The 121,896-nt window shown below is 38.1% G+C and overlaps 3 protein-coding genes across 3 annotated transcripts; 2 read left to right on the forward strand and 1 right to left on the reverse strand.

The window, feature by feature from the left end:
• Window positions 1–1,955: 1,955 nt before the first annotated feature.
• On the reverse strand, window positions 1,956–3,263 carry LOC108024288 (ADP-ribosylation factor-like protein 15). The gene is made up of 3 exons (XM_017094187.2): window positions 2,532–3,263; window positions 2,168–2,254; window positions 1,956–2,113 (listed from the first exon to the last, which is right to left on the reverse strand). The coding sequence occupies exons 1-3, from the start codon at window positions 3,162–3,164 to the stop codon at window positions 2,012–2,014; spliced, it is 822 nt and encodes a 273-aa protein (XP_016949676.1). The 5' UTR covers window positions 3,165–3,263; the 3' UTR covers window positions 1,956–2,011.
• Window positions 3,264–10,485: 7,222 nt separating this feature from the next.
• On the forward strand, window positions 10,486–16,749 carry LOC108024830 (uncharacterized). Its single transcript, XM_017094961.2, has 5 exons — window positions 10,486–10,639; window positions 10,696–10,746; window positions 10,802–10,977; window positions 11,160–11,491; window positions 11,547–16,749. The coding sequence occupies exons 1-5, from the start codon at window positions 10,635–10,637 to the stop codon at window positions 16,608–16,610; spliced, it is 5,628 nt and encodes a 1,875-aa protein (XP_016950450.1). The 5' UTR covers window positions 10,486–10,634; the 3' UTR covers window positions 16,611–16,749.
• Window positions 16,750–34,787: 18,038 nt separating this feature from the next.
• LOC127011083 (uncharacterized) lies at window positions 34,788–120,345 on the forward strand. The gene is made up of 5 exons (XM_050888302.1): window positions 34,788–35,296; window positions 58,689–58,719; window positions 114,792–115,369; window positions 118,369–119,175; window positions 120,272–120,345. The coding sequence occupies exons 3-5, from the start codon at window positions 115,003–115,005 to the stop codon at window positions 120,343–120,345; spliced, it is 1,248 nt and encodes a 415-aa protein (XP_050744259.1). The 5' UTR covers window positions 34,788–35,296; window positions 58,689–58,719; window positions 114,792–115,002.
• Window positions 120,346–121,896: the final 1,551 nt, after the last annotated feature.

Raw genomic sequence — 121,896 nt, forward strand, 5'->3', positions numbered from 1 at the left:
AGCGATGATTGATGCTTATTTTACACTTTTCGCTACAACACACGGCGACACATGTTTGTTTGGGTGTTTGGGTGCGGTGAGGCGGTATTGGTATGGGTGTGTGTGCCCTGTCCGTGTGCATTTGCCCTTGTATCTGTGTGATCCTGGGAGTTTGGGCCAAATGCAGCGGAGGGTGGCGACACAGCAGCGGGCAGCAGCATAGGAGGCCCTTGAAATAGATATTTTAGTAATTTAAAAAACATGAAAAAACTTTAAAAAAAAATTTAAAAAATATTAATACATAAAATATGATTTTTTTTTTTTTTTAAAACAAGAAAAACTAAATTTTATTTAAAGAATATTTGTATTTTAAATTAATAGCTATAATATATAAAGTAACAATATTTATATACATTTTTCTTACTAGTTTTTAAATCTTATTTTCAATTTAGAATTTTTTTATTTTATTATTTATATAAAATATAAGAATAAGTATGAAAAAAAAAAGTTACGCTACTTATTTTTGAAATAATAAAAAATTAAAATACACAAAAAATATATTTTATAATTTAGTGAATATATTGTTCGAACGCTTTTAAAAAAATCATAGATCGCAAACTTTATCTTTTTTCTTCAAGGACATTATCCAACACTATAGTACTAAAGTTTTGTGAAACATTGTGCGACAGGGGATTATTACGAGCACACGTTCCGGCGTCTCCAGACGCCGACGAGCCGCAATCATCAATGTCACCATCTCTACGTCCCACCAAGCCGAATCCGGAGTCCCGTGCCCTGAATCCTGCATCCTGCAGCCTCTTCATCATCCCTCCGCCGGCGGGTGGGAATCGATGTCAGTGTATTAGTAATTGTTTGATTTCACCCGCCTCCTGGAGTTCCCGTGTGTGTGCGATGCTCCTCCTTGTGGTTTGCTTATTGGTGTTCGGCAATACATCATCGACTGGCTGACATTCAACCCACCACCCATGCCTCATCGGCACCCACGTCCATATCCCATCAGGATGTCTGGCCAGAATCTGGTCGAAAACGATGCCTTTTTGCATACTTACTGTCGTACAGCTGCGGTCTAGATAATAGCAAAAGTATTTCGACAAGATTTACTTTACCAACTCGGACGATTTAGAAGCAATAAAAGCGGAGGCACCTTCCCCTGGAGATTTCAAAACCGCTTAATAGGGGTGGTGCCAAAGGAAACACTGGAGTTTTGAAATAATTTATAGGGCTACCTAAAAGTATGCAATAAAAATTAGTATGATCTAAAGTAACGAATACATCTAACTTTCTGATAAATGAATGGTAGTCTTATATGTGATTTGAGATTTAAGAAAGCCCAGCATATCTCAAACTTATTTTAAACATCGAAAATGTTCTAGGAATTTGAGATATTTTTCCTAGGTAATTTTATATGCTTTGAAATTTACAAGTATTAGTCCTATTAACCTCACCGCCACTGTGCTCTCTCGGGGCCTTTAAGAAATGTAATTTAAAACGCCACACAATGCCGGCTCCAAATCCTGTCCTCCTGGGCCAACTTGTAATTGTTAATTAGAGCTGACAACGGACAGAGTCGACCAGAGGGCTCGTCATAAATTGTGCGAAATGTATAATTCTCCGCTTACCAAGCCAATTGATTAACTTTTGTTCGATGCGAATTGACAGGCGAACAGTGCAAATACATATCAAACATGCACAACAGTAGTTATTTTGCATTGTTCAATGGAATGTGCTCAACTTGAATCTATGTTACACTTGGCCCGGCTGCTGTTCAACGGAATTGCTCATATCTGCCGATGCATTTGTGAGTTTCGTGTTTCACATGGTCAACGATGGTGCAAATGAAATATTGCCACCTGAAAAGTAGCTTAAAAAGGGCAATTCACTGTTTAAAAAAGCTATTCACATTTAATTAAATATTGATTCACGACTTAAACGCTAGAAATGGCAAAAGAAGCCTCTACTAAAACACTTAAATGGTTTTTGGCACTGTAAATGCGCTCTGGATCACTTTTTCCTACAACTTGGGACTTTCCTCGTGCTGGGAACTCACAAAAAATATATTTGGAGGTGCTGTACTGGGACGCATCAAGCCGATTCCCTGGATGGCAGGCAGTATCTAAGGGATTCTGATATTTAATTTTGTATTATTTTTTAAAGGTAAATGACTAACCTTTCGGGTCTGTCGTCGAAACCGCTGCTGATGCACTTGAGCCAATTTTCCGCTGGATAAAAGAGATCTCTTCCTTCGCTGCCAAACCTGTGGAAAAATGTTTAAGAATATGATGATAAATTATTAAATAATGGAAAATTAAAGATGCAAGTGTTCCTTAGCTTTATAGATAAAAATCTATATCATTTACATTTTTAAAACGTATATTATTTCTTAAAAATGGGAAGGTAAATCGACGGTTCGATTTAAAAACAAAATAATTTAAAAATTATTTTTATGTTAGATAATATTTAAATAATATATTTTTTCATTTCACAAATTTTAAATTAAAATCCCCAAAAGAGATGAGGTATCCTTGCCTCACCTGCATATTTACATCGTATCGTACGCGCTGCTCCAACTGTGATTTTCTGGCCAACAACTGGTGACACAGCCACCGGACTCCCCGCTGCAAGTCCTCCACATCGTCCATGTGGCAGATGAGCAGGGGACATCCGCAGGACTTGGCCAGCTCCTCCAAGGCGAAGGCATATTCCACGTCATAAAGCTGGACGCCATCGCGATGCCGTGAGGCCACCAGGAGCACTGGTTTGCCAGCGAGCTGAGTGCCAAGAAGGCAGTCGGTGAGCAGGGCAAAGGAGGCCTGCAGCTCATCCGGATCCGAGCCGAGATCAAAGCAGTAAATCAGGGCATGCGAGGAGGCATGGTAGTGCTTCCAGAGGCGCTGCATCTCCGGATTGCCGCCGACTTCGGTGAGCTGGAGTCTGGCAGGGAGCTCCTCCGCGGCGAGCTCATAGCAACGCACTCCATTCGTCGCCTCCTGGTCATCCGGGGCCCTGGGAACCCTGGACAGGCGATGGCCCAGCTCCGTTTTGCCACTGCCCGAGGGTCCAAGGATCAGCAGCTGGAACTCCTCCGCGGGCGGCGAGGAGGTCCCGCAACAGCTGAAGGATGGGAAACAGCAGCAGTCGCGCAGCTTGGCGCACAGTAAACCCATCTAGCAGAGGGCCATTTTTAGGTATTTTTATTTTTTAGTACTTTTGGTTTATTTATTTTTCTGGTAAACTCTATCAACTCTGTAACTCCTTTCGCTGTTCGATGGAAATGCTTGTTTATTTACCTGCCACCGGCGGACAGCTGACTGCGACAGGTAGTTGTCACTGGCAACGCGAGGAGCTTCAATGTTTTGGCCAGTGTTTCGAGGAAAGTTGCCTTGACAACCGATCCGACGAGGGATGGCTTTGGTGCCCTCCAGCGAGTTCCACGTAAGTGATTCGCAGTTCACTCCTTTCAGGGAGGCTATTCCAATTTTCCCCGAAGCTCTGGGCCAGCACAATGAATCACTTCTGATCCCACAAAGAAAAGCTGTCGCTACTGCAATTAAGTCACCAGCCGTAAAGGGAAAATGTAGCTTGCAATTGGAAAATTAAGAACAATATTTATTTAATTGTACTGACAATTTGGTAACCCAATTTGCACCAAATATTACAAAAGAAATATAAATAATAAATTAATAATAAATAAATAAAACAGGAAAAAAATAAAATGTTATTTAAAATGCTGAAATGTATTTTAGTTTTACATTTGAAGACGATTTAAGCCCAATCACTAGTAGGTCAATTAAATAAATAGTTTTAAAATAATAAATTGGTTAAAAGTACTTTAACAAAATATTAAATTATATGTTTTTTGTAAAATTTTGATACAAAATATTTAATATTCTATTAATAGCTATTATATAATTCCCTTAAAATAGAACAACAATTAATTTGTTTTTTAAAATATTAAAATATATTTTAGTTTTAGTATTTTTTTGGACCATAGTGGGAAAACGTTATGAAAATAATATTAAAATAATAAGTGGTTTATGTTATTTGGAATAATTATTAAATTATATATATTTTTTAATTTTTATATTTTAGATTTCGATTTAATAACATTTGAGAAAATTTTCCTTTTCAAATATATTGACAATGTATGCATGTAATTAAAAAAATATTTTCGAAAAATTATTAGAATATAAAAATGGATAGTAAATAGTACATTTTACATTCTAAAATATACTTACTAAGATTGCAGTCAAAAAATATTTTTCAATAAGTATTTCATTTTCAAAAATATTTAAAAAAAAAATAATAAATAAATATTTATTTACGTATATACGTAACTTGAGATATATTTTTTAATACCAAAACATTCTATATTTGTGATGCTAGCCACAGTATACTGTTGAATTTCATAATGTTACCAAGGAAGCTATCTGCCAAGTTTTTGAAGTTGTTTTGAAGTTCGAATAAAAAGCTTTCCCTCGATGCATGCCCTTTTTCGCCGCTGTGTGGCGCCACTTGTCCCAAGAAAGATGTAGGGATTTTTCAGTCGTATTCTATGTTTTTTGAACCCAAGCAGAGTACTTTTTATTTACCAACTTTGGTTGGATTATGGGGAATACATATTTCCCCCTGAAAATATACCCCTTTTGGGCCACCCACATTGCCCGCTTGGCACATCACTTATTTGTTTGCTCAATCAAAACCTGGCTAGTTATTGATTCGGTTTCATTTCCTGATTGCCGGCGAGCAGAGCAAGTGGCCGTTTGCTTTGATAATGGCTAAATAGCCACTGCCCGCTGCTCGCGAATATGTGTATGTTGTGTGTGCACACATAATGTATCTTTGATGAAGCTGCCGTGGTTGCGGCTTTGTGGCTTCAATGGGGCATGGAAGGCAGAAGGCGGAGGGCGGAGGGTGGAGGGCAGAGGGCGGCGTGGAGCCCTTGATAACTCGCGCTAATCGCTCCCCATGCGACCGCGTGTGTGGCCATGTTTGCCCCACCTAGGTCCAAAGTCCTTTGTGCCATTCCCTCGCATTATGAAGGCGATGTGGCCGAGGCTGGCTGTTTCTGGGCCCCCAAACCGTCGAGCACATCTGCCGAGGCGGCCCCCGAAACGCTTACAGCCAGCCACCTTCGAGCGCCCCTTCCTGGCCAACAAATTGAAAAGTAAGCAAGCTAAACGTTCGCCGAACTCCGAGCGGGGGAGAAAAGTCGTCTGTAGCCTTGAGCCAGTCGCCAGCAATCCTTTTGTGCAGCTCCTGGCCAAGCACAAAAGGCGGGCCCAGAGAAAGGATCATGCCGAGGAGCTGTTTTATTTTCAGAAGGCAAAAATGTATCCTTTAAATTGCTTGTTTCTGGTGGCTGCATATTGAAAAAAACAAGTTGCATCTATGCATAAATGGTTCATTGATATTTAGTTAAATTCTTTGCATCCAAGGTTTTTAAAAATATAAAGTTATATTTTATAACATATATATATTATAATTATAATATAAAATTCAGAATTTTAAAGAAGACATGCTTATGACTTACAATGTCTTAGCAATTTATTATGCCTACTCAAAAGTTGCCTAACATGAATTAGAATTTATTATGGTTGTTAGTGGCTCTTGTATTATTATTATTATTTATATAAAGTGAAGATTTTAAATTTATTTAAATACTAGGGTAGACAAAACTTAAATCATAATTATTATAATAACATACTTAAGCTTTTTTATTAAGGAATGAAATTCTGTTTAGTGAAGTTTAATAAAGCCTTGGTGATTAAAATTGGTTTATATAAAACATATATGATCATAAAAAAAGCGCAAATATAAGGGAAGACCATATTTAACATTACAAAAAATATATTTGCAAAAAACATACAACTTGAAAGGGTTTTTGTTCTGTAAACTTGTGTTACAATAGAGTTTATTACATGTTTGCCAATGGGAAATTCATAAATTTACTGAGATTTTTAGGAATAAGTTGGTTATACCTTAATTTCCTTTTTTCATACGTTGTTCTAAGTGCACACCCATGCACCTCATATGAATACCAAGTTTCCAACGACTGACATTAGTTTTGCAGGCCTTCGCCTTGCTGCGTCCATTTTAATATGCGCATTAATGCGGCACAAAGCGGTGCGAAAAGCGACAACCCGGTAGCTTCGTCCTGCGTTTTGACAGCCTTTTGACTGGGTGGCTGAGGATGTGATGTGGATGCATCTGGATGGACAGGTGGCAGGAGGACCGAGTGCCAGGACACGGGGGCATATGCAAATACGCGGCTGCCGGAGAGGCAGTTGATGGCTGCACCCTCGCAAATTGCGTCGAGCAGCGAGAGGCGATTCCGAGATCTAATATACAGAATAAGAAATTTTAAGATTCAGATATTCAGAAAATAATGTAAATTTTTGTATCTTAATAAAAGAATAACTGATACTGCTTTGCTGTAAGCTCAATTTGGAAATATTTTATCCACTTTAACAATAAAGGCAAAATAAAATTGAAAATTAGAGTGAAAATATATTTGAAAGCATAAACAAAATATTTATTTTTATTTTTATTTTTGGTTCACATTTTACTTAATTAAACTTCACTTTACTGCTTTCCTTTTTCACCAATTTAAGTTCAAGTCACCCACCGAAACTGTGTAAGAATGTCAAGTGTGTTTTGCCATGCTTCTTACAACCCACCGGGATTCGAACCCGGACCGGTGGCGATTCGATGTTATTGCTGAGGAGTATCCCCTTTACTCACTCAGCTACCACCGGCGGCGAAGTGACAGCGTCTAGGGGATCGCCTAAATCTCACCTACTGGGTTTTTATGACTTTAAAGTTGATTCTCCCGGCCAACTACTTTGACTGTTGGTCCTGCCCTTTTCGATATGGGTCAAACTTGGTAGGTCATATGTGATAAAACTTACAGAATGTGTTTAGTATTTTAAATATGATTTTTCTAAAATTTTTGGTTTTTTTCTAAATTTTTCCATTTTTGGAGAAAATCAAATTTTTCAAAAATTGTGGAAGTAATTTTTTTTTTTTTAAATAAATTTTCCTACCAGTGATCAGGATCGATAGCAGATGTAGCCAGCACCTTAGAACAGTCGGTCATTTATCTGTACGCCTTGATTTGGCTAAGCTACGAACGAAAAACCACCAAAAAGTTTGGATTTTTGGAGAAAATCAGATTTTTCAAAAATTGTGGTGCACCCCCTACAAAAAATCGAAAATTTTTTCAAAAAATAAATTTTCCTAAAAGTGATCAGGATCGATAGCAGACGAAGCCAGCAGCTTGGAACGGTCGGTCATTTCTCTGTACGCCTTGATTTGGCTAAGCTACGAACGAAAAACCACTAGAAAGTGCAAATTTTTGGCGAAAATGTGATTTTTCAAAAATTGTGGTGCACCCCCTTACAAAAAATCGAAAATTTTTTCAAAAAATAAATTTTTCTAAAAGTGATCAGGATCGATAGCAGACGAAGCCAGCAGCTTGGAACGGTCGGTCATTTCTCTGTACGCCTTGATTTGGCTAAGCTACGAACGAAAAACCACTAGAAAGTGAAAATTTTTGGCGAAAATGTGATTTTTCAAAAATTGTGGTGCACTCCCTTACATAAAATGGAAAATTTTTTCAAAAAATAAATTTTCCTAAAAGTGATCAGGATCGATAGCAGACGAAGCCAGCAGCTTGGAACGGTCGGTCATTTCTCTGTACGCCTTGATTTGGCTAAGCTACGAACGAAAAACCACTAGAAAGTGCAAATTTTTGGCGAAAATGTGATTTTTCAAAAATTGTGGTGCACCCCCTTACAAAAAATCGAAAATTTTTTCAAAAAATAAATTTTTCTAAAAGTGATCAGGATCGATAGCAGACGAAGCCAGCAGCTTGGAACGGTCGGTCATTTCTCTGTACGCCTTGATTTGGCTAAGCTACGAACGAAAAACCACTAGAAAGTGAAAATTTTTGGCGAAAATGTGATTTTTCAAAAATTGTGGTGCACTCCCTTACATAAAATGGAAAATTTTTTCAACAAATAATTTTTCCTAAAAGTGATCAGAATCGATAGCAGACGAAGCCAGCTGCTGAGAACAGTCGGTCATTTCTCTGTACGCCTTGATTTGGCTAAGCTACGAACGAAAAACCACCAAAAAGTTTGGATTTTTGGAGAAAATCAGATTTTTCAAAAATTGTGAAAGAAATTTTTTTTTTAAAAAATAGATTTTCCTAAAAGTGATCAGGATCGATAGCAGATGAAGCCAGCTGCTGAGAACAGTCGGTCATTTCTCTGTACGCCTTTATTTGGCTAAGCTACGAACGAAAAACCACTAAAAAGTGAGGATTTTTGGCGAAAATGTGATTTTTCAAAAATTGTGGTGCACCCCCTTACATAAAATGGAAAATTTTTTCAACAAATAATTTTTCCTAAAAGTGATCAGAATCGATAGCAGACGAAGCCAGCTGCTGAGAACAGTCGGTCATTTCATTGTACTCCTTGATTTGGCTAAGATACGAACGAAAAACCACTAGAAAGTGAAGATTTTTGGCGAAAATGTGATGTTTTAAAATTTGTGGTGCATCTTACAAAAAATGGAAAATTTTTTCAAAAAATAAATTTTTTCTAAAAGTGATCAGGATTGACATCAGACGAAGCCAGCTGCTCGAAGCAGTCGGTCTTTTGACCGTACGCCTAGATTTGGCCAAGCTACGAACAAAAAAACTTGAAAAACTTGAATTTTTGGCAAAAATCTGCATTTTCAAAATTTGTGATGTACCCCCTTACAAAAAATCGAACAATTTAAAAAAAAATAAATTTTCCTAAAATTGATAGCAAACGAAGCCAGCTATTATTTTTGGCGAAAATCTGGATTTTCAAAATTTGTGATGTAACCCCACGCCACCGACGGCGAGGTGGCACCGCATTGGGGTTCCCTTAAACCTCACCTACTGGGTTTTTGGGCAAAGTTAAGTGCTGTAATTTCGACAATATTAATTTTAGTATAATAATATTTATATTCATTTTACGCTCTCCTCTGTCCCACGCAAAATATTGAATTGCATTGTTTGGCTTAAATTCGTCGAGGTACAGCCACCGACCACTGCTCGAACGGCCCTCGCATGTGTGGGTGCTGTCGAGCCAAAGTCAAATATTTGCAGGTGGCTGACGCCGCAGGATCTGCTCCATCTCCTGGTCCCGGCTGCATTGGAGCCCCAGCCAAATGAAGCGGCTCGGCGTAATCGCTCCTCGACGCAGGCTGGCCACAGAGCCAAACGGAGTTGGTACCGCGCGTCCTGGGCTTCATTCGATTATTTCTGCGCAGCAGCACCATTCCGCTCGCTTTCCGGCTGCCTGGGTCCTGCGTCCTTAGAGCAATCCTCTTTGACTATTCCTATGCCACATGGCGACGTCATATTTCCTTGTGCTTGGCGGTCGAGCGTCCCTTGATTTTCATTTTGAATTTTTTTTGCCTTTTTCCGACTGCTCTCGCCGCTTTGCCAGCTTTTCCGACGACTTTCCCGGCCTGCCGCACTTGTCGAGTCGTTCACCGTGGCAAAAAGTTGAGCGAGCGGAGCAGCAGCTTTCCTCGGATTTCATTTCCGGCATGTTGCGGTTACGTTAAGTAACGGAGATTGCATCGCTAATGATGCAATTGTGTTTGGCGGAAATGAAAGCGGTTTCGTGTGACGACTTCGCGCGCTTAGCCGGCTCAAACACCTCGCCTTCTATCATCTCCTGTCCATGGAGCATATAGATCCAGCATCCCCCTCTCGCAAATCGCCATCAAGAACCAATGAAGCCGAAGGAAAACCGAATGAAAAATTATATGCCCGCTAATTGCATCTGCTTTGCTTTTTGCCCAGCTCTGGCGTATTCAAAATGAGAAAGGAAGGAGCGAACGGAAGTGGTTGTCGGGAAAAAAGAGATGAGGCCGCTCTCGGCGCTTCTCAAACAACCTGCCTTAATGAGCTCTCCATAATTGTTTAATTGGATAAGAAATAGAGTCACGGATGCTTGACACACTTCGCCGTCTGTCTGCTCGAAGCAGGATGGAAAAAAATAGCAAGGAGCGGAAAGTGGGGTGGCATCGATGCCAGGCCCACGAATCGGAGCAGCCACTGACCTACTGGCCTATTGATTTTCCTCCGGCAGACGACACCTCTTGAGCACCTTCCCGCTGATTTTGAGGCAGATTTTGCCACCCAGGCTGAATGCCAAACCAATTCCACAGATACATTCTATGCAAAAAGTGTATACATAGTTTCGCAAAGGTGGAATTTTTGAACTACAAGAAATTGGGATTAAATTTTCAAATATACAAGACGGCTAGGGAATTCCCTTAATTTTTTTTCGGCAACTGATTTGTTGTTGCACCAATATGTGAATTTCAAGTAATTTTTTGTTAAGTTTTTATTACCGGCCAATTACTTTGATTGTTGGTCTTTTAGTTATCGATATGATTTAGTGTTGATAGGTTGGTATCGAGATACCCCAACGAATCGGAGCAGCCACTGCCTTTCCAGCCATTTAGTTTATCTACAATTTTCTACAGCCTGAGGCAAACGACACCTCTCGAAACCTTTTCCTCTCATTCGGACTCAAATATTTCCTTCCAGTCTGAATGCTGAACCAATTTAACAACTAGCGGGGATCATGAGGTAAGTTGTAAACGGAATCTTAGGCCTGGCAGCAAATTATCCATATATTTTCTTAGCAGGGACAGAGGGCAAATCGGCCCCAATGGGTCTGTGGATTGCAACAATAGGTGAGTTAATAATTTACATTAGTTATTTTCGATTATATGAGAGTATTTATTATAGAAGCCAGAGAAGTATCCAGGTGCCGCGCTGTCCTTCTCGGGATCCCGATCTGGTAAGCACTCCGGAGCATCTGCGACCAGGATTTCGTGGGAGGACACATCGATATGATCCCAGCGATTTTGGGCTAACAGGAAGTGAGGAATGGCGACATCCACGGATGTTCCGGAATATGACCTGTAAGTTTATTTATTTTAAATATTTTAATTAGTAAGTTAAAAAACAACTAATAAATTTGGTAAAAGAAAATAGTTGTATATAGTTAAATGTAATTAGTTAAATTAAAATTGAAAAACATTTTAACTTTATGAGGATATACCAATTTATATTTTTGTAATTAAATGTTTTAACTTCTCCATAGATGAAACCGATGCTGCAGCTATGGAAACCTTTCGGCAGGCGCAACCACGTCGTCAACCCTATGAAACTGAGGTGAACTTAAGCAATTTGCCAGAGGAGTGCCTAGCGGATATGTCGGCACCTAACTTCGATCTCAGCATGCCATCCCAGATGTCCGATTTTCGGGGAGAGCTCCTAGCCGATGTTTCCGCTCCCGACATGAGTGATGTCTCGAAAACCACCAGTCATGTGGATAATGTATATGGCGAGATTCTGGATCGTTTTAAGAGCATTAGGGAACGTATTAATCGAGCGAATCAACTCAACGGTTCGGAGGATCCCTACTATCAACAGGTTACTATATATCACTTAGTTTTAAAATATTTTTAATGATATATCTTACCCAAAGACCACGCGACGCCGGATCTACACTCACCGCGATCCAAGTGGTCATATTACCAGCCATATTGATGAAACGACTGTTTCGAATACATCCTCTCTAGACTGCACGCCCGCTGGTCAGAGAGGTGAACCGGGACGTCGCCTTAACTTCTCCTTGCCCAACCGATCGGAGAACCTAATGGATGAGTCAATGCCCTTGTATCTCGATGCATCGCTACCAAACAACGGCCTAGAGGTCATGTCCTCCCAGGATTTTCTAGATAATGAGACAATGCCGGTGTTCGAGTCCCCTGGATCCACTTCGAGGAGTCACAATATGTCACATCGTTCCTGTCTGGAGAATGAGACTATGCCCTCGTTTGCCAATATCTCTGGAGTATCCCGAAGACAACACACTTTGCCCAGCGAATGTCTGGAGGATGTGAGCCAGCCATCTTTCGAAAGGAGCAGATCTCGTACCCAGAGTCCCAGGAGGCAGCAACAGATATCGATGCCTTCCCAGAACCTTTGGGACATCTCGGCGCCCTCGTTTGGGCACTCAACCGGGGACCCAACTGCCAATGAGTGCCTCGAAGATATTTCAATGCCCGCGTTTGAGGGGGTCTCGAATGTTTCCAGGAACAGAAGTCAAAACAGAAGTCTAAGGCAGAGGTCGAGGAATACTCGCAATATAAGTGACATATCTGCCCCGACTTTTGCCAGTTCAAGACGGGGTCAAACTACCAATGAATGCCTTGATGATATGACCATGCCTTCCTTTGGAAGAGTATCGAGTTTATCACCGAGCCGAAGTCGTCGCCAATTGCGCAGATCGATGTCAGCGCAACACATTAACGACATATCCGAGCCCATGTATGCCAGTTTTTCAAAAGGACCTATGACTAATGAATGCCTGGAGGAAGTAACCATGCCATCTTTCGGTGCTGTTTCGGACTCTTCCAGGGGAAGAATGTCTAGGAGACCATCAACATCATTCGCAATGCCCAGCGAATGTCTCGAGGATATGACAATGCCCTCTCTGGGAGGAATTTCTAGGGCCTCTAGAAGCAGAAGTCTTGATCGACACCTGAGAACCATGCCCTCGAGAATGACGAACGAGTGCTTGGACGAGATGACCATGCCATCGTTTGGTGAAGTCTCAGGCTCATCCAGAAGACAAATAACTATGCCGAGCGAGTTCCTGGATGATGTAAGTGCTCCATCCTTCGGAAGAAGCAGTTCCAGAGGATCGAGTAAACGGCAGAAAACCATGTCATTCAGGAATATCTGCGATACATCTGCGCCCTCGTTTGCCAACTCTACCAAATATGGGGACACAAATGAGTGCTTGCAGGATGTGTCGATGCCATCCTTTGGCGGAATGTCGGTATCACCGAGGAGGAAAAGATCCCAGCGACAGCAAATGACGTTGCCTACTCAAAATATAGGCGATATATCGGCACCGTCATTCGCGAGCTCGGGACGAGGTAATACGACCAACGAATGCCTTGAGGACATATCTATGCCTTCCTTCGGAGGAGTGTCTAATAATTCCAGGAGTCGGAGTCGAAAGCGCCAACAAATTTCCAGCCACCGATCGTTGACCAACGAGTGTTTGGATGATATGACCATGCCTTCAATGGGTGGAGTATCTGTTATGTCCAGAAGGCAAGTGACCCTGCCCAGTGAGTGCCTGAACGATGTGAGTGCCCCGTCATTTGGAAGAAGCATCTCTCGAGCTGACAGTAGGCGTCAGCGAACATTGCCGAGTGCCAGTTCCACCAGATGTCCACCGACGAATGAGTTCCTGGAGGACGTAACCATGCCATCGTTTGATGGTGTTTTTTCAACCTCCAGACGTAGAGAGTTGACCATGCCCAGTGAGTGTCTGGAGGACATGAGTGCGCCGTCCTTTGCAGGGACTACTGGTCCTTCCAGAAGACAAACCACTGGGCTACCGAACGAGTGCCTTGAGGACATCAGTATGCCCACCTTTGGCAATATTTCTAGTATATCGCGAAGAAGTGAGTGCTTGCCAGATGGGAGTCAGTCTACATTTAGAAGAAATAGATCGCTTAGGCGGAGTGGTCGAAGTAAGCGGAACTTAAGCAGAAGCCAAGCTTCCAATGATTGTTTAGAGGATGTAACAATGCCTTCATTTGGTGGAACATCAGGTGTTTCAAGAAGGAAAAGTACCTCCAGACATCAGAAGACAATGCCACCAGTAAGTGAAGTATCAGAAAGGACTAATGAATGTCTAGAGGATGTAACCATGCCATCCTTTGGAGGAGTATCGGGATCATCCAGAGCAAGAAGTCCACGACAAAGATCGATAACTTCGAGAAGAGGGCAGATGACAAGCGAATGTTTGGACAATCAAACAATGCCATCGTTTGGAGGTGTTTCCCAACAGTCAGGTCGAAGGACTCCTAGAGGACAGACTCAAAATATAAGCGGACCTGGATTTAAATCGAATGAATGTATTGAGGATATATCAATGCCTTCATATGCTGAAAATACACGAGCAACGATGGCAAAAAGCTCTTCATCAATGAAAAGGTCAAGACAAATGACAAACGAATGTCTTGAGGATGTGACAATGCCATCGTTTGGTCATGCTAGTCAAAGTCCAGTCAAAAACGAATGTCTCGAAGATGTTTCAATGCCTTCATACAGGGAATATACAGGATCGATGAGAAGAAGATGCCCCACACCTGTGCAAAGCTCAAGACAAGAACGGTTGGACGAAATGACCATGCCCTCCTTTGGTGGTTCACGGCGTGGACTGACTAATGAATGCCTGGAGGACATTTCCATGCCAGCTTATGAAGAAACTACAGGATCGTCTAGGGGCAGAAGCTTTAGGCAAGGAACGATGACCAATGAGTGCTTAAACGATATGACCATGCCATCGTTTGCTAGTTCATACAGAGGACCTGTTACCAATGAATGTCTGGAGGACATTTCAATGCCTTCTTATGAAGGAATACTAGGATCTTCCAGGGGAAAAAGACCAATAGCGACAATAATGCAACGATCCAGACAAAACACGATGACTAACGAACGTTTGGATGATATGACAATGCCATCTTTTGGTACTTCCAGTCGTGGGCCTGTTACCAATGAATGCTTAGAGGACATTTCAATGCCTGCATATGGTAGAAATTCAGTGTTGTCCGGAAGAAGGTCTACCACTCCCATGCAAAGATCTAATCAGGCAGCAATGACAGCGGAATGCTTGGATGATATGACTATGCCGTCATTCGGCAGCTCAAGTCGTAGACCTATTACTAATGAATGCCTTGAGGACATTTCAATGCCACCCTATAAAGACGATTCTGGATTATCTACAGGAAGAAGCCCTGCGCCAATGCAAAGTTTAAGAATGGGAGCGATGACCAACGAATGCTTGGATGACATGACCATGCCATCATTTGGTAGTCCAAGCACTGGACTTGCGGCTCGGGGAAGAAGTCCCAAGCATATTCAAATATTTCAAGAACCCATGACAAACGAATGCTTGGATAATATAACCATGCCATCGCTTGGCAACTTTAGCCGTGGTCCAGCTGCAAACGAATGTCTTGAAAACATTTTCAAGCCGAGAAACACAGATTCCTTCTTCGGAAGAAGCCCTATCCCAAGGCATAGGTCCAGACAGGAAATGACGACCAACGAATGTTTGGAAGACATGACCATGCCCTCGTATGAAGAGGTATTTGGTTCATCCAGAAGGCAGGTAACCATGCCAAGTGAGTACTTAAATGACGTGAGTGAACCCTCCTTCGCAAGGAGTGCCCATGACGGAACCAGTCGAAAAAAGAGAACCTTGGCGTCTCCAAATACTAGTTCACGAGGAAGAAGCCCTAGGCCACAGCAAATGTCAGTGACGAACGAGTGCCTGGAGGATATGACAATGCCAACATTTGGCGACGTCTCTGGGTCATCGCGACGTGGTCAAAGTGCCATCAGCAGCGCTCGCCTGGAGGACATCAGCATGCCCTCAGGACTCTCAAATCTAACTCAGTACAGCGAGTGCGCTGAAGATAGCGTGGGTGGAGGACGTGGACGTCGCACCAACGAATGCCTCGAAGATGTGAGTGCTCCCAGTTTTGCCCCGAGCAGTCGCGTGGCATCAAGACGCTTGCCCCATGTGAAAGACGAGTGTTTGGAGGATGTTTCCATGCCGCAGAATGAATCATTATCCAGAAATGATTCTAAGTCAATTGCGCGACGTCCACCAGACGTTTCCTTTCCTTTGGAAATGTTGGCCAACGAGAGTGCTCCCTCATATCTGTCACGGCGGGATGAGGCGGATAAGTCGGCCGACTGTTCGTGCTCAACTCCGGAACAAAGCTCCAGAAGTCGTCCCTGGGATGAGAAAAGTGCAGGTCGTTTGGAGGATGTGAGCATGCCCACCTTCGAGGACGTTTCCTATCAACCACGACGCCATCAATTGACAATGCCCTGCGAGAACTTGGAAGACGAAACCCAGCCGGACTTCTTCAATTCCACCGCATTGCCCAGTTCTACGAGGGCGGAGAAGCACCAGGGAAAGTCCCCTCGACAGGACCAGCAAGTAAACGGCAGCAAACAACTCGCCAACGAGAGTGCTCCGTCCATCCTAAAGGACGCCACAAAGGGACCTTCAGAAATGGTCAAGGAAGTGACCGTCCAGAGCTCAACCACCTCAGTGACAAGGATTTTTAATAACACATTAGAAAATGCGAATAACTCTGGGCAGCCCAAGGTCGAAGACCTCTCGATGCCGCAGTTCGAGACCACAGGCTCCAGTACCCATCAGGACTCATCCCTTCATGGCTTCCAATCGATGGAGAACTACAGGCCATTCGATGAACTTATATACAGCCAGAACTCGGTGGGAAATCAAACACAGCCCCAGACTCCTCAGCCTGCGAGGGCTCCGAGCCGCAATCGAAGTCTGCGTAGAACACCGAGTACACCGAGCACTTCAAATAGCCGAGGAGGAACTCCGCCAAGTGCTACCAGAACTCCGGGACAACCCTGCGATATGGTCACCACCAGTTATCCATATGGAAAACCCCATTGCTTTAGCCGAAAGCCCTGCTAGATGGACAAAATACATTGAAGATTTATATGTAAATTGGTTTTAAAACGGCCTGGTGGAATATTTTATACATTATTTTGTAGAGGGAAAGCAATATTTAAATAAAATTCAATAAATCAATATGCATACGTTAAATTTACAATTCATAGCTAATGCAAAATAATCAAATGTCAAGGAGAAACAAGAAAATATGAATTATGATTGCGAATTTCCAAAAACCGTGTTCAACAATTTACACCATATTGAGACAATTTCCGCGACAAAAAACAATGCAAGTTCATTGTAGCAGATAGAAACTGGTACATGCATATATTTCTACAAAATTGGTAACAAATAGGTTCAGGAATCGGGGAGGAAGCTTCCAGCGGAAGCGTGTTCATTGCTGGCTTTTTGCAGCCTTTTGCCGTCTGTTGTTTCTCCCATGCTCATTTCCTTTGTTACCGCTGCCCTTTTTTGTTGTTCCTGGCGATGTTAAGAGGGGAACGTAGGGGCTATATAGGTTAAATAAGGGTATCTGTATCTGTAGCAGACACCCGACGAGTGTTTCGAGCGATGCGAGCTATTTAAAAACAATTTATTTTTAGCAAGTCAAGCGCCACGAGCGAAACAACCTGTCGACCCACTGCATACCCACCCATCAAATAAGTACAGAGAAAGATATTTAAACAGAATACATTTCTTATTTTAACTTGTTATTTATTGGCATTAAACAAAATGTAAACCGATTTTCAGGAAGCTGTGTAAGTAGGAATAAGAAGTGTGTAAATAATATTTGGCGCCCAATGAGGGGCGAACCATTTATGTTAACGGAATATTCTATTAATAAGTGATAATAAAAATTAAAATCTGTAATGTTTATGTATGTTTTTAATGATATAACAAAAAGACTGGTTGATTTACTTGGGATAATTTAATATACAATTCGTATTAGATGCCAATTTATTGCAGTGTTTTTTTTGCATCGTATGCCCCCTAAGCTTGTCCGTTCCCTCCATTCCGCTCTTGTGACTGCGACGTTGATTTCGGTTTGAAAAATCGAGCGTAGCCCGACAAATGTCGGCGAGGTCGGTTAGGAAGGTGCCAGAGGTATGCAAAACAAGAACTGCAGATGCTTCAGATTGGTTTTCCAATTACTCAACATTTCAATGCAAATAACGCAGGGACGGGACGCAAAGGGGAGCCAAACGGGGTGTGTGCGAGTGTATAGTCAGGAGAAAGATGGCGACGTAACGGTTAACGCCGCAGTGGGTAACCCGTTGAAGAATTGAATTGGCAACATCGCACACACATTGCCATCTCCATCCTCCTCCATCCACTTCTATCGCCATCCCCATCAACATCCACATCCAAATCCCCGTTTGTGAACGGCGGTTGAGATTGCGGCTGAGATGCGAGTTGTGGGGGCGGTGACCCGGCTCACAGCTGGGGCTAAATATATCTTTCGATTTCTTGTCAGAGATAAAATTTCAATCACGTTTACTTCACTTTCACTTGGCCGTTCTCGTTCTCGTCCCCCTTCCCCGTTACCGCCCACTGACCCACTCAATCAGAGCCCGATTCAGCCGGGATCAGGATGTGTTGGCCGAGCGCACTGAAAAGTCTCCGAATTTTTCGTCATGTTTTCCTGAGGTGTGAGTTATTGAGGGTCAGATATTCCCAAACTAACACCCAGGGTATTCGCTTTTAATTTGAGGTATTTTTCTTGAATATTGATATCGTTGTATAGGTTAGACTGTGAGGGATTTAATTGAAATGTCCGACTGCTCAATGTCATGTAAAAGATCAAATTTGTTATCTATCAGCTTAAATTAACATTGGAGGTCCATTGTTGAATTTTATCTTGTTTTGTCGACTGGTGTTTTAACTACAACCTTTTGTTTAGTAAAGACTTTTCAATCAGATAAATACCAACATTTTATTGTTACGAAAACGCAATTTAACTAACCGACAAAAGTTATCTGACAGAGAGAAATAAAGTTAGAATATTTTTTTTATTTATTTTATTTGTCTACCTGATTATCAATATTTGCCATCTATGACAACCCAAACTTTTACACTCGTATTACATTTACTAACACTGTTAATTTCCTGTGCTGCCTGACTTTTCAGACAATGCCACCATTTGTCAACACTGCAATGGGCGCGAAAAGGTGGGTGGTGGACCTAAATCTTGATTTTCATTTCCATTTTCCATCATCATGAGGGCACGACAGGGGGGCGGAATAGCGAAAGCCTCACACGTAGCAGCCACTTAAAAGTTGAAAATTACAATTTACAGTTTTAGCCCCCAAAGACTCGATTACCCACACACACACTCTATACACACCACCCGCACACATGCATACATATTTAGTTTATTTCCCTTTTTTAGTTACCATTCAAGTGGCAGTTAAAATGGCTTCAGCCTCAATTGCTGGCATCCTGGTGGCGTTTCGCCGGTTGCATCCACCATTTCGCCACTCCACCATCAGGATGCCTCCACATCGCCATTTCAGGACCAGCATCCCAACATCCTATGGCCAACATTCACCATATAACATCCAGCATCCAACATCCAACGGCCAACTGAGGGCGACCCGCTGCATTAGGAAAGTTGACGCTGTTGATGCTGTGAGCGATTTATTGTTTTTGTGTAGAAAGCGTAAAATGGAACAAATTTCCCCATTCCCCCGCCTTGGAGTCCACACACAGTGATGCCGACGACCCATTTCAAAAACAGGACAAATCGAACCGCACAAGATGGCCAAAAAGACATCAAAAGGCATCCGGATTTGAATGAAAATGCGGTTGTTTAATCTGATTTTCCCAAAAAGGTAATTAATTTTTATTCCGATTAAAAAGCAATTTAAATGAAGAGATTTTCGTAAGTTGGATGCAATGACTTTGAAGATTTTGGAGGGGTACTTAGGACTAACAAAACGAAGTATAATTTAATTTGTTTTCCCTGTGCATTGAAAACAAAGTTAGTTTAAGGTATTTTTTATTTTAAGCACATATGCCACTTTTTAATAATTTTTAATGTCACTAATTTTATGTTCTATTTTTCTCAAAAAACTTAAAATTTATAAATTTTTGGTGCTCAATTTTACAAATTATATTCTTTTAGTGATTAATTAATGTAGCATTAACAAATTTTAAGAAAAGTTAATACTTAAATATAATTATTTGTATTGTACTACCAACTGCTGTTTTACCAATTAATTAAATAATTTAAATAAATTTATTAATTAATTTTCTTATTAGAAATTTTAAAAGCTCATAGTTGGGAATTTTTAAAATATTCTTCCAAGGTGTCTAAGAGTAGGCAACAAAATATTTCGAGTGCGGAATTCCGATGGATTCCATCCGCTTTTACTGCATACTTTTGGACGCCTTTATAAGTGATTTCAAAACCCTGGAGATTTCGAAAAATCGTCATCACTTCCCCGCACACACACACAGGCGCGAACGCCCACCAAGTGTTTGCCTGCGAGTGTGGTTGCATACTTTTAGGCTGCAACTGCAACGGCTGCTCCTGGTTTTCGTCCTGCCAACCCCCAACCAACCTCCCTTTCACGACACCCCTCATGCCCATTCGAGGCTAGGCAGTTAATTGTAATTCTGCAAAAATGCTGTCAAAGTTATGCGAGTGCGAAAATGGCCACGGGCCAGGGGCAGATGGTGGTTTTGGTTTCGACGGTGGGGGATGCAGTTTGCAGGGGCAAATTCTACGATGGAGGGGTGAAAACTAGGGGACCATTGGACAACGGAACGGCAGTCGACCAAGCCCGCATTCGAGTGGCTCGCAGTTTGTTTCCAAATCGCATTTTAAAGCCACTCGGCCGGACTTAAAGCCCGCGGCTTCGATTGGCCATGGGCTAGAATTCCGGAAGTGGCCTAAATCTGAACCAGCTGGGTTCGTTAATCGTTTACGGTTTGTCAGCTCGTATTTTTCAGCTGTCTGTGCATTCTGGTCTGCCGGAAAGTTTTTCTATATTGTTCTATTTTATTGTGTGCAGATGTGTTCAATTTGAAAGTATGCATTTTGTAAAACATTGTAGCAAAGCTGCGGAAATAGTTGCTATTTCCGTATTTTGGATTTTTTTCTATGCTGTAAATAGTTGAATAGTATTATTTTAAAAGGCATTCCAAATACATATGTTTGAGCTAAGTGACGTGAAAAATGTTGGTAATGATAAAGCCCGAAAATTATTGGGATTTTTAAAATTAATTTTTAAGGTCCCTAAAAGAAGGCAACAATATATTTTGAGTGCGAAATTCCGATGGATTCTATCCGCTTTTACTGCTTATTTTACAAATCACTGGCTGTGAGTGGTTCGTTAGCGGCCAAACGCTTCACAATGACCTAAACCTGAGTCTTGTTGAAGACCAAATATCGTTCTTCTCAAGCAGGTACAACGACCGTCTAACTGCCCACCGTAATCGTCTAGCCCGGAGATTACAGGGGGCTATCCCAATTCGCAGGCTCAAAAGAAGACATTTTGGGCTGCTCCTAAGAGACTAATATGAATATATTATTTACTTGAAACTAGTCGTAATTTGATCTACTCCTATATACTAAGTTGAAAACTAATTATAATTTATAATTAAGAGATTATTTACTTAAGAAAACATTTAGGTTAAAGGCTTTAATTAGATCTGTTCCTGGATTATATTAAATAAAGATGTTAATTAAAAAAAAAACTGCTTATTTTATTATTTTTTATTATTTTTACCATTTTTATTACCTACTATATTTTTCAGACACATTTTTACCTTTACAGATTTGTCTGCTTTCACATTAAAGGCTACCAGTTTATCACTTCCCCATCTTTAACTTTTTGCCTAGTCTTCTTTGGTCAATCTGCAGTGATTTACCCCTAAAAGCAGTTTTATTAAAACTTTATATACCTTTGCCTTTACCTCTCTAAAGATTTTAATTAATTTCATTCGTCGGTGGTTAGCCCTTCAATTACATTTTACTCGGAGCTTTGAAGCAAACCAGTTAGTGCTTGATTTTATAGCATTTGCTTTGCTTGAATTTTGTTGGGGAACTTTCACGCATTCTATTCTTAATGAAATCTACAGCAGCTGTGAATAACTTATTTTACATTGCCAAACTTGGTGTATTTGATATACAGGGCTACTGGGAAAGTTATGACTTTCAAAGGAAACAGTTCGCACCAAGCTTGTTTCTAATTCGAATAGTGAAATGATATTAAATCATAGTCTTTAGTAATTTGAAAGCACAAGCAAACAATATTTCTTATAATTTAATGCCAATTTCAGAGTCTTTTGTGGTTTTTTAAGGGTATGAATACCCTAAAAGATTACCCCCATTTTGGTGCTCCAAATTGGTTCTGCGAAATTATATATAATTTGCCAAAATAAAGTGCACGAATTTCCATTAATTATTTAGCCCACTGAATTCTTGTTTTGGCCCACTTTTACCCATGACAGAATCCAACTTTTCTTGAGCACACAACCCGCCAGGAACCAGCCATGATTTATCCGTTGACGTTTGGCGAATTTGGCAAATCAGTGCCGGAACTTTCGCAAATGCTAAAAGCAATATTCACACGCTCATAATTTACAATCGCAAAGTTTCATCTGCCATTTGGCTGGCTCTTCGTATATATGTACGTTTTTTACACTTCTTTTTTTTTGCCCCCATACGGGAAGGAAATTATTACTTACATCAAAGATTTGCATACATCGTCTTAGTGGGTTAGGCAAAGGGAAATTTGTCCCTGCCAGGAAAAGCTGGGAAAGCGGGCAAGTCGAGGCAAAGAATGGGATTGTGCGGCAAGTGAAGGAAGAAGTTAAGTAAAAGAATTCGAAGGGAAAACTTTGCCTTCAATGAAATGAAATAAAATTGCATTACAACGACACAAAGGGCGGCGATGGGGATGGGGATGCGGATGGAAAAGGGGGTTCCTTTGCGACGTGTGCGAAAAACTTTCGCCTTGCTCCCATTTTTATTCCTGCCAATGGGCAAAGTAAAGTCAAGTCAAGTCAATGAACGACACACTCGCACACTCACTTGGACGCACATAAATTTGTTTAACCCGCACATGTGTCAAAGTTCTGAAGCCCCCACACCTCCGGCCCCCGAAAACCGCCCAACCCCCAGGCCTTTTTTAACCCAATTTCCGCAATTAAGTTTATATCATTCACCTGAGCTGACTAAATCAGAGCCAAAAGCAAGGCAAAGCGAAAGCCAAAGTAAAATTTCCCTGTCCAAGGACGAGAAGTGAGTGACAGGTGAACTTTGAGCCAACTTAGACAGGGTTTATACGTTTGCAAAAAGGCTTTGGACATAATTATCACTCATTGTTGGGCCGTGACAACAGGATATATAAAAGGATATAATGTTGTTCAAAGGAAGAGTTTTAGTTTTTCACCCGAAAATGTTCAAATGAAAGACACACTTGTAGTTAGGCACTACGCGAATTCTTCAGACTGCGAAAATATGGTGAACCTTATTAGGTAAATAATAGCGACTATTTTTGATTATATTTGCTTCTATTACCTGTCAACTTATTTAAATTACTGTTCTCCAGTTTTGATATAATTATTTGAATTTTAAAAATAAAAACAATTACATACATTAAAATTGACGTATAAACCTAAAAGATATGCGGTGATGACTCTGATTTGGCTGATGATGAAGGTGATGGTTGCCTGCCAAAAGCTGCAGCTTGCCAAATGGGGGAGTCACACAAAAGCGACGGGATTCCCCCATTTTGCCAGTGAGCAAAAGGTTTGGGGTCTGTGATGCCCCTCTCTGTTTGACTATTGCTTCATTAGGGTTCTGTGCGAGTGATGGACATGGATATAATGCAGGCGATACAGGTACTGCAGATACAACTGCAATTGCAGATAAAGAAGTCGGTTGCTGATGTGTAGGGAACGAGGAAGATGGATGAGGAGCAAGCATAATGATAAAGGAAACTGAGTAATGCCAATTTAAACAAATTGTCCACTAAACTTACTTAGTTTTACCCATGAGACACCACAGAATCGTGGCTGTTCCTTTATTTTTCATCTGTAAGTTCCGGGTAAAAATATTAATTACATTTTGCAAGGAAGGTGAATGCAACTGCCTCAACGGGGAATATATTTACGATCCTGCGGCTCGATAAATTCCCATCGGGGATCGTCCAACAATTGGCATTCTCAAGGAGGGCCAGACTCAAGGACCTTCACGTCCTGGTCGGGACTGGCCAGCGCTATATAGATTGATATAGTGACGCAGCAGACATCGAGAACTGTCTTGGGGTAATAAATGGCAGGACAAGGGAATTTGCCAAGTTAACGAAGCGTTCTGGACGAGGCCAATACTCACACACACAAGCAAGCACACAGAGAGAAAAAGGATGCGACTTAGGAGGAGGAGGAAACGACAGAGGGAGAGGGCTGGAGGAGAAGGAAAAGGAGAGCTGCATTAAATCCTTGCTTGTTTGTTTTTCATATGTACTCGCAAACAAGGACGAGTGCCACATATGCACCTATCTCACATTGTATCCGCTGTGAGTATCTATGTGAGTATCTATCCAAGTGTGCGTGTGTGAGCGGCGCGGCTTTGCGTTAGTGGAAAAAATAATTCTAACAGCAACTCAAACAGGCAAACAAACAGGCAAACAAACAAACAAACCAACAGAAAACATGAAAAGCGGCGCAAAAACGGAGAAAATAAAAGAAAACTGCACGGCGGGCGAAAGAGATGGCGAAATGGGCCGGGGGAGCAAGAGGGACGGGCAACATTTGATGTTTGTGCTGAACAAACTTTGGCACGAAAACTTGCTCCAAAAGACACCTGAGCAGGCTTTCCCCCAAAATGTCCCATCCACCATAAATCCAACCAAACAGGCGCAAAGCCGCCCAGCCGCCCAACCGCCCAGCCACGCCCAGCGCCCCCAGAGATCGATCACGTGTTTGAAAAGCGGCGACAGAATACAGTCAGAGAAAATCTGTAATTAACTTTCCACTCTTCAAGCCCACTTAACATCAGTGGTTTTTCAAGCAATTTAGAAAAAGGTGTCCAAAAGTATGCTTTGAAAAATGGGACATGGTTCTTTCACATTTTTAAGTAGCATAGTTTTTTACACCATCTCCGAATGCGAAAAACTACCAACTTAAAGTAAATTAAAAGTCTTTTTAAATTTAAGGATCATTTAAAAAATACAAAAAGGGTCTAAAAGTGTGCTATACAACGATTCACACTTATTAGTAGCATCCTTTTTTGCATCTTTTAAAATCTTTACATTTACATATATAAAATGGCTTACAAAACCTACAAACAGTAGTACTTTAAATCTAAAAATGAATTTCAAGAAACATATGAAGATACATATTTTCCCCCATTAAAATAAACCCATTTTCAGTAAAAAAAAAAGAGCGGGGCTAATGTGAAATAATAAATTGAACTCTCCGAAGAAGTAACAAAAAATATTTAGCACTACGTTTACTTTATTCGACCCTGTACTTGGGAAGAGTAACAATTTATTGCATACTTTCAGCCACCTTGGCTAACGTTTTCGAAGTCCCCAGAGTTTTCAGAAACACCATGTTTTATTTTCCCGTGCAGGAAAGACGTTGGGCGCCTGTGGAGGGACATGTGTTTGCATTCAATTCATTCAAATATATTTTCAGCAATTTTTTCTTGTCATTTCATATGTGATGATGGGTGCTGGGACACCGACTCCTTCGCCTCCGCCTCCGCCTCCGCCCCCACCCCCACCATCACCATCACCATCCCCCCGCATTCTATCCGTTCTTGTGTGCTTTCTCCATTCAATCATTTCATGGACAACATGTAGCCTAGACATCTATTCCATGTCGTCGTGTGTTTGTTGTCTGGTGATTGACCCACAAAAAAGAGTGGAAAAAGGAGTGAAAGCCACCTGAGTAGATAGATGCCGCCCCCTCTCGAGCCACCGCACATCCTGTCCCTGTCTTCCTTTGCACAACAAAAGACTTGGCGCCCGATTTGATTAGCAAGAGTAGCAGAGCGGCCACATGGAAAAGAATGCTGTCATGTGTCCATGCTGTTTTTTCCTCAATTTTCTCGTCTTCTTTTTTCCCAGTTGCTCGAAGTGGTTCGACTTGGGCCCCGGACCATATACCATATAGCATACATCTTATGAATGGGCTGGACGATTGCAGATGCATTTATGAATTGCACATGACTAGTCGAGAGTGGTGCAGAACGGTCGATGGTTTTGCTGGATTGATAGGGTTGCAGGGACCACAGCTCGGATGGATGATGCATAAAGGGAAAAGCACTTAGGCGGGAAGGGAGCCGTAAAAAGATAGCTGGACAATCTTCGAAATACGAAGTTGGAATGCCCTTTGGTACATATATTTTCCCACCTTTGGAAATCGAGAGCTTATTTTATGAGACGATAAATAAAAATAAAATTGTAAATTATACAATATAGTAAAAAGTATTAACTTTACTATAAGGCACAATGTCCAGAACTTTAAAATACATTTTTTTAAAAATATAAATTCACAGATGATTGAGCAATTTTTGTAATAAAGTTTGGTCTATATAGCCTTAGAAATCCTATTTATTTTGGATAGAAAATAAAATAAAATTAAATAAATATTCTTTTGAATCAGAATGAGCTGCTTTGTATTCAAGATACATCGACTCAATTCTCAATTATTTATATCATATTTTCTAAAACCTCAATTTTATGATAAAAAGCTGGGTATTTTCATGTATTCAAAATAAATTAGGTTATAACAAATACCTTTTGTTGCTGCTCGTGCTTGTTAGTTTAAACAGGACTTCCAAATCTTCAATATATTTTGCAACCGTGTTGCTCGTGTGTGTGTGTTTGAATAGTGGTTGTGGAAAACATAATGCAGTGGCCGTAGTTGCCAATTCCTCCCCCAAACTCCTAGTGTCCTCCCGGTTTTTGGCTTACCTTTTTGGCTCAATACATTTTGGCTGCTCCAGTTGCCTTATATCCTCATCCTGTTCATCGCATAAAGTGTGAAAATGCCAAAAATTGTCGTACGTTGTGGTTTTTCTTTTTCAAGGACCCAACTGCGTCCTTGCCCTCGCTTTCGTCCTACAAAAAAAGAAAAAAATTATTGCAATTTTGTGACTGTGCTACGTGCATTTTTACACCGTTTTTACACCAGGCCTGTGCAAGTGTGCGAGTGGGGTGTATGTGCAAGTGGATTTGCTGTTTGTCTTAGTACTTTCCGCACACTGAAAACATTCATAAAGTTGGCTCACGCTTAAGTAAACACGAAAAGTGTAAAATGATTTCATCTGATGATGATTTGGCTTTGGGAATTGCACGCTCCATTGCGTCACTTACGAGTCCTGCACTCGTGTAAGTGTGCGGCATGCAATTATGTATTATTACACACACCACCCACAAGCGACACACACCCACGCACACCCAAATGTATTTGCACAATGTAGAGCAAACAAGCTGGGAGACATTTACATATAATAAACCAAAATTCCATTTGCTTATAGTGGATGCTCTCTAAAGTGGAGCAGCGGAGATTATTTTACAGTGGTCCTTCTTGGCGGAGTACTTTTGTGCACTTGGCTAAAAATGGTGATTTAATTCAATTACTCGGCGAATCCCAATGGTTTAGCGTTTGAATCAGTAAATGAGCACATGGGAAACGGTTTAAAACCATTTAATAAGTGGCTTAAAGTATGCACTGAAAAATATTAAATTACAATTTATGGTAGCATACTTTCAGGCATCTTTAACAGTGGTTTCAAGCCTCCAACCAATTTAATTAAACTTGAATAGTCAGAAACATTAAAATAAAATAAGTAACAAGGTCAAAACCATATAACAAGTGGCTTAAAAGTAGGCAGTGAAAAATATGAAATTAAATAAATAATAGCATACTTTGGGACACCTTTTACAGTAGTTTACATAAAAATAATTTGAGTAAATAGTTTTAAAAACATGTATTAATGTTGCAGTAAAAATATAAAACTAAAATGCAGTGCCTTCAAAGCTCTGCCAACCTAAAAATAGAATTTTCCATTTAATTTCTGGCTTTAATTCGTTAATTTAATTTATTGTATTTTATGTGGGACTCCAACCTGTTTTTCAAGTTGACAAGATATGCATATTTTTTGCAGGCGGCAGTCGTTTAATGAGTTTGCCTAACATGATATGACGCGGAAGCGGCCCTCGGGCATTTCGAGCTGTCAACAAAATGCATTCAATTGGATGCATTTCCTCCGATCGGCCAAATGCAATTTGACCAATTCGCTTTCAGTTTTTAATTAAAAAATATGTTTGTTTACTCGTGCGTTTGTGTGGAAATCCTGTATAGAGCCAGCCGACAACCACATTAATCTGGCAACATTATCGGAATGATTTAGGCATTTGCTTTTTTCCGAGGCTCAGACAAAGTGGCATTTGGGGCATTAGCCTAATGCCGTCACAAATCCACCTAGAATAACGAACTGTTTATGCCCGCGCATCCCCCCAGATGATTAGCCAAAGGAAAGCCAACAGCAGAAGTTGCTGGGAGAACCCCAAAAAAAAGGAAGAAAAAATTTCCGGGAATTTTTCTTTATTTTATAGCTTGATAGGGACTCCTTGTCAACATTAAAAGCTTTAGTCATTGTTCTGTGTTGTAAAAGGTCCCTAAAACTGGTCTTTTTATATTTATATACCTTGTCAACATTGGATTGGTTTTTGTGTTTTGCGATACAGATAAATCTTTTAGTATCTTGGAAAGTGAATTGATGCGATTTTCTTTGTTGTGTTGATTGAAATTACAATTTTGTAGAAAATATGGAAGCTTAGAATTATTTTTAAAATTATAAACGATTTAATATAACTTACTGATAATCTTTAAATAAAATTATAATATGTTTAAAATTATTCATAAAAGGGCTTGGCATTTTGTTATAAAAATGTTATTAACTTTTCTTTCTCTGGCAAAAGCCTTAAATTCTTAAATCAATAAAACGTTTAAGCTTCATACTAGGGAATACTAAATAAGCCAGTAAATAAATCAGTGATAATCTTCTGAATTTCCCTGCGAGGGTATACTGGCGCAACGCCTAAAAGTAGGCAATGTTTTTGATAAGATCAACTTGGTGGCACTCTCTTCGTGCTTTAACGTGGAGTTCTTGGAGGAATTGGGGTGTTGGGTGGCTTGGGTGGCTTGGAGGTTGAACACACACTTGTTGAGGATGTTACAACACACACGCGCAGAGAACCTTCGGCACACACATTAAGATTTTCCTACCAACACACATGCACGCACTCCGTCAAGGGCGTGCTAAAAAAGTTTCCATAATTGACGACAAGCTCTCGGATCCCCTGGCCCCATCTACATACCCCGTTTCTCCACTTTCTCCCGGTGTTCCCCTTTCCATGGCGATGATGATGGGCAAATATTTTACGTCATTAATTAGCGCATGGCAGCGCGCTTGAAACTATTACGTAATGCGATAACACCAGCAACAACAACGCCGACAGCATAAACTATTATGTGCAAAATTTTTAATGACGTTAGGGGGTGGGCTTACAAAAGGATGCCAGGATACAAAAAAAACAAAAGGAACATTGTTCAAGGCATTTGCATTCGCGAAGCTATTCTCCCCGCTTTCCTAAATACCCTTTCAGGAGGTAACAAATTACTTACAAGAAAGCTTAAAAATATAGGTGCCGAGTGTATCTAAATTCCTCTTTATGGCCTTTAAAAATGTTTTTTAAAACTCCAAATTAATAATAATAATAAGATTATAATTATTCAAAGGACATTTTTTGGCTTAATTATTTTATGGTTTATAAAAAGGTGGTGGAAAAATCACTACATTTCTATCAAGGTATCTAAAAGTAGGCAACAATTTATGTACAATCCAAGTATTCGATGGTATGACTTCTAAGAACTTTTTTATTGCAAACTTTTTAGCAGTTAGTTAAATTTAGTTATTGCGTAAAATATTTGGTTATTGAACTTTAATCGGTTCATTTGTATAATCTATTTTATTTGTATTTCAAATATATTTTAAAAATTTACCTAATTGGCAAGAGTGATTAAAGTGCCGTATTTCAAGCTAGCTTTTTCTACTTTTTCGGTTTCTTCGCTGTTATTTTTGATGCCCTTATAATTAAATTATTTAGTGCAAATTTGTGCACAGTTGTTGTCTCTCCCACACACACTCGCACACCCACTCACACACAGGCAGAGGAGGGCACACTCACGCACACATTAGATATGTTATGATTACGATAGCGCCGTCTCGCTCCCCCCCACCGCCGCCCAATGCGGCCCTCCCCCTCGCACACTGCCCCAGTTCATCTCTCACTCGCAGGATAATGAGAATTTAAATCGCAATAAAGTGGCGCTGCAAAAGAAGGAGAAGTAACAAGCTAAAATAAATGCTTAGTTGAATTCTGGGTCGGGTAGGTTGGATTAAAAGATCCCAGCACACACCCCCCGCCCCCGGCGAAAGGGGCAATCATAAACGGGTCCAAAGGGGGCGTGGCAGCAGACAGTGAAAGTGTTGCCGACTTAGGGACCGTCTGCAACCGAAGTATCTGCGAGTATCTGTATCTGTATCTATATCTGAATCAACAGAAGTGGTCGCAAAAATAGAGTTAAAGGCCGAACAAAATTCGAATTGATTTGTATGAAGTTTATAAGGCTGATAAAATTGTTTATTTCGCGGTTGTGATATCATCTTGAATTCGTTAAAATTAATGCTTTATGGGAATATTTTTTATATTTTATGTTCTATTACCATATTTGAATAAAAAAATCTGGCATGCCGTGGGAAATGAAATTGGTTAGAAACCATAGAATTTCAAAACGAGTTATTATCAGATGTAAATATTAAACACTACGTTTTCTATTTATTTTGTATTTCAATTCTTATGGTTTTTATTCTATAATTTTTTTTTAGATCTAGATCATTTTTTAATTAAAAATCTGTATTTGCTGTTATTAACAAATAGGTAAAAAAAAAAATATTTACCCCAACTGAGTGCTATTTTTGTGGTCCCAAGTGTAGTTTGCCAACTGCACATCCACTGCGTGCTTGTGTTTCCCCGCCTGTGCGTGCGTTAATAAAATGTAATTTTGAATCGTATTTAAGGCAAACCTCGTACGCAGCCTCCGCCGGAGTCATAATCTGAACCGTAGTAGCAGCCTCACTGCTCCGGAGTCATAGTCACCGACAACTTCTGTGTCGGCGAGGGAGATTATGAATCACCCAAAGGGATATTCCCACAAGCAGTTTCGCTCCGAGGGCCTTCAGAAATCACGAAAGGAACTTTCTCAGGGATAATAACGCCTTGTTAGGCATTACAAGAAGGGGAAGCAGAAGGTATTCCGGAATTTAATGCATTTCAGGTACTCCAAAAGCTTTCAAAGATCTGAAATGCAGATATCTGTTTTGATTCTAGGTTTTTTTTAATTTTTCAACGTTTATTGGAAAGATTTAAAATTTGAGGAAGCTTGTATCAAATTTAATTAGAATTTTATTTACACAAATGTTTAATTAATATAAAAATTTACACAATTTTGGAAAATGGTCAACAAATTTGTTTTAAGCTTGAAATAAAATTAGTTGAATTTATTTAAAGTGTACATTTGAAAAGTAGTTTAAAATAAAATCTAGCTTTAGGGTTTTTCTTTTTGAATATGTCTGATACATATTTTAAGACTTAATTAATTTTCTGAGAATTTCCAAATAAAGATGTATTTACTCGCTGGAATAGGCACGGACAAAGGACGAGTGACAGGGGCTGGTAGGGTCCTTGCTGCAGACGCAGCCCGCGGCACAGACACATAAATGCTTATTAGCATTAGCAGCGCATTATGAGTATTCGCAGAACACACACACACACCACGCAGAACACCTTTTTCGAGGCGGGGAACCCCCTAGATTCCCCATTCCAAAATTCACCAGGTATCGGGGTTGAGCTGGCATTTGGCATTTGCCACCGCCAGCCATTGTTGTTTGGGGAATATTGTCAGGCGACTTGTGTGTTTGCCAGCTCGACGCTGCACGGTTTTGAATTTCGAATTCCGTATTCCGCATCCTGCATCCAACATCCCGAAGCCTGCATCCTGCATTCGGATCCCGACTGGATACGGCATTGAGCTGCAATTAGAGCCTGAGTGACAGCCGCCATGCTAATCAGCTTCTTTTTGGGCGCAAAAGTCGGATAATGGTGCAACAGGATGCTATTGAACGCCTCCTTTAAATTGCCAATTTTGGTACAAGACTCCACTTACTTGTTTGATTTTTAGTTGTCTGTTTATAATTGCAAATTGCACATAGAAACTTGTGAAGATTTTATATTTCAGCAACTTATAGGTTATCAAAACAATCGATACATGTAAATATTTATATATCGATAAGTGTATCGATGGTAATAGATATAGAGCTATCCTTCGATATGTTCAACGTAGTTCAGAAATAATGTTAGTAAAATTTGTTTGTTTTTAATGTAAATAGATTTCCCAAGATCAATTGGCGAGCCCAAAGTAGTTTATTAGTTATTAGTAGTTATTCAGAAAAGAAAAATTTTACAGATGAACCTTTAGTTTTGATGTTTACATATTGATGTTTTTTTTATATTTCAAAAATTTACATATAAAATAAAAAAGAGCCTCAGTTTGGTTAGGCCTTCTTGCCATTTGTTCGAACCCCTAGATGGGCAAGTAGTTTATCCATCTCATTGTAGTTAAATTACCATAATGGCACCCTTTGTGCAGACTGTACATTTCAATCGCAGGCCTTTGTTGCGACTGTACTTGCATCGCTTGGCAACGTTTGTTGCACTCCTGGCTCGTCGTCAAATTGCTGCAGCTAGATATTAACCAGTTACTGTGTCTTCCGCTCAGGACTTTGTTTTTCTACTTTTTTCAACTTTTTCTTACTTTTTTATTAACCCCTTTGTCGATGCTCTCCGCTGATTTCGTCACGCGCAACCGGAAATTACTTTTCAGTTTTTTTGTTGTCATTTTTTGCGGCCCCAGCGCCACTACTACTAGTGGCTCACACTTGGCAGATGCGACAGTCCCCCGGCCAATCCCCCCACTTTCGCTGCACTTCCTCCACGAGAGCTGGATTTTTTCTATCGATAACAAAAGGAAGCCTTATTAGAGTGTTCCTTTATTTGAATGCCACATTTCACGCCATGTGGGGTATAAAATCGGGGACTGCCGGGGGTGGCATCTATTGTGAGAGTTGGTCTTTTTTGCACCCAGCTCACGGGCACCCCGGAAAGCCCCTCTGAGCATCCTCCGCCCCTGCCCAGAAACCCCCCCGTCGGCCACCTCCGAGCCCCCGGTGAACCCACGAAACCCCGACAAGTTGCCATTGTCAGCCATTGTGGGGTCCTTTGTTTTAGCCCGGGCTTTGTCAGCTGGGCCAGCTCCTTCAGCTGGCTGCTCCTCCAACTCCCCAGTAGTCCCCGCCACCCAGCACTTCCCACTTTCCACACCATCCGGCTTTTCTGCATTTTCCTTGGCCGCCATCAGTGGCAACTTTTCATTAACCAAAAAAGAGCTGCCTCGGATGGTCGGATAGGCAGCCAAGATGCCTGCACGACACATGCTCAGAAACACTTCCCAGTGGACACTGGGGGAAATTGTGGGGTGGAAACTAATGAGTTGTAGAATGTAATATAAATTAAATATAAATTAATGTTGATTTAAAAATGTTAAAAATATTTCCTGACATATTATTTGACTAAATAAAATATTTAACAATATGTTGTGTACTTTACTTAATATTTATTAAAGGAAATGTGTGCTTAACAACTCTGCCAATGTATATATTATTTTTATCACACGAAAAAATCTATAATTTATAAAATTTAAAATATATGCTTAATATATCATCGATTTATCATTTATTTGCCTTTCTGTAGGAGTATTTAAAGTTTGTCACCAACATTTGGGATAAATGTTTAAATATTTACAAAAATTGAATTTATCTTTAATCAAATTTTCATGTGAGTAATTTTATTACTTTTTATTTTTTCTTATTATTTGTTGTTATTTTGCTTGCTAATATTTATTAGTTATTATTATTTATTATTTTTTTATTACTATTTATTATAACTATTTATTAGTCTTTTTAAATAAATCTGATTTTATGCTACTCATGGATCTTATGGATATTGTTTTTTTTTTTAAGCAACAAGCTCAACCTTTCTTCGAGGTTTTAATTAGTTTTTACGTATTATTTTGTATGTTAAACCAAATGTAGGTAGACCCAAATATTCACAAGATTTTTTTCTCAAGCTATTGTTTTAGTAAAAAAAAATTCCTTCCTTAAAAGAAAGAATTTGAGAAGCAATGTTCTTGAAATTTTTAAAACAAACTTTTTTAAAATAAAGAACATTCATATTAAATCCTATGATTAAAATGCCAGCAGACACAAAACCATTTTAAATTTAAATGCTGGCTTCGGTTTTTGATTGTTTAAATAGAAATAAAATTATATTTTTCAATTCAGAACCTTTGGCTACTGGTAAGACCAATAAAACCCATAAACTAGATTGACTTTCTGGGAAATTGAAACCAAAACAGAGCAGGCAGTTAACTTTTATTGTTTACTTCGCTGCACTATTTGTGTGGCCCAGTTAAACAGATCTCCAGAGTGCCAAAACTTCCTTGGCTAGTTGTGATCAGATTTCGTCACTGAGTGCCTGGACGTGTGCACTTTAAAGGCCAAATTAAACCGAATAAGCGCCGATAAACAGGGTCGGGAGGTTGGCCAGAGCCCCGAACCTTGGGCCACAGACGTCTGGCGGGAAAAGCCGGCTAAGATTTTCCGGGAATGGGGGGGAATGGCTAAGAAAACGCGGAGATGGATGTGTGAGGAACATCAACTAATTGAAATTGCGCGCCAATTTTGTGGCTTAGCCAGAGTCGCTTGGCCCTCGCCGAGCTGTGACTTGGCCAAGTGACATGCGCAGAGCCATGGGTTCGGGCGGAAAGCCCGAAAAGGCCGAGCCGTGGCAGCCAGCTTCGTGCGTTGTCGTGGGTCGGGAAACGTGTGAATCGTGGGAAAACACAACATAAACTCGGAAAAACTTGGGATAGCCGGGGCGGCACGGAGGGGATGGGTGCGTGCGTACGGATTCATTCGCCTGCCCGGAATATCGGCGAGTGCAGTTAACGTCGGTATCTGCAGGGCCTCGCATCGTCGGCGGCTTCAGTCAGCGAGCAGCGGTCCAACGGTGCGTATGCGTATTTCGTGCGCTCCACGGTGCGTATGCGTGTTATTTGACCCACAGAAGGCGAATCGCGGTGTGGCAGTATCTCGTCGTCGGCGTCGTCGTCGCCATCAGCGTCCTCGTCGTACGTACGTCTTCCTACCGTTTGTTGTGAGTCGTCTTCTTCGCGCGTTTCTTCATTTTGGCCACCGGTTTTTTGTTACCAATCGTTCTGCACTTTTTTTTTGTTGTTTTTCTTGTTTGTTTTGGCATGAAATCGGTATGAAATAACCAAGGCAAGACCCTAGTGCAAAGTGTCTGAGTGCTAAATACCCCGCAGAGAGAGAGAGAAAGGAGAGTTAGAGTGTGTGCCATGTCGGTTTTCGGCCACCATTGATGAATGGCCCGGGCCGGTGAATATTAAAGGGGCCGCCGCCACACAAATAATAGCTGAAAACAAAGCGCCTTGGGCCCAGAACCACTCACAAGTGCCGTCTCCATTTCGTTCAGCCAAAGGTAAGATAATCCCCTCGTCGGTTAATTAAATATGGGTGCAACACTAACGTCCGATCGTCAGAGCATGTCGCATTTTTGGCGGAAAACCCTTTAGGGGCTTCTTATTATTATATTTTTAGGGTAAAACGAGTAGGAAACATCAAATACTTGGCGCCCAAGGCAAAATAAGTCTGCGGATAGGTGATGCAAACAAAGTGTGTGTTCGTAACTTGTTGGGCTAATGGAAATTCAATAGCTTTTACATTTTCACTTAATTGGTAGAGTTTATTCGGGGTTTTGTGTGTGGCCAATTACCCAAAGGGGCATTGTTTTTTTTTTAGCAAACAGCAAAATGATTTTGGGTAGCTATCGGGTGATTAAAATAGGCATATTTGATTGACTAATTAACAGTGACTAACTAAAAACGAACTAGGCTTATAAAATCTATTTAAAATACGAACTAATTTTTCAATCTTTATTTTATTGTTGCTTGGTAAGTACCAAATTATGAAAATTACTGTATTGATTATAGAAATATTTTTGAGTTTATGAAATATATATATCAATGTTAAAAGAAATTTAAAAAATATTTAGCTAAGAAATCTGCAATAATTGAAAATAAAATAAAAAATATACAATTTATAACATAAACAAAAAAAAACGATTTAAAAAAATGTAAGACAACAAATTTTTTAAAAAATTGTTGCAGCGTGGATTCGAACTCAGGTGAAAATTTGCGTTTTTTGATTGCATTTTAAATTTAAGTAGGAATGCTTCTCATAAAACAGTTTTTTTTTTTAATTTCAAGAACAATTTGGTACATTTTTAAGAGCATTTGTTCTTAAATTTTTTGTTCTCAATTTTTCTGGTCGTAGGGGGTTGTATTGGTTATCGGTTTACCATAATTTTAATTATTTGGCAAGAATTAAAAAAAAATTTTTTTTTCAACTTCAAGAACAATTTGGTTTATTTTTAAGAACGTTTCTCCTCAAATTCTTTGTATTAAACTTATGGTCGTAGGGGATCGTATTTAATATCGGTTTTGTTTGATGTTATTAGGTTGCATTTATATCATCAACTGTTGAAATATGGCCGTAATATTAATTTCATGGCTGGAATCTGCATAATTTTAAATAAGCGGACCTCACCCCTTACCTTTATGGACCCGCCCCTGTTATTTTTGCCCCTGGCCAGCCCCTGGGAGGCATTAACTGGGATCAACCGTACGACTGCGATGCGCGGCGCAAACGTATCGAAAATTTGTTTGCCAAACGCTTTCACCCAGGGGTCTAATTCGATTTGGTCAACTGCAGCTAATAAGGTCAGAACGTGTGTGTGCTAGTTTTTGGCCGGCAATATTTTGCATTTTACACGAGCCACCAGATTTATGGACCACATGCTCCTGCTCCTGCTCCTGCTCCTCATCATCATCATCAGCAGCAGCAGCAGGGGATGCCGGATCGAAGGCCGTTAATAATGGAACCTGGCCAGGGGCAAATGCATTTCATAATAATTAAATTAAAATCTGTTTATTTATGCACTTAAGCCGCAGCAGCGGCGGCAGAAGCAGCAGCAGCACAAAAATGGCAATAATAATAATAAACACTAGTAATAATAATAATAAGGCTTACATCCATTCTGGGCGGTCATTCGAATGTGAAATATCTAGATTAAATATTATTTATAATTAAAGCAAACAACTGCTGGTTTGCCAGCCCCCCAAAACCCCAAACCACCCAATTCCCCGCTGGCCGGCCGCCTCTCTCCCCGAAAAAGTCCACCGAACTTGCAGTAATTAAAACAAAACAAAAATATGTGTATAAACAGCCTTGGCATTTTGTATTTCGTACATTTAAATCAATATTGCGGCCAAGCTGGCCAAATGGCAGGCGAAACACTTTCGCAAGGAGCCAAACTAATTTGAAATTGAAATAAGTCCTGATCTCGTTTTCTGTGGAACTGCTGCAGCTGCAGACTGTCGACCGTCGGCTGATTGAGATTCAAATTTCATATTTACCTCGCCTTCTGCGTATAATCCCTCAATTAGCCCGGGAAATAAAGAGATTGCCAGTTGAGTGGGTGTGCTTCCCCGGGCCGAGTTGGCAAAATGAAAATTAAATATTTATGGCAACCATCGGGCCAAGAGACTTCAACTTCAACGGATCGGAGTCCTCAATGCATCGAAGGTGGCTGCAATTTCTGGCGGGGATTCGGGGTCGGGGCGAAAGTGCATTCCTTTGACAACACCAGCATCCAGGGTAGAAAAACGAGGCATTTACCCTGGCCAACAAGGAAGAACGCACGGAAGGCCAAGCTGCAAGCGAAAAATTAAATAATAATTGCAGCAAATGGAAGACAATGCCACTGATGGTTTTTCTTTAAGTGGCTGCTTGTTTTATAGCTTATTTTTGCAGTTTGCTCCAAAGCTCACATTGTTTACTTATATTTGACATTATTTTTGTAACTGCATTTTAAGAATTCTGTTTGATAGAAAACATTTTTTTGATCTCCCTGTTGTACTTAGGTATTGAACTTGGTTTAAGTGTCACTTTGAGAGCGGTTTCTATTTCTATCTTCACCAGTAATAAAGCAAAATATAAATATATATTTATATATATATTTTCGTCTTGCTTTAAAAATGAATGCGCTGCTTTCCTAAATCAAGAAGAAATTGTTCTTAAATCTTAGAAGCTATAGTTGTACAACATGTTTAAATAAAGTATGTTTTGTTCTTACCAATTGATTTGAAAAAATTGGACCGCATTACCAGTAAATAACTTTTGTATCTAATAAATAAATATAAAAATCTTTAATCAAGAATAAAATTTTCTTAAATTCAGAAAAGAAAATGGTAAATTAAAATAAAAAGTCTCCAACAAAAATTCAAAAATTACAATTTTATTATTATTTATTTTTTACGAGTCAATTGTGTAGCGCAGTTTTCAATTTCATAGTTTGTTTCTTTTATTTCAATTGATCCCATTTTATCAATTTATCTGCTTCTTATCTAATACAATGGGTTTTTAATTTTCGATTATAGTAAACAGTTTTTGTTCCTTCCGTGAGCTATTAAAAATTAAAGACCCCATTTTTGCAGCAATTTAAGTCACATTTGCATGTTATTTTATTGCAGCATGTAGGTGATATTTTTTTAAGCACATGCATTTAATCTAAAAAAGCATTCCTGGCCATGTATTTATGTATAATTTTTTCCCTTCTGATTGCAACATTTGAAATTCATTTTATATTGTTTTTCATGTTACTCGTGTTTGGCTTATTTTTACCGAACAAATTGGTTATAAAGTGGCTTCGCCTTCGACCAATTGCTGATTGTGTTGCTGATTTAATTTCCAGAATTGCTAATAAACATGTCGCTCTTGTGTGAGTTCCAAGTTGATTTTCTTGCGTACTGCAATCTCGCTGCAGGTATTTCCAACCATTTCGCCTTTATTTTTATGGCCTTTTCTGCATTTGGATTCAGTTGCTTTGCCATTTATTTCGCAAGAAGAGCTCAACCTTTTTTCTGTGGACAAAGTTTTTGCCGACATGCTGCTGGAATTGCTGTCATTTCAATTTTTGCCGTGCTTCTTTAAAGTCAAGTGGGTGATGCCAGTGATGTATTTTTATGGCACTTTTATTGGTGACTTGTCGTTTCTAATATTTTCTAATCAACTTTAATTGGTATTTCTTAGTTTAAATGCGGATGCTTATTTTGGTTGCATTTTGCCATACAAAATGTGAAATTTGAAACAATCGATAGTTTTGGCTATCGATAGTGGTTATCATAGAAGTTAGGAAAGCTATCGAAAAATGCCAGCTTCAGAGAAGATAAATGCCCAACAGGAGAAAGCAATCGAATAGGTACTATGAATTAAAAGTTATAATGAAATAATGGAAAAAGAGACGCTAGGTGGCGTGTTTGTTTGGAACAGCCGATTTTCTGCATGCATCTCGCCATCTCCCTCGCACTCCCTTTAGCTTATTAAAAGGTATCTCATAGTCGAGACACTCGAATTTAGCGTTTCTTTTTGTTAATATCTTCAAATGTAAGATGAAACATTTGATGTTGGTGCTTTAAAACCTTTTATGCGAGTACTTGCTGATGTTTATCGTGGATAAAGTGCTACTTTTCAGCTAGTTATCTAGCTTTGGGGTTCGATGGGGAACCGGAACAGGAATTCCCTATTGAATGAAATGGAACTCTGGCCTTGGAATGCCCGGCATTAGCATGAGGATTTCTTTAATGGAAGTGCTTGTACCGATGATCCTGTCGGGCTGTGTTCTACAAGCAAACTGCATTTGCACGCAGCATTCAGACTGCAGATTGCATTTGGCATTCTCGGCTTTCCTGATAACATTTCACTTTTTACTCGGACATTTTTTGCCATTTCTGTGTAATGGGAATTAAGCCATCGGCCGCAATCAACCTTGTTATCGTGCTCAAATTGCAAAATTTACATTCTGGGCTCCAAGGGTAAATAAGATTAGGCATGAACCGCCTGCCGATTCGTGGCCATGGAATGCAAATGGATATGTGCACGTATTTGAGAACTTTGGGGGGAAGGATTCGGCGGAGGATGCGGAGGCCGGGCAACCGCATGTGGGCGATCCTAATTGATGGTTTCGAGTTGCTAGTTATCCTTTCGGTTCATTGGTTAATTTACGATAAAATCGAAATCCGAATTTCTGCCAAATTACCGTGAGATGTGCCGCATTGTACATGAAACCTCAACCCTTGCAGCTAAGTGAATGGCAAATCATAATAGCCTTTAATAGAGCTTAAATCGCACACTAGTAAAAAAAAAAGGTGCAAGCTAAATTCAAAACTATATTTAATTTGTTTTCCACTAACCCAAAAATTTAATATTCCATACAAAACATATTAAATTGCACGATTTCTATTAAAAATAAACAATCAAGGTATAAAACATGAAGTCATATTTTTTAAGCATTATACAAAAATTTTTTTAATAACCTAAAAATTTTTTGAATTCTTGAAGTGCATATACATTTTACAAATGATTTCCTCATTTTAATTTTATAAAAACCTATTCCAAAAGGTAACAAAAACTGATGGGAGTAGTACTTTGTTTATCAATTTAAAATTTAACAAGAGGTAATTTATAATTCTCTTTTAAAAAGGTTAATAAAATTCCACTTCAAAAGCAATTACTTCTATGAAAATGTAAAATATAATCGTCTTTATGCTTCTTACAAAGTATCGTAGTAATTAAATACATTGAATTATAATCCTCTTTAATTCGAGCGGCTTACCATCATTTGAAGGCGAAAACAGTTAAGTGATTGTAAGTTTCTCCGGCAGCAGTTTAATCTGCGATCATGGCACTCAGCTTCGCCTTCATCCAAATGAGATTCATGAGGCCGGCGGACACGTCCCTCATTTTACAGTGGACAGGACATTGGGCATTCCTTTCATTTTAATAGTGTCACGTTCGGCGCGAAGCGAAAGACCCGAGGCGCTCGTTTGATAACTCAATTGTGCCGGGCCCGACGCCTCAAATTGAATTTAATATTAATTAACTAATTTCAGTGCTGACTTCACTTTTAATTAACTTGCCCCTGCCCACTGACCCCCGCACGTCTACTATATGTCTGTAGTATATAACTTGTCGCATACAATCTTGGAATCATCTCGGAAGCGACTGCGACGCTAATTTCATTTGATTTTGGCCAGCATTTGAGGCAACCTGTCCTTCCGCTTCCTCGTCCTCTTCCCCCTTTCCCTGGCTCGTTTCCCCGGGGAACTTTGCCACTTTCTCCCGAGGAGAAGGGAATGTCCTGGCGAATCTCTCAGGTATGGCTGCGTTGACTTCACGTAAATACACGTGCCATCGCCTCGCTGGCCACCAAGGAATATTATCCACTCACACAGGCACACACGTGCACTGCGAGAAATGGGATTAGAAACATTATAAATTGTTCATTTTATCAAAAGAAAAATATTCACATTTTTTAAGAACTTTTTTGGGTTTTCAAGAACTTAATAAGTGTTTTAAATCACCTAAAATAGTAAGGCTGTCAAAAGTATGAAGTAAAAAAATTGACTAAAAAAACAATCTTAACTTCTTTATTGCCCACTTGGAACACCTCTGTAAAATGTATATTTAATTAAACCCTGAAGAAATAACAAAAGTCTTCAAAATTCCGAAGAAAACCTGTACCTGATCAGTGTTCAAGTTTACCAGTAAATATAGTCAAAATTTGAAAGTTAGTAATGCAGAGCAGATCATATTTCTCCCAGTGTACTCACGGCAAACGATCTCACAGATATGCTCGTATGTACATCGATGTGCAACGTGTTTTTCCGGCTTAATACCTTTCTCAACTGAATGCGAATGGAAATAACGGTAAATGTACATATACCAGAAAAATTTTACGAAGCGGAGAAAGCGGGCAAAAAGAAAGGCGAAAAGGAAAGGCATCGGTGTTTCACAGCGAGTGTGAGTGTGTTGCAGTCGAGCACGCGCCGCTTTTACGTTACGGTCGTGACGTCCAAAAAAAAAAAGACGAGCACAGACAGTTCCCGGAGTTTTCAGAAGCAGTTAAGGGGTATCGAGGCAGTTACACCCCGCTAACATTTCGCCAACAAAACAGAGCAAAACAACAAAAAATCCCCCGAAATTTCCTTTGTCATGTGCAGCATTTTCCAGAAGGGAGAAATCTGGGAGCCTGGAGAGCTGTAACCCCAGCCAACTATATCGACGGCACTGGCTCTCAAAAAGATTTCCCAAAGCATTCAGTGAGTGACGGACGGACTAAGTGTGCCGAGCACAACTGTACCAACGGACGTGGAAATTTATCGATAGTTGCGGATATCGAGTGTTGGTTAATTTAATTGCTTGCTCACTCAAACGCAACTGTACTTACAAGCGATGCAATAAATTGGACAAGCATTTTTTAGCCGTTTTCCTAAATCAATTTAATGGCCCTCATCATATCGATCATTTCAAAAGATATTTATCGATAGCCAAATACTCATTATTTGTTCTTACCTCAAGCTAATCTAAATAAAACCTTTACATAAAAGAGTTTTAGAAAGCGCAAAGATAATTTAAATGTAAAATATGATGTAAATATGCTGAATTACAAACATAGTTTTATTATATTTGTGTATAAAATGCAAAAGTCGTGATAAATGATAAAATTATTCTACTGATTTGAATTTTAGTTTATCCAATTAAATCTGCTTGCAAACAAACATATTTATATATGCCGACAAGGACTGGATGGCGAATTCTGAACCTAGAATTAAGAGTTCTAATTTTGTACAATTAGTTCTAATTAAACGTACCTATCCTAATTGACATGTTGTAATTGAAAGCCAATGCAAATATTTCTGGAAGGCCCGACTAAACAGGCACGGCCAGCATCCTGGGCTGTCTCTCAAACTCAAAGCTATGAGATTTTAACCATATAAATTGGCTGCAAATTGCCGTTAATTGTCTGTAATCGCTTTGATTGTCTGTGCAAACAAGGAATATTTTCCATTTAAGATTTTAACTGTGAGATGTTCCAGCCAGGGGAAACGCCACATGCCCATTGCCCATACCAAGCCAAGGCAATCAAGAATATTGATTCCCTGCGTATTTACATTAAAATTGGCTTAAATGGGCTTCCATTATTCAGGTTTCAGAGCGTGAAGGCTAAAGAACATTCATCTATTTCATAAATGAGAAAGTAAATGCATTTTCTATTATTTTGTTTCTTAAAAGAATTTTCAAGAATTTAAATTACTATATAAGATACTGCTTCTAAATTCTCTAATTGATGCTCTTTAAAAGATACTTTTCCAGCTTAAAACTATCTATACCGTATTGATTAAGATAGATACACTTTGTATCTCTGCCCAAATAAGTAGACTATCTTTTCCGTTTGTTTATGGGTAGCTTTCGTATTTATTTCATCTGTGTTTACCCGTCCTTCTCGGCATCCCTTTCCCCTCATTTCTTGCTTTGCTTTTAGTTCCCCCTTCTTTGTTTTCGTTTCGCTCTTTTTCTCCCTGTTGTCTCACTTCGCTCCGCTTTGTGGAGGAATTTTTGTTTATTTTCTGCGGCTCCGCTTTTCACGTCTTTTCAGTGTGTCAGTGTGCTAGGCACTCGCACAAGCACACCTGTCTCGCACACACTGATATTTATATGTTTTTGTATGTATGTTGGCCACACATAGCTATGAACCCAGTCCCCATTGCAGTTGTATTGATATTGGCAAAAAGGCTTTGGAAACCCGCTTTATTTGACTGATAATTTCCCAGGTATTTCGGGGTTTTCCCAGCTACTTAGACCGATCCAAACTTCTTTTGTCGTATAATAGTACCTGAATGAAATATGAAGGTACCAATGGGTTAATTTAAAGTTATTATAGGGATTACTTTTGTAATTTAAGTTTAACAATAACTGAAATATTTAAGATTTAATTTTTATTTAATTAAAATAGTTTAAGGAAAATTTTACAATGCCTTTTAAATCAAATAAAATATTATAAAAAAGTGAAATATATATAATAGTATAAACTAAACATAGAAAGTGGTTGTATAATTGGATGCCTCTTATAATGATTACTTACTTAATCTGCTAGACATACAAACATTTTAAAAGTATTATTTTGATGGTATTTTATTTGTAAAATTTTTATTTGCATTAACAATAGTTTCTGGGAAATTTTAGTTAAATTTTTTTTCTAATTTCCTTACCTTCAGTATCCTATCTTTAAATTTTCGCTACCGTAATGATCACAATTTTGGCGCGTAAAAAGCGTAGCATACATTCCAGGGCAAACAGATCATCAATCAGTCGTTTCCCTGCCGCGAATTGCTTTCTCTTTTGCTGTTGTTATTGCGATTTCCGCGGAAATCGCGTGCCAGAAAACGCTAAAAATGTTTGCCGCTGTTTTTGTTGCTTATTTCCGTTTGCGTTTATGTTTAACTTAAATTCCCTTTAACCGGCCTCAACTTCCGCTGCCCATTTTTGCCATTTCATTTCCACCTGTCGACCCCTTTCCACCCTCTGCTCCCCCTCGCAAATCCAACTTTCACGCATTGAAAATTTTTACGCTGTTGCTTTGGGCCTTGCCATTTTATTGTTTTTTGTTTATTGTTGGCCTCGCTTTTCCTCTTTTTTTTGGAAGGGGAGTTGGCTGTTGATTATTTGTGTATTTGCACTATCACGTAACGCGGCAAATGAAGTCGTAAAACGTCGGTCGCACTCTGCGCTTTATCCGTAATCCCTGCCGGTATTTCCAGACCTTTTCCGTCCAGCATCGGCGGATGGCGTTCAAAAGGTTTCGATTTGGCCCGGAAAACAAATGGAAATCAATTTGAGTTGGGATATAATTACACACCAGAGTTGGGCACGTGAGAAGGTTGACAAAGTTTACAAATTTTGTAATCTTTTAGGATAGTATTACACTAAAAACTCTTCTTAGAGCCGATTTCTCAATGTCAAGTTAATTATTATCGTTGAGTTAAATTCATTTTTCGGAAACATTCGGTGTCTCAATATCATGTTATTGTTTCCTTAGAAACGATCGATAGCACATCGATTCTATAGATGGTTTTAAGGTTTGGAATATGGATGGCTTGGACCCAATATCGATAGTATTGTTCTGCAAAATCATTTCATTTCACATAAGTTATTTTTATATTTGTGGATAAAAAAGCATTTGAATTTCCGGATTTTCTTCAATAGATTTGATAATATTGATAGTGGTCACTTGCTAATTCAAAACTATCGATGTTTTCCCATTCCTACTTAACCTGACAATTAGAAATTCGTCCGTAATGTCTTTTTTACTCTATATCTTTAAACTTCCTTTAAGGAAGCGGATTATTTTTTGAAACATAATCAAATCCAGTGAAGCCGCTTTATCTGAGTATCTAGGAGCTACATTTCCCACGAATTGTTAGCACAGTAATCTGATTACTTAAAAGGAATAATCACTTACTTAGCAACACGCCCTCATCCCTTTAACTGCGCAAAACTTAATTCCGTGGTGGAAATTTTACAGTCGTCAACCCGGCGGTTTTCCCCATTAAGCTGCCTTGCATAAATCAAAGAAACAAAGGCTAGAAGTGCGCAAATAAGGTAAGGTGGCTCGCAAGAAAACCCCTTAAGAAAATGTTACAAATGAGTGGGAAAAATTTAAGCAGAGAGAAAATTCATTAAAAAATCATATCCATTATTTGGTGACCTGTCAAAGTATTTGCACACTTTAAGGCTCAACTTGGGGGAATAATTGAAAGATATTTTCCGAGTCCTGGGGCAGTAAAAATATTGATGCGCATGCATTAAGGGGATTATATCCTGTTGATTCGATGGGTGTGTGTGTGCGGGTGTGCGGGTGTGGGGGTGTCTGAGACTTAAAAGCAGGGAATGGGACGGTGGGTGATATTGATCCTGAGCCTCCAAAGCGCCTTAAGTCAGCACAAAGCAGCTTCGTTTAGGCCTTTGTGAGTCAGCTTAGCCGCAATATGTGCGCACTGCGAGGATACTTGACCCCAAACACACATTCTCAATCACCCAGACACCCAAATCTGACCAAAGTCCAGCCTCAAAGCCAAACGAAATGACCTGAAAACTCATCGGGGACTTCCATCGCACAGTTAACCGAAATGATAATGATAATGAGCACGATAGGGATGATGATGGGGTTTCGGCCACGGCATCGGCATCGTCATTATCATTACCATTAACAAAAGGCCACCGAGTGGTAGGCTGCACATAAGGATTGCGGTCCCCAATACTCCAATCTTTTGCCCCTCGCCCCCGACTGACTAAGCAGAATTAGTTACAGCTCATTATTGATTTCGGTTGCGAATCAAATGAGGCAACACTTCTGGGGGCCAAAAGCCCGGAAATTCCATTTTGGGGCTAAGTGCTGGAGCTCCAATGAAGCTGATAGAGCAGAGACTGTTTAGGGGATTTAATGAAATAAAGTTGGCCCGAATAAAGGTAAAAAAGTAGCGGAATTGCATAGAGTGCGAGCCAGGGAATGGGATACAAGGTACACAAAACCCAATCTATATACGAAATATATTTCGTTTAGTACTATAAAAACTAACTAAAACACTAAATATACTTAAGACAATTATTTATTTTTTTTGCTGGTTTTTGTTCGTTCGTAGCCTGGCCAAATCAAGGCGTACAGCTAAAAGACCCACTGTTCTGAACAGCTGGCTTCGTCTGCTATCGATCCTAATCATTTTTTTGGAAAATTAATTTTTTAAGAACATTTTCGATTTTTTGAAAGTCGAATTTTTGCCAAAAATACACATTTTTTGCTGGTTTTTTGTTCGAAGCTTTGCCAAATCAAGGCGTACACCTAAAGGACCCACTGTTCTGAGCATTTTTTATAAGGTGTACATCAGGACTTTTTCATTTTCCAGATTCCCAGTTCTTAAAACCACTATATACTAGTGATACACATCCTAAGCCTAATGCCTAATTATATATAACTTATATACTAAATAAATACTACTTAAAATAGAAGGATGATTGTGAATGCTGACAGATTAGTTTGATGATGATCTATAACATATATTTGTGTACATATATGCATTGTCCGATAACTACACACAGATTTATTTGCATAGGTCTTGGGTCTATTAAAAACATAATTAAAAAATAAACTGGTGAATATCTATATATTTTAAGAACGCTGATATGTTTACAGCTTACTGAAATATTTGCTCACATTGCCAACAGTCCATGGAAAGAAATAAGCCAGTTCACATGGTAGCATTTCACTAGACACTAAACTCTTTTGTGTAATGTAAATCTAATTTTGTAGAATCACTAAAAAAAAAAAAATGTCTCACCAAGTATATGACTTCTGATTTAATGCTTTTCTGAATAAAAATACTTGGTTTAGCTTAAGGGGTAACTAAAAATACTTAATTCACTAAGGTACATACCTGAAGAAGTTTTCGATGCTCTGGAGTCTTGAATGACGACATCTCCATTTATATAAATCCAGTAATCAATGCAAAATCTCCATATCTATCCAGTGATCTGTCCACAATCGCCAATACACACACACACATTCGCTGGAACTTCCAGTCAACTGGTTCTTCGAGTGACCATAGCATCCATTTTTAGCTAGAAGTAGAAGAAGAGATCACTTTGTTATTAAAATTTTCAATGACGTGGCCAATTGTAAAATTCATTAGCATTACGTAATAATTACATGTTAAAGGTTATTTATACAACATACAACATTCAACATGTCTTAAGTTGTTAGTTGGATGTTTCATGTTGGATGTTTCATGTTGGATGTTTCATGTTGGATGTTTCATGTTGGATGTTTCATGTTGGATGTTTCATGTTAGATGTTTCATGTTAGATGATACATGTTGAATGTTACATGTTGATTATAGATTTATGAATTTTGCACATTGAAAGTCGCTTAAGCACACCTTAAGTGGTGACTGTACATTTTTAACTAACACCAAAATAAGGTTCATACCTGGTGATGCACTGCATCCTGGAGTCCAGGTCCACCTCCATATATATGTCCAAGAGCACTAACACACACACACAAACACTCGCCCGAACTTCCGGTCAACTGATTTTGGGAGTGACCATGCCCATAGGTCATGCATTTTTGAGCTAGAACCAATTGGGAATTATAACTCCCGCAGAAAAAATTAATTTGTAATTCACATTTTCGCTGACGTGGCCATTGTAAAATTTAAATAATACTTAATAATTGAATAATTTAATGTTATTTTTACAACAGAAAACATTCAACATGTTGAAGTTGTTAGTTGAATGTTTTATGTTGGATGTTACATGTTGAAAATAAATTATTGAATTTTGCATGTAAATATTACCTAATATTTGCCTAATTTAGGGTTTTTTTCATCATCAAACATTTAACATGTCTTAAGTTGTTAGTTGGATGTTTTATGTTGTATGTTACATGTTCAATGCAAATTTTTGAAATATTAATTTTGTTGTGGTTTTTTTTTCGTAGCTTGTCCAAATCAAGGCGTACAGCTAAAAGACCCACTGTTCTGAGCAGCTGGCGATGTCTGATATCAATCCTAATAATTTTTACAAAAATTAATTTTTTGAGATGAGAAAATTTTCCAGCATACTACTTTACTCTACGAGAAAAGGGTATAATTACTGGTCATCTTGAAAAGCAGATGACAAAAGCAACGTGAGGCAATTGGCATATACAAAAGCCTATTTTAAGTAGAGCATTTCCGAGCGATGCCAGCTTGAAAATAATAAAACACAGCGGACAGCGCACTGGAATACCCTCGGATAGGTCAAATCCATTGGACAGATCTCCGCCAGGGGGGCGTGGTGTCGCCACAAGGCTATTAACAACAGTTTGCGCAAATGACACTGCAATAAAGTACGGCGAGGAAGGAGGAAAAGCATTAAAAGGCAGGCACATAGGGATGGAGACGCCCCATCCGCCCATCCGCCCAACCACCCCTTAACCCTGCGCCCCCTCTGCCTTCTTGACCAGCGGTCAGGGAATGTCTTATGCACAGATTTATTATGTGGCCATAAATAAATTACAGGACCAACACTCACAAACACAGACACTTTTCCAGGGGTCGCCGGGGGGGGTCTTTTCGCAAAACGGCGATGCAGGCGGCTGGGCCAACGAGGGGTTAAGCAGGTCCGGCGATTTATATGATAAGGGTTAAAGGGCCCGACGACAGGGGAACGTCGTCCCCTGGCCCAGTGAATGCTTATTAAAATGCATAGAAAATGTTAAATGATCTAATTAGTGAAATATTTTCACCATAATTAAGCAGCCGAGTGTGCGATGCGGCGCTCTGCGCTGCGGCAAAGGGGAAAATTTGTGTGGCTGAATTTTCCCTCCTTTTCGCAGCACAAAAATTAATCGCCTTCAAAGCAATGTGTGTCAGAAATGTCGGGAATTCCAAATGAAAGAATAAAGTGGAAATACCAGGAGATAAGAATAATTCCCCGGCTGGCTTACATAAGAAATGGGCTAGGCCTGGCCCGCAAATGAGATTGACTGTTTGTCCAGCTAGATTTTTTTAGATTGCCTTAGTTACAGATGGCAAAATGGGGTCAAGTGTAAATAAATTACCAGGTGGATGTAGTAAACTATGTGTAAAAAGAACTTACAAGCCTATTAATGGAGGTGCTAAAAATAAAATCAGCTGATTGCCAACGTAAGTGGTATAATCAGTTCGACATCTGATAAAGTCGTGTGTGGTAATTGCGGCTTTTGATCTAAAAATACTCGCCTTTTCCTGGAAATTGATTCCAGGGAAATTCAGGAATAGTTCATAGAAACTGTTAGACTAATTCAAGGGAATAGACACTGTTATAAAATAATTCAAATTAAGTAATCCTCATAAAAATGAAAAGATTTTAATTTGTTATTGTACATAGATTTTATTTTGTTTTGGATAATAATTTTTATATGCTTCGTTTCTGTAGAATTAAAAACAAATATATATACATCTTAAAAAATTGAAAATGCACTGATATTATATTGGCTTATAAGATATGGTTTCTAATTAGATAATAAATGTAAAAAATGTATTATACTTTCACTATTTTTATTTACTGATTTTACTCTGCTTAAAATAATACTTTTTATATATTTCACGTTTTTTGAATTTAAAATATATAAATTTTTAAATTGTATAATTCTTAAATATTATTTTTATTTATAATAAAATATTTAGTTTCCATTTTTTTTGTTGTAAGCCTTACTCTTTTACCTTTAGTTTATAGCACAATGTATAAATATTTAGCTTTTGTAGATATTTGTAAAATTAAAATTTTTAGATATTTAGACTGTTAAACCCATTTTTATGTCTCAATAATCAGTTTTTATTTTAGTTGATAATATTTATATTTTATTACACGTACTTAACATAATTACTTTTTAAAATAAAGTTGGCTGACTAACAATTTATATATAGCTTTTATGCCCAGAAGATTACTTCTGAGTGAATGTTATTTTAAAATACGTAAATAATTATAAAATATATAATATAATAATTATAAATATATGTAATTATACAATCATAAATTAAATTTTAAAAGGGGCATTGCCCTACAAGAAGCTGCTTAAATCTCTCAGATGGGGGATCAAGATAGGCAAGAGCCCAGCACAATTGCCTTGAATTGCTGTTTTCAAGTTGAAAATTGTAGATTTCCTCTGTGTTCGCAGATTAGGAACCCCTGTTCGGGCTCCATATCAACATGACATTCCGCTTTTTTGGCCAAGTGCTCGGTGCTCAGGCTGGCTTCTCGAGTCCGAGAGTCGGCAGCAATAATTGCCCAAGACTCGTGAACTTAATTGAATCCAGTGCGGGCAGCCCCATCCGGCTCTCTCTATGGGCATGCCCGGGTGTGTGGCCCAGTGGGTGGCGCTGCCATTTGAGCTGGGGCTTTTGGGGTGGACCAGATTAGCCGGCGCTATCGACCGGCCTGCCATCCGGTGGCGAAATCCGTTCGCCTCTGACTGACAGCGGCTATCAGTGCGTTTCGATCTGGGCTCTGGGACGGCAGGACGGGGACCTGCTACTTTCTCCACTCTCTCCCTGCTACATCGTCCAGGGGAAAATGGCAGCAAGGACGTTGGCCAAAGGACGAGGGACCAGGGAACAGGGACCAGGACGAAGGACCCATGTCAGGCCAGCTGACTGCCAGCGACAACAAAAATGTGACAAAATAAATAAATTAAATTGTTCAAAAATGTTGCAGGTTGTTACTGCTTCCAACATCGCATGTTGCATACGAAATGGAAAATGGAACTTGCCAAAGTTGATTTCTATTTGGGCACGTGTTCGTTGTCGTCTAGTCCGCTTATATGGCCAATGCCATGGATCGGAAAATGGCGATGGGGCTCGGTGGTGGGGAAAATGGGAAATGGGAAATGGAAAACCGGCAGCCTGCCCAGGTACATGGGGGTGCAAGGGACCTGGGCTCTCGAGAGGACGCGCACTCGGGCGTGCACTCATTAGGAATATGGATTCAATTATATGTCGCTGGTGTTTGGCTCTCGCACATAAAACAAGAAATACGCTGCGTCCCAGAAAACGTGCTCGAACTGCTGATGAAAGCCCCGCCTCGGATATGGTCCAGAAATGTGAGCAAATAATGGCCATATTTACTCCGTGTTTGGGAAACTTTTGCTCTCGAATTGGGCCGAGCAAACAACATCACATTCGCCGGCACACCTATGGCGAATTATACACGGCCGAGGGCTTACGAAAATTGCTTGTTTTTCAGCCAACAAACATTAATTATCAGGCCGAGGCAAGGGAAATGACTTAAATTAATTTTGAATGGGGCAAATGGGTGGGCAAAGGAATATTATAATTAACAATGACCCCGAGATTAGGCTAGGAAATGTTAAATTGTATACTAATTATTAAGAATTGTGTTTTCGAACTTTCAAAGAAGAGTTATTTTAACAATACAAATTTCAATTAATTTTAATCTGTAATTTGAGAGGTTAATAATATTATATTATGACCTCTAGATTAAGCTAAGAAATAAACTAAAATTGTAGCATAATTTATAAAATTAGAATATATATTATTTATTAACATTCTATTTTTGATCTTGCAAAGAAAAGTTAAAAGAAATATATTTCGGTGTTTATATTGAGGACCTTTTTAAATGTCCCAAAAGGAATACCCACTTTAAAATGTTTATATATAATTTTTTAAAGGCTTTCTGCCCCAAAATTAATAAATAAAAAACATAATTAAGGTTATTAAATTAATATTTACTAATATTTAATATTAAACCTTCAAATATAACCCAATTTAAAAATGTTTTGCCAAAGCCAAATAAATTTCAGTACATGAAACAAATAAATTAAAATAAATTATAGAGCTGCCATCACCTTGTGGGGCTTAATTTATGAACTTCTACCAAAATTAAACATTCAACTGAATATTGATCGTGTTGGCTTTACATTTTCCAGCCCCAGTGAAAAAGAAAGTGCAGCACATGCAAATCATTCATATTTGTGTTTCAGCTGCTTGGCACATCAGTAATTAAGTCAATTTATCATTAACCCGGGCAGCCTGCCACTCGCTCTACCAACTTTGGGCCCCCCCTGGCACGCCCCTGGCCATCCTGGCCATAGGTCCTGTATAGGTAGGCCATGTATCTAATGGCGGGTCGTAAAATTTATTGCGTATACGCCTTCGTGTTCCATGGAATGCTTTTAAATGTTAAATGTGCAAATTACGCTGCACGTGACTGTGACTGCTACTGCTACTATGACTGCTACTTGGCCGGTGACTTGAGAGTCTGTATATGTGAGGGCACTGAAAAAATATACTTAAATAAAAAAAATATATAAAAAATATACTTATAACCATAAATGGAAATGATTTTAGACACTGGCATTGAACTATTTTTTAAATAATATTTTACTCAGGTCCTGTCTTCCTATAAATAACATGTTAAATGTATATTCTACAGATTTTCTAAAATATCAAAAAATTCTTTATTATTTTAAAATGTATATATATAGTTTTAACAATATTATTGATTATAATGTATATTTTTAAGCCCCTCTAATGACAGAATAGGCATTAAATATTATTAAAGTTTTATTTTAAAGTTCTTAAAAATATTTAAAATATAAAATAGACAAATAAGTATATATATAATATTTAAACACAATTTTTTTTCAAGAAATATTGTACACCAAAAGTGTTTTGTGAGAATTAAAAACTTCTCATTGCTTGTTCCTAATTTTGTCCCCCCTTTGAGATTTTTGCTGTATCTTTTCAGATAGCATTTATTTTTTGACTAATTCTCACAACACTATTGCCAATATTTTCTCTCCCTGCACCGCCTGTTTCTCCACAATGGAGATGGGGGCGTGGCAGGTGGGCGGACTCCTGGCCATCGGCTTGAGCGTGGGCGTGAATCTTCACAGCCTCTGTTGGCTTTGACGGCAAACAAATGCTTTGATATTTATTGCCCTCGCAGTCAGCCGCAGTTCACCTTCGGTATGCCCATCTCCCGTCTCTTTCACCTCAGCCCCCCACCCGTCGGTCGCTCTCTTTCACTCGCCCTGCCAGTGCCACTCTTAAGTGGCCGAAATGCGCGAGTAGCAATGTCATCGACGTCCTTGTGTTGCACTTAATGGCAGAAAGAGACGGCCAGTGGGCAGAAGAAAGAGAGGGGGCGACGCTGATGGGGCGGTGGAGTTGATAGGTTTTTCGGGGGCGTGGTGCATTAGGCGAAGATTTAGGAGGCAACTTTCATTCCGCTTCAACCGAGGCCCCAAAAGAAAGTGAAATTGGGAAAGCATTTTGGCGGTGATTAAAGCTTTCTCTTTTTGGATAGAATATACAGATAGATAGGTAGATAGACAGAAATAAATTAAAATTTATTTAAAAATATATACTTTTGTTAATTAATTTAAGGGATAAATTATCTTTAAAGCCAAATAAAATTGTCCTGGAAATATTCCTCATTTAAAAGAATTAACCCAAGAATGATGGTTCGAAATACCCTCATTTTCGTTTGATGGGTTTTTCTGTTGAAAACAAAAATGCAGTTAATTTGTTCAAAGCATGTTTTACTTGCTTCATTATTTGCATTTATGCCAGCCCGCCCATATCTTTATTTTCACATACTTTCTCCCCATTTTTTTTTTGCCCCGCTTACAGCTCGGTTTTTTGTGCAATCTAACGTGAAATGAGAGCCAGCAAAATGTCAGCTTGGCACAGTTAAATTCACGTGACAAGCCAATATTAAATTTGATTCAACTGCAGCAGACGCAGGGGCGTGGAAAGGGGGGCGCTGAATTCAGGGGGTCGGCTTGGCATGAAATCGATCGTTGTCGCTCCTTTTTCCCCCCCCTTTTTTTGCCAATTTGTACGAATCTTTTTGGACGTTTTTTGAATTTTTTTCGGCCATTCTGCGATTGTGCTGCTGCAGCAATTAAAACTGAATCAATTATGATTTTTGGCTTTGGCAGTGATGCGGAGAATTGGAAATGGATCACAAAGTGGCGCCGAATGAAGGGGAAAATGCCAAAGTAAGTCAAATCAGAGGGCCAGCATTTTTATTCAACTTTATAACAGTGGCCAAGAAAATTGCTAAGAAAGTATAAAGGTTTAAAGCTCTATATAAAAGCTAAAACAGCCCTATAAAGTTGACAATCTTGGTGGCAAAAAATCTTCTACAATATCCAAATGTTTTTGCTTATTTCCACTCGAACACCCAACCTGACATTTTCGTCCGGAAAATTTGCCAGCTTCCGCCTAGCCTTACTTTTCTTTTACTTCTGGCCATTCGCTTAAACAGTAAAAACATTTTGGCGTTCAATTTCTTTGGCAATTTATGTGTGGATGCTCAGCTTAAAGCGCAGCCAAGGTAAATAACATTTTGGCCCGGTTACCTGAGCTAGTTATGTTTACTGTTTGGTTACCAATATGTGTGGCCAGGCATTTGACGTCGACTTTTGATCGCCTTTTTGGTGGCCAAGGAGGTGGAGGAGGAGCTGGAGGTGGACGGCCATGAAAGGCAGCTGGATATTGGGGGCAGTTCCTGTGGCCACTGGGCCAATGTGGCGTATGCGCAATATTTGTATTACAGTTTCATATGCAGTGCAGGCCAGGGCAAACACGTGCTCCCAGTGTGTGTGTGTGTGGGGGGGGGGGGGAGGAAACGGAAGTGGGAATAAGGACCTGCAGAACGAGGGTGGCGGGGAGGGGGGGAGAAAAACGGCATCAGTTATGGCTAACGAATGCGGCGACGCTTGGCGCCCTTAACTCAAATGTACAACATCAATAAATAAAAAAGAAACGTAGCACAAGCCAGCTAGGATATAAAAAAGGATAATAAACAGGGTCCCCCAAGAAATCTATAACTGAGTAAGCCACATCAACACACACCCACACACCCAGGCACACACACACGTATCGATAAGGACATGTTTGTGGCCCGCACACACTCGAGCACGTTCGAATTTAAACGATTTTCGCGCGAGTGTATGTGCGCCCATAAATTTCCATATGGCGAACGACTCATGCAATATGCAGATAACTTCGATGAAAAGGCGATAAAAGACACCAAAGCCTCTTACCGCCCACCTCATCTACCTAATGTCGCCGGCATTCAAAATGTACGAGGAAACTCCGCTTTCCCGGCCACCCATAACACCAGTGCCATCCCCCGGCCCACAGCCATCCCATCACACTAATGTATCCCTGGCCAAATTATGAGTGACAGTTGCCAGTGGAAAGGCGGAATGCGCCAAAGACATCATCTTCGTATTTTTCGCCTGTCAAGTGGCTGCGGGCGAGGCCCGCCCAAAGAATGCAGTGGCATTTTAAAGCCCTCCGTCGGTAGATACCAAGGATCGCGAGCATAGTTTGGTGGAAATTTAGCCATTTTCCCAAAGGGTCTGCTGAGGAAATCCCCTTTAAAATGGCACTGCCAGCAGGGCGGTGCCTTGCAATTAGGCTTAAACTTATTAGTATAAACTGAGTAAAAATATTTTAAGGTTTTCAGAAGGCTGCATTTATAACTTGATTTCTTTCCTGGGATAGTAAAGTAGATTTACAAAGCAGATAATTCAGATAATATATTTTAAAAATAAAATATAATATATAAATATTATGAAATAGCCACTTATCTCATCGAAATAAATATTGTCTTTATTTTTAACAAATAATTTTAAAGGCTTTATTCATAAAAAAAATAAAACAAATTTTGACAATGATGCCCTAAAATTTAAACAATACATCAAAGGCGCATTCAATTAATTTTAAAATCCATATATAAGAAAATTATTTTAAATCGAATGTAAAGAAAACTCTTTTAATTTAATTACAATATTAAAGGCTTGAAGTATTTTTTTATAATAAACAAAAAAGAATTCAAAACCCACGGAATAAAATCACTTTACCTTTAAAATAATATCTCATTATTTATTGGTTCTCCGAGAAAATATTATAAATATTACATTTATTTATTAATATCACAATATTAAATTATTATTTTTTATTTGATGTTTTAGTTTAAGAATACAATTATACATCATATGTGCCCTCTTAAAACTCATTTGTTATATCAATAATTTAATTTTAAAAACAGTTTCTATACAATTTAGTAAAAGGCATTACTTTGTAATTTGATTTAACATAAAATAATCCTCTAAATATTTACGTTCCCCTTTGTTTAACTACTTGCTGTTGCCTCAATAAGTGAACTTAAATATCAAGAGATAACCTTGCTTACCTTGGCTTACTGAATTGCTGTATTTACATGCAGTCGGAAAATGCAATATTTGATACCCCAATAAATCCCTGAAATTGCGTTACAGAGAGAGATGTCAAAGTCCGTGTCCCAAACCAATTACCAGATAGATCTGGCTTAAGACCGAGTGCATGTCTTGCCCCTAATGACGATGGAAAATGCCGATGATGATGGCGATGATCTCGGATGAGGATGGGGATGATGATTGCGGTGGCCATGCATGATATTTCATCAACTCTCGACTGGCAATCAAAGCTCGTTATACGGCGGGGCATGCCGTTGGCCTTATAGCAATTCATTTGCCAGCTTAGCCCCCGGCCAGCCCCCTTTGCACCCCTTTTGCACACCCCCGTGCCCACCCCCACCCCCTTTTGCGATTTTCCCACGCCACCCATGGCCACCCACTGCCGCCCACTGCTGATGGCAATACGAGGAGCACTTGAGCGTGCGCCAAATTAAAACGCCGCAAAATGTCAAGTGCCGCAAATGCCAAAAGAGAGAGAAAGAGTGGGAAACTGTGTGAGTGTGTGTGCAAGGGGGTGGGAAAAACCGGGGAAAAGCTGGGGAAAATCCAGGGGAAGGGGGAAAGGGAAAACGATAGTGGAACAGACGCGTCGCAGTTATTTTAATGAGCATTAAATGATGTGGCAAGCCCACCCAAAATCCGTCCCCTTGCGCCTCATTTACGGCTTAATTATGGCAATCGACAAATATGCATAAAAGTGTGCAACACATTTTTTACTAACCTCACACCCCCTCCCTGGTGACAAATCTAAATTGCTATGTTTTACAAGGCCAACACAAAAAAGGGGGTTAGAAAACCCCCAAACCCCCAGGCCCCCTGCACCCTGCACCCTGCCGAAAAAAAGCGCCTGACATCGCTGCAAATTTATGGGACACACAAAAATCTTTTGTACTCGAGCCCAACCAGGCTCAAAAGCATTTTATGCAAGCCAGCAGCAGGGCAGTGGAATGATATAGGGGCTACATAGGGGTGCCATGGACGGGGGGGGCGGCTATACGGCTATATCCAATCGTTTGTGGGCCATCCGATGCGACATCCGTGGAATTGGTTGAGCGGGATTACGGGGCCATAAAAGGGGCTGCAGCGGCTTGTGGGGAAATTGAAACAAATGTTTTAGAGATATTTATTTGCATATTTGCATAATGCTCTGCTGCGTCGGTTGCATTTTTTATGCAGCCTTCTATTATTCATATAGACGGGGACGGGACTTCGCCCTCTTCCCCTTAACCCCATTTCGGTTAGCATAAAATCCAAGTTTTGGTCTATTTTTTTTGTTAATTCTGTGCCATGGAGTGGTTGAATAAATTGATGGACGGTCTGTCCTCTGGCTTCGGGATTAAGTCATTAACTATAATGAGATCAGATTGCCCATAATGGAATGCCATTATATTATTTTCTAATTAAGGAAAATTTGTGGATTTTAACCTATAAAGTGAAGAGTCAAACTATTCTTTGGTAGTTTAATTATTTATTGAAGGCTGGTAAAGATTATTCGAATTTAATTTTATTGGTTCTATTTTATTTAAAATAGTTGGACAGTTCAAAGTAGGTCGAAACATTAATTTAAACATTTTAAGTTAGGTCTAAGAATTACAAAGAATTTCTAGTATTTGTGAAAAAACTGAAAACTTTTGGATTAAAAGCAACATAAGTAACTTTTTTCTTAAAGAAAATTCTAAGTTCCTGACCTATGGCATTTGCCTTTGTCTAAATTGGTATTAATTAACAATGCATTCTTTATGTATCAGTTATAGAACTGATTATAATTATTCATTTTTATAATAATATTATATTAATTTAATTTTATTATATAATTATTTAATATTTTTTATTTGAAGTATTCGATTTTAAAAATATTTTATAAACCCCGAACTGAGTAATATTCCTCTGTCTTAATTTGTATTAAGAAAAAAGCATTCTTTCTGTATATGTTACAGAACTGATTATAATTATACAAAATTAAATTATATAAATTTATTAATTTTGTATTATAAATTTAATATTTCTCCTTTGATGTTTTAAAGTTAACAGCCCTTATAAATATTTTACACTCACTAAACTTTATCACTATACTTTATCTAAATGTTTATTAAATAATAATGCATTCTTTATGTATCTCTTACAGAACTGATTATAAATATACGGTTATAAAGAAGGTGAGTTCTCACATATACATCCAACAATTTATATAATGAAGTTACTGCTTTATGGTCAGTTTAAAATTATATTTTAAGAGGGCAAATTCCTATATATATTTTGGCATTTTAATAAGAACGTATGCCACCGATAGCATCTACAAAAAGCTTTCCTTATAACATAGGTTGCATTTGCAAGCTAAATTTAAAATTCTCGTACCCCATTTTCAATTGCCCCCGCCTGCTTAGTCGGGGTGATTAAGTGGCTAGTTTATTGCCCTGTTTTTTATTATTTCGGGCCAAAGAGTTCCATGGCAGACACTTGATGTTGTGACAAATGCCAGTCGAATGGGGCCAAGTGGGTTTTTATGGCACACACATTTAACGCAGTGGCACTTTAGTCAATTAGCCGAGCAGATGTTTTCGTGTTTGTTTTTTGTAGCTTTAGTTTTAGTTTTCAGTTTGCCCAACTGTGACACGAACATCAGTGTCCAGCACGGAGATGCGATTTCGCCTGCATTTATTTATGATTCCGATGGATTTGTATGGGAAATTAAAACAAATCGGTAAATAAATAATGCGCACACAACAGGGAAATTATTTATTTAAATTTTTGTTTTCCCTCTCAGCCATTTCTTTTTGGCGCCCCCTTTGCGTCCCGCCCCCCCTGCAATATGCAGTGCAAAACAATAAGCAAATTGTCCATCTATTTATGTCTGTTTGTTGCTCCCATGCACATTATGTATTTGCATTCAATTTTCGATAATTTCCTGTAAAGCCCCAGAGTGGCCGAATATAAATTTATAAATGCATATATATGCCACATCTACGGATGGGTTATGACTAATTTATTTATTAGCGCACTCAACTGGGCGAGTGAAAGCCAAAGGAAATGAAGACTCAGCTGCATTTCAATTATTTGTGCATGTGCTAAATACTTGCCATCGGAATAGGGACAACAATTTCAATTCGATTGCTTGTGCCAGGCAAACAACAGCACTCTGACACTCTCTCTGCACCTCCCCCTCCTGCAGCCCATTTTGCAGGCCATTTTCCCCATTTTCCGCAAGCATTTCCCAGCAGCGCCACCACCCACTTGCCAGAATCCTGGGAACCGCAGTCAAAGCGTGTCGAAACCTTGGGATTTCAATTCGATTTGAGTGAAATTGAAATTGTTCAGCCATTTAAAAAACAACAACAGCTCGGTTCCACTTTGCCATCTCAACAGGTTTTGCTCTGCCAATAACGAGTGGGAAAGCACAAATCGCTTTGCTGAGGCGATGATTATTAGTTGGTAAATTCACAAAGCAATTTAGAGTGTTTGTACCTCAGTTGGGATATCATAAAAACTTTAGAAAGCCATTGAGGCATTAAAATCTAGGAAGCATTATATTTTATCTGGGTTTTATATATGAATTTAATAGGTATAACAAAGCCAGCTAAGTCACATATTGTGGATTTTTATAATCAAGGAAAGGAAACATTTTTTATTACTCCTTTATAGACAGTGCAATATTTGTAAATTTCTAAAAAAAAATATGTCTTAATTTTCTTGAACAGTTTTAAAATGTTACATAAAATCTTTTTTTAAAATTAATGATATTTAAAGCTATTTTTGCAATTTATGATTGTTATATGTTACTTCCTATGGGTTTTTATGCCCTTAATATTTAGATAAGGTCCCTACAAAATTATAAAAAAAATTATTAATTTTTGTTTTTTCACAATACAATACTTATAAAATTCCAAAAAAATGTCAGGCATTTATAGAACTATTTAGAAATGTTTTATGTTAGCTAGCAAAATAAAGGTTTTATATTACTCCTTTGTTGACAGTGCAATATTTGAAAATTTCTAAAAAAAAATATCTATATATATATATCTTTTATATATTTTTTTTTATATGTTACTTTCTGTGGGTTTTCATACCCTTAAAATTTAGATAAAGGCCCTACCAAACAATAAAAAATATATTTATTACTTGTTTATTTAAAAACGCAATATTTATAAAATCGAAAAAAGATGGCAGACATTTATGGAACCATTTAAAAATGTTTTATATAACTATCAAAATAATGGTTGTGTATAAAGTCTATTTTAGCAATTTCTTATATTTATGTTATATATTTAAGGCAAGCCTTTTCTTTCTAAGACAATTTATAACATTTGCTTACTCCCCCTGGCCACATTTTTATTACAAGAATACCCTTTAAGCAATTTCCCTTGACTAACGAGTTAAATCATCATTTATTTCCCATTTTGATTGGGCTCATCAAACATTTCCTCGTCGGACTTCGTCTAGAGTTTCGCCCAGTCCCCAGCTGGCGGCACCAGCTTCCATTTGCATTATTTTCGGCTGAGGAACCTTTTTGGCCAGCCAGCAAGGTCGCCGGACGGGTGGAGTTTGGGTTTCGGTTTGCGGGCCCGGGGTGAAAGGTGAGAGGTTCGCATCATAGCACATTACCATTCATGAAATGCAATTTCGCAGCCAAAGGATACACAAAACACACGGGCGCACATAGATACAAAGTGCCCGCACACATATGGACAAAAGGGTGGTGGCGAAAGTAAAGTGCCTTTTTATATACCCCGCAAGCTAATGGGATATGTGCGAGAATACATGCTTACCTGGAATTTTTTAGCGGCACTGAGTGGCGAAATAAACTGGCTAGGATTATTCGTTTTACTTTAATATTTCTGTGTCTTACAAATTAATTTTTGGTAATTTTTAACATTTTGTTCTGTATGATATCCTATAGGATATATATATAAATATTGTTTACCGTTTATACTAATACTGATTTTATTTAACATTTTATTTAAAATACCATGCAAATTATACTTTAAAAATCTAGTCTTACTATTTTGAAGTTGCTAAAATATTCAGCGTAAAATTTATTAGGTATTTTTAAGTTTAAATATATATTTTTATAGTTTATTAAAATTTATAAAGCTGAATGTTCAAATACTGATTTTATTTAACACTTTATTTAATAATATACATGCAAAATATACATCAAAAATCTGGTCTTACTATTTCAAAGTTGCTTAAAATAAGATATTTTCAAGTTTTGCTATTTTTTTATAATTTATTTAAATATATGTAGCTACATATTTTTGGCAATGTGTTTTAGTATTAAAATATTTAGTGTTTGCAGATTCTTAGAATAAAATATGCAAATATTGAATAAACTTTTATTATTAATTATTATTTAATTAATTTTTTTATTACCGTATTTATATTGATGGGTATCACCTGTCTCCACTACTTTTCCTGCCTCTTTGAACTTCTACTTGTGTTGCTCCAACGATTTTCAGGCTCACCGCATTAATGTGCGTGCGTCGGGCTTTGTATCTGTGTTTATTAGAGTGTTGCTGCTCCTGCGTGTGTGTGGGTGTGTGTGCATCTGTATTGATATGCATATGGAAATGGCTGAGGCTGAGGCTGTGTGCGATTGTGTGTGTTGGTGGGCGCTGGCCTCCCCTCAATTATGTATGCATGCGTATTAGGCAAAAAGCGGCAAAGTTTTCTGCCTTGCTGCCGTACAAAAAGAGTGTGTGGAGTGTACACTGCGAAAAATTTGAGGCTAGGAAATATAGGAAAAAATATTTTTTATTTTAGGCTTCGTTATTGATTTCCTTTTATGTAAAAACATTACACAGGAATGTATTAATTATTTAAAATTTTAGATAACACTTACATAAAAATTCCTTTAAAAGATAGAGTAAAAGTAAGAATATTTGGAATTTTTTAATCGCATTTGTAAAATTCTTTTTTTGTTTTCTTCCTGACCTGTGCATGACAGAGTTAATTATTTAAATTATAGATTTATTTTAAATTCTTTCGAAACGCTTTTTTCTAATTATTTATTGGGTTTTACTAAGGACAATGAAGTTTTAAGATAATTACTATTCAATCATGGGGAATATCAAAACTTTTTAAAATTTATGAAACGAAGACCCAAAGAAATTTTTTTTAATTTTTTAATTACGAATTTCAAATGTTGAAGTACCGAAATAAAAAATATTGAATTTTAAATCCATGCATTAGTCAAAAATATAATTATTTTAAAATGTAAAAAAATGTTTTTTATAATTTTCAGTGTAAGTCAGCTCTGTTTTTTCCCGGTGCAGGGAAAGGGAGAACAGAGAGTGGTCGCTGGCAGGCCTGTTAATTAGCGTGGCTCACACACACACCGCGTCGCCCACATGGACCGCTCAAAATGCGGCAACGGCAACAAAATGCTACAAATGCGACCAACTTTGCCTGATAATGAAAATCGAGTTCGTTGTCGTGGCGAAAAGTTTGTGCGAAAAACTTTCATCAAAGGTTACAATTTGTGCCAGGCCTTTTGTCCCGCTCGCACTTACTGCCGCGGGTCAGGGGTCATGGGTGGCGCGTGGGGCGTGGGGCGATGGCGGTGTGCGGGGGGTGAGGCCACTGAGGCCTGTCATGGACACCTGATTATATAATTACCTTGCGGAGTTGTTGTTTTCGCTGTTCTCGTTGCTCTCGCTCATGTTGTTTGATGCTTTCAACTTGGCTGCCTTCAGCCTGTTTTCATTTAATTCGTTTCCCTCGAATTCAATTGTTCACTGGGGGAAAACCATTGACGTATGCAAATTGTGATTAAATTAAAGCAGGAAAAATACATTTCTTACAAGCGTAATTTAATTCCAAATGCTAAGCTTGTTGTTCTATTAAATTCATAAAGGCTCTTTCTTGAGCTAGATTTTTTAAAGCAATGAATGTATCAAAAATCTTTAACTTTAGAATTTAAAAAATTCTAATTAGCTTAATAACTTCTAGGAAAATAGTTCTGCCTTAGGAAAAGTTGACAAAGGATTTGTGGTATTTTGGGCAGTCTTTAATTTAACTTTAATTTAAATTTGTGTTATAATAAGAAAAATTTTTTGAACATACAATTTTGAAAGCCACTTTCTTGCATAAAAATAATTTTCTTAAAATCCTTATTAATTTTTTTTCTGGACTTAAATATGTTTTTTATAATACATTTTTTAGTAAGTCAATGTAGTACTTAAAGAATTATTTTAATTTAAACTTCAACAGGTTAGTCATCATATATGTTATATACTAGTTCTATACGGAATATTTTTCTAATCATTAGGTTATGTTGAACCTCTATATATGCTCTGGTCACACTGTCCATTCCTTCAAGAAAGCATCTTCTTCCAAATTCGTCACCAAGTTATAATATATACTTTTTTTTACATATTTTTTTATTCAAGTGGAGTGTCCACCTATTTTTATAATTTATTTTCATATTTTCACCTCTCCCTCCCTGCACTGAATGTGAACTCGAAATGGTAGTCTCCTTTCGGGGATGTTTCCTGAAGGAAGAACCCTCTTCCTCTTCTGGCGATCGTTGATCATTCATTCGAACTTCCGCTGGAGACACCAGAAACGGTCTTTCTGCTCCTCAAATGTCCGCCAGGCAAAAACCAGCGACGGAAGGAAGTGGCAGCAAGTGGACTGTATAGTACACCCATAGTATACCATACTATACTATACTATATACTATAAGAATGAAGGCGAGGTCAACGGAACTGGCCGAGTTTGAGTGCCGGTGTGGGGGTATGTGTGTGTGTGCTGGTGCCTGGGAAAATGCATAATAAGAAAACCGGGAGCAGGAAAATACCACCCCACCCCATTGAACCCACCGCATTCCGACGCCCACTGTGTTGGCAACAGAAAATACCCAGACTCTCGCTGTGTGCCACTTAATTTGCTTTAAAGTCCGCTGAAGAGTTCTCGCCCGGAGTGGCGGACGCCGAGGGCTCACTGTACTCTCTCTCCTGGTAGGAGAGTATTTTTGCATGATTTCCAGAGTGCATTTTCAAAGGGGAAGTCTTTTATTGGCATCTCCGGGTGATTATTTGTTTTATTTGATGCGGAAATTGGTCTACAGTATGGTAATCTTCGATAAATTAAATGTATTTTCCCGATGGTAATCATTTTACACAGATGCTTGAAACATTTTTATATTGGCAATAAATTAAAACGAAGGGAACTATTTAAGTAAGAATGGGGAAGGCATTCTTAATAGTAAATACTACGATAAATATCTGTAATACGCTTTAAAGAAAGTTTTGAAGGATGTTAATTTATTGATAAATAGGACAAACATTTATTGAAGATTATTACTTGGCTAAGTTTAACATTTAGTAATTTATTATAATTTAAAACGAAATATTTGCTTTTTTTTTTTTTTTTATTTAATTAACATCTTTATTTAATATAATCCAGGAACAGATCTAATTAAAGCCTTTAACCTAAATGTTTTCTTAAGTAAATAATCTCTTAATTATAAATTATAATTAGTTTTCAACTTGGTATATAGGAGTAGATCAAATTACGACTAGTTTCAAGTAAATAATATATTCATATTAGTCTCTTAGGAGCAGCCCAAAATGTCTTCTTTTGAGCCTGCGAATTGGGATAGCCCCCTGTAATCTCCGGGCTAGACGATTACGGTGGGCAGTTAGACGGTCGTTGTACCTGCTTGAGAAGAACGATATTTGGTCTTCAACAAGACTCAGGTTTAGGTCATTGTGAAGCGTTTGGCCGCTAACGAACCACTCACAGCCAGTGATTTGTCTTAATGTTTTGTTCTGGACGGTTTGGAAACGTTTTCGGTGGGACGCAGCCGCCACTCCCCAAATTTGGATTCCATATCTCCAAGTTGGTGCGATGATTTGTTGATAAATGTGCCGCTTGCATCTTAGAGATAGTTTGCTTTTCTTGTTTAGCATCCAGAATAATTGGTTCCGCTTTAGGTTGCACATTTTGACGACTCTGGCAATATGTTCTCGGAAGGTTAGGCGTTTGTCCAGTGTGAGGCCTAGGTATTTCGCCTTAGTCGCTTGCTCTATGTCCACATTATTAATGTGGACCACCGGAGTTGTTTTTCGGCGTAACGTAAAGCAAACGTTTACGCATTTGCTTTCGTTGATTTTGATATTGTTCGCCGTGGCCCATTTCTCGAATTCGTTGAGGTAGGTTTGCAGCGTTTGTGAAGACTCGGTCTCACTGTTCGAGGAGCTGAGAAAGCAGACGTCGTCAGCGAAGCTGGCCAGCAGCATTTTGCTGTTGTCGTAGGTCATTTCTTCATAGCTTGGCTTGGGGATGTCTGCTGTAAAGATGGAGTACAGTAGCGGTCCTAAGACGCTTCCTTGGGGAACGCCAGCTGTAATGGCAACATTTGCAGAGATTGCGTCTCTGGACTGGACGCAAAAATCTCTGTTTGTGAGAAACGATCTGATGAGCTCAAACAGGTTGGCTGGCAGCGCTGTTTTGACTTTGGCTAGTAGTCCCGGGATCCAAACTCTATCAAATGCCTGTTGTATGTCAAGAAAGATGCCGTTGCAGTATTCTTTATTGTCGTAGGCCTTCAGGATGTGATTGACTACACGGTGCAATTGCTCAATCGTACTGTGGCCGGCTCTGAATCCGAATTGGTGCATTGGGATAGTATCATTGTCTTCTAGGTGTATTATAAGTCGGGAAGCTATCAGCCTTTCCATTACCTTCGATAAAGAGGGCAGGAGGCTGATAGGCCGGTAGGAGCATGGATCCTGTTCCGGTTTCCCTGGCTTTAGAATCATACTGATTCTAGCACTCTTCCATTTTTTGGGAAAGTATTGCACTCTAAGTATCGCATTGAATATCAATGTGATAAGTAATAGTGCTCTCTTGGGAAGGATTTTAAGTACTGCGTTGCTTATTAGGTCATGACCTGGCGCCTTTCGACTTTTGAGGGTACGTATCATGTTTGAGACTTCTTCCAGACGGATATGTCTTATTGGAGGTGACATCTGGAAAGGGCGCTGTAGTATTTCGTTTATTCTGTTGATATCCTCCTCGGATGCGAAATTAAACGCAGTGAATCTGTCGCCAAGGTGTTCCGCAAATGTTTGTACTTGCTCTTCTAAGGAGCGACACCAGTTACCATTGCTGTTCTTCAGAGGCGTAACTTTCTGTGGCATTCTTTTTACTTTTTTGGTAAAGGACCACATATTAAAAATGGAATCATTAGAATAGTCCATATTGGTCAGCATATGTTCGAATTGCGCATTTTTCAATTCAGCCATGGCAACGTGAAGCTCTCTGGCGCATCTATGCCATTGAGCTTTATCCTCAGGACTGTGCGTTCGAATATAACGTCTTCTCAGTGCTCTCTTACGGACTAGAATCTCTGCAATGTTTGGGTCAATTCTATTCGAGTGGCGTATGAGGGCTCTGCCATGATTGTTTGCAGTGTACACGTTTGCACTCCTCGCCGCATTTGTCACGTTGGTAGTGAAGAGGTCTACAGCGTCGTCAATCTCAGCAGCAGAGTTGAGCTCAATGTTAAGGCGTATCGATCTACATAGTTCTTCCTTGAAAACAGCTACATTTGTGTGTTTGCTAAGAAGTTGTCTACGTTGAGTGCATTGTATGGCTTCTGTTTTTAATGTAGTGATGAGAGATAGGTGGTCCGATTCAAGGTCCCAGCTGTCTCTGATGCTTAGCTTGTCGTGTGGAATGTTGCGATAAATTGCAAAGTCTAAACAGGATGGTCTTCGATTTACTGCGCTTGGATAGTATGTTGGTTCTCCAGTCGCCAGGATGTTGGCGTTAATTGAGATGGCGCTTGCGGCAAGTAAGTTACCTCGGTGACAGGTGATCGCAGAACCCCACCATGGATGTTTGGCGTTCCAGTCTCCGCTGATAAATGATCTTGGGAAGTTGAAGTTAGCGAATATGTCATCAAATTCTGATTGAGTCCAGCTGAAGTTCGGAGGGCAATAGATTGATCCGATGAATATTTGTCCTATACATGTTTGGATTCTGGCACCCACGATTTGGACTTTAGCATGGACGATTGGCTCGATGGGAAAGTGATTGATCTTTTTGTTAACCAGGATTGCAGCTCCACCCCTGTGGCTGCCGTCAGGTAGATTTGAAGTGTAGACTTCATATCCAAATAGTTGAAGGTTGGATGTCTTCGTTTCAGTGAGAAGGAGAATGTCAATATTCTCTCTCTCCGCAAGGTGGCCGATTTCCGTCATTTTGCCGGCAGCACCTCGCGTGTTCCAGGTGAGAATTTTTATTTGGGACATTGTGTAAGTTGCGCGTTAATTGCAACCAGCATCTTCAGCATCTGGGCTTGCATGGCGTATAGACCTTCGATAGCTTTTGAGAGCGATGCAACTGCCATTTCTAGTTTAGATTCTTGTGCATTTTGCTGTTGTGACACATCTGGGAAAAAGTGCGCATGATTTTTTGCACCGTAGTGATGTTGCTGTTGAATGGCGTCCTGTAGCCTATTTGTTAGGTTTCCTGGTCGTTTGTTTTGTTTTTCCGTGATTGGATTTGCATTTCTGGCTATTTGAGCATAAGAAACTCCATTTTCATAATGTTTGGGTGTAGAGTTATTGTTTATGCTCACTTTTGGGGTTTTCTGTACATTTTCGTTCATTTTGAGCAATTTTTGATAGGATTTGCAGCCACGGAAGTTAGCTGGGTGATTTTCACCACAGTGAGTGCAAGTTGCTGGTGCTTCTTTGCTTCTGGGACAATCTGATGATTTATGGTAGTCACCGCAAGAGACACAGATAAAAGGTCTGTAGCAATATCTTGCAGTATGACCAAACGATTGGCATCTCCGACATTGCACTATGTCTTGTGCTTTTCTGGCTACTTCAAAACGGACGCGTTGGCGACATAGAGATCGTAGTTGGAGTATATCTTTGTTATTTAGATTCCTTTCTACATTAATGAAGAAGAGGTTCATCTGTTCACCGCTCTTGTTGCTTTTTGGGTTATATATTGATAGAACTTTATGCCCCTGTCTGAGTAATTCCTCTTTGATTTTATGATGGAGCTGTGAATGGTGTAATCCTCGCACAACAACTCTGAATGGTTTCTCGTCTTTCAATTGATAGCAATGGAATTCAATTTTCAGGGAATTTAGTTGTCGTACTACAGCCCTGTAGGTGTTTGCGTCTTTGGTGTAGATTCTGTGAGTGGAGCCCACAGAGGATTTGATTTCAACATTTTCAAGATTTGTAACTTCCTCGATAGCGATAAGAAGTTCGTTCACGTTTGTCACGTCCATAAGAACGATTGGTGGTGGTTTTGGACTACCAGTAGAAGCAGATTTTACCGTAGATGAATCAGTTTTACTTTGTACGTTTGCGTTCTTGTTATGTGCATTGCTGTCTTTAGCCTTAGAAGCGGTGTGAGAACGGTAAGCCGCTGCTGCAGCGCTAGTCGATGGTTCGTCCACACTATTGCAGTCCATCTCATCGTCATCAACTGATAGTGTTTCGAACCTGTTTGCTGACACAGGGTCACTGGGTTCTAAATTTCTAATATCGGCACGTTTTCGTTGACTTATTGGTGAGTTCGATGACCCCTTCCTCTTCTGGCTCTGGATTTTTTGCCATCTGGGTGAATCCGGTAGAGGGGGGAAGTCTATAGAAGTGCTTAATGCTTTAGGAGGCATAGGCGTTGAGCACATGCCACTGCATATGCTGGGTGATGATGTAGTGTAGGTATATATTGGACTGTGAGTTGTTGTCAGAGTACTGGTGATACAGGCTGCATTACTGCTTGATACTGCTATACCATATGAGTTAAGCTTGCCGCTAGTGGCCAGATTTTTTGCCAGGGTTAACTCTCCTGGAATCACCTCGTCCATGACGGCTTTTCTCAGAGCTTCGCCCAGAAGCATTGTTTCTCTGGTATTTGCCATTTCTCTCGATTTTATGCAAAGTCGAATGTAAGTCAATCACTGCTTTTATTGCCCCTCTTGTACGGCTGCGCGCAGTGTGAGGGGAACAGCGGTGCCCTAGCGGGCACAAATGCAGTCTTGTCGCACTACACTTATGTTGTTGTTGTTGTCCCACTGCCGACACTGCGCTAGACAGCGTCCGAATTTTTATGATCTGTGCTATTATTAGCACACGAAGAATAGATAACAAAATAATAACGCGTAAGCACGCACTTTGTTTTTTTTTTTTTTTTTTTTTTTTTTTTTTTTTTTTTTTTTCCCACGACACAACTTGTCAAAGAGTTGATGGCCTACTGAATATATTTGCTTTAAAGACAACAATTGAAGCGACACACAAAAATCCGTAAGTTTTTAAAATCACTTTAAAGTGTCTAAAAGTATGCAGTACTTTGTACTTTCGAGCTTAAAAGTATATTGTTGCATACTTTTAGACCTACGAAAATAAAATTTTAAATTGATTTTAAAATCCTATCAATTTTTGCGGCACCTTGAAAAACTTTTCTGTAATTTAACGGAAATTTAAATAATTTTTCCCCGGCCAAACGGAGCCCTTGATTGATGGCCCTGAGTCCCGACCAAAAACTGTCCAGATTTCCTCTGTTTTCTTTTTCCTGTCGCCCACTTTGGCCTTGTCCACTGCACTTGTCTCCCTATTTGTTTGCTTGTCTACGAGTCTCGACAACAACAAAAAGCCAAGAAAAGCAATATTTAAATATTTTATAAGACCTAAAATCGAGGTAAAAGCACAAAAACCCGATAAACTGGTACAAACATTTCCGGCAAATTTGTTTCTCCCCTTCACCATCTCTTTTTTCTGCCCTGTTTTTTTTTGCATTTTGGGTTTTGCCTGAAATCGCGCGCAAATATGTCAAAGGAATCGTCCTTAAGGGCGGGAAAGACAAGACAGTGTACAAAAATAGATGGAAATTTCGAAAGTGGATGGGGGGTGTGGCTTATGGGGCTTGCCTTAGCACTTATTCAATCAAAATCAAAATAAATAAACATGCGGAGCACCGCTCCTGTCTTGGTTTTTTCCTGTTCGCTTATAAATATCCTTCACTCCGATTGCCGAATTCTTCTTTGGGGACCTTTGCCGATTGTCAAATTGTGATTGTTGTGCATTAAAGGAAAGTTGCGCATACGCCGCGTGTGCCGTGCTGTATATATAGAAATACATATATGTTTGGAGTATACGTACCCACCTTTCATGCTACGGCCCTCGTTGCTTTTATTTTCTTGCCTCGATTGGTGAACAAACAGCGGGATAAACTGTAAGTCCTATATATAGAATGCAACTCGGCCAAATTGAGTTGAATCTCCATTGATTTTCCGCCCGTCTCTGCAATCCGAGTGCAGGGCAATAAAATTGTTTCAATTTATGCGTGACTATCTCTTGTGTGCTTAAGCCGAGGAAATTGTGGGCCACCGATTTGGGGCAAATATTGTGGCAGTCACAGCCCTGAAATTGTATTATTAGTGCCAAGATGTCGATTATTTTCTTGGCACTTTCGTCCCCTAGATTTGATTCGATTAGGCGGTTCGTGACCAGTTTTTCCCCTTGTCCAAGCCCCGTATTTGATTTGCTTGCCAAGGGTCAGAAGTTTATTTGGTCGGACATTTAATGAAATTGTGCGGCTCTTACGGCGAAATACATGCCACGTGCCCCGTGTTATTTTTGCTTGCATAAAAAACTATTTCATCCGGCTAACCGGTTTTTTTCGCAAGCCCTTTTTGCTCTTTAATAAAACTCTTTGGGATTCCAATGACATGCGATCGCTTTGGGTCGTCTTTATCAACATTTTTGATTATTCTGACAGAGTATTCGAAATTTCAAATTTTTTCCCCTTTGCTGAGCTGACTTGACCATATTTTGCCACATATTCTTTTGCACACTAAGAAAATTCTGCAGTTTTGTATGAAATTAATTTATTGGACTTATAATTAAAATTAAAATGAAAATAATATTTTTTAAATTATTAAATTTACCTTTTATTTATTTTATTATTTTTTAATTTTCTCCAAGTGCTCCAATTGTTTTTAAAATTTATTTTTTTAACTTCATTATCAAATTTACCCTAACTCAAATGAGTTTCAATTAATTTTCTTATTTTTACAGTTACTACAAGGGTTTTTAATAATTGTTTTAACTATATTATTTTAATACCATTAATTTAATTGCATTTTAGTTTATTAAGGTGTAATATTGTTTGGGGAGCTAAAATGTATTATTTTATTAGGTACTTACATTTTTTGATAACTACATTTGCCTTAATTTAAAAAAATTATCATTTTTTTTTGGGTTGTTTTTTTATTCTACCGTTAAATTGTAAAAAAAATTGTTTTATTTTGGGCCCAATTTTAACCTTGTATGGCAATTTGTCAAATTGGATTGGCAGTTGCCCAGTATTTTTCTCAGTGCCCTGTTCGCGTCCTTTTCGCCGTTGGCACACAACTCACGCAGTCGAGTGTCCTTGCCTGTTATTGTTATGGCCGTTATGGCCATCTCCCGTCCGCCTCCGCCCAGTTCATCAATCATACGCAACGTTGGCACGTGCAGCAGAGCGTTAACAGTGCACGGGGCTTGGGGTGGGGGTCGAGCTCCCTGTCTGCCCCGCTGGTCGTCGAGGGTTAAGGGCTTGGTTGCCTGGCTGGCTGGCTGCCTGGCTGGCTGGAAACAGACTTTCTGATAGGGCAAAGTGTCATAACGTCGTCCTAATGAAGCGTCTCAGTTTTGCCGGGTGTCCATAAGCTGGATGTGACTGCAATCGCCAACAATTACAAAACTTGCAACTTGCCGCTCCGAAATCCGTTGCCGTTGCCTCTTTAGCCCCCCTTTGCCCACACTGCCACCCTTTCTGGGTCCTGGAAAAGTTGGCGGATTAAAGCAGGAGCAGAGCGATACGAACAAGTGGAACTGTAGCGAGCTGAACAGAACTTCAGGGGGTGTTCATAAAGTTCAACAAAAAATTGTTTCGCCCTGCGAGAAATTTTGCGAGCGAAAAAAGTTTTATCTAACCGAAGAAAGGGGGCGTGGCTGCGTGGCCTGTCGCATTCTGTTTAAAGTTAATATTTACATGCCACGAAGTAGCAACAAATTCTTGTCATTTGCAGCTGCGAGACAAGACAAGGACGAACGGCAGCGAAGGCACATCTGAAAGGGGATCCAGCCACTCTGCACTTGGAAAAACTTACATTTTGTATAGCAAAGAACAAAAAAAAAAAAATAATTTTTAAACTTTGAAAAACTGAGGCAAAAATTTGAACTTGTAAACACTTATATAGCAGTCAAAAAGTATGCAACTTTAAAATCGAAATAGTTTTAATGTATTTTGTCATAGCATACTTTTACACATCTTTAAAAGTGATTTTGAAACACTTTTTTTTTTTTTTTTTTTTTTTTTTTTTTAATTAACATCTTTATTTAATATAATCCAGGAACAGATCTAATTAAAGCCTTTAACCTAAATGTTTTCTTAAGTAAATAATCTCTTAATTATAAATTATAATTAGTTTTCAACTTGGTATATAGGAGTAGATCAAATTACGACTAGTTTCAAGTAAATAATATATTCATATTAGTCTCTTAGGAGCAGCCCAAAATGTCTTCTTTTGAGCCTGCGAATTGGGATAGCCCCCTGTAATCTCCGGGCTAGACGATTTTGAAACACTACGGATTTTTTAATAAGAAATGGTATCTAAAGATTACTTAATTTTAATGTAATTTTCATAGCCTACTTTTAGACACCTGTAAAAGTGTTTTTAAAACGCTAGGGCTTTATTAAAACATGGAACAACATTTGGATTTATTTTTCATCAGATTTTTAAAATCTCTTATTTAAACAGATTTTAAACTTCGAAATTGTTAAATTTAGGTGTTTTAAAAACTAGGATTTTTGGGGAAAATGCTTTAATTCTGGCTGGAGGGAAGTGGTATCTTTGCCCAAACAAGTAATTTTCTATTCTGTGCTCCTTTTTTCTTCTCGAAAGTAAATTTATAAGTTTTTCAAACTTGCTACGTTTCCAGAATCATTTTCGAAAAGTTTATCCGAGTGTTGTGGAAGACAAACGAACATCAAGTTTTGCTTTGGGTCGCCGGGCAATGACAACTTCAAGTTCATAAAAGCGCAACTAATGTGCATGAAATACGTTTTGATACAGAAGCGCACACAATGTCGTCCTTTCGCTAAGCCAACTTGGCAGCCCTTTTGGCCAACTTGCCAGCCATTTTGGCCACTTCCCACCCACCCCAGTCGCAAACCAGCCCGAATTTTGGCCAGCAAACACCCTCTTCTTGGCATTTTATTTGCCACCTTTCTGGGCCATACGTTTCCCTTTCATATTTCGTAAACAAAACATCAACGTGAAACTTTTCCCTGCCTTTTTTTGGGGGGGTTTTCACCCCCCCCTTCTTGCTTTTTTTGCGAACTTCACAGCGATAACTTGCAATAAGGGAAACAACTTGGGAGAAATCACAGACAGAGGGAGCGAAATGTACAAGAAAAGAACTTTTCACATTGACATGTTTGTAGCTAGCCCCGCAATTTTGCCATCTTTTGCCGCCTTTTCCCGCCGCTGCCCGTCTTTCCGCGCCTTTTCCGCTTTCCCGTCAATTTGCGCACCCTTCGACCATTTTGCTTGCCATATTTCAGCCATTTATCTGAGCTTTTCCCCCCGCAGCTTCGATTCCTGGGTCTCGATGTAATGCATTTTGACGTTAGCTGGCTCAAAGTTTCTTGTTTATATTCGCTTATTGTTTATAAATGGTTGATAAGTGACGCAGCCCCTTCACACCAGCCCTTGTCCTTGCTTGGCTCCTTCGAGTGCCATTCGAGTTCGTCCCTGATTTTCCTTGATTTTCCTCGAGCTGCCTTGAGTTTCCTTGGGCTTCCTTCGAAGAGCTGTGCAAAGTCTGGCCGATTGAGCAGTGTTGGCCAATGCTATATTGTTTTGACATTTGGCTTCCTGTTGGCTCTATTTAAGTCTTGTTGAGTCGCCAGTGAAGGGAAGTCTGGGTTAGATTGGGCCACTAAAAACTGATATGAAAAGGGTGAGATTCTTGTGGAAAATGCTTCTGGATTGACAATTAATTAACAATTAAAATATGTGTAGATACTAGTTGTGTAGCATGTTAATTTGAGCATAAACTTAAATTTATATTATATAAACTTAAACAATATTTTTTAACAAACGTTTTTTAAATATTTAATTTTGAGTATCAAATTATTATCTTTTACTCAATTAAGTTCATCAACAAAAATATGAATATAATGTATATTCCAAAAGTCACTTTCGTTTTGATTGAAAATTATAATTTATAAAAATTAAATAAAAAATGTAAAAATGTTAGCATTCCTTTGAATGTTGTACTGAACAGACAAAAAATATTTTTAAAAATTTTAAATTACTCATTGAATTAAAAAAAAAAAAAAAAAAAAAATTAAAAACATTACATATAAATTTTCTTGACTAGTCAAATTCACTTAAATAGCAGATTTACATTAAAAAATCATTCTTAAAATGAACGTAAAAAATGATTTATCGAAAAAATTAAATAATAATAAGATCAAATAAAATAAAAAAAGTAAAAGGAGTAAGATACGATTTAACATATTTTTTTATTAGTTAAATATATATTTTTATTTTTTGGTGTGTTAAATTTTCTTTATACCTTCGTCAAAACCATCTCACTAAATTCGTTTTCCCAAAAAATGAATTGTCACATTAATCAGAAATAAATTTGAAATGAAATGAATATTGAAATGTTATTTTCTACCGAAAAATAAAACTCAAAGCTCTTCGCCTTTCATGACTTCTCAAATTAAATTAATTTAAGAAAAGACACATACATTTGCGGCATCATTTTCATTAATATCATAATTGCCTTCAACCTCCCCACCGCCCTTAATTAATTTGCCAGTGACCTCAATCACGGCCACCACACTGATTGACTGTCCAAAGTGCTGGGGAGCTGCGCCACATGAACATGCAAATTTTCCATCATTGCCACAACATCTCGACGAATTCCAGCGCAGCCCGCAAATTCCTTTGTAGCCAAATCAAATTTTTGGCAGGGGCGGTCCAACCGCACTGTGGCCACGCCCACTTGGCCAGCGCCCCAGAATCCATTAAGTGCATTTTGAAAAGAACTCTCCCATTTCTGCAGAACCATTTGCCACCCCACCCACCGAACATTATCTAAATTTTTATGCGAAAAGTTCGCTCGCCCTTTTGGAGTGTAGTGAAGTGCAAAAGGGAAACTCAGTTGGTGATTTTCCAACCGATTTTCCCCCCACCCTTTCTGCAACCACCCACCGCAATGTTTAGCTAATTTAACTATGTCTCCGAGCTGGCTGCCAAACAGCAAACTAATGACACTTGGCAAACCCCGAAAATTGTACGAAATTCAGAAAAATTAATTTCCCAGCCAGCGGCAGGGGCGGAGCGGCCGGAGGGGGGAGGGGCCGAGGAAAATCCCCCTAAGAGGGGTCAGCCAACTTTTAATAAACAAAATTACGGAAAAACGCAGAGCGAGCTGTGCCAAAAGCGCTTGGCCAAATAAAAACCGAGATAAACGGCTAAAAAGGGTCGCTAATTTTTCGGTTTCTCTCTGGATAATGTTTTTCGGGGGGTGGGCGGTGGTCCACAAAGTTGTTTGTCCCCCATCTGAAATCCCCGAAAATCTTCTTCTCGGCTGCCAGAAGTTTGTTTACTTGGGCTGGGGCCAGCAGAAAAGGGGAAATGGGGAGCGAGTGCCAGGGAAAGTGGGTTGACGGCAAGTTATCAAAGCTAATCGGTGAGTTTATCGGAGGAATGTAGTCGCAAGCCCTTGATCTAGTTGTGTTGCCAAAGTAAATATATGCCAGCCGGAAAAATTATTAAAATATATCCATTTAAGTTCACTTAAGCTATACAAAGCATGTACCAAAAAATAGAAAAGAAATTTTCATTTTTATCTTAGATTTATCAAAAAATATTGTCCTACTTTGTACTAACAAAATTCTATGAAGAAAGGCAATGTGATTTCTATATTTTTCTGAGATTAATATTACCCTACTTTGTACTTAAAAAAAATGTATAAGACCAAACCAAAGCTTCAATTTAAAAATATTTCGCAACAGAATATATATTATACTCAAGAGATATAACATGCAGTTACAAGCCTTTGATCCAATTATTTCAACATGAGAAAAATGAAGTTCATTAAAAAAAACTCAAATAAAAAATTGAATTATATAAAATAAACAACTATCAATAATAATATAGCAAAAATAACCTATATTTTATAAGCCTTTGTAATCAACTCCCTGTATCAATTACTAAAATTCAAGAGTAAACAGTAACAACTTAAAAATTCATAGAGCAAAGCCCCAAGATCAACTTCAAGAGTATTAAAGGATTTTGCCGTAAAATAAAGCGCAAAATTCACGAGATAAACCGCAGCGGAAAAAGTTTGAAATAAATGCATTGAATGGGCCAAGTCCCCAATGTAATCAGCGAAAATGCGAAACGACAGGCAGCTGGTCAAAATACCAAAATATCTGCGTTTCCCCGCAATTTATCTATGAATTCCCCGCCCGTTCGCTCGTTCTCGTGTGTGTGTTTGTTTTGTGGAAGATAAAATTATACGCAGCGGGGTCACGTGTAAAGGTCGTAAATAGCAAATACACCGACACATTGAAAGAAAGAGGCAAATCTCTGGGGCTTGGGAGATATTCGGCTGAGAGATGGGCGGCACTCGTGTGGGCGGGCTAATTATGACAGGCCATTTGCATTTTGGCTGTTAATCACGATTATGCATAATTAATCCCAATTATGCATAAACACAAATTAATAGACAAAATATGCACATTGCAGCTGTCGCATCAATTAAGCCTGTCGCCCGCCCACGGTGCGTATGATTGATAGCGCCCTCCTCGGTGCTTCTCAAGCCGCCCACCTAATGGGCCGACCAAAGTGGACATGCTCCACTAGCTGATAACCCCATTTTCATGTTTAAAGACCCGAAACGTTGAGGGAGCCGGGCAATAAATGGAGTTATCGTAAAATATGAAACAAGTCCCAAACAAATCCTCGAACAATGGCCAACAGATAGACACATGCGAAGTGGGGCGAGAGCAGAAAACCAGGAGGGGTAAGGACGTGTTGAAGCAAAAAGGATTCAACGCTCTACTTGCAATTTCCGTTTGTCCGTTTTTCCTCTGCTCGCTGTCCGTTTCTCGTTTTAGACGGGATATACAACATCCCACTCGCAGGACAGGACACACACTCGCACACTCACACACGATATAAATATAAAATAAATCTTTGTTTAAATACCCGAAGAATGTTGGCAAATATTTTCAAAAACCACACACACATGGACACAGACTTTCCGGGGCCAGGGCTCTTGAGGGTCCCTCGGTCTGGAAATAAAAGGCATCCCCATAAATAATATTCAGCATCAAATCCGCTTTAAACAGAGAAGCCGGCCAACTTTGCCCCCAGTCGCAGGCTTTTGTGTTTTTTTCTCGCTTTATTTTTCCTATTTTGTTTCGGGAAAAGGGGCCTCCCACTCGATAAGCATCGATGGACGGAGGGTTTCTGGCTTGTTGGTTCGTTTGCCCCCCGAAGAAAAAAGGAAGGGGAGGAAAAGTCGGACAATGCCCCTCGCTAATTTGCTGAATTTTCCTTTGGCAACAAATGAACTTGTGGAAAGGATAGTGTTAAAAAGAAACTTTCCGCCAAGAGGGTGGCAAAGTGTAAGATTTAAAGGCCACAAGTTGACAAAATTCGCATTAATCTTTGGTTATTAATCGCTTCGAAGAGGAAAAGGTCTCTCAGGACGGATAACCAAAGTAAGTACTTTGAAGAAAGTTTTTAAAACAAATACAAGAAATCGAAGTACCTAATTGAATTCGTTGACAATTGAGGTTTTCTATATTTAATTTACCAACGAATTTCGATATTATAATTATTCGTTACAATAAGACCAGTTCTTTAATCCAAACGTTAAAATAAAAAGTAGCTTTTTGTCTCGAAAAATGTTCGTAAAATGTTTAGTTCCAAGATATTTTTTTCCAGTTCTACAATATTCATCCTTTGACTTTTTAATTTTTCTATCATTATAATGTATACCATTAGCATGTATTTTTATAACTATTAACATTTTGGCTTAATGTTCTAAAACCCATGAATAGAAAAACAGGAATTCGTTTAATTGAACCTTTTTTCAAGTAACATCCATGTCTGGCCAACATGGAGTCCCATTTAATTCTGGATCCTTTTCCTAGTGGGCCCAACAAAAATAGTTTTGGACAAAGTCATGTGCCATATCCATTGGGGCAAAGCCCCCCGAAAAGGGACGGTCCGAATGCGAATGCAAATGCAAATGCAGCTGCCTTAGCAAACAACTAAAACAATGCCAGATTTTTGCGAACTTAAATCCGTGTTTATGTCTCCACAATGCCGCCCACTAGTCCGCCCAGAAAATCCCCAAAACACTATTCTACATAGAGAACAGTGAGGAAAAAATACAATTAAAAATCAAAGTGACTAATTAAAAAAATTAAATCATTTTTTTGATTTTACATAAATTTTAAATGTATAGAAAATTAATTTTATGTGATTGATTGTATATTAATAATTGTAAAAATAATACAAATAATAGTAAAAAGTATATTATATTCCTTTAAAAAAATACAAAAATAACACTAAAATTATGGCAATTCCAGCACATATTTGATAGGAAATTGAGATATCTTTTAAGCCGAATAGAGTTTTTTTTCAGTGTGCATGTGTGTGCGAGGGCGTTACTGTCTGTCTATAGGAAAGCATGAATGTATGGGAATGAGCGAGCGCGTTACGCCCTAATAACCTACAAAATAGTTGGCAAACAACTCATTCCGTGTACCCACCCCCTTTTGGGCCACATGACTTGACCTATGCGAACCAAAAAAAAAGGAAAAATATACAAAAATACAAGAAAATAAAAGGGGCAGAAATAGAAAAAAGATAGAAATGGTAGAATGAAAGCGCAAAGCAATGACAGCGCCAGATGCGAAAAAGTGGAAATGGCCCGGACCAAAGAGGAACAAACATTTTCCGCCTTTACTTATAAAACTGGCCAAAAGCACTGGCCAAGAGGCGACGGCGATTGCGCTGGCCAGAAGTTAAAGTTGGCCGAACAAAGTGAATATGAAAGGAGCTGAATGCAAATAGTGTGCCATCGATAGCTCGGCAAGGAAGTCCTAACTGCCCCGAAAAAACATTTCCAGCGGGATTTCATTTGAATTTATCGCCCAACTTGCCAAGCGTCTCGTATTTTTTATTTACTTGCCAACTTTAAATTTCATTTATTATTTCATGTCACTCGGCCTTTAATTTCTGGTTGGCTTGTGATCTCTTTAAGGATGGTATACTTTGAACTTTTTGAATTTTTATTATATGTATTTTTTATAATAATATTTGAAGCCATCATTTAAAAAAAAGTATTATTTTGCATTAAATAACTCATAATTTTATCAACTTAAGATTTAAATAACAACAAAATAGTTTTTTTTTATAAATTTCCTTAAATGAATTCAAATTAATTTAAAACTTTCAGTTACATATGTAAATTAAAGGTAGGCAGCACTAATTTGCTTTTCTAAATATGATTTTTTACAATATTTTAAGTTACAGTAATATTTGTTTGTAATTGTATAACAACATTTTTTTATTTGGGCACAATATACTTATATTTTTATCTAGTAGATAACATTTAAGATTTAAGAAACAACGAGCTATCTTATTATTAATTTGTTCTCTTATGGAATATATTAAATTGGCAACGTAAAATATTATTTATTGTTTTTATAATTATACCTTAAATATGATTTATAATCATTTGATAAAAAAGTAATATTTTTAAAATTATACAAAAAATATTTGTATGATATAATAAAATGTATAACTAATTTATACCGGCACTATTAACTTATACTTCCATCTAGCAGAGTCAAATTTATTTTTAGGACCATCAAGAAAGTTTTTTATTCCATTCTCTCTATGAAATACACGCATTTGACTACTGATTGATTTTATTTCCTTTCCATTTATAGTTATCTTGTGAACTGAATTCGAAGAGTTGATTTTGGTTTTATTCTGCGCATAGATGGCTGCGTTCGATACACTATGTGAAATCGATTCCTCTCGCCGGCGCGCAACAAATTCAATTCATTTTCGGCGGCACCAAATGCATTTGAAATATGTGGCACATACGCCATACGTTGCACACAAAACTTCGAATCAGGCCGACTCAAAATCCAAAACAGATAACTTAATTTCCCGGCAGTCAAAAAAGAGCCCGTCCCAAAATAAAAAAAGGGAAAAACAAGTTAAATAAAATCGAAAACGAAAATGAAAGCGAAACACGCTTTCCGCAGAGGGTAATTGAAAATTCTGGCAGTCAAATTGGCGCTGTCAAGTGTCAAAAAATGCAATTTGCACTGCGAGTGAAGTGTGGTGGCTCAAAGGACGAGGGCTTATCTATGGGGAGTATTGCATTCAAAATGGCAAAAATATCAAGTTTCCGAGGGGGGACTCTGGCGGGGCATTGCTGTATCAATATCGCAAAGTGTATAAATCATAAAGTAATTCCGGGCAACAAAAAATGTTTTTGCTGTGAAAGCTTTACGACACTTGGCCATGGGAAATTATGTCAAATTCAAGCTCAGCCAACCAAAACAGCCAACAACAAGGACCTCCCAAAGTACATGAAGACGAAGAAGAGCCAGAAGCACTCCAAGAAGGACCCCCCGGAGAAGAGGCAGAGGCGCCAAGCGGCAGGACGGAGTGCAAGTAAAGGAGTCAAGGAGCCAAGAGTTCCAGGCCAAGTCGAAACGTGCAAATGAAATTTATTGTTATGACTGCAGTTTAAGCCTGACAGGGGCGGCAGGTTCGAGGGGGGCTGGCAGGGGTGGGAAAGGGGGCGGGGGGCACTGGGGACACTCACATGAGCAGGGATTAAATTGCTCAAGTTAATATTTCTGTTACCAACCAGGACCAACTGGGTCGAAGGCAATCTAGCGCAAAAGTATGCTATACTTATTTCTGAAAAATGCAAGTTGGTTTCTTTTTTAGGAATATTTAATTTCATTGCTTTCAATTGAATTTCTTTTTTTAGCCCCTGTTATTTATTTTATTTTTTAATTAAAATAATAATTTAATATTAATTTTAAGCTTAATAAAATATTTGGGTAAGATAATTTATTTATTAATACTTTTTCTTCGATTTTGATCACATGAACATTAGCAAAATTGATTTTAAATTCTAAAAAAAATGCAAGTTGACTTCTATAAATTGTAATAAATATTTAATTTCTTTTTAGCCACATAGCTTTTTTCTTATTTTTTAATAACGATTTTTATCCAAACATTATTATTAACTTAAAGAAATATGTAATTTAAATATAACATTAAAAATATTATCCATATTTTTATGTGGGTAAAATAAAAACAAAGCCATATGCTAATGATTTGTCTGCCCCAAATTTAGTTTCTACTTTTGGAAGAATTTACTCCTGATTAAAGATATGTAATTTAATGCAATCAATCCTTTTATAAGAATGCAATAATAAGTATTAAGTCCTAAAAATATTAAAGGTTATCTACTGTAAATAAAAAATGCATTTAATACTAGCTCATATCTTTCTTTGATTTTTGAAAAGAGCTAGTAAACCAAAAATAAAGCAGTTTGCTGATTGGCTTTTAAACAAACTGACTCCACAGAAGGCATTACATTCTACGAAATATTTTTACATTTATGCTTGGCCAATTTGTACGGATACTATTGATATTTGACCATTTTTTGATAGTTTTTATGGTTTAGCAGCAATTTGGCAGCATTGCTTGACTTTTGCATGCCATCAATACGTTTGCTTGTTTTCCATTTTTTTTTGTTTTTCGAAAAACTCCCATTCCGTTTGCCGGTTGTTTATTAATCATTGGGGTTCCAGTTTTTGCCAGCAATTTTCCTGCCAACTCATGGTAAATAAAATGAAAGTTTTACGTTGAACTCTTCATCATCGGCCTCAACTTGAGTTGGCAAACTTTCTCTCTCGCTCGCCTTGCCCCTTTTTCATTTCTGTTCAGTGTGTGCATCACCTTCAGTGTGTGGTTGCACTGGGAAAAATACCTGGGCACTTATTTTATATATGGTCTTATTAGGGGCGGAACATAGTCATTGTTGAAGGGTAGGGTAATATTAAAAAAATATATAAACATTTTATTAACTTGTTTTCTTATTTATTATATATACAAATAAAAGAAATATTAAAAAATTAGTATATAGAATTTTAGAGAGTCATAAATAAACGTTTATTAAAATAACAAAAATGTTAAATGCTTTTTTATCAAATAATAAATATATGGCACTAAATTATTTCTATTATTTTAAAGTAAAGAATAAATTAAAAAACAAAAGACAAGTGCTTTGTTTTTTACTTATATAGCAATGAATTGCATTTTCAATAAATATATATTTTATAAATCGCTGGAAGCAATTAATAAAGCACCAATTAATAAATTATAAATGACTACAAATTAAATATATTATAAATTGCATTACTATCAAAAAATGGCTATAAATTAATTATAGTTTAAAGTGATAATGTATTTGTTCCTCATTTTTACATTCAGTTTTTTACTCTGTTTCTGCTTCGTGGGCCAGAGGCAGTTTAGATTTGCATTTGGGAATACTCCTCGCTTTGCCACTGCCATGTATATGTGGGCTAAAAATATAATAAAATTTGCCTTTTCGAAATTAGTTGCACTTTGCTCACGTTACACTCCAGGGGGTGTAGATGTATGGTGGTGTGTGTGTGACTCCGTGTGTGTGCCAGGGGGAGGGGTGGTTTTTTCGGGTGGCAAGGGCATGGATGGCACTTGCCCTCTGACCTCCGCCGCCTTTGTTTGGCCAACAACAAAAAGCAAATAAAGATGTGGCAAGCGGAAATTTAATATTGATTGTATGTGTGTGTGTGTGTGGGAGTATCTGTGCGCTTCTCTGTATCTGTGTACAAATGGTTGCGCTTTCAGTAAATTATCATGATATCCTCATGCATTTTGCCTCCCAAAAATGTTCCCATCCCTCGGCATCGGCCTTAACTTTAGTTTTGCGGCTTTTGGTCATATTTTCAGTGGCTGGCTGTCTCCTTCTTGGGGTTTTCCCCCTTTGTTTTTCCTGTTTTTCGGCTTTTCTTTTTGTTTTTCCCCCCCTTTTTTTAGTTTACTCGTTTTTCTCTGTTTCGGTTCCGTTTTTCGGCAAAGTTAATTAAAATGCTTAGTTGATTTCCTAAAGGGATAACCAGTTGGTCGGTGTCTGGGCGAGCTTTTCCTGGGCGGGTGTATTCGGGGTGTTCTTGTGGGTCCCATAAATGTTTTGTGATGCTTACATTACCACTCGTTGCGAATCCTTCGCACTTTCGAACTCAGTGGGGAAAATCCCATTCGCATTTTCACTTTTCATGACTTCCACTGCTTGACTTTCCTCCACTTCGACAATGAGAAAGTTTTCTCATATGGGAAATTGGAATGCCATTATTTTGGGCTAAATGGAAAAATAAATAGAGAAAATATCTTACTAGCATAGTGTCGAAAAAAAATTGGAATTATTTATTAAACTGAAAATGCGTCAGTTAATTAAATTAATGTGCTAACTAATTCAATTTCTTATATTTTTCTTGTGTTCTTTAACCAAATTACAAATATTAATCAATAATATTTTAGTGATAAATAAATTTTAAATGTATTCGAAAATATAAACATTTAGGGAGCGTCAAATATATAAGCAAATCAATTTACAATTAAACAAATCTTCTAATTTTTTTGGACATTGCATGTAAGTTATTGCAAATTTTTTTTTTTTTTGTAAGATAAGATATTAGGCTATATATAGAATTTTAGGGAAATATTACAATAACATTAAATTTGCTTTTCCTGTTAAGTTTTATGTCTTGGGAAATTTAAATATTTGATTTATAGAAATAATTTGATGGTTACATTTATTTCTTTCAACTACGTAGTGTCTTAAATATATATTAAAAACTGTATAAAATTTAATAAGCTTTTCTTGTTAAGTTTAATGTCTTGGGATATTTAAATATTTGATTTATAGATATAATTATCTACACAGTGTCTAAAATATATTCCTTATAACTTTATAAAATTAAAAAAAAAAAATAAATTGGCTTTTCCTGTTAGGTTTTATGTGTTGGGACGTTAAAATATTTGATTTGCTGTCATACTTTATGCAATTATTATTTTCTAAAACCTTATAAAAATCGAAATGTCCTTAAACTTTTCCTACATTGCCAAACAGTTATCAAAGTCAAGTTTGTTAACTAAATTCTCTGCGGGATCGCTACTCCAAAACCACACCTGATTCGAAACAAGGCCGATAAGCCTGATTTTGTTGTGCACCTGTCGTGGGAGGATTCCTGGAAATTGCCTGCGGTTCCTTTTCGTTTGTCCGCGTTTTCAGTTTTATTTTCAGTTTCTGAGTTTTTGCGTTCGTTTTGCTCTGGGCAGAGCGGTCAGCGTCAGCGCCAGTGACAGCCGACTGTGTACAGTGGACACTGGACAAGTGGACGGGGGGACACGTGGACACGAGCAGCGGACAGCTATGGCGATAATTAAAAATAATTTGCTGCCATGGTGGATAAAACCGAGTGCAGCGAGTGGAGCGGGGCCAAAACCGAACGAAGTCGAAAATGCCGGCAGTGTTGCCGGAAATCGGGAGCCAAAAATTGTGACATTTGCAGCGGAAAAGTTGGTTTAAGCTGTCATTAATTTTATGACAAAAATTCTGGTAGGTTTTCATATACTTGCTCTTTAAGGCATATTAAAGACAGAAAACCTAGAGAATAAATAGTTTATTTTCCATCAGTAAAGTAGGGAAAGTACGTTTATAAATAACACATCATGATCTGAAATATACATTTAAATTTAAGAACGTTTTTCTACTATTTTTGTTAAGCAACTTTATATTTAAAATTGAAATTAAAATTATTATAGAATAAATACATTTTATGACCAACTTTTTACAATTTAATATTTAAAACATTTTTATTAATATTAATAAAACATAGCTTTAGGTTTTCTGCTAGCTTTACTATTTCTTAATATTGCATTTTTATTTGAATATTTATTTCCTTTATTTTTCAAAACAAACTTAAACTGATAAAAGAATTTTGAGCTATATTATAAATTAATATATAAATAAAAATATTATTATTCTTTAAAATTAATTTTGTGTAATAGACCTTTAACTAATCCGGAAAAATTAACTGCTACTGCTAGTCCTAGGCTTATAAAGTGTGTTAGATATATTAGTTTTGGTAATAGTACTTAAGATTTATAATAGTAATGGGCACACATAATCCGGCTAATATAAGTCAGCTAATAGGTTTCCGGATCGTCCTGCAAAACGGCCAAGTCCTCAGCTCCGGCAAGTGCAAATGCGGGGTGAGCAGGACGAGCTGCAAGGACATGCGAGGCGCAATAGGACACTCGCATGCATGGAATCCGCAAACATGCAGCAGGAACAAACAGGACATAGGCCAAGCTCACTGGCGTTTTGGAGACGGGCTCGGAGTTCTGGCTGGGATGGGATGTGGGATGCAATGGGCTGGGTTGGCCTGGCATGGGCTGAGGCTTCGGTTTGGGTCAAACGGTAAAAGGAAAGCCGCGCCCAGATCATGATTAAAGCGGCAAAAGCGCGGAGCCATACAAATTGTGCACTCAAAAAAAGACTTGCAATTATGAATTATTAAAAAGTTAACAATAATATTTACTTAAATAATTTTGCATACTCTATATATTATATTTAAGCCAAATGAAATATAACTGATTTATCAATATAATACTTTTTGACACTTTTTTTAGGCAGAAACAAATAGTTTTTTGTTTTACTTAAAACATAAAAAACAAACAAATTTATGAAAAAAATCAATAAAAATAAGAACATAATATTTGGATTTTTGTTTTAAGTATATTTGTTTAAATGTACATTTTAAGGGCCGCATGTTAAGTATTTTAAAGAAGGTTCTGATCCCAGAAAACTCATGGATATTTAAGGTTTTAGGAAAGTATTTTTTATAGCAAATTTGATAAAAATAATGTGGAATTTATATTTTCAATATTAACATTTTAAATATATAATCTTTATAATACGCTTAAGAAATACACATTTATTAAGGTTTTTCTTTTTAATTTAAGAGCTTTAGTTGGTCTTAAAATCTGCACAATTCAGGAACTCAGTATTTTTTATTTTTCACCATTATGTAGATGCCCAATATCTTTTAAAGTGTAAAACAGAGAGCGGCGTATGTGACACGAACTGCGCTTCACTTTTGTATGCATTCCTCCCAATTTTTTTTTGTTGTTTTTTTTTTAATTTGAGTGACACGAAGGTGAAGGCACAAAGTGGTTTGCCCGATGCCAGACGTCGGAGCAGAAGACATGTCCGTACCACGGACTATAAACCATGGACTATGGACTCTAGGATCGGGAGTCGGGACTCTGGAGTCGGGACTGTTGAGTCGTCCTCGGTGGCGGAGAGGGAAGCACTTACTGCAAGTGAAATCCAGCTGAAGGCAACGTCACTGGGTCGATGGGTTGCTGGGTTGCTGGGTTGCTGGGTTGCTGGGTTTGCTGGGTGGCCGGGTTGTTAGGTTGCCGGGTCGATGCTTTTCCTTTCGGCCCGCCCTTTGATTTCCCGTCCTCGCAGTGCATTTGGCAGACAGACATGGACATAAGGACATCAGGCCACCCGGACAGTAGCCGTCACTCAGTCAGACAAACAGCAAACAAGCAATGCGGGAACAGAAGGAACTGGTTCCACTGCATCGACCAGGACATGAAGGCTTCTGACTCTCCCCTGAAAGCCATAAATATGCCTTATTATAACTAGGCCACTCTTGGGAAGTTTTGGGATATACTAAAGGATAGGTGAGGAATATTATATATAAAAATGTAGCTATCTTATCTGGCTTTTTTAAGATTCTGACTGTTCCAATAAAATAAAATATAAGGTACATTTTTAAAGCTCAAAAAAAATAGAGAACTTTAAAATTGATACCTTTAATCTAGAACAATGCATTTTTTTGAAAATCATTGGCAGACCCTAGTTGATTTATTATCAATTCTATAGGTATAAGTGCAATCTATTTCGTTTACAAATACAAATACAAATTATAATATATATTTTTAGTAACTGAAATCCTTTTATATAAAATTTTTAAAATTATCCTTTTAGGCAGTTTTAATGATGGTATTTGAGTAATTTTTGAATTTTTCTATTCTTTTTATGATATTATTTCCTACTCCATTAAATTGAGATTTAATGCTCGTCCCCCGTTGAAGAAGAAAACGGATCTCTATACAGCAATAAACAATAAATGGAACGCGGTAAAATGACAAGGACAGTGAAAGGAGTCTTCAGGATACGGAGCTCCTTTCGCCCCAGCACCAGCAGAAAATGCTGTCTGTGTGCTTGTGCAATTTAATTGCGTCGACGGATATGTTTTCGTCTTCTGCTTTTTGCATTTTATTTTGCACTTCCGCTTGATATTCGATGCCCTTACCGAGGATATTATTGTACAAAAGTCAAACACTGCAAGCAATTAAGGCGAAAAGGGAAATCTCCGTGCTGTTTCTCTATTTTAGGACTAAATTGGAGAATATTAAATATCAAAATCAGAGCTAAAAATAATAAAAAGTAAGCATAAATTGATTTTTAAGACTTTATCTCACATATCTTTAAGGTTATCTGATTTGTTATCTAATAAAAATGTATTTTATATAACTATAATAGTTTTTAAAAATCTTATAAAATATATATTTTTTTAATTAATCAGTTAAGAAAAAAGGTTTTACTAGGACCTCATATAAAAGGGTGTTTGTAATGCATCCTGACGATGTATTTATTATTTTCTCCCTGCCCGCTGTTTGTCAGGTGGCGACCTCTGGTGGCCGGAACCGGCCATCTTTCTTGCGGCTTGCCATTCCTTTGCTTTTCTTTACTTTTCATTATTTCCTGCTTGCAGTGGCGGTTGCAATTTCTTCAGTTTTCCTTTATTTTCCGCCCGCTTTTCTCCCCTTTTCCCCCCTTTTTTGCTCCTGCTCGGACACATTTCGCGCTCGCTGGCCAACTGACAGTCAACGCATTGCGATTGCCATAATTTATGCATAAGTATCCAGCGGAATATCCACGCATGCACATGCGAGCGTTCAATAAAATGCGAAAAATGGCGAAAATAAAGGAGCCAAATTGCAGCAGATACAGATGCAGGAGTGAAATTCGCACGGCGGCGGCAGCAGTTACAATTACAACGACAAAAGCCGGACCGACAACACCGCACACACTGAGACCAAAAATATGTGCCAATTTTTATTATGCGCTCAGTCAAACGGCAAAAGCCAAACGATGCAGCTGCACACAGACAAATGAACACACAACATGGCCCAAAAAAGTGGCTAACCGTTTGGACAGCGGCGGTTAGCGTGCCGGCACAGTGGGCCAAATGAGCCAGAAAAGTGACCAAAATTATGGGTAGTTTTTTTTTACACAATATTTATTTTTCATTTTTAAATTAATTAAGTGTTACGGAAAATATTTTAAAATAAATTATTTTTATGGCTGTGTTTGGAAATTTATGAAGACAGAAGTCTATAAGATTATAAAACAATCGATAACTAATATTCCTTCTTATGCATTTGGTAAATTACTTTATAGTGCCACAGAAAAATGTCAAATTTATTTCATTTCGGTTACATTTTCTTGTTACCATTATTTTAGAAAGATATTTTTTTAATTACAACAAATTTAAGTCTTTAAGCCTAATTTATTGAAAACGTATCGATATCTTTTTTATGTTTTAAAAAAAACCTTTTTTTTATTTTTTATTTAATGGCTGTTTTTTAGTTTAATTGAAGCACAGCGGAAATCAAAGCCGGGATCAAAGCCACGAGGCCAACAAATCGTTCCCTCCTATCGAATTGACCTTTTCGCGTTTGATTAACTGGTTTTTTCCACCAGGACAGACTTAAATATTTGATGGATATTACGACATGCATAAATACGCATTGGCATGCAAATAGAATGCAATATGCGTAAATATGCGAGTGAAATTTTTTAATCGAATTTCGTGCCGGGTTCGAGGCACACACTTTGTTCGATAATTTTCCAGGCGCCGTGCAATCGTCCTGGCGAGAGCGTGAGTGTGTGCAGGCAAGGATGTTTAACTATCACCACCCACCGAAAAACTATTTTCGCGTACGATATATATAGATATATATATGTATGAGAGTATACATGGGTATATAGATATAAGCGGGGGCTATGTGTGGCGATAGTTCAATATTCATTGGCCGTAATTTGATTGAAATAAGTGAAGCGCGCTTTTATGCGTCGCCCCACTGAGCAATGAACTCGTGGGTGGTTTCGGCTGGTTCTGGGCGGTCTTTGGGTGGTGCTTTTGGGGCGGCCATGGCGGCTGGCTGGCCGTCTGCTGGTGCAGTGTTAGCCCGGCTCGAAGTTTCATCATAAATTTGATGAAGCATTCGACCTGCTGGCACAGGAAATTAAAATTATCGTGCATGTTTTCCTTCATCCCACTCGCATTTATCCGGAATGTATGGCATTTTCTGAGTGGGCGCGGCTATTCCCTGGGAATCGCACACATTGTCACCGCTTTTTTATGGTTATGGCCACTTCAAAAGCCCGTTTAAGCCAACAAGATACTCGCTTTATGCATGCTAAAATTATATATGGCCATTCTGCTTGATTATGTTGATTAACATGCTGCTTGTGATTATGCGATTAAGTGGCAGGGGGCCTTGGGAGCGGGGATTAGATTGTGGGAATACTTTAAATAGCCTCTGCCTTTATTATTACTTATTTTATAGTTTCCGGGGTTGAGCCTTAAAAATTAATCACCGAATAAAGGGTGAATGAAGGGTTAGGGGTTTATAAAAAGCCTGAAAAAGATATTGATATAATCTGTTATGATAAATAATTGTCTTTTAAACCTCTTTAACTCAAAAACTAGTTTAAATATTTTGAATTTTTTTGTTTGTGTCAAAAAATATTTTATATGTGTTTATTTAATTTACATAAAAGACAAAATATATTAAGGTGACCCCGATTTGCACTTAAAAAGCCTATAACTTTTTCTCAAATCAAAATAAGTTTTGTTTTATTTTAAATAAATAAAATATAACATAAGACAGATTAAATGGCAATATTTTCCTTGATCAGTTATCACTCTCAAAAAGGTGACCCCAATTCGCACTTATAAATACTATATTTAAATAAAAAAACTTTTTTAAAATTCAAATAAATAAAATAGGATATAATATAGATAAAATGGCAGATAACGATGGGTAACAACTATTTCTTGATCACTTTCCAATATTGAAAAGGTGACCCCGATTTCCACTTGTAACCGCCATAACTCCTCCCCTCACTCCGATTCCCACGTACCGTGTCTCCCAAAGTTCGTGTGCATTCGAATTGTTCATTTTCACAAAGGCATTAAAGTTTATATATCTATCTTTATCCCAGATTATTGTGGCATATCTCTCAGCTCCTGGTGTGTGCTCCACATGGCCCCCGATCCTTTGTGTAAAACCACAATTCTTCTACACACCAGGCAATTATTAAGATTAAACAAACTAAGTCTGCAGATAAGCAGCTCAATGAATTTCCCACACTTCGGGCGCCGGGACTTTACACTCTGTCCGGATAAAGGTGACCCCAATATGCACACACACCCCACACACACACACACACCCGAAAGAGGGAGGGGGTGTGCCAGGCCCGGCCACAAAGTTTCTTCATTAGAGTGCAAAACTGTAAAGCAAATATCGTGCGGCTAGTTTAAATGTAATGAAATAAGTTCAGCGAAAGTCGGGGGCCAAAATGGGAGGTTAGGTGTCGGAGCTCTTGGCCCCGCCGGCGAAACGGCTGGAGAGAGTGTGTTGTTTGGCCATAATTTCGCTGGCTAGCTCATTAAATTTCGCGCGGTTACCAAAATGATAATTAAAATGCTCCCAGCAGCAGGAAAAGCGGCGAAATCAGGAAAAAGCTGCCGCCGTGCATCATGAATTATGCCCAAGCGCCACTTAACACCCGGCGCAAAAAGCCAGAGCAGCGCAACGAAGTGAGCCGGATTCTGAACCTGAATCTGAATCCGTATCCGCATTCGCCAGCCGAATCCCGCCCAGAATCGGGCCGAATACCGAGCAGGCGGTTAGGTGGCAAGGAGGCAGCAGCTCCTTCGCTGCAAGTCATAAATGCTGTGCCACGGTCTCGTTACCAGTTTTCAGTTGCCTGTTTCCAGCTAACCCTAACCCCTAACTCGTTTTTGCCCCTTCCCGGCACGAAAACTCCCAGCTGTTGGCCATACTCCCTCCACTTCCCTCCGGCCGTATGCATGCCGAGACGAGTTTTCCTGGGCTAACACTGCGTATGCGTAATACGGTGGGCATTGGCAAGGTTGAAATGTCTCAATGCGGGCGTTTAAAAGTTGGTGGATCTGGGTATGTTTAGGAAAATATTAAGATGATTTCGTTATGCGTGCCTCAATTATATCAAGTTATTAGTAGTTATTTTAAGGAGCAGAGCAGCCAAATTGTACTGATGGCTAACAGTACGTATGCGTGATGTGGTAAAGATTTACAGGATATATAATACTCTTTTTAATTTATCTTATTATAATTTAAATATGTAAATCATTTTTAATCCTTTTTTAGGCCTATTAGAATATTTTCAAATGCATATAAAATATATTATAAAAATAAACATTACAATTACATAGATTGTTAAACAGTTGTTAAACCCATAAATTTTTAATTTAATAAATTAAATTAATTTTTTTTTAAATTATCATACTGCTTGAAATAAGTTTTTAAAATAAGTATTTTGCTTTAATAAGGCCTAATAAAATATGTACTAATGTATAAAAAATATATTATTATAATAAATAACATATATAAAAATATCTACCATTAGATTGTTAAACGGTTAGACAGTTTATATCTAAAATTAAATCCCTAAAAAATATATATTTTTAAATGTTCGTACTTATTGTTTCATGTTTGAAATAATTTTTTAAAAGTAGTATTTTGCTTTTACTTTACTAAAACCAAATCATGTACTCCGTTAACATGAAACGTAGTATTGTAAGTCTAAAGACATTTTATTTAATTAAAACATATTTGGCTATGTTTTTAATTATTAAATATTTAATTTGAATATTTTATTTATTAAAAAAAATCAAGCTTTGAATTTAAAATGAAATTCTATGTTTAATAAGACAATAACCTTAAAATAAATAATATTTATTCTCAGCTAGAGTGGTAATTAAAAAAATTCCAAAAACCTTTAAAATAAATTATAAGATTATATGTAATATGTAATATAATATAATAAATAATATTAAAAATATACTAAATTTATACAGAATATTTTTAAATTCAATCATGCCATTTAAATTAAATGAAATAAATTTGTATATTTGTATTTAAACTAAATTTATTTCTATGCAATATGCCTATACTTATTTAAATATTAAACTTTTTTACATGTGAAAAAAAGACAATTTAGCTACACAACTTTTTGTAACATTTTAATTGCCTAATAAAATACTGATTTAAAAATGTATTGCTTACTACTATTAGTAAAATTAATATTTTTATTATTAAATAAATTAATTTAATAATTATTGATTTTATAGTTAATTGTAAAGATCCATAACTCAATAGAGGATTGGGTATCTTAGTATCTTAGCGAATAAAGGCTGTACAGAGTGCTTAGCTTGGCATTGTTGTGCGTGAGACCCCCGCTGCGTGTGTGTGTGAGTGTGAGCCGGGTGTGAGTGTGTGTGTGCCCAGGTGATGTGATTTATTGCATTGCGGTAACTTTGTGGTATCGCTCCTCCGTGTGTGAGTGCTCGTAAGCGTGTGTGTGTGCCCCCTTTTTCGCTTAAGAGACAAACCGCTAATTTGTTATCATTTATCACCAGGCTGAGCTTGTGTGTGTGTGCTTGCGTGGGCGTGTATGCGTGTGTGTGACGGCTGCTGTGCGTGTCCATCTGCCTGTGTGTTTGTAAACAATTTGTAAATGTGTTACATTTAAACCCTAAAGTAATGCCTCCGCCCGCCCGCCAATACGCCCCTCACTGATTTTGTCATTGTGATAAATACTTTAGCGTCAGCGTTACATGAGAAATTTGCCAGTATATCTCACACTGAGAGAAAAATATGTATATTATGTTATTATTTTAATGAATTAATTCATTTTAGATCCAATCCTCGACCGTTTAATATTTCCATTACATTTAACATTATCTACTTTCATTTAAAATATTTTTAACCAAAGATACTCAGTATTTAGAAGACATAAAGAATAAAACAATTGTTTAACATATTTATACAGAAGGCTCTAATAAATAAAAAGTTTAAAGTTTTTGGTTCTACAACGAAATTATCAAAATTTAAAACATATACAATTTATTTTCATTTTCATTTAAAAGTTGAGTTTTAAAAATAAAGGCAAATTAAAGAAATTTCAAAAGTATTAAGTATGATTTATATTTATAATTAAAACTAAAATATTTTGATGTACATATTTGCGATTTAAATCCCTTAAATTTTTATGAATAAAATATTTCATTTACTGTACGATTTTTTTGCCAGTGATAACCGTCTGTGGCTTGTAATTTACGAAGAACGAGAGGTACGAGGGAGGGACTTGGTCCAGTCGCCGAATAATGACAGCAGCACAAAACCGAAAGATAAATATTCTTTGTGGTATGGCGCATGCAAACAAACGAGCTGGCCAAAACAAACGGACAGCTTGGAACGGAAACACCTTGGGGAATTCCGATTGTGGACCTTTCGGGCCAACTGGTTTTCGGATTACAATTGGCTCGGCTTCAAGGCCATTGCACCACGCCGCCTTGCTATTAATAATTTGGGGGTGAACGCAACCGTCACTTCGATGTCAGTAACCAATACGTCGGCCAATACTAATTGTTAATGGGGTATCACTATGGAGCAATCTGGAACAATTATTGAAAGCTCTTGATTAAGCATGAAATAATTTGGTTCAATTTCTTTTAAATAAAAGTTCTGCTAGAATATGTTTTGCAAACACGAAAAGAAACCCCAAAAAAAGAGTATTATTTGGCACAATTACAATTTTAGAAATATATGATACACCCCCTTACAAAAAATTGAAAATTTTCTTAAAAAATACATTTTTCTAAAAATGATTAGGATCGACAGAAGACGTTGCCAGCAGCTTGGGACAGTCGGTCGTTTCACTGTACGACTTGATTTGGCTGAGCTACGAACAAAAACACCCAAAATAAGTATTTTTGGGCAAATTTTGAATTTCAAAAAAATATGGTACACCCCCTTACAAAAAATCGAAAATTTTCTCAAAAAATACATTTTTTTAAAAATGATTAGGATCGATAGCAGGCGTCGTAAGCAGCTCGGGACGAACAAAAACCCCCCAAAAAATAAGTATTTTTGGGCAAAATCGAAATTAAAAAAGAATATGATCTACCGCCTTGCAAAAAATTTAAAAATTTGCGCAAAACATAAGTATGAAAACATTTCAATAAAATCGTTGAATCGCCCGGCGGAGGCTTAGTTTTCCCAGCGATTTCCCCGGGGATGCCCCGCGTCGATCGATGCGAGTGGAAGCCAAGTTGTCGGGCACTTGCGAGAGCAAAGTGAAATTCCAGACATGCCGTGGATTGTTTGCTGGCCGGGCTTGCCTAACGACTTAAGTTTTCTGGGCTGCCGTAAACTCTTTTCCTTTTGGCCAGCTCGCTCGACATCTTTGCCATCTTGCCGGGGCATTTGTTTACCTTCGTTGCAGGTAATTTCTCTGCTGGCAACTTTTTTTCCGTTGCGGATGTCGTTTTTTGTGATTTTTTGCCGTCTTTTTTTAGCCTCCTTGCTGGGGGAATCCCCAGTGCGACCATCTTAAAGTTGAAACAAGAATGTTTCACTTGAACTTTAATGAAATTTCGCCCAGATTGGGCCAGGTCGTCGGCTCAAAAGTTCGAGTTGGACCGGGGCCAAAATGATCATATGCATATTTCATAAGACCTTTTTCATTTCGTTCGCTTTCGGCTGGGAGTTATGGTGAAATTTTTACAACCTCAGATGGAATTGAGTGGGTGGCCTTGGGGTGGGGGCTGATGTTGGGAAATTTCAAGAGCCCGACGACTGCGGCGAACAATAAAAGACGGAAGCTGGCGGCTGATGTGCCATAACGGAATGTTGTTGCCGCCATTTGCCCCTCTTTCCTTGCCGTAATTTGTCGGTGATTCATTTTTCTTGCCCTCCATTTGCCCACGCCACCCTCCGCCCGCCCAGCAGCCACCCACTCCGCTCTCACATGGTTATTATTTCTTCATCTGCAATCCCCAGATCAGCCCGCCTTTATTTCTACATTCTCGGGCTGGGCTCAAATGTTCCCCATCGGTTATTAAATGGTTCGTTCCACTACTGCGGCACTGAGAGGAAATATTAATCTCTCTGTTTAATAACTTTATTAAGAAGTTTATTATAAGGTTAAAGCACTGGTCAAAAAGTCTAGCTATAAAAGAGTATAGGTACTTCTAAGAGTAAAGGTCCATTATTGGCAGAAATATATTTTTAAAAATGGTATTCATATTCATTAACATTTAAATACGTTCTTTATTGATTTATTAAGGTATATTGTGTTATTGTATATATTTTTTGTTAACTTATACTTACAAAAAATAAATGTATTGTTATCATTTATTGTATTGATTGATTACATTGAATTATTTTGTTACATATTGTTGATATTTTCTCAGGGTTATTTTAAACAAGTTAAGGCATTTATATTAGTATGTTTTTGCAATTTTTTTTAAAGGTCTTATACCCTTTAAAATATTTCTTATTGTAATAAAATTGCAGGTATTTATTTAGTTGTTTCTTTATAAAATTTAAAACTTAAATGTCATGGTAATTTCATATAAAGGAAATGAATGAAAATTGTGTTTAAAACTAGAATACGTTTTAAAATTGTTTTTATTAATATACAAAACAATAAAAATTAGTATTAAATAAAAATGCTAATAAAAATGAACGAAATATATATCAACTTATCCATGATTGGCGACTTTTTTAATATTTTTTTCTCTGAGGGTTTGCCAGCCCAGCCGAAAACTACTTTAGGTACAACCCCTTCGCCGCACTCCCTTAAGCCCAGGGTCACATTAAGCGGGAAACACGCTGGGGAAGCTTGTCCAGAAAAACAAACTTTGGGATACACTTTCCACGCGCCCGTTCAAAATGCGCGCCACCCCAAAAAAGTATGCTACACAATTTGTTTTTGCAGTTGCAGCTCATTTTAATTTGCACTAATATGCTAACAATTAAAATGATATACCTGATTTACTTGTACGTTTATTGTTTGGTTATTACCACGTATTTTATGATTCTGGCTCGACATGTTGTAATGCGATTAAACTAAAACAAAGGCTTGTTGTGTGGCAAAAATTGTGGTGTTATCAATAAAAGCAATGTGTAATGGAAGTGGTCTGGAAATTTGTATTTTTCTGGGAACAAAAAACAATTTTGGGGCAGAGCAATAAATTTAAAATAATCCTAAAATAGATTGATAAATGTTTTATATTTATTTTGAGCTAATTAAGGTGGCCTAGAAAGTTGTATTTTTCTAGAAACAAATAAGGAAAAAATTTAATGTTATTCAATATAGAGAAATAAATATTTATTTATATTTACATTTATTTTAAACTAATTAAGGTGCTCTAAAAATTTGTATTTTTCCAGGAACACAAAACAATTGTGAGACAGAGTAAAAAATTTAAAATATTTCCAAGTAGCTTGAGAAATACTTTACACTTATTATGATATTATTTATTATTTTTCTAGAAACAAAAAACCATTGAGTCTGGAAAAAACTTAAAATAATTCTAAATATATTGATAAACGTTTTTCGCTTATTTTTAACTAAATATAAATTAAGGAATAGGTTTATAATAAGGTTTTTCAGTTTGGGGAATGAAAAATTATTGTTTTTTTTTAATTTTAAGTTGAAAAATTGCATAAATTTAAGGTGTATAGCTGGCACTTTCTTTAAATTCCCCAGCCAACTTGTTTCGGGCCCTTTGCTTTTATTGCCGCCGTAGTTATTGTACCCGTATCCGGTGAATTTGGCGTGAAACGGCCGGAGAACGGAGGGCGAAAGGGCTTAGCTATGCATACATACATATACATGGCATGCCAACAGCGCGTATGAGTGATACACGTGTAAATTTGTTAAAGTACTCGACAAAACGACAAAGGCGGCCAAAGCTGGCAGAGCTGGCGAAACAACAAAGGGAAAATGCGAATCGGTGGGGGGAGTCGACCCAATTGATATCGTACACACTGAACGGGGGACAAAAGATAATGCCCGAGGTGTGAATACGGAATACAGAAGGATTCGTAAGCTGATTGACGTTTGTTTAGTCTGTGTTAAGTCCTGCAATGAAAACCCCTTTGGTCCTGGCTTAAAGGGCAGCCAGCTGAAGAACAACAATTGCATCTGCCTCCACTTAAGCACACGGATAGGCACACAGATACTCACAAGCACACACCTTCCAGCTTGTGTGTGTGTGTGTGTGAGGAGGCTCTCTGACTGCAACTCATGTATTTATGAAGTGTCAACAGCGTCGTCATCATGATGCATGGCACCCAGCACTATCTGCCCTCGGTTAAACCCAACTGCACCCCTTTTTCCACCTTTTTTTCCACCCCCCAGCTGCACTGCCACCCACCCACCCTTCACCCCCAGCCCCCCGCTTTATCCACTCACCTGAGCTGAGCTCTCGTCGCATTCTTTGCGAGTTCTCATTCGTTCTTTTTTATTCCCAGAGAGCCGGTCAAAAAGTATTTCTAAACATTGAATAATTTGAATTAATTTAAAGAGGATTTTTGTTTAAATTTTAGTACAAAATGTTGCTCAACTTTTGATGTTTTTTTTAATGTCTGTATTCTTTGTTATAAAATATTTACATAAAAAGGAATTTAACTAAATGTTACCTTAATAAAATATAATTTCTTAACATTCAAAAAAAATGCTTTTGCTAGAACTAAAAATTATATAAAACAATAAAATATAAGTTTATCGATTTTTAAAAATATACAAAATTGAAGACCCATTATAAGAATTTGTATTTTAACTATTGTTTAGGATTATGTATATACTTTTATTTTATTATATTATTAACTTAAATAAATTATAGAGCTTACAGAATTTTTATACTCAAATCCCCTTATAAAAACTGTTGAGTTTTCCAGGCTAAAATCCCTTAGCGTACTTTTTACACCACCCATGGTGGGCTGTTAATTTAGGCTTTATTACAACACATCAAACATAGAAACAGAGACAGCGAGCCTGAGTAATATTTGTTTGTTTCACGGGTTCCGGTTTTAATTTTACAATTTTTTTAAACTACTTTTTCTGCCCTGCCCTGCAACTCAATTTGGCAAGGGAAATAACTAAAATACACATTTATGTATACTCTAAGAGCTTTTAAAAAGCAGAAAAATATAAACAAACAAATTTAGGTAAAAAAGTTTAAAAAATTATTCGAAAATTTTAAGATATATTTTAACTTTCAAAAAAAATATTATGGCTTATGGCAAGTCTAAGGTGATCTTTAGTACAGAAAAATACTTTTTTTTTGTAGTTTTAAATTAAATTTAATTAATTTAAAGCCCAACTGCTTAAATCTCTCTAAAATATGTTGTGGCCCTGCCAAGTCCTAAGGCATCTCCTGTATTAACTACCGCAGTGTCTGGATTATTTGGCCAACAATTAATCATGGAGAGACAAACCTGCTGCCAAAGGTGTGCTACCCCTCGAAAGGGCTGAAAAACAAGCGAAATGGAGGCGCCGAGGGGAATAAGAATAAAATGGCCGACTGTCGGCAAAATCGTGTTTCTATGTCAAGCATAAATTTCTACCCTCTTCTTGCTGGGTCTTTCACCGTGATGAAGACAGACGATTATGTGGCAAAAACCGTGGGGGAATGGGCAGAAAAAAGTGTGTAGTATATAAAAAAAAAATGGGGCTTGTTGACAGCGCCAGGGGAAACACGGTGCACTTAATGAATGCAGAATCCCTCCATCCGAAAAACCCAAGGCAGCACTGCACTTACACCAGCCCCACAGCCCCCCGTGCAATGCAAATAAATTACACGGAAATAATTGCATTAAGACAAAGAACGAAGAGCTGTACAAGTGCTCCCGAGCACCGAACACCGAGCACCGGGCACCGGGCACCGGGAGCTCAGCTCCCAGCGACACCAGGAATAACTTCACATGTCATAACTGCTGAAAACACTCGCCGGCAATTTGCACGACAATTTGCCAAACAATCTGTCAAGCCGGAAACATTTCGCCCAACTTTCTCCGGAGTAATGAGAGCACTCGCGAAAGTGCGAGCGGAACGGGGAGTTCGCAATAATCAACGGGCCGGGCACTTGATGAGCCGTCCGGGGACTTTCCCCAATTGCCAGTCGGCAATTTGGGCTAATCAGTTGACTTTGCAACTAAAATATGAGCGCGTCTCGAAGGCGTTGGCCTGGATTTCGAACTTTTGGAACGGCCTTTAGAATACTTTTCACAATAGTTTGAGAATAGTTTTCCAGAGAAAAGAAAAAGGATTTATTGATTTTGTTTATACCACCAGATTAGCATAGCCAGTACCTATTGTAATTCATTTATTTACTTAAAAACTATTTTAAATTAAAAGAAGTATTTTGAGAGTTATTTTCTGACAGGGGAAATGGCATATACCGCCTTTATTTGTTCCTATCAAATTAGAATACCTAATACGTATTATTACTTACTCATTTCTTTTATTAAAAATATTTATTTTAAATTTAAATAAATTGTTTGGGAATAATTTTTATAGGGCAGCTTAGATAATACCTGCCATTATTTACTCACTAATAATATTGAATATTAAGTAAAAATATTTAAAAAACTATTCTACATTTAAAGAATTATTTTCTAACAGGGGAACAGCATATATTGGTTTTATTTCTTTTTATTAAATCAGAATACCTAATACATATTTTTATTTACTCATTTATATTATTAAAAATATTTATATTTATTTTGCACGCCTTTCAAAACCATTCCAAATTAAAATAAATAGTTTGGTAATAATTTTTTGATAGGAGAAATAATATTTATTGATTTTATTTTATTATATCAGTTTATCAAAGCCAATACCTATTATAATTTAATAATACCTATTAGTAAAATTATTTATTTTTGTCTTAAGCCTATTTTAAAAGGAATTTAAATTCAAATTTAAAATAAATAAAAATTATTGATTTTAATTTAATTTTAAAAAAATGTTCTATTATTATTAAATTATTACCTAATATCACCAACAATATTTATGTTTATTTTATAAATATTTATATATTTTTTTTTAATTTTAGTCCTGAACGCCATTTGTGAAAACTAGCTTAAATTAAATACCTTATAAAATCTAGGGAAGCAGTGGTTTCCAATTAATTATTTAAATTTAATCAAAAAAGCTAATAGAAATTCGGAAAAGGGATCTTTAAGACCTTCTATGCAGCAAAAACCATTTTCCAAAGCGGTTCTCTGGGGAAAACTTCAATTTCAACTTTGCCCATTAGCCGCTCGGAATGTTGTGGTAAGGCCAAATATTGCAATTCCCTTTTTTGGGCCAAGTTATGACGGCCTTGGCCAAGAGTCTGTTCTGTCGAAGGCTGTTCATCAAAACTCAATAGCCAAAAAAAATAGAAAAAAAAATACAGAAAACCCGAAACAGAACTCAAAGCCAGTCAATATGGAAGGCAGACAACGAAAGTGGAAATAAGAAAAAGTAGAAAAAGACCGCTGAAATGAACCAGGCCAGAAGTAGAGCCAAATAGAGATAGATGCACTGAGAAAAATACACAAATCATTTTCTTTTAGATTTAAATAATTTTTCCTATAAATTGGACTTATATTTGTATTATAAATCTTAGTTTTTGGTACATATTTTGTTCTATAAAAATAGTGTTACACAAGTAAAAGTACTTCATATAAATATATCACATAAAAATTAAATTAAAAAATTATATTCATTTATTATTACCAATATTACAATACAACTTTTAGAAATGAAGATAATTCTATGCCAAGTATAATTATGTAAAATATTTTACGGCTTAAGATTAAAATGTTATGAACTCTATAAAAATAATTTTGAAATATTATTTGGTGTGTAAAATGGAAAACGGAAGGCAATGAGGCCGGAATACAACCACACGGTTGCCTTAAATTGTTTTCCGACCGAATTCAGTGGCGGAGCGAAAAGCATCGAGCACATTTTCCAACTCAGCTGAAGTGCTTAATTACACAGAGAGGGACGGCCTGGGAGCCGGAGAAAGAGACGCCGGTAGACGAGGTGAAAGAGACGACAACAAAGACGAGCTGCGAACAATAGAATGCGATTTGGTAGTCGCAGCGCACCGTACGTACGTACGTGTGTTGTAAAATCAAAACCGCCGAACAGCTACTTGGTTATTTGTGCTGGCCGCAGCCACAGGATCCCCTCGTCCCTTGGCCGGGGGGAACCAGCCAGAGTCCCGGCCCAACTCCTTCGTGGAACCCATGCCACCCAAGGATTGGGCCCCCCGCTTAGGTGGCCATTAGTCCTAATGACTTGCGAGCCAGCTTTGCCGCCACACGCCCACTTTGCCTGCACGCCTTCGTTTCCAGCGGATGGTACAGTGAAGCTCAGGGCAGGCTATCTATTCAGGGAGGAAATATAAATGGGAATGGGAAAAGGGGTACATTATCACTCTTTTTAAATAATAGCTATCAATAGTTTTAAGCTAGGAAAAAATGTACCCTAAATTTATCATTAAATTTATAGACTTTCAAAAAAATGTAGTTGTATTTGATTTTATAAAGAAAATTAACCAAAAATACCTATAAAATTGTACCAATCCAAGCACTACATGCTTAATCAACTCTGCAACTTATCTATGTCTACCTATCGGGCGAGCTTATCGATAACGCGAAATTTGCAACTCAAAGTGCAGCCGAGAGTCGTCTGTGTTTGCGGGAACAAAAGGTTGGAGATAGGGTAACACAAAAAAAAGCGAGTAGAGCCGCGCTATAAAGTGAGAGAGGGGGGCTTCTAAAAGAAATGTGGCAAAGAAAGTTGCTTTGTGTTTTTAATTCATTGTTCACGTTGGCTTTGTTCACCCGTTTCCTTAGCCATCTCGCTTCCACCTCTATATGCACCTATTTGTGTCCCGCTCCCACATGGTGTGGTGTGTATTTTTGCAGCGTTGCGTATTATAAACAGTTAAAAGAACTTTGCGCGCCACACGCCGCTGCCAACTGACGCGATTTTAATTCCACTTCACCATAAGAAGGGTAATTTTTAATGAGCAGGCGGACCGAGGAGCAAAAGGAGCTGCCAGCAAGGAGTCATCCTGTCGCTTTATCATCGTCTCAGGCCTTCCGTTTCAGATTCGGTCTCAGGCCAGTTGCATTCAGCAAACAGCCAGGCAGCGAAACAAACATAGAGACGAAATAAAAACGGGGAATACCCTAAAACTAGAGGGAGTCAGGCGCTGGGTATACTGACTTGACCACTTAATTATATGGTATTATGGTATTTTTCTGGTATTTACTATATGGTCTTACAAAATATAATTTTTAAAATACTATTTTTAATATTGAAAAACTACATTGAAACGCTTCCTTTTCAATGATATTGATCTGATCATATCATTGAAAAGGAAGCGTTTCAATGTAGTTTTTCAATATTAAGTTGGGGAAATACCTAATTTTTCTTACAGAATAATACCAAAACCAGAACTTGACATTGAAAAATCAGCTCTTAAAGTTTAGTAGCCATCCAAACAAATATCAATAAGGTCAGAAAACTATTACTCATGAGAAAAGTTATTTTGAAAACTTTTATACTCTCCACAAGGGTATAATTATAATATACATAAAAAACGAGGCAGAGAACCGGGGACAGCTACCTTTTTGTTTACGACTGTTAAGAAGGAGAGATATGCGAAAAGGAGCTGTGCAGTGGGCGGTGGGCGGTTGGCGGAAAGCTGTGGGAAAAATGGGAGGGGCCGGCATCCGGCGAGACCAACATCCTGCTGCACTTAACCCATATTCCAGCCTCTTTCGCATTGCCAGAAAAGGCATAATTTGCACGCATTCGTTTAGTCATTTTCATAAATAACCCCTCACAAAAAGCGGCTGTCAGGAAGGGAGGAAAATGCGGCAGACACGGCGTTAATATTATCGTGCTCGGTTTTCCGCCGATTTTCAGGTCAATCCGGATTCGCTTTAAAATGAATCCAATAAGCGCACAGATTTCGCGCGGACAGCGAAAACGAGTTAAATATAAATATTATGCCTGAGTTAAGGGCACTGGAAAGTGTGTATATGAAGAATATCTGCAAAATTAATTTCATTCGCATTATGAAATGATAAATCTTTATTGCAAATAAAAATAGTAGTGGCAAAAAGTTAATTAGAGTTTTATAATCTGTAAATCAATTTTTAAATAACTGTTATTATTGATGCCGTATATATTGGCAACCTCATAACTCTAAGTTGGACGACAATACTAACTCCTCTTGAACTTATGTTAGGGAACAATTCAATTGAGAAGAGAATAAAAAATTACAACCTTTCAGTTGGTTTGAATTCCCCCACAGCCATTACGCAGTAATAGTTACAACTTAATTGGTTGTCTACTGCATTTCAAAATCCATCTTAATGGTAAACAATTAAATCCATACGGGATAACACATCCCATCAGCAATTACCAGTCCCCACTGACAATCGAATATCGCTGGGATAATGAAAACATTATTGGAACAAACAACCGATGTGGGAGTACAAAAAAAGAGCGTGGGACCATAAAAACACGACGTGGGATGAGGGGCACTGGGTCGTTTGCCCGACTCCGGTTCGCTGCACATTCAAGTGCATTCAAGTGTGCTCGCTACAATGCTGCCATCGAATGCAAGGAGGCAACGGAGAGCTTTACTGTACAAACGCAAGTACAGTGGAGCCAGCAGGACAGTGGCAATGCCCTATGAACCGTGTAATTTTCAGCTATGCCAAATTATGGGTAAATATGTGAAGGCCCCACGTTGGGCGCCAAAACGATTGAACATTAGAAAAAACAATCAACGTCCTGTCGTAGGGTATACATTGGTATAAAAACTAAATATTATAGACTTATGCTGACTTACCTTCCATATAAGATGCTAGTATCAAAATGCCCCACGTTGGGCGCCACAAGAATGCATATGATCCCTACTCATTTGATTTGTGGGTTCTGAAAAGGCCAACGCCCATTGTGAGCTTACCACTGTGCCAGTGCCCTTTCACCCCTTTTCCTCGACGGTCCAACCTCTTTGGGACAGCTACAGTTACAATGCATGCGGATAAACAACGAGAACAGAGAGCAACACTTGAAACAATAATAATAACACAATCAAGTGCCTGTTCACACACGCTACGAGAGTGTCTGTCTCTTTCTTTGAGTGCGTCTGTGTGCGCTACTGTGTATGTGTGTGGCTCTGAGTGCACACATATGCATTCCACCTGAATGCATTACGTATACGCCGCGTGTGCTGGCAAAGGGGTCTGCCTTGGTCCTCCTCCCCACACACAGCCACTCGCACTATTGCTCGCATTTCTTTTCACACATGCGTTGGCCCATGCCGATGACCCAGCAGAGGACAGGCTATCCATCCTATCCTTTTGTTGGCAAGCCTTGAGGCCATCACCGTCCTCATCTTCACCCTCCCATCCCGAGCACCATGCTCATCCCAATCTCCCCCACAGTTTCATCCTCGGGCACTCGTTCTCCACATGCTGCTCTTCAGCATTCTGCAACAATGGTCGTGAGTGGGTTTGTCAGCTGCTGTTTGCCCTCCCGTCTGTGTTTGCCTTAGGTAATCATCTCGCACTGCCCAGCATCCACCTCCGAATCAGACTTCCAGGTGGACGGACAGTCAGACAGTCGGTAGCCGGCTGAAAGCTGAAAGGTGCCAGCCCGAGTCAGGGCTACTTGCACAAAGGCAATCATAAATCTCCTTCCCGCGAATCTCGCCCAGCTGAGTTAAGGACAAAGTCATCAAGTCGATCGAGCTGCTGGCTTGATCCACCTGAGTGGGAGGTTGGGGATGATGCAGTCGCGTGGGACTCTGAAGAGTCAAGGGAAAATGCCTCTGAAAAGAACATAAATAATTAGATTTTTAAAAATAAGGAATTTCAATTCTATCTTTTATGAATTTTACCAATTCTGGAGAATATAGTAGTTAATCAGTAATTCAAATCTTTAACAATTTTAAGAATAAAATAAACGGAATAAATTATGATTATAAATATGAACCTCTCATTATATTAAGGGAAAAATTGAGTACAAATGGGTTTATATGGTTTTATATAGGAGGAACATTTTTAAGCCCACTTTTAGTATATTATTGCCTAAATTATGGTCATTGATCCTAATATTATTTATTTAAAGGCTACTTCTGGGGAGTCAAATTAAACTTTTTATATTATAAAATCCTTTATTTCTTTTTAATTTTAAGACTTTTAATAATAATCTTCTCCAATCTTTACCTTACAGGAACCCTCTCAAAAAAGAACCTTTATATGAAACATATTTTCGCTTCTTTCAATTTTTCCGAATGTCAAGACTCAAATCAATTTCGAGTGGTTCTTCCCTGCTTGTTTTTCTTTCTGGCAAAACTGGAATTTCGTTTTCTGATTTCCCTTTACGCGTTTCAATCTCGGCTTTCTTATCAATTAAGACCCTCCCTCAACCTTTTACCCTTTCTGTTCCCCTTTGACCCGCTCCCCACTGTAATCACAATTCTTCTGGAGCTTATCCCAGTGCCTTGTGCATGTTGCTCGTTTTTGCTCTTCTCGGCGAGGCAGGATCAAAGGCTGGCCGGGCTGCAGCAATATCCTTCCATTTATGCATGGTGCCTGCAATTTATGCGCATCCTTGTGCCAGGTTTTCCACCCTTTTTCCCCGGAAAGTCATGTCTGCAAAATGTTGCCAGCCAACACCTTCTAATAGTTTTTTTCCCACCATCCCCCAGCCCTGCCTTGCGAATGGCAACCACTGCTGACACCATTTTGTATCCACGTGTGTGTGTTTTTGTGTGCGGGCTGAGTCCTTGCAAAGGAGCAAAAAATTAAAAATGTGTATAAAATAACTTTTGCTCTTTGACTTTTGGCGCCGTTATGCATTTTTACGCAAGCACTTGGCATCCCTGGGTTTTCGGGTACCAGTTCGGTTGGGTTCGCTCCGGGTTCGGGGTGCTAAAGGACTTCCAGGATGCCGGGAACGTGCCGCGTGCCATGAATTTCATAAACCCACTGCAGCTGCACACACACATGGCACATCCATCCTGGCCCATATCCTTAGCCTTAGCCTTAGCTTTGGACCGTGTTTGGCCATCGCTCCTCGTGGCATGAAAGAGTTGCTCGATATAATAAAGTTGCGGCCACAGTGGGCCAATATCCAAAGGGCGACGGGGTCCACCCCGAAATTTATATCAATTACATTGTGAATTACGATCCGAGCGCTTACCGTTAGTTAAGAGTGGTACACTGAGCTTCAAATAGTTTGAAGGTAGCTTAGATAATGATTTTTATCAAAAATCAAAAAAAAAATATTTAGAAGTTCAGTATATATTTTTTGATCATAAAATACCAAATCGTAAAATACAAAAAAAATACCAAATAAAAAAAGTAACTAAACTTGAGCAAAAACAATTTAAATGATACTATTTAATTATTATTTTAAAAGATAATTTTATGGATATATTTTTGTATTTCCTTTTTAGGTTTAAATCATAAAATACCAAAAATACCGCGTCACATAAGAGACGGTTAAAATACATCTTCCTAATATTTATAATCCCAAGTTTAATAAACTTACATTTATATGGCTGTATAAATCAGCCAAGAATCGAAGTTCACAGTGAAAAATTCACTTCACTTAACTCTCAGTGCAACTTAAGCCTGCAAGTTGGGGAACTTTGCTACGCAAATCCTTACAGTTTCCCTATTCCGTATGACCAGCAAACAAAGGAGCCGCTTTGCGACGGCTTAAAGGGGTAGAGGGCAAGGGCTCAGCCCCCCGAACGACCACCACCCACATGCTCACATTCCCAACATGACCTCAGACACATGCCGAAACTGGTGGCGGACAAAACATGTGCCTGGCATTGTTCAAATTGCAAAGAGATTGGGCGAGGAAGCCCGGCCTGATGGATGGGTAAAGATATTTTGATAAATAGAGGCTGCAAACAGCGGAACACCCAGGTGCCAACTGATTTTCGAGCCTGAAGTTGTATGTCACTAAATTGGACTGGCTCAACATAACCTATTAATATTGTACATATAAGTTAAAAATATAGGGATTCTCATTATATTTGTTCTAGCTTTGTGCTTTTTCTCTAGTGTTTAAAACATTGTAAATTGTATTCAAATAATACCATATAGTAACCTCCTAACCTAACCTAACCTTACTTAATCAAACCTAACCTAACCTAACCTAACTTGACTCAACCTAACCTAACTTAACCCAACCTAACATAACCTCACTAACTGATAATTATCCCCACTGATGAAAATATCTGCCTTAAACATTGTTAAAGTTTAAACCGCAAATATAAGATAAGAAAAAGATGTAATGTTATCCCCCGAACAAATTCTCCAGCGGCCCTTAATTGAGTGGGGATATTTTTATCCATCATCCGAGTGAGGGAATGACATCGATAGGCATTTGGTGGGCGTTACCTTTCCCAGCCCGGCGTAATGTCAGGCCCCTTTTCTGTTCCCGTCTACTGTCAATAATTTTGTTGGCAATTCGCCACAGAAAAAAAACCAAGGGGAAACAAGAAAACAGAAAGCCACGAACCTGTGTTTTCAGGAAGCAATTACGGAACACGAGGTACAGCAGGGAACATAAATGTAGGGCTCTGGCCCGGCGGTGTAGATGGGAGATCAGATAAACACATTAATTTGCTAAACATTTTTGACGAAAATAGAAATCCATTTTCTGGAATTTTCCATTCCATACCACTTTTCGCATGGAAACGCACATTTGCTTTTGCTTTCATTTTGCAAATTCTGTTTTTCCTATTTTTCTATTCAAACATAACTTTTTTGCATTGCTACAAATTCAAATGTTTTCCATTTACTTTTATTTTCTTTAATAACATTCAAACACTCCGCTTTGTTGGTTTTCCTTTTGCTGCGGCTATGCCATTGAATTACTTTAGTTTGCAGTTGCAGTCTGTTGATAAATCCGAAACCCCATTAAAAAATCATTTGCATGCATGCTGTTGGTAAACATAAAGTAGCAATCAGTACCCGCTCGTATTTGACCTTTATTTAACAAAAATAATTGTTTGCCTTTTCCATCTGATACGGTGGAAAGTTTACTCGGTAGTGTAACTACTTATAGTTTTAGTAAATATTTTTTATATTGGTTAGTAGTTATTAAATGGATGTAAAATTGAGATATATATTTTAGGGTATGGTATTATTTATTGGGTTCTTAAAGTAATAATTGCAAGAATTCTAGGAAATTGCTAGAATTCTGCGAAAAATATAGGAAAATTTTATTACAACATTTTTAGACAACATAAAATAAATAAAATAAATTAATAATTTAAAATAATATGAAAAACATATATTACATTTTCTTTTACATTATTAACATCCCATTTTCTCTGTTCTTCCTTTCTTAATAAATATAATTTTATAATATTCTAAAATTGTGTAAAAAATAAATTTAATTTAAATAAAGCTATTTACTAAATCTTTATACTAACTAAAAAAAATATAATAAAATATAATTTTACCTCATTGTATTCCCTTCTTCCCTTTTATATTTATTATTTTATAAAATTATAATATAAAATAAATACAATTTATAGTTTTTTCCCCTTTTTCATTAAAATACCCATTGAATTCCCTTACCCTCACCATATTTAATGTACATAATTTTATAATCTCTTAAACAGAATTGTATCGCAGCACGTTTGTGACAGCCTGTGTTTTAAAATTTGCCACTAGAACCCCTCGGCTCTCCCCCAAAAACTACGCCCCTGCCTCGCTGGCATGGGTGCTGTTTCCAGAGGGTGTTTTCGAGGGGGTTCAGCTGCTCCGCAAGTGTGTGCGTCGTGTTTTGGCCTATGTTCTGTGTTGGTAATGAGGTTGTTTTTGCATGCTCACCCATAATACGAAATTTGGAGCTGTAACGCTGCTTTATCTATAAAACAACGCTGATGATGACGCAGCGGCTCAGGAAGTGCTTGGATGCTGGAGGAAGTGGAAAATGGAAAATGGGCAAATTCGGGGCGTAGCGGGGCGTGGCTGAGTGTTATGGTTTCTGTCTTGTTCAATGCATTTCGCATTTTGACATGTAATTAAACGTTTTGCGGTTGACAACAGCACGAAAAAGAGGGCATAGAGAGCTTGTGGTACGCAGAGCCATTTTCCATTGTCATTGGTTATATATAGAAGAACCCCCCGAAGGGGACAGCCCCCCGAAATGCCACATAAAGTACTCTACATACGTACGTACATATCTGTTACACACTCGTCTGCATAACTATTGCGGCTGAAACAATGAAATGCGATTGATGTCAGAGGAAATGCGTCCCGTGAAGAGCCAGCGAGCAAAAATGCTGAATTCAAATGAGGCTATATCGAAGGCGGAATGACAAACAAAAGGTTAAGCCCCATCTCCATTTATAATTCATTAAGTGTCAAAGGCGAACGATCCAGTGGTTAGGTAAATGTGTCGCGAGCCCAACACATGGTTGAGGTATTATGGGGAAGATTAAGAGAAATCAACCTTTGACAAATCCCTACATAAACTAGATTTCACTTCCTAATATGTGTGGCAAATTGTTATTCTGCTTTATCAAAAAATGTGAAAGAAATAGAAAATAACACAAATGGTATCTAAAAGTATGCAGTAAAAAGGGTGATGTACTAAGAAATAGATTTTATTGCATACTTTTGTGTAGTGTTGTATGCTTTTCTGTTTTTTTTTTTTTTTTTTTTTTTTTTTTTTAATTAATATCTTTATTTAATATAATCCAGGAACAGATCTAATTAAAGCCTTTAACCTAAATGTTTTCTTAAGTAAATAATCTCTTAATTATAAATTATAATTAGTTTTCAACTTGGTATATAGGAGTAGATCAAATTACGACTAGTTTCAAGTAAATAATATATTCATATTAGTCTCTTAGGAGCAGCCCAAAATGTCTTCTTTTGAGCCTGCGAATTGGGATAGCCCCCTGTAATCTCCGGGCTAGACGATTACGGTGGGCAGTTAGACGGTCGTTGTACCTGCTTGAGAAGAACGATATTTGGTCTTCAACAAGACTCAGGTTTAGGTCATTGTGAAGCGTTTGGCCGCTAACGAACCACTCACAGCCAGTGATTTGTCTTAATGTTTTGTTCTGGACGGTTTGGAAACGTTTTCGGTGGGACGCAGCCGCCACTCCCCAAATTTGGATTCCATATCTCCAAGTTGGTGCGATGATTTGTTGATAAATGTGCCGCTTGCATCTTAGAGATAGTTTGCTTTTCTTGTTTAGCATCCAGAATAATTGGTTCCGCTTTAGGTTGCACATTTTGACGACTCTGGCAATATGTTCTCGGAAGGTTAGGCGTTTGTCCAGTGTGAGGCCTAGGTATTTCGCCTTAGTCGATGCTTTTCTGTTGCTAGAGGAAATCAAGTCTTGGCAATTTATTTAATGGAAAAGATATCACTTGTTAATGAGTGTGCAAAATTAACATTCATTTTTAAAAGAATATGACAAATGGGAAAATAATACAAAGGTGTCTAGAAATGTGCAGTGGAAAGGGCACTGTGCTTAGGAAGAGATTTTATTGCATACTTTTAAGCACTGCTGCAAGTGATTTCCGTAGCTTACGAATTGCTTATGATTCTTCAATGTGAATAAGATTTTAAATTTTTTTAAAGTTTTAAGAACAAAATTTATACGTACTCTACCACTGCAAGCACAATTATTATCTCTTTGAAGTCACTGCCTGAGCGAACTTCCTGGGCCGCTATTAATTTAAGAGCGGACCGGAGGAAACCATCTCAAACAGCAGCTGCATCGCGGTGAAGTTTCCCGAAAGGGGGTTAAAGTTAAAGACGGGCGGCTTTTCAGGGGGCTAAGATGGGCGGGCGCGAAAGTTTTTGTGGAAATGAGGAAAATAACATTTCATTGCATACTTTTAGGGCAGCACTGCTCGGGTTAACTCAATATTTTCTTGGCTCCTTGTGGCATTTTGTTGTCGCTGCTGCTGCTGCTGCTTGGGCTGCTGGTGTTTTTGTTGTTCTGGCACTGGCACTCGACGTACTTAAGCATGCATATGAAAATGTCGGATTCTAGGCTTTAATGCCCCACTTTCCGCCGCCAAGTGGAGGCGGGATGGAGCTAGCATTCAGTCGCCCATTCATTCATTCATTTTCGCATTTCACTGGCTCACATTTCTTTCTCCAAATTGTTAAAATGGAGCATGCAAAATAATTGCGTGCCCCCCGCCACACCCACGCCCCCATTTCATTTTTTTTTTCCTGGAACCGAACCACAGCCCCTTCCTCCTTATGCAACATTTTGCCAGGCATATAATATTTTGCTCTTAATTCGTTAGCAAAGTTTCGTTGCAGCCGATGCAGGCCTCACTTTAAAATTGCAATTGATGCTGAGCAGTTTTTCCATTTGGGCCTAGCCATCAGCAGTGTTGAGCGCCAAGAAGTGCCAGGATTAAAAGCCATATTAGGGTTTACAAATGGGTAAAATATATATCAAGTAGTCGTGGAAGTTTAAACATTATTTTCGGCTATGAAAAGCTTTTATTTTGTTACTTTCTTAGAATTTTAAAAGGTCCTGATTTAGCTTTTTAAGCAGATCTGGTAAAATATATATATATTTTTCAAATATGTCAACATACCGAAAAATTACAGTTGGTAACTCTAGCCAAGCTAAAGAACCGTTTAATGTTTATAAGTTAGGCCTGAATTTTCAGTCTTCCCAAGGAATAATTAGCTAAATATATATTTAAAAATTAATACTATTATATATACTTTATTCTAATTATTTTTCTTAACAAAAAATAGTAAATCTTATATATTTTTGTAAGGTTATGATAAAAGCCACGAAAAAAAACAAGGCTGGCAACTCTGGCCAAGTTGAAGAACGTCACGTTATGTCAACATTCCCCCTAGAAATGGGATATTTTACGTACTTCTAGTCTACACGAAACCGAGATTCAAATAAGCGACTGCTTTGTAACCCTTGAAAATATGCTCGTTATTAAAAAGGGAATAAGGTCAAGTTGGCAACTCTGGCCCCGTTCATTAGAGGGAGCTCGCTAGAGTGGCAGCCAGAGAAAGAGAAATGCGTATTTGATTATCTTTCGGTTCGGACTACGGACCAACAAAGCCATACAAATGGATGCCACAAATATGCATTTTGCAGGCCAAATTGTGCATTTGCCGATGGAGAAAAGTGCACTGGGGCAGGGCAGGGGCTGGGTAATGTGTGGGCGGGCTCCCCGGGAGAGGTGGAAAAATAGTTCCATGAGTCACAGCAGGCGATACGAATGCGACTTGACTTGAACTCGACTGCAAATGCAGTTGCATTCGATTAAGTTCTGTTTACCCAAGAAGCCAGGCACTCGGTTACACCATTTTACAACACTCCAAAGGGGAGTGGGCATCTCCTGTTTGCCCATAGTTTTCCATTCTGCCAGTTTCTGGAAAATTACGGCCAAAATAGCCAAAAAATGGGTCTTAGTTTTTCGCATAAAGTGAGTAAATTGTAGCACTCTGGGCATCTTTGCAATCATTTTCGTCCTTTGGCTGCAGTTTTTCTTTGAGTTTTATATTACACACTTGTTTGTGTCGTTTGTTGAACTATTTGCCAAGACATGTTATACCTTTACATCGGAATTCATTTGCTAAATTGTTGGTTTAACATTGGAAATGTAAAAAAAAAAAATATGTAAAAGCATTTCTTTTATATCTTAAATAACTAGAATATCATAGAAAACAATTTCTTTTAAATATTTGTTATGTATGTTTTTAAAATAATTTATAATAAATAAAAATGACAAACTTTTACATTGTAAAATGCCTTACTTATCATATAATATCATATTTACCACGTTATTTGGAGGTCCTTCGACGGAGTCCTCCTCCTGAACGCCTATAAACACACCCAGTCCTTGAGTCCTCAGTAAGGTTAGGTCCTCTGCAAGGATAACCTCTGTGCGTCGAGTCCTTTTGATCGTTTGCGTGGCCATTGAGCAGGCAGCCTTAACCCGCATCGTGCGGAGGCTGCCAGTAATGACCCACTTGAGCTGCCAGCCCTTTTCCCCTGTGTTTTAGTGCATTCAAATGCTCACTCATCAAAATCAAAAGTCAAATTGTCTGTCTAAGCCAGGGAAGCAGCCATAAACAGAAAGCTGGCCAAGTGCGTTGCCAACTTGACGGTTTTATAGCCAAACTTCCGGACACTTTGTTTATGCTTGAATGTAGTCAAATATTTATGATAAGAGATGGACGTGTTTGTGAAGGACAAAGAAAATAAAATATATATATTTTGTACATAAAATGGCTTTTTGGTATTATCTTAAGTCTAAAAGTAGGCAACAAAAAAGTTTTAAGACTGAAGTGACTTAAAATGCTGACTAGCCATAATTCACTACATACTTTTAGGCAAGCAAATTACATTTTAAGTTGATTTCAAACCACTAATGGCTTGTTTAAAAAATCAAATCAATTAATTGTTTATGATTATAGTTTTTAATTTGCAAGGCATGCCCTTTACCTAAGCGAAGTGATTCTCTGACAGCCCTCACTACTTTGTATATCTCACTGGCTACTTGCTGTAATCCATGTCGGGCAACACTGGTCCCTGGTAAATGGTTCTGGGCAATAGGAAATGGGAATGGGATGCCTCCCAGCAATTGCTATTAAGTTCACTTTACGTCCAGAAGTCAAAGTGAAAGTACCGGGGGAAATACGTTCAGTATACCCTGGTGCGCCGGCTGCTATTTATTTTCATTTTCGTGCATTTATGGCTTTATCTTCTCCTCTGACCTGACACTTTGTCGTTTTTATCGTTTCAGCGTTAATTCGGTTAAGCACTTAAAGCGACCGGCTCCACATGGCCTGGCAGTTGGCCAGCAGAAGCTGGAGCGATGCTGCGTTGACGGTAGCCACAGTCCTCATCCACTGGACAAGTAGCGCACCTGCCTAGTTTGGAGCCGCTCCGAACCGATCTTCCAGAGTGCCATCCCGAGTGCCACCCCGAGCTCCCCCTCGACTTCCTTGGCCATCATGTCCAGCAGTCACTCCGGCACAATTGGCCGTAAGCGCGTGGGCAGCGGCAGCGCTGCCAGCAGCGAATATTACTACGCTTCCGGCGGACTGGCGGGACTCGCCGGACTGCCAGGACTCCCCGGATCCGGAAACGGGGGCGGCGAGCAGCTGCGGCGCCAGCGCTCCGCCGAGTGGCACAGTCACGGCCGGCACAATCACGGCCATGGCCATGGGCTGAGCCCCGCACTCGGTCACGGCATGGGTCACGGCTTGGGTCACGGCTACGGGAGCAGCAGCGAGGACGAGTACCAGAACACCGGACCTGCGACGGCCTTCGACACCCAGCTGCTCGCCCAGCTGCTGCTGCAGAGTCAGCAACTGGCAAGTGAGTACCCAAGAGGATACACTGGGAGAAACCCCATTTACATTTCATTGCACCTAACGATAAAAGAGGAAAAGCTAAATTAATAATACAAAAAAAAAGCAAACTGAATTTAAAATCTTAATTTAAATATGTACTGATATGCTTGATTTTATTAAATAAAATGTAAAAATATTGAATTTAACTATTATATTTTATTTAAGAAAATTACATTGATAATGAAAAAACAATGTCAAATCCAAGACTTCATTTAAATATGTTCTGATGTGCTTGCCTTTATTAATTTAAATATGAAAACATTTAACTTTATACAAGGATTTTAAACTTTGTTTTTATTATATAGTTAGTTTTTTTTATGTAAGTGCAAATTGATTTATATTTTCAAGTATATATGAACATTTTTTTTTATGTTCTCTGTTAAGAATAGTAAAAGTTTTTCGGTCAGTGTAATCTGAAGGGCTTGCCTCGGACTGATATTAGGAAGCAAATGCGATTTACCAGTCGGTCAAGCTAGTAAATATTCATTATTTTATTTAATTGAATTATTCAGCTGCCGCAACTGTGTCGAGGATGTCGAGTGACCAACTAACCGACCGGCTTAGGTCCAGCCCGAGCACACAAATCGATTCCAATTGCTGGCCATTGAAAGGGAGCTGGCCAAGATGCCGAGATACAGTTGGGGGATGGGGAGATGTGGGCACTCCTGACATTTCCCTGATTGAATTCAGTAAATCGCCCGATGTAACCGATGAGGCACAGTGGGCTCTGCATTTAGGAAAACTATACCTGAATGGGGATCCTATTATATGAGATAAAAATCTTTGTTTTTCCTAACTAAAAAAGGTTTTTATGTAAGAAATATGTTGTCTTATTTTATGTTGTAAGAAATTCGTTATTTTGTCAAATTTAGTAAAATATTTCTAAAATATTTGTCATTTTGATTTTTAATAAAAAAAATTGTCCTTAATGTTTTGAGATAAAATACAAATTACTACATAAGACTTTATACTGATTTATTATATTATATTTTAAAAAAAGCTTTGTTCTATACATTTATTTATTTTAATTTTATTTATTTATTTTAAAATTATAGTCATCAGGATAAAATTAAAATTAATTTAGTATTACTAAATTCGACTTTATTGTGGTCTATAAAATATTATGATAAATTTCAAATTCAATTTAGTATTTATCAATTTGTTTAAAAAGCGGGAAAAAAAAACAAAAATACCATTAGCAAAATATTTGTTTGTTGTTTGTTTGTTTGTTTGTTTGTTATTTGACTAAAAATTCTATTTCTTTGCTATATATTTAATAATAATAATTTAATCAAAGGTGTTTGAATGAATATTTTAATCAGTAGAAAAGTGCAAAAGTGCATTTTTTTTGACTCCAAATTTAAGGTAACACTTTCACAAAGAAACAAAGTAAATAATTGAGGTATCACAACACTGTCTTTCAACTGCCGGTTTTCACTGTACCTGAGAATACTCCGGTGGCAGCACCGCGAACGTCAGCAGTGTGCAATTCAATTACAATCAAGTTGGCAGCGCGGCCTAATGGGCGATACAATGGGCACATCCTCCGTGATATTATCCTCCCCCCACGAAGTTTCCCCCCCACTTTCAGCACCCACTCTCGCCGCCCACTTTCCCAGCATAAAACGCAAATCGCTGCGACTACCGAGGCAAACGCTCTTTTACGGGCCGCCTGCATTTGTTCCGCTCCGTTTTATTGTCTGTTAATATTTAATGCAATTTACGATTCATTTTTTACAACCTAATAACGCTCGGACGGGCGCGACGATTCCTCGCAAATTGTTTGCCGGCCGTTACGCCGGCGGGGAAAATTGAAAAGCCAGCCCCCCCCCCCTCCAGTCCCTATCCCCGCTTTTCCAGATTTCCCAGCTGCCACGCAGCCGAACAAACAGCAGCGGCGTCCTGCGGCGTGGAAATGGTAAATGTTTGGCCTCCGCAGAGAGCTCCTCAAATGTTTGATCGCAACATGGAACTATTGCTTCTATCAGCCCAGGCCCTCCAATCGAATTTCATTTGTCTAAAAAAGCGCAGGAGAAGCAACCAATTGAAATGCTATCTAGATTACATTTTTCACCCAAACCGCACTGGCTATTTGCTCTTTCTTAAATGTTTGTAAAATAAATATTTATAAAATATATGAAATAGGCACTCACAAGCAAACATGTTTGTGTGCCAGAGGGCCTCTGGTTTTCTGATGGGCTAAATATTCTTCAATTCTAAATATTCCAATAAAATAGTCAATCTAAAATTCAGATTTTTAATTCTTAATGGTTTAATTTGGGTAATTGTTGAATTTATTTGAGTATTTTTAAATTATATTTTATGTAATATTAATAAAACCACGGACCACCAATATATAAACAGTTCGCAAACAGTTCTTCTAAAACAATATTTCTGTTATTAGTAGATTTTTTCAAAGTTAATTTGAGATGTTTTATTATATTTTACAAAAATAAGTGAGCCTTTAAAATTTAATTTAATAACTTAATATAAAAATGGTACCAAGACTTCGGTCATCCTAAAATATTACTCTTGCCTATAAAACATTTTAAATTACAAAATTTAATCAAATATAAACTCATTAATACAACAATTTTTTTAATTGGCTTTGTAGTTGGTTAAATAAATATATTTTCTTATATACATATTTTAAGAAGCAGTTTTTTGCAGGGTCTTATTTTCTAATTACTTATTTAAAGGTAAAATATTTTTTAGTTCTTTACTTCCGAACTGGTCTTTAAATAGCTATTCAATTATTTTTACATGTCATTATCGGGGGTGGTGTTATTTTCGGGGTCTAAAACTATGCAACAATATATTTGAAGCCCACAAAAACAAAGAATTCGTTTATTAACACATTCACTGCATACTTTTAGGCACACACAATATTTTTTGTTTGCGGCACTCCTATATATAAATATAGTATATATATATTTATTATTACTATTTATTACTTTTTTGCAGGCATGGAGCACTACAACTCGGACTGCGAGCCGGAGTATCTGCGGCAGCGCGACCGCCATTTGGGGGACTCTTCCCCCGGCGATGCCCCGCCCCCCGCGACCGCCGTCCCCGAGGTGACCTACGCGCAGCCGCACCAGCAGCGCGCCACCATGGCGGGGTCGCCGCTGAAGGTGGCCACCGTCTCGGCGGGCAAGTACCAGTCGAACGCCAATCTCGGCCTGTTCCCCAACAGCAGCAGCAGCGGCGCCAGCAGCGTCCAGAACGGGGTGACCACTGCCAACACGCCGCGCAGCACGAATCCCTTCCTGAACAACAGCTCCTCCAAGTTCCCGGGCGAGGATGGCTCCGCTTCCGCCTCCGCCGGCCTGGAAAACATCCTGAAGCCCTCGGCCTCCTCCTCGACGGCGGCGTCCAGCAACCGGAGCCACCGCAACACCAGGAACACCCTGAACCGCCTCAGCGGCATGACCAGCTCGAGCAGCGACTCCCAGAGCCACCAGCAGCTCCAGATGGCCCAGCAGCAGCAGCAGCAGCAGTTGGCCGCCGCGAAGCAGCAGCACCTGCTGCCGCCCGAGGACAGCGGCGACGACGAGTTCGTCCTGGGCCTGGGCCCCCTGGACGTGGGCCACTGCAGCAGCGGCGGGGAGTCGGAGGAGCCGCCGCCGGAGCCCGCGCCCCCAGAGATCCCGCCGCGCACCCAGTCGCTGCTCATGTCCCTTCGCAAGCACTCCGACTACAAGCTGAAGTACGAGGAGAAGGGCGACCAGAAGCACGAGGAGTTCATCCCCACCAGCCAGCTGCAGAAGGGTGAGTTCGGAAGCCCTTGCTCCAAACATTTAATATTTAATACAAACAATCAGGAAAATCAACAATTAAAGAAATCAGTTATAGGAATAAACCTTTATAACAGTCAAAATATGGGGTAAAAATTGGTTTCCACGCTGATTTTTTAATTTTTAAGAATTTTATAGGGAGTATTTAGATATTTTTATGGTTTCTTAAAAATGTAGTAAATTTTGAAGTAAATACAATTTATACTCATATTTTTTTATTTGTTTCCATAATAAACAATAATAATATTATGTTTCTGAATGTATAGCAAAATATCGAGGAGGTGGTCTTTCTAATTTTTGGGTTGTAAATTTAAAGGGGCACTTTTATAAAAATATTAAATTAAATAATAAATATTGTATAAAAATCCTGCTGTTTTATGTATTTATTATGTTTTTGTTTTGTGGGAAAACCATTTGAATATTTATTTTTTCTCCCCTAGGCTTAGATTTTATTAGTCTCATTCATAAGGTTAATTTATAATTAATTATCATAATAAAAATATTTATTTTAAAATAGTAGGGTATTTTTATATTTCTTACATAAGTCAGGGAACTCATGAAAATGCCTTCTTAATATTTTTTATTTTCTTATTTGTTGTTAATAAAATAGTTCAAAAACTGAAATTTCACAATAAGACAGTGCCTTCTAAAATTAAAAAAAAATGGGAGAGCAAATTTATTATTTAAGAAATATTTGTATTAAAGCTTTTTGTTTAAAGAATTATGCTATTTCTTTGTTAAAGTTGAAGGAGCCAATATTTTTATTTTTTTGAGTAAAAGAACAAAAGTAGGGAAAATACTTTTTAAAATAGGAAATAAAAAGCAGGGAAATTGCATAAAATCCCCTAAGCTTTTAGTCCCAAGCTTTCTGTCCCACTTCGGCAAACTGGCGATGTTTTTCGAGGTAGAAAAGCTTTTCGTCCTTTTGAGAAAATGTTTCCCTTCAACAGAGTTTGCACTGGGATTCTACATTTCTGTTGAGACAAAAAGCTTGGGACAATGTGAGAAAGCTTCTATACTCCATATCAAAGGTGCACTACGTTATGTTTATTCCCTGTTATTTCTTACAGATTATATTATCAGCGATAACCTCCGTTCAGATCAGCAACTTAAGCCCATATCGCCAGGCGACTCAAATGGGTAAGTGTCCAAAAGATATTTTTAAAAATACTATAATAATTAAGTGGAACTTTGACACTTAATAGGGAATTTAGGAAATATTTTTTAAATATGTACCCAACTTTATATATTAAGATATTATTATAAATATGTATACTTTTTATAATCATTATCATATATCACCTTGTAATGCGTTTATTTACATTTCTAAACTGTTCTGCTAAAAGATTTTTACTACTTCTTGAACTATTAAGAGTTCTACTACAGATATCATGTTTAGAAATATAATACAGGTATTTCATGAAATCCTTACAAAATAAGTGATTTGAAACAGATGAAAAATAATCTGCGACCTTAATCATTATGAGTTATATTTTACAACTCAAAAAATAATCGTTCGTTTTAATAAAAGAAAAATAACAAATATAAACAATTATTACATTTGCTTTTTATCGCTTAGAAATACTGATAATTTTCGGTTTTATTATATAACTCAAAAACAATTATTAAATTTTTTTTTTGTATTTTAAAATTTGTGTTTTCATAATACTGCTCAAAAATAACCATTATTTTTTTAGGAGAATTTTAAAAATCAGAAAAAATAATCAGTTTTTTTTAGGAGTTTTGTAAATTTAAAAATTTTTAAGTTAAAATAATATAATCAATATTTTTGAGGTTTTTAATAAAAATCAAAAACAATCATTACTTCTGATGAGAAAAATTGCAAACTAATCATCGTGGTATTCTCCTTTTCCGTGTATCTTGTGGGTGATTTTTTGATTCAAAAAAGAGATCAGTACCCTTATTAGAGGGCCTGTCTCAGGGAAAAACTAGAAATTATCTACTGATACTACCATATTATTAAGAAATCTTTTTCGTGGACCCACACTCTGTGATGGGTATTATGAATCACAAGCAAGCACTTTGTGCTCCGACTGTAACCTAAACGTTTTTCTGGGCGCTTCAAGGGCTTAATCTGGTTCCAGTCCCCTCTTCTCCTCCGGATTACTGCCCCTGTGTGCTGTTCCTGTCATCGAAACCCGCCTTAAATCCATCAAGCGGAATTTTTGGGGTGCCAAAAGTGGGTGAAGTGGGTGAAGTGGAGTGCTCAACGGGGGAGTTTGGGAAGACAGAACCATGTGGGGGGAGGGCAGTGCCGAAGGAACCTCCACAATGTCAACGTTTGCCCTCTAATCTCCGGATGGACTACGGCTCCCTTTGAGGCTCATGTTACCCGAAGCCCGAGCAGACCAAAGGCAGCAGATGCACTCGGAAATAGGGGAAATAATAGCTCAAATAATGCAGATTTGAAAATATAAAAAAGGGATATTACAAAGAAAAGACAATAAAGTATTTGTATACATCTGATATATTTTAAAATTTTTTTTTAAATATTTATGGTATTATTTTATAATATAGTATGTGAAATGAAAAAGTGCCTTTTACTGTGATTATGATTATGGGTATTTCTAAAAGAAGAGTAACAAGTGTTTGTATGCCTTTGCTACATTTTTAAAAAATATTTTTGGTAATTTATTATGATATAATATTATGAAATGTTTTTTCCTACTAAAGA

The sequence above is a fragment of the Drosophila biarmipes genome, chromosome X (genome assembly GCF_025231255.1).
Source record: "Drosophila biarmipes strain raj3 chromosome X, RU_DBia_V1.1, whole genome shotgun sequence".
Classification (NCBI taxonomy): domain Eukaryota; kingdom Metazoa; phylum Arthropoda; class Insecta; order Diptera; family Drosophilidae; genus Drosophila; species Drosophila biarmipes.

Coding starts and splice junctions, on each gene's coding strand:
- LOC108024830 (XM_017094961.2), top strand. Junction 10,747..10,801: donor TCTGTGGATTGCAACAATAG/GTGAGTTAATAA, acceptor TATTTATTATAG/AAGCCAGAGAAGTATCCAGG. Junction 10,978..11,159: donor GATGTTCCGGAATATGACCT/GTAAGTTTATTT, acceptor ACTTCTCCATAG/ATGAAACCGATGCTGCAGCT.
- LOC108024288 (XM_017094187.2), bottom strand. CDS start 3,164: ATGGGTTTACTGTGCGCCAAGCTGCGCGACTGCTGCTGTTTCCCATCC. Junction 2,255..2,531: donor GATACGATGTAAATATGCAG/GTGAGGCAAGGA, acceptor ATTTTTCCACAG/GTTTGGCAGCGAAGGAAGAG. Junction 2,114..2,167: donor TTCGACGACAGACCCGAAAG/GTTAGTCATTTA, acceptor AGAATCCCTTAG/ATACTGCCTGCCATCCAGGG.
- LOC127011083 (XM_050888302.1), top strand. CDS start 115,003: ATGTCCAGCAGTCACTCCGGCACAATTGGCCGTAAGCGCGTGGGCAGC. Junction 115,370..118,368: donor GCAGAGTCAGCAACTGGCAA/GTGAGTACCCAA, acceptor ACTTTTTTGCAG/GCATGGAGCACTACAACTCG. Junction 119,176..120,271: donor CACCAGCCAGCTGCAGAAGG/GTGAGTTCGGAA, acceptor TATTTCTTACAG/ATTATATTATCAGCGATAAC.